Genomic DNA, 144,179 nt, shown 5'->3' with positions numbered 1-144,179 from the left:
TCTTCCTCTTTGAGAGTTTGGGAGCGTTCAAAGGCTTTGTCTTCAATGTCAGAAATTCTTTCTTCTGCTTGCTCCACTTTGCTACTGAGGGATTCTACTGTAATTTTCAGTCTTTTAGGGCTGAAAATTCTTGCTTCAGTGTGTCAAAATCTTTGGTAGTTTTGTCTTTAAATTTGTTAAATTCTTGAGACAACATTTGAATTTCTCCTCGAATTTCTAATTCCGACTTTTGAATTGCTGCTCAAATTTCTAATTCCAAATTTTCTTCCATTTTATTAATCTTGTTTGCAATCCAAATTCCAAATTCGATTTCTGACATCTCGGCCAGCTGTTTATGAATGGGATCTTCAATTACATCTGCCATATCTTTCCTTGGGGGAGTTGATCTATTTTGGTTATTCATGTTACCAGAGTTTTTCCACTGATTCCGCCCCATGATTGTTTTACACTATTTGATTTTCCCCCTGGAGCTTTGTCTAGGAACCATATACTGCTATGGTCTGAGAAACTGGGGACCTGTTAGGTGTGGTGGGGCTAAGTGGTTCTGTCTTGTTTTCAGCTGGTCTCTGTCCGACCCTAGTGAAACAGTTACTATCAGTTGAAGTCTTAGCTGTGGAGAAATACCAGCAATTAAGTCACCCCGCCCCCCCACAGGCAACAATTGGAAAAGGAAAATCAAACCTTCCTACCACCACACACCCAGGGCACCACTTGAATAGTCCTTGGGTGATTGGCTCAGTTCAAAAGGTCCAAATCAATTGTCTCAGTCAGCACCTGTCTCAGGTGGGAGAGTTTAAAAGGTCTCTGGCAACTGGATTAAAGGGGTCTGGTGACTACTCTGATATGGCTTGCTCCAGTGCTCTGTGGAGTCAGGAGGACCCACCCAGCAAATAGATCAGTCTGGGCAGGTTGATGCCTCCTTCCCCACCTTGTACCTCTGTCACACCCAGTCACTGATAGCCCCACAGGGCTGTGAACCAGTTGCCTGTAGTGAACAGATACTCCAGGAGTTTGCACCTGCCTGAGTAACAAAGAAATCTATTTCTGCTCAGCCAGGCCACTGCGCTCTGCCTCTATCTACCCTGTCTCCCTGAAAATAAGACATGCTCCGAAAATAAGACCTACTTACAGGAAAGATATGACGTCCCCTGAAAATAATACCTAGCGCATCTTTGGGAGCACACCTTAAAATAAGACACTGTCTTATATGTGGGGAAACAGGGTAGCAGGGGGAGGTGAGGCCTGACAGCCTCGGGCGCTTGATGGAGGCTGGGGGTGTTCACTCAGTTCCAGCCCCATCCCTGATTGATGTTACTAACAGAACAGAACAACTGGGTGTTCACTCAGTTCCAGCCCCACCCCTGATGTGACTAACAGAACAGAACAACTTTGTGGAAATTTGTTTCTGTCCCTGCTAAATTTCCCTGCAGAAGAGAAGCTGTTTTGAGTTTCCAGAGCCTACGCCTCAGGCCCTGTCTTTGCTCCTGCAGGTTTGTATTCGGTTACCTGTCAGTTCTAGCCTCCTGTCTTTTTTTGTCTATAGGCTGACAATCCTCTGAGGGCTGGGTGTGTCTTAGGCTCAATAAAGCAGTCCTCTGGGTCAGCCCTGCCCTGGGAACTTCCTGGCTCTGTGTGTGTATCTCTAGTCCCCATGCCCCACCCAGGCCTGTACCGCCTCAGGCAAACCCTTTATTCACGGGGCCTGTGTTTCCGTCCCAGATCTGTTCCGTGGTGGTTGCCACCTGAGTAGATGCCTGGCTTCCTCTGGTTTCCCAGGGAGACAGGGGGTGTGGCTTCAGAATATCCAGGAGTGAGCCCTATTGTTGCTAAAGATGGCTGCTGCTCTGCACCTCGGGGCACCACTGCTCTGCTATGGTTCCCTCTCAGCCAACCATCCTCTCCTCACTCCCGTGCCCAGAGTCAGCACTGACCAGCTGCAGTTTAGGCCCTGTCCACACCCCTCAAGAAATCACCCAAGAATCTGGACTCCTGGGGGACAGGCCTCCAGACCTCAGAGTGAGAGTGGAGGGGAGTGCTGGGAGCTCAGAATTGCAGGTAAAGAATATATACAGTTTTATACAGTTTTATGCCTGGCAGGAGAATGCCGTGGCACCCTAGTAGGGGAGGTAGGTTCAGTTTTTAGAGGGTCTCTCCCATGGAGTGTAGTGGGAGGACCTTTGAACTCTGCTTGTTTGTTTGTGGGGCACTCTGAGCCATTCTCATGGGTGAGGGGACCCCTGTCCACTTGGTGATGGATTTTGTACCTTTTGTTTGTATCCTTGGGGTCGCTGCTCGCCTCAGCGGGGTTGATGTGCATTCTTCAACCTTCTTTCTTGGTGCAGCTCTAATCTACCAGGTTACTTGCTAAATTTCTGTCCATTAACTCTCCTTCTGGACAGGAGCCTCTGTGGAAAGCTGGCTTCAGTCAGTCATCTTTTCTCTTCCCCAAATTACCGTAAGTCTTAATGATTCCAGATGAGCTTGGGTAAAGCCTCACCTCTCGGGTATGTGCATATTATTTGTATTTACTTTAGTAGTCAATATGTTAGTTTATATCAGCATCTCTTGCCATATAAACATCACTGCCAGAGACCTTATTCTACAGTAGGATATTACAGGATGCCTCCTCTCTCATTAAGCTGGTGTACCTCCTTTCTCTTCTTTCACAGCTGGGATAGCATTTTCATAGTTAGCATTTTCTACAGACACAGGGACTGACCAGAACGTTCCTGTCTCTGTACTCTTTCTCACATTCTTCTGATGTTAAAGCCACCATATCACCTCATAGTTTGTTTTATATGTTCTCATTGCACTGTTTTCTGCCTTACTGAGCATTTAACTTGCTTTTATGATGATTTAGAGCTTATATTTAGTAGCGCTATTTTTTCAATTGGTAATTGCTATCCTGAAATTTTTCCCTTTGTATAAACCAGAAATATTTCTCAAATATCCAGAAATCTCTGTTTAAAGCTAATTAAAAAATCTTCTCCCCAAATTCCTATAAAACACTGTTGTGCCTAAGGTATCTGGTGATACCTTTTAGATAAATATTAGGTGCTGATATTTTTTAAGAGAACTTCTCTCAGTTGACTACTTAAAATGACAGAATAGTTAGAATTGAGGTAAGCTTAAATATGTTCCCTAAACAATTGAATAAAGTAGATCTCTTAATCATTTCTGAGTCTGAATCATTCAAATTGTAATTTGGACATTCTGTCAAATATTTTCTGCTTTTGCATTAAGTATTAGGAAAATATAACCAGATATCAAGCGTCCTTTTTACTCTGTTGTAATGCAACCATTAAAAACCATTCCTAGTGCAGATAGTTCCAAACAAAGGCATCTACAAGAATAGTATAAGAGACCTTCCATGTACCTGTCACCCACCTGTAATAGCTGTCAACTCAGGGACCCACTTACCTATTTCAGTTTTACCAGACACTCAGCCGCCATTGAATTATTTTGAAGCAAATTCCCAAGATAACATTTTTTCATCTTTAAATAAGTCAGTAAATGTTTTGCAAAGAAGGAAAAACCTAAAAGCACAATAATAAAAATACTATGAGCCATCTAGAAATAAATAATTTCTTAGAATAATAAAAAACTTTATTTGGTTCAAATATTGCCAATTGCTTATCTTTCTCCTTTTTAAAAATTAATCAATTTACTTTATCTCACAGAGGCATTGTTTGGCATGCTCTTGATTCCCTGCATTTTTTTTTTGTAAACTTGTAGATCGAGAATTTTGATTAGGTTTAAGATTTTTGAATATTATTTGGCTAGAATATTATTTGTATTTCTGTCAGAAGGTCCTAATGTCTTATTTTCTTTCATTTTATAATATGATAAAATGTTGATAATGATTCTTTAGTTATTTCATTAATATTGATAGCTTTGTGAAATGGGGATATTCTGATTTTATTATTTATTCTACTTTTTTTTAAAGCTGAAATACTGTTAGAAACTTCCTCCTCTTCAATTATTTGATTTGGTTACTCCAAATCTGAATATATTTTGTGGTTGTAGAACAGGATAAATGCTTTTCTTTCCCTCGTTGCACCAATTTTAAACAAAATTAGTTGCTTCCCTCGCATCCTTATAGAGTCCACTAAATGTAGTTTGAAACACACTTGTAAAGTCATACTTGAGTTATTTCAATCAATTATATTAATTATTTTTATTGAGACTCAAATAACCCAACCATTAGCCAGCAGAAGGTTCTTCCAGTTTACTTCTAAGTCCTTTTGCTGTGGCAACAGAAGGCACAAAGAGTTTTAATATCTTTATTATTTTCTATTATGATAATGTGTCCCAGCTGCATCGGAGTATTTCCTTTCCTAGCCTTATAATTGCCTCTTTCTTTATGAGGCTTTGTTATATTTTTAGCGTGGAAAGGAATCAAATACCACATTCTAGGGGCTGGGGGTATTGATCACAGCTGCAGTCATCATTTCCCCCCAAGTTTTTTCAATGGACAGAGTTAAAGTTACATTTTTACTTTGTACATATAGATGTATATATTTATACGGTACTTATGAGGTTTTGATACAGGCATATGATGTTAATTAATCAAATAAGGATAATTAGGGTATCCATCACCCCAGACATGTAACATTCCTTTGTATTAGGGACATCCCCCAAAGCAATAGATGTATATGTTAAGTTCATACTGATATTTCCAATTCAATTTTGGATTACTAGTTTTCTACTTAAAATTCTTGATTTAATACTTACCTATTTATTTTAAACCATAAACTTTGCTTTGTGATAATACATACTTAATTGTTTGGCTCAGCCTTTAGTCATCTTGAGCGATAGTCTTCCAGTTCTGTAGAAATGATTACATTGGCATTTATTCTTCTGAACTAAAGAAGTCCACTAAATATGAACTTGGGAATCAAAGACCTCAATCTCTGATGCCTTCCTGGAAGACTATGAAATCTTAATTGCCATCTTTGGCTAAATTATGGAAGCCACTATGACTTTGGACCACTGGGAAAAGGAGTTATCAGATTAGTTTTTAGACCTATGTAGTTCATAACCATAAAGCTTTCTTTCCTTACTGTGTATATAATTTCTAATTTATCAAATATTTTTTGGTTAAAATTACGCCATCTCCTTTTTGTTTAAGTGTAATCTAGTTAAATTTTTCTTTCCATTGTAAAACCTATAAAGAGAAGAACACAACCCACATACAGTAAAATAGTAAGTTTTTAATACTTAGTATTAAAGTAAGATTTAATCCCTTTGCATATGGCAAAAAGTCAGGAGAGGTTGGTCTGAATATTTATCAGAAAATTTTCAAGGACCTGTTACTATGTATAACTAGTATACTGAATTCTCTAATTTGGGGGAGAATCATTCCCAGTCTCTCTCTCTCTTTTTTTTTTTATTAAATCATAGCTGTGTACATTAATGCAATCATGGGGCACCATACACTGGTTTTATAGACTGTTTGACACATTTTCATTACACTGGTTGACATAGCCTTCCTGGCATTTTCTTAGTTATTGTGTTAAGACATTTACATTCTACATTTACTAAGTTTCACATGTACCCTTGTAAGATGCACCGCAGGTGTAATCCCACCAATCACCCTCCCTCCGCCCACTTCCCCCATCCCTCCCCTCCCTTTCCCTCTTTCTCCTATTCTAAGATTATCACTGGGTTATAGCTTTCATATAAAAGCCATAAATTAGTTTCATAGTAGGGCTGAGTACATTGGATACTTTTTCTTCCATTCTTGAGATACTTTACTAAGAAGAATATGTTCCAGCTCCATCCATGTAAACATGAAAGAGGTAAAGTCTCCATCTTTCTTTAAGGCTGCATAATATTCCATGGTGTACATATACCACAATTTATTCATCCATTTGTGGATCAATGGGCACTTGGGCTTTTCCATGACTTAGCAATTATGAATTGGGCTGCAATAAACATTCTGGTACAAATATCTTTGTTATGATGTGATTTTTGGTCTTCTGGATATATGCCTAGTAGAGGAATTATAGGATTGAATGGCAGACATATTTTTAGATCTCTAAGTGTTCTCCAAACATCTTTCCAAAAGGAATGCATTAATTTGCATTCCCACCAGCAGTGTAGACGTGTTCCCTTTTCTCCACATCCACGCCAACATCTCTGGTCTTAGGATTTTGTGATATGGGCTAATCTTACTGGAGTTAGATATCTCAAAGTAGTTTTGATTGGCATTTCTCTGATGATTAAAGATGATGAGCATTTTTTCATATGTCTGTAGGCCGTGCGCCTGTCTTCAGAGAAGTTTCTCTTCAAGTCCCTTGGCCAGCCTGCGATGGGATCATTTGTTCTTTTCTTGCTTATACATTTGAGTTCTTTGTGGATTCTGGTTATTAAACGTTTGTCGGAGACATAACCTGCAAATATCTTCTCCTATTCTGAGGGCTGTCTGCTTGCTTTACTTACTGTGTTCTTGGCTGTGCAGAAGCTTTTTAGTTTGATCAGGTCCCAGTAGTGTATTTTTGAAGCTGCTTCAATTGCCCTGGGGGTCCTCCTCATCATTCCCAGTCTTAAGGTAGAATAGCTAGAATATTTCCTTAAACTTGATATTAAATATTAGGGTGAAACAGCTATGTGTTTCTTTAAATGTGAACTAAGTTTCTTCCGGCATTAGTTCTCGAGCCGTAGCTTCATTTTTCGATGTAATATACATTTAAATTCACCAATCTAGGCAAGATGTTCCATTCAGCCATCCTAAGCCCATTATCTCATTGTTGAGAGGTTTTTTTCTTTTTTGGGTGGTTTTGAATTAGTAGTTATACAACCAGAGAGAATGCTGCTCAATCTCGGGGACCATCATTATGAAATTAGCAATCTGCCTCGTTGCTTCACTTTGGAGCCTTCTGTTTTGTTTCCTGAGGGTGAAAATAAAATCACAAATGTGTTTAGTGCTTTCTTGACTTTCACATTGTATTCGGTGTTCATGAGCAAGAATAATTGATTTGACATAACCCGTCTTAGTTTTGACTTCATGATAATTAAACATTTCATCTTGAACTAAGAGTGTTTATTAGCGTGGTTTCATTATACCTCTTCCCAGGCTGCAGATAAATCCTCAGAGGGACTGCATGACCATTGCAGGAGACCAAATAAATGACTCTGATCCCTTCATAGAGGCAATTTCTGAGAAACCCAGAGAGTTTACCACCAGTAGCTCCTTACTGAAAGATATTTTAAAGCATATAGTCTGTAAGCCTAAAAATAATCTTATGTGGAAAATATGTGATTAGAGAAGGAAAGCTTAGCAGAATATTTTGTGGAAATCAATCTATAAAAATCAAAAAACAAGAAAGTATGATTTATGAAGAAAAATAACTGAAATACTGGAGAACAGCAGCCATCAAGACAATGTGGAGATGTTAGTGCTGAATTCCATTCACTGAGAGAGTAAAAAATCATCATTTTAGTCCTTGAAAAGTTAATCATGCTTGCAACATTTTGTTTTTCTTTTTGAGACAGAGCCTCAAGCTGTTGCCCCCCCCACCCCCACCCTGGTAGAGTGCTGTGGCGTCACAGCTCACAGCAACCTTGAACTCCTGGGCTCAAGCGATTCTCTTGCCTCTGCCTCCCGAGCAGCTGGGACTACAGGTGCCCACCACAATGCCTGGCTATTTTTTGGTTGGACATTGTTGTTTGGCAGGCCTGGGCTGGAATTCGAACCCACCAGCTCTGGTGTATGTGGCTGGTGCCTTAGCCACTTGAGCCACAGGCGCCAAGCCAACATTTTTGATAAACACAAAAAGTGGCCTTCACACTCAAAGAGAGAAAAACATGGGACTAAGAAACAAAATTCTCGATCAAGTCAAAGGAAGGAGAAAGGATGTGTTCATATTGCCTTGGCGTTTGCCAAATATTATTGTTCTGCTTCTGGCTGACCTTTGGACTCCCCACCCCCTTGATTTCAGGGTCAGTCCTGTTACTGGCTGCTCTGTAATTGGCTTGAGCCAGTAAATATTAGTGATGAGTACAGAAGCTTTATAGTCCAGGTAATGGTTTGTCATCTGCTTTTCCTCTTTGTTATAAGACTTGACAGAGGCTACTTCTGGTCCCGGTGGAAAGATGGCAGGAAGAGACAGAGCCACCTATGATGAATGGACACCAAGTAAGAAACCAAACTTTGTTGTAATAGACCCCTGAGCTTTTATAGGTTAATTGTCACCAGAAGCATAATTTAGCCTATCCTTACTGATAAGGGAGGAAGATTTGTCATAAAAATCTTCAGGACTAGTAACTGTGTGACCTTGGGTCACATACTTTTGACCTTTGAGTCACGTCACCTTTAAACTTTAATTTCCTCTCCTGTGAAATACCATTTTATGTAGACAGGAAAATCTGTTGGAGACTTAAAAGAAAATGGAGAATTAGAAAAAAAATTATCCCACTTACAACCCTCGAAATAAAAGTCATTTAAAATCATACATGCACATGTTTGCACCTATCCATACCTGTTTGTAAATGGACAAGAAAAAGTTCAAAAGGAAACAAACTAAATTAATAGCAATTACTACTAGAAGAGAAATGAGGGGAGATGAAGGTAAGAAAGGAAAACTTTTTTATTTAATATGTTTATTATTTGAACTTCTTTTTTTTTTCTTTTTTGCAGTTTTTGGCTGGGACCGGGTTTGAACCCACAACCTCTGACATATGGGGCTGGCACCCTACCCCTTGAGCCACAGGCACCCTACCTCTTTGAGCCACAGGCGCTGCCCTTATTTGAACTTTTTATAATTGACTTTTACATGTTCAGGGTAACTCTGCCAAAGGGCACAATAACATGAGTGATGATTTAAAAAAAGGTCCATGATAATAACTAAAGAGAGAAAGAAAGAGATCAGTCTTTTAGAAGGATTTGAACTTGAGATTCAATTAACAACTGAACAATTTTAATTCAAGATTCTGGTGTCCATGTGGGACAATATCTTCTTTAAAAACATGTTCATATAAAACCTGTTTCTCTTTTTGTGTGCCATGACTTATACATGGATAAAAACATTTCATGTCCAGTGCGTTTGTAAAGACACATGATTAGGAACTTTCTGTAAATTTCAGGAAAGGGAGGCCAAGAATCTCCTGGATAAAAGAGGCAATGTTCAAGGATGATTGAATGATATGGAATCTTTGAAAACCACTGGAAGAAAGACTATATAACCCAGTTTTACAAAAACAGCATTATAATCATTGGAAAACATTTTGAATTTAGTACAAATATGGCAAAGGATTATCAAAGTAGGTTTGTGCTAAATGTCACAATTCAGTGTATGTTAGTAATTGCCCACTATGTTTCAAGATAGTTCCCAAATCACAGAAATTATTATGATTTGGTACCTGCTTTTATGAAATCTATAGTCTAGGAGAAAACCATTCACAATCAAATACTTGTTATTTTAATAATTTAACTGTTATTATAATAATTTGGTTCATTCGTAACAAAAAATAGCGGGGCATTGTGGCAGGCACCTGTAGTCCCAGCTACTTGGGAGGATGAGGTAAGAGAATCGCCTAAACCCAGGAGTTCGAGGTTGCTGTGAGCTGTGATGCCACAGCACTCTACTGAGGGTGATAAAGTGAGACTCTGTCTCTAAAAAAAACATTCTGAACTTGAAAATTTAACTGGTCCTTGAAATAAAAGCACAAAGGTAATTTTAGGGAACATCATAATTAAGGGACAAGATCTAAATTTTAAATTTATATCATTGTAATAATTTTCAACATAGTATCATTTTACATACATCCAAGAGAATCATAATTTCAGAAAGAGCAAAATAGAGTGAAAAATTTATTGTTTTATTTTTATAGTTATTTCTATAAAAGAGTTGATGCCTTCTAAGCCCACCACAGAAACCAGCCGAGGAAAGAACTGAAATAGAGAATGTACCTCTGTTTCTGGACGTGGTTCCCTGCAGCTGTTTTCATAGCTCAGTTAAATGCTGCCCTGAGGATGGTGCTCCTACAGGGCTGTGCTGAGCTGAATGAAGAATGGAATGGCTGTGTGGGAACACCTTTTCTTATTATGTTATTATCATTCTTTTGATTATATGAATTTTGAAAACAATTTAAGAAAAATAGTCATATTCTGCTGAACTACTTACTCTTAGTGAGTCATTTTTTCCCCAAAGCTTTTCAACCTATGAGGGTCATGTATTTAGTTAGAAGAATACTTTTCATGAAAGTGATAGAAAAAATACTTCAAGGTACTCACATTTTCTAAAAGGAACACTGATGAAAGCCTTTTTGGAATTAAGATAAAGTTGGGTGGTCTCCCTGACATTCTCTGGTGATGACAAGTGGGAAGAGGAAAGTAGACATTTAGAATGCACATACATGTAAATACAGCAGGACCCCTGTCAGGTGGCCGCTCACAGCCCTAACAGACTGGTCGACAGACGGAGGAGTCAACGTCAGGAAGGAGGCCACCATACTGATAAGTACATGTGGTGCATGTCCCTCTGTGAAAATGAGGGCAGCTTAAGGGGGTGGTCAGTGTAGGGAGGAGGTCAGCTATGGAGGTACTTCTGTGTAATATGCTATGAGGGAAAGAGCCGTGGACTAAGAGCAGAAGCTAGATAAGTCACTCTAACGTCCTGCTATGTGTTTGGGAATGAGTGCCAAACCTCATGAATGAAATGGGGAGTGTATCCATCAGGGGTCTCAGCAGAATGGGAAGCCGCATGCAGGTGGATTATTTATAGATGTGTGGTTAGGGTTAAAGGTATCAACGACAGATTTTGACACATCTGAGACCTCCATGTCATGGAGTCTGTTGAACTGGCTTGAAGATGCCAGGTGGGGGGAAAGTGCTGCTGCAGCCTGGTGGGGACAAGAGCCACTGAGAAGGCAGGTGGCCAGCAGAGACCGAGGTCGTAGAGGGACCCGAGGCTGCAGGAACTGCAGCACCGACGCAGCAAGGGGGCAGAAGGAAGGACCCCTCCTCCTGCCTGCTGAGGTCCTGGCTGTTTCTCCCCCTGGCTGAACCCAGCCAGAAGCCAGAGGGTGACGGAGCTCAGGGGGTATCGTCTGTAAAGTTCATCCTTTTAGGTCATGGAAAGTGGAAGAGAAGGGCACAGAATAAATGTTGTGGGAGAGGTTCATACAGACCATCGGAAGAACATTAGTGTCTATTACTCATGATTGGTACAAATTTTGAGTGATATTTGGAACATTAAAGTTCCTTTTAAACTATAATGGCTCTAGCAAAGTCAGATCGGAGTCTAACACAGGTAGCCAGCCTATGCTCCCCTCATCAAAGACTGGCTGGAGGGACTGTCCTGATCCTTTCCCACAGTCCAAGGTGTTATACTTTTTCCCCACTTTTCTTCTTCAAGAAGAATCTTGACCTTTATTCTGAATACATTTTAACTGGGTAAAAATATTGAGTGTGGGAAGGGAGCAGTGTACGCTGTGATTTGTCCCAGCAACCGTACCCCCGTCTCAGCCCAGATGTGACGTTAATTGTAAACAGATATTGTCACAAGTATCTACCTCAGCTATATTGCATTTTCTTCCTCTAATGCCTCCTGAAAGTAAAATTTACAACGAAGTAGCCTTGGATATGTTACTTATCATCACTTTTGTTCTGCTATGAATATTACTCAACTTAATAAAAGTTTATATTTCATAAAAGCAACTGGAGTGATGGCCTGGGGGGGAAGTTACTACTGATGAAAAGCTTTATGTCAGAATTTCCTCATGTCAATCACAAACACTCCCCACAGCTGTTGTGCCAGAAGGGCCCTGACCAACCAGCTGGACACATCGCAGCCTTATCCTGGGCCGGCATGTAAGCTACTTCAAGACCCAGCACACAGTAGCATGGTGACTTTTGTATCCAGAATGAGTGAGTCAATAAACTATCACATTCTATTTTGACAAAAGAATGGGAACTTTTTATGTAGATTCCAACATTTGATTTTTTTTTAAGTAAATGAGGTGAAATCCATGTTAATTAGTAGAATGTAAGCACTCCAATTTGTACAAATAATCGACACATTGAATCCCACAAAGACATTCATGATCTGTGTATATGTGACTTAATAAAAGAAAAAGTGAGTTTGATTCTGTTTTTAGCTCTGTAGAGAGATACTTTCCTCAATGGCATCCCCCAAACATTCATTCTTTGGCTGTTGATTTGTGACATGACCTTCTCCATAACTGTGACTCTGTTCTGAGGTTTCCATTCTGAACAACTGGTCTATTTGTCTAATTGTACAATATGTTATTTCCAAGACTTTATAGACTATCTCCATATCTGGGAAGGAATTTTTTTTTTCTTTAGATAGAGAGAGATCTGGGGTCTCTCTGTTTCCCCCAGGCAAAGTTTGAACTTCTGTTCAGCTTCCCAAATAACTGAGAATACAGGCACCTGCCACCATACTCATTTAAGAAAAGAAAAATTTCCTCATCTTTCATTCTTCATTTTCCAGATCAACTTAGTCATGGATATGCATTTTTTCACAGAGATTTTATAATAAGTATATCATCTTTCTTCAAAAACTCCAACTGGATTTTTTTGAGAGGGCTCCATTGAATGTATAGATTATATTTGGGGAAGAATTAGCACCTTTCTAATATTATCATGCCATTATATCTATTTATATAAATTATCTGCCATGTTCTCTATTAATTGGAGGTTTAAGTGCTCTCCATGGAGGTCTTGCATGCTCTTGGTTAAACTAATGCTCACATACTTGATAGATGTTGCTGCTACTTGGAATTGAACCTTGCTGTATTTAACTTTTTAATTTTAAACTAACTTTAAACTTACAAAAATTGCGAAACAAATACAGAAAATTCTTGCTTTCCCCTTTTTGTCAGCATCTTACATAACCCCAGGACAATTATCAGGAAATTAAAGTTGGTACAATGCTTTCAAGCAAACTGTAGACTGTACAAATTCCAACTATATTGGAATTTAGCCAGCTTTTCCTAATAATCTTTTTATGTTCCAGAATATGATCCATTTCACTGTTATTTCAACTTTTCATTATTACTTAGCTGTATTACCTAATTTTCCTTTTACTTCGAAGACCACTCAGTGATATGTTACTATAACAATGTCACCTGAGTTAACCTTATATTTATGTTCCAAACATACAGGAAGTTTTTAAAGTATTGTCTCTTCATTAATTCTAGTTTCTGGACTTCCTTGTCGCCTAACACAAGGTCGTTTTTGGTGACCTTGTGTCACCAAAGACGTTCTATGTCTTAAGTAGTGTTTGGGTTTTTTGTATACTGAAAAGGAGTGTGTGCCCATTTATGTGTTTATCTGCTGAATATACATATAAAAACATATGCATGTATTAGTGCTATATCTAGATATGTATATGTTTACATATAATAACTCAAATATTAAAGTGCCAGAATTAAGTCTCAAAACAATAGTAATTAAGAAAAAGTAATTAAGAAAAAGGCAAATAGATGTCTCTCATAATAAAAAAAGATACAACCGCAGGTGCCACAATTTAAGAAAATCTGATTCTATTGCCAGGGCCTGTAAATATCTATATATAAATCTGTGTATTCTCTTGTGTCATGTTGGGATTTTTAATGTGTTTGTGTATTCTGTTATGAACAAAATGTATTCAAAGCCTAAAGTTACTTTATTTTGAGCCTTCCCATTTTTATTTACGTCTATTCTCCGCTGCAACTGTTTTCATGCACCTAAGTCCTGGACCATCATCTGTGACCTGAATTAGCTCCTTAAATTCTCCTCCAGATTCCTGGAATCTTGATTTGGATTTTGCACTCAGACATGTTAAAATGCTTGAGGTTGCAAGTACAAACTCCCCAATTAATAGTGGCTTATACGATTGTTATCTCAAATAATAAGGAATCTAGGGATCGGTGATTTCAGGGATGGCTTAGTAACTCAGTGAAATCATAAGGGACCCACATGTTTTACATTTTTCACTGCCATTCGTGTGATTACAGAGCCCTTCATTCTCACAGATAGCAACTGCGGCTGTGAGGCAAGGGAAATTATTCTTCTGTTCCTCCTCTTATGAGGGTTCAAACTTTATTGAATAAGCTTCAAGTTGATTTTTTTTCTTATGTCTCATTGGCTTAAACTGGGGGGTCATACGTATAACCAGTCTGACTTTAATCACTAGCAAAGGAGTTTGTGGTTTTCATGGTTGGCTAAGATGAATTATGACTTAGCTGAGGCTACCTACCTTTTGTAAGCACAAGGCTGCAGATTTCTGTATGAAGTCAGTGCGGGGAAGATGGGAGCATCACTCTCAAGTAGACAAAGGGGCACTAGACACGTGTACTTTTGTGACGTTTTCTGCCCTGTGCCTTTTCATTGCCATGATCTCCTTTTCATGGATTTTGTCCCACTTTCTCTGCCCACATGGAATGAAAATCTCTCTTCCTATCAAAGTAGACTTTAACCTGTGGGGCTACCTGATGTTATTAGTAATCCTGAATGTGAATTCCCGACCAGAATTAGGAGAGCATAGTCAAGTGTTGATGAAGGATATTGAAATTTAGAAGGGACTCGTGCCACCCCAGGGAGTACCACTAAATCCACAGCTTCGGCAGACATTGAGGACTCTTCGCTCTCTCCCATTGCAATTTCCTTTTTTATTGTATTATAGAGACCAGAAAATAAATTTCATTTCCTTATGGCTATGAGTGATTGGGGACACATGGGCAAAGAGATATAAGTGCCTGCACCCGAGGAAGACACACCACCCCAAAGGAGAAGGGAAAATGTGCAAGTACATTCAGCCCTCCGTATCAGAGAGTTTTGGATCTGTGCATTCAACCAACCACTGATCAAAAATACTGGATAAAATACTACAAATAAGTAGGGCATTACAGAACAACTAGGCACACAGCCTCATACGCGCAATCTACAGATGACTTAAAGTACATGGCTGGATGAGCAGAGGCCCTGCCAACGCTACGCCTTTCTACACTGGGGACTCAGCACCTGTGGGTTTGGGTAGCCAGGAGGAACCCCCCAAGAATACTGAGGGAAACTGTGTAAGCCTTTTGCCCTTTTCTCTTTACATTTTATCCTTGTTCCTTGATTTTTCTCAAACACCACTATATAACTGTAGGTGCAGCAGATAGCTTCAAACTTGAGGTTGAAAACTCATGCTAAGTATGGCAGGACAGGAAAAAGAGTGGGATGAATGTCACTGACTCTTCTTACTAGCCTTGGATTGCTGACAAGTAATTAAAAACAAATAGATGAGCAACTAAAAATTGTGTCATTGGCTAGATGCCTGTAGCTCAAGTGGCTAAGGCGCCAGCCACATAAACCAGAGCTGGTAGGTTTGAATCCATCATTGTTGGGCCTGCCAAATAACAATGACAACTACAACCAAAAAATAACCAGGCATTTTGGCGGGCACATGTGGTCCCAGCTACTTGGGAGGCTAAGGCGAAAGCATCGCTTAAGCGCAGGAGTTGGAGGTTGCTGTGAGCTGTGATGCCATAGCACTCTATGCAAGGTGACAACTTGAGACTCTGTCTCAAAACAAAAAATTGTGTCATCACATAAGCCATTATTTAAGCATTTTAGGCAGTAGAACATTGTTCCTAAGTGGTATGTTAGTGAAACACTCTCTTGCTTATTTATTTAGTTTTGTCAAGCTGGTTCTGTTTTCATGGAATCCCATGAAATGTGTCTTTGTTTCATCAAAGCTTGGCCCTTTATTCTCTCTCATTGGTATCAAATGTAATCGTTCCTAAAAATCAACTTTTGTACAGTCGGCTGGTCTTTCCTCTGCTCAAAATGCTTTTTAAGATAAATGGCATCAGGAATTATATCTTGTGGCCCCTGCCTGCCTGTCCAGATTTATCCACTATCGTCTTGCTGCTTATACAATACTCACCCTTAGTTAGCCTCCGCTCACCACAGGAGCTGTTTTCCTGCCTGTCACATTCTCAGTCAGACTATTTTCTTTGCTTAGAGAATCTTTCAGTATTTTCTCCAAATGTTGAAATTTTTCTTTCTTTTTTAATTCAGGTAACATCTTCAAGAAGCCTTTTAGTACTTACATGAATGTCCTGCCCATATGGTAATTGAGGGTTAACTGTTATTATCGCTCCATCCCTTGCATGATGAGAACAAGCATTAATTAAGCATAAATTGTGTTGTTTAAAAGTTATTACTTCCATATGCAATTACTTCCCCCTGGAGAGTTTTACACTCTTTAAGGGTAGACTTGATCTGTACTGTAGGTGATCAGTTGATAAATCGTACTCTTCTGGGGTTGATTTGAATAGGGTCACATAACTACTCTGATTTCTTGTCTTGTGAGGATGGTTCAAATGGACCCAAGATATGGGCATCACTAGCAGGTTGCAAATGCAGAGGTGATTCTCATGCTACTCTTCACACAGATATATGTAAATATTCATAATTCGGTTTAGTTTAGGACACTTGTGGAATCCCATTTCCTAATTGTCTTTACTCTCCACAGTTAGTGCAATGCATAGTTTTTTGTTCCTTATTATAAAGTGTTATCTATTTCAAGATCTTTGAAATAGTTGATGGCAAAAATGATCAATATAATAAAAGCTATAACTATGTTGATAAGCTTCTGGCACTGGCAGACTACTCATGGTAAAAACAATATTAATATGTTAACTAGTTGAAAGTCATATGTAGATTGATAGCAGTGCTGTTTTCTTCATATTAATAAGTTGGTACAAAATGACTATCAGTAATAAGAACTAGAAATTTTAAGGAAAAATGATGTCTTTGCTTTTAATTTTATTTGTGTGTCTCCCCCTATTTCCATGTGATACTCAACATGCATGCTTAGCTAAAACCATTTGAGGTAAGATATACAGTCATTCAATAGCCACTTTCTTTGTCTGCTGTGGTGATGAAATTCACCCTCTGGTCTACTGATGGATTCCTTTTACATCAATAAGGAAGGCTATAGCACAGCAAAGACACATTTTTTTTCATATCACATTTTATATCATTATAAATAAAAATAAAAATCATAAATATATATGATTTTTAATTCATAGAATGTTTTAGAAGTGGCAGTACATACGTATAAGTTTTGCACAATGTCCATAAGTGGTAACGTAAAAGTTTAGGCTGAGCCATACAAACCTGTCCCACCCTAGTCTCCTTAGAGTTCAACATCATGCATGTGTGAAGTGGTGGTTCAGGTGGATCATGAGACTGGAGGGCTTTCCTTGTCTGGTTCACTGTGAGAGTCCATCAGGCCTTGGCCTAGCTCCAGGTCTTCCTACCAGCTGCTCTCCAGAAGACTCAGGCCTGTGTAGCTCCTAACAGGTTTGTGTCCGTGCTGCCCACTGCCCATCCTTTCCATTGCTTTGCTTCAATCTCTGCTATTAGCTTTTCTTGGGAGCTACACAGCAAGTGAAAACCCAGATGCTGATTTGACACCAAAATAAGAGAATTGCTAACTTATCCTTCTGACAACCTGCTTCCCTGATAAGCACCATTAACTTCTTCACCCTCTAATTTGGTTTTCATTTGTTGTTCTGCAAAGCACTTACATTCCTTGACGCACCACCTTCCGTCCCACCTCTCCACTTGAATGAAGCCTTGCACTGACCCCAAACCACTAGATGTGGGAAGCTGGCGTGTGTGTGTGTGTGTGTGTGTGTGTGTGTGTGTTTCAGTGTCTTACTAGTCCCTTTCTGAGGCTCGATGGCTGCCCCTGTCACATGTAATCAGCTTTCCAAGAACTGTGTTTGCCTAACACACGTATTGAGAGGGCTTCTCAGTTTTCCGGATCTCTAATGGCTAAGGCCAGTCTACAGAGTGCTTCTGAAATCCTGGCTAAGACTCATGTTTACATTCAAACAGCTCAGGATTTTCTAAAGAGAAGTATGATTCTGTACCTGGCTCCAACCTCATCCTTGTTAAATGCGGAGCTGGCTTCTGACCACCTTTCCTGCTCTCCCCCTTCATCCTGAGACTCTTCTCACATGACTTTACTTGGGGAATGGCACTAACATCCCAGGACAACCAATTGATTGCCAAATATGCTTGGAGCATTCGTTTCTGCATGATTTTCTTTCTTTCTTTCTTTTTTTTTTTTGGTCTTAAGTTGGAGTGAATACACAATAGAAAATAAAAGACATTGAATTAATTGCTGGCCTTTAGGTAAGAAACATTGCTTTTTCTCATAAAAATAGTTGAAAATAACAAGGAAAGCATTATAAAAAAGGAAAAATATCTGCATAGGCAAAAATCCAAATGTACATAAACCTAAAATTAGCCATAACTGTTCTAATCTGATGTTATATGTCAATGAGTAAAATAATAAGCAGGAATGCCCATTATCTTCTTTGATTGGAGTTAGTTTTTGAGTCTGCTGTCATTAGTTTTGTATGTTTATACCAAACAACTTTCCAAATAGGTCTTCCGATTCATTATAAAGTGGTCAGTAGCCATTCTTCATAAATCAGCTGGACTTGCCATCTTCTGTCTATCATCCTTCTGGGCTTTAACTACTTGTTGGATGTTAGAGTCAGTGTCCAGTTTTTCTAGGCTTTGCACTTTCCATCAGCTGTTTTCATAAATGTTTGTGTGACAGCCAGAGGGTCTCCTGGGAGGCGCTGGTCATAACCCAGCACAGGTTGTCCAATTGTCCAGCAAAAAAGACAAAGTTTGGAGAGCTCTAGAAGTTACCAAAGGAAGTCTTGATATTCTAATCTCATTTGTAAGCCTCATTATAGACATGTAGGCCTAATAACCTTCATTATTCGAAGAAAAACATCTGAGCCATCCCCCACTTTGTCCAGATCCCAGAGTATTTTCTTACCTTTGTGGATAACAAAGAATCAAAAATCCTGGGAAGGCAATATCTATGAATTGTATTGTCTTGGAAGCCTTAATATCAAGCCCAGTTAAGTCTAGGTGTTAGCCAAACCCACAGGTTATATGGGTTCAAATTTCCATTCCAGTAACCCTGGAATTAGTCACAGTGGCTATTTTTGTTTCCTTTATTCTCCTTTTCTGTACTTTTCTTTCCATTCTCCTCCTTTTCTTTCCTCCTTCCTTCCTTCTTCCTTCCTTTCTCTTTCCTTTCCTCCTTCCTCTTTTCTTTCTATTTTGTAATGAACCACTCTAATACTCAGGCATCACTAAAAGCATGTCACATTAAAGAGGTCATGGCATGTCCCTCTTGACATGATACCTTTTAAACAATCGACTCCTTTATGGGTGATGGAACTTTGATCAATTTCTCAGTTCCGACTGTCCTGGACGTAACAAAGCCATCCTAAGGTCTGGGCTATACAGGTGGGGTTGTTCTATTGTCTTTTATTAACAGCATGCTTCCATTTAACATCTACACTGTACAAATGATTTTAGCATTATGAGGAGTGGACCTATTCAATATCTTTGAGTGTTCAAGTAATGGAAAAAGTATTTATGTTTATATTAGTGACACATGCTTATTATAGAAAACACAGCAGTGAAAACATCCTATAATTTTAGGAGATCTCTACTATTTATGTCTCTTCATATTTCTCTATCTAGCTCTACCTCTGTTTATATTTGAGATTATGATGAATTAATCATATTCTGTCTTTTAAATTGATACTATATTTTCTCTGTTTTTAAATATTTTTGCAGATGTCATAGTTAAGGGTTTTTTGTACACTCTTAAAATTTGAATAAGGGATATTTAACTTAAGCATTTCCTTCTTGTTAGCTGTTAAATTTGATTCCACTAATTCAATGTTACAAATAATGCTACTATACTCATAATTTTACATTAATTTTTTATTACATTCTAGTTTTTCCTTAAGATTTATTCTTGAAAAATATAAACAATATAATATGTTAGTATTATGATCTATTAGTTCATTTTTTCCAAAAATGTCTTATGCCAATGCATTATCCTCCTATTAGCATATAAGAATGCATTTTAACATATAATTAAGCATTATTAGCCATTTATTGTTCGTGAAGACATTATCAAGATCTAATGCCAAGTCATCATGAACCTCTATAGTCAGAGGTTATCCAGTCTATCTACAAAATTCTGAATTGACTTATGCTAATGTTCATAGTCACATGGCGTGGTCCCACCAATCACCCTCCCTTCACGCATCCTACCCCCTCCCCTCCCCTCCCTCTCCTCTTCTTCTTGGGCTATAACTGGGTTATAGCTGTCATAAGAAAGCTATAAATTGGTTTCATAGTAGGGCTGAGTACATTGGATACTTTTTCTTCCATTGTTGAGATACTTTGCTAGGAAGAATATGTCCCAGCTCCATCCATGTAAATGTGAAAGAGGTAAAGTCTCCATCTTTCTTTAAGGCTGCGCAATATTCCATGGTGTACTTATACCACAATTTATTAATCCATTCATGGGTCAATGGGCACTTGGGCTTCTCCCATGACTTAGCAATTATGAATTGGGCTGCAATAAACATTCTTGTACATATCTTTGTTACAATGTGATTTTTGCTCTTCTGGATATATACCTAGTAGTGGAATTGTAGAATTGTAAGATCAAATGGCAGGTCTATTTTTAGATCTCTAAGTGTTCTCTAAACTTCTTTCCAAAAGGAACGTATTAGTTTGCATTCCCACCAGCAGTGCCCAAGTGTTGGGGTAGAATATACATGTCTTAACACAATAACTAAGAAAATGCCGTGAAGGCTATGTTAACCAGTTTGATGAAAATATTTCAAATTGTATATAAAACCAGCATGTTATATCCCATGATTGCATTAATGTACACAGCTATGATTTAATAAAAAAAAATTGTAGTCAAAGGGATCTGCAATTTTCTTAAGATAACTTATTTTTATCATATCCTACTATAACTTAAAAATTGCGCCTTATGCAACTACACGCTGTGATAGTAATAAAGATACAAACAGAAACTGAAATTTCTCTGCTTGGCAAGTTATTCAAATTCTGTTGAAGAAAGAGTCACAACTTCTTTTCACCTTTAAACCAAATCTCAAAGTTAAGCTGCTAAGGACTCAGCCTCACTAACCTCTGGCCTCCTTTATGGAAGATGGAACTTTGATCAATTTCTAATTATCCACATTATAGCTTAATATAGACCAATTAAGTATTATAAGACTGGTTTTGTCAAGCTTTTTTGATGAGCTTCAGCATCGCATAGAAGCAATGGTACAAAGGTTAACTAGAAATAAATTGTTATGCCGGGGTCATGTCTTGCATTCTGGGACCTCCGTCTCAGTGGAATGGGGCAAATGATGGACCTTTGCCTTCTGTTGTCCCTGAACTGCCCCAGGAGATCCCAAGGTGCCTTCTTTCCTCCTGCACTTCTAAGGAAGCAGGCAGATTTGAAGATATCTGTTGACCAAGGTTGAAAAACTGCACAACAGTTTTAAATTTTTAGAGGTATCCCACCTGGACCACTGATTTGTGTGTGTGCACACAGACAGGAAAGACCACGTGAGGACACGGTGAGGTCTGCAAGACAAGAGAGGCCTCAGAACACATCCAAACTGCTGGCACCTGACCTCGGACTTCAACCCTCCATAACCGTGAGAATAACTATCTGTGGTTTAAGCCGCCAAGATGGCAGTATTTGTTAAAGCAGCCATGGCAAACTATACTCACTCTCCATCTTACTTTATTTTTCTTCAGTATCTAAAATCATCAATGACCCATTAACATGTTGTCATATTTTGTTACTTGTGACATAAATTTAGCTGGAGTAAAACAGTTTCAAAGTAACAGATGAGACAGAAGTTTACTTTTCTTGCACTCAAGAGTCTGGGTGTTAAGTTCAGGAATAGCATGGTTGCTTCATGGTGTTGAGAACCTAAGTTCACACTAACATTTTCCTTTGAAATTCTTGGCACATTTCTTCATTCATTTGGTCTAAAGTAGTTCACTTCCACATTGCATCTCAGGATCAGCCCTGTCAGGAATGATTTGAAAACTGAACTCATCACTTGTGTTTGCATAACATGGGCAAGGCTTCGCCACGTAGTCCTGCCTGCTTTTACAGGAAGCTCAGACAACCTAAAAGTGGGGATACTAGGACTGAAGAGAAGATGCAATTTGTTTTCCAAAATTGCTTTATTCATCCTAGGTACTAAAAAGGCATTGAATCTATTCAATAGCTTTATACATACGAGGCACTAAAAATGAATTTAATCTATCGCTTTGATTTTATTCTTATCATCAATTTTGTTTGTAATTATGCTTATAAAACTTTAGAAATTTTATATTTCCTAAAATTTGTCTCATACAAATAAAAGATTATATTTTATATGTGTGCTTTTCTTGGAATACATGTGCTTTTCACAACATTTATTTCACCAGCCATGATGTGTTGGAAAGCAAAGTAAGGTTATGCTGCTTTTTCTCGATTTTTCTCATTTGTAAAACTAGAAGATTTGATTAGATCATCAGTAAGGTTTCTTCACAATAAAATTTCTATGAATGTAAGCCATATGTATAACACCTAAGTTCTGTGTTCTCATAAATAGTTGAGAAGCGAGATACGTCAATATAATTATCATGTATAATAAATGTTCAGATAGTTATTTATTTCCAAATAATTATTTGTGTAGTTCCTAAACAGCTCTTCTGTATTAAAAAACCAGGCGCTTGTGGCTCAAAGAGTAGGGCGCTGGCCCCATGTACTAAAGGTGGCAGGTTCAACCCTGGCCCTGGCCAAAAACTGCAAAAAAGAAAAAAAAAAAACAAAATGAAATGATCTTTTTAGTATGTTCATATGTAGTAAGCCACAAGGTGGCAACCGCAGAGAAATTTCCCTTTTATTTTATCATTAAAAAGAAAAAAGAAAAAACTTGTTTAGAGAAATGTCACCAAGTAGATAATGTTTTTTCCTCTTTCGGTTCACATGTACATTCTCAGACTGATAAAGCAGGAAGCACAAGAGTTTTGGTTTGTGTGCATCTAATTTCAGCAAGAAAGAAAATCTCTTAGATTTTGGTAATTGAGTGCAAAAATTAGAACATCTCAAACCCACAAATTTCTGCAAAATCTAGAAGCAGGTGTTCATGCAGTCAGAGAAACCCAAACTCAAAAATTTCAAATTCCCCACATGTCCCATACTCATGCCTAACAAATATCAGGAGCCTGAAATAGCTTCTCTGCTCTTTCCAAATACAGTAATTTTATAATCCTCAATACATTTAATTACTACCAAACTGGTATTGGAATAGTTTTCATAATATAGTCACGATATTTTATGCTGATTGTAATGCATATTTCTTAGATTAATATAGCAAAATATTTATCCTTTCAAAAATTTAAAAAATATTCTAATTGAGTCCAAAGGGTGAAAAAATTAATAAGCATTCTTTTATATTATCCAAAACAACTGAGTCATTTGAGGATGTGAGAAGTCTTTAGGAATTTTTAACCAAATAGCCATAACTCTGAGATATAAATGAACTGTAGAATTTTATCTTAAAGTTTATACAATAAAAATACACAAAGGAAACATTTCAATTGGAAATAAGTTTATATGATATAAATGGGGAGAAAAATCAAAATGCATTGATATCATTAAGAATATCAGGTAATCTAAGTTTGGCAAAGCTGGTTTTCCTGTCTTGGAATTATTCTTGAATCAGAGTGACCACATATGCAGTTAATCACCTAAACTCCTTTCCTCCCCCCTCAGAGGCATGTGTCCTGTCCAAACAGAGGCTTGTCTCTCAGTTCCCCACTTCCCCACATGACCAGCCGGGCCTTGAACTTGTGATTACCCAGTAAACCCTCCTGCGGGCAAACACGCACAGAAAGTGAGGGCTTTCTGTGCACTCTGCTCTGGCCTGGGATGGGGCTGCAGCTGCTACCCTGCTGCGTCTGGCAAGCAAGGTCACCTAGGAGCTGTGCTGCGTGCCAGGCCACTGGACAGCCCTGCAGGTGCCTCGGGCTTTTCTCTGCTGTTGGTGTTGCAGACAGAAAGATTCCGGCTCCACTTTGGCTGCCACAGGGCTCCACTTCCTCCATCTCCCCTCCGTGTCCTGTTTCTCACTCCTTATTTAAGGAGGTGCCAGAATTTCTGAGGTGGAAGCTTTTCTTTCTCTGCTTCAAATTCTGAGTGTTGACTGCTGCTCCTGAGGTATCGGGACTCAGTATGAAAACGAACAGTCACAGATCAACCCTCCTTGCAGACACTTGGCAGAAATCGTCTGTTTTAAAAGATTTGGGTCAAAGTTATTTCTCTGATCTTACATCCCTAGTTCATCATCTGCTGGGTGACAACATAGTGCTTGACCTGACTCAGGCGTCTTTCCTCAGGATCGTGCATGTGGATGACAAATACCCAGTTCCCCGGTGTTTGGAGATCCTGCTCTTTAGTTCCATAACGACCATCATGTGCCTAACACAGGTACACCCTTCTCCCATTTCTCCTGCCCGGCTCCATCCACCACGGACTCACCACTTCTACTCCACACCAACCCTAAAGCAAAGCATAGCCCTTCACTCACCTTCACGAGACGTCTAAGTATAATAAACATGTTGTTTTACTTACCCCCTTTTTACACAGCAAACCACTTCTACTGGCTTTGTCCTGTGTCAACTCATGGAAGCTGAGTGTGAGTTCCTTTCTCTGTGTGTTTCTGGGGTATAGTCTTAGTCACAAGAGGTGCTTCCATGAGACAGGGCAGGGGCAGTGACTGCTTGGTAGGTGAGGATCTGTTTAGATGATGTCACAGCCAGCCTGTTCTGGTGGATCTGGGCCTCATTCTGTCTTGAAGCTCTTGCAGCTCCCACCCCCGAGATCCCATTTAGCTCCATGACGAAGGGCATTGGGCTCTTCTGCACGTCACTCCCCAGTGGATGTGTGTCAAGATGAGGACACAGACAGGTGCAGGGTGCCCCGGGGCTTCCAGCTCTGTCTCACAGACTCCGGCTTACTCTGGCTGCTTTCTTCCCTTCTGCACCCTTGTTGTGTTACACACTTTATATCCATCTGTCCTCACACTCATTCACTGTATTGGCTCCACACACCAACTCAGGTGCAGAAACAATAGGCTTATGTGAAAAACAAACATGCTCTTTTAGAGACAGGGTCTCACTCTATTGCCTAGGGTAGAGCGTAGTGCTGTCCTCATAGTTCACTGCTGCAGCCTCAAACTTCTGGGCTCAACTGATCTTCCTGCTTCTGCATCCTGAGTAGCTGGGACTACAGGCATGCACCACCACACCCAGCTAATTCTCTTTTTTTTTTGGTAGAAGTGGGGTTTCATTATGTTATTCAGGCTGGTCTCAAAAGCCTGGGCTCAAGCCATCCTCCTGCCTCAGTATCCCAAAGGTCTGGGAGTACAGGTGCGTACCACCACACCTGGCCCCATACATGAGAACTTTAGAAAGTTCTCATAAGACCGTAAGGCAGTGGTTCTCAACCTTCCTAATGCCGCAACCCTTTAATATAGTTCCTGTGGGTCATGACAGGAACTGTGGGTCATTGAGAACTACTGCTGTAAGGCTAATCCCTATAAGTCCATTATTTTCATATTATTTCTAGTAGTTTTTCTTAGATCAATCCTTGACCAATAGATTAATGATATCGTAAGTGGTGTCATAGGAACCTAACTTTGAGTGTGAATTTTCTGGGTTGGTTGTAGGGTATTTGGAATTGGCTCTGTAATTTGATTAGACTTAGATTCACTAATGACCCTTTTCTGGTGGTGAAGGTAGCCCTGGTGTTCCATGGCATACAATGGGAAAATATTTATTTAAATTCTCATTTTTAGATACCTGTAATCAAGTGCATTTATGTTTCTTATGTTAGATTTAGGAGGACCTTGAGAAATAGGAGGACCTTGTTAATGAAGGGGTTATTCTCATGACACTGAAACTTGGACACACACATTTTGTAATGCTCTTTTCCAGTAGAAGTGGCCTTTTCTCTCCTGTCTGAGAAGGCTGGCCTCCTTTCGTGTAAAGACACACTAATAAACTTTCCTGAGTGGTTTTGCAAGAAACTACTTGTGCTCCTCAGGACCCGTCTTTATTATTTCTCACTGCTTCTAAATTTACAACAAACTCAAATCCCAGTAAGATTTAGGGAGAAGGCACAGCATGTGACCAGCTTGTGTGATGGCCTGTTTGAAACCTACACTTGGTGGGGGCCTATTAGAAAAGAGGTCCAAAGGCAAAACTCTTTTGTTCTACTGAATAGAAAAAGAGTTATGATGGGAGAGTAGATTTAGCAGTGTGCCGGCCCCCTAAATAGATCCTGCCGGAAGAGTCATTTCCTTCACTAAAGTTCTCAGAAATATATGTAAGAGGGGAATTCTTATGTTTTCAAAGAGCTCTGTAGTTGATATTTGCTATAGGCCAGGAATAATAAGTGGTGGCTGAATTCCCTGGACTCAATGAGGATGAAGGCGTTTCAGACTGGTGGGTGACACGTGCCAGGTGTGAAGATAATGTCAACTTGTAATAGACCTGAGACGGTAATCAGGGTGGTCTGACAGGCAGAGATATGTGGCTCTGGTCAACTCTGGTTCTCTTCTTCCTTCTCTTACTCTCCACTTCTAGGGGGTAAGATGGTAACATAAAACAGCCTAAAATGTTGTATAAACAAAAAAGCTTCAGATCTAGAGAACAGAAGTCACAGCCTCTCAACAAACTTCCAGACACGAGCCAATTAACAGAGGCAGAGACCCCCAAATGGAGGAGAAGCCAGATCCTCTTGAAAAGGACCTGGTACCAACTAAAATTATGTAGTTCTAATCTTCCTCCTCACTTTTTCCAAGGAGATGTGAATCCATTTGCTGGAGTGACTACATATTGGAGAAGGGGAAAGAAAAATCTTAATTCTATTCCTATAAACTGAGTTCTTTTCTATTCCCTGGATTCCTGAAATACAGTATCTGCTATTTCAAGTTTCCACACAACTGCTCAAATCGCTGTGTGGGCTTAGACCTCTGGTGAACACCACTGGCAACAGACAGGAGCTTTACATGCCCTGATGTATCAAGGCCTGTGCCGGTCAGCTGGGGGTTTGGTGTCAGCACAGCCAGAGGGCAAAGACTGGGGGAGAGAAGCAGGCCTTTGCTTTTCCTGAGGAGTCAGCTTGCTGGAAATTATTTTACTTTGTTCAATATGGGTAGAGTACACCTAAAAACACCAATCTTTCTGCTTTCTTCTACCAGCTAAAGATGCTTTTTCCAGATTCTCAGCTTTGAATTGAGTTTGACTTTTGATGTTTTTTTTTCTTCAATATTTTTTGTCTGTTTGCTTTTGGAAAATGCTGTAGATTTTAGACCACAGATGTTAGCTGTGGTCTTCAGCAGAAAGGAAATACACACAGGATAAATTGAGACCTCCTAAATATCTTCTCCGTAAACACATATTTTGTAACTTGACACATGGAAAATTTACCAATTTGTCAAAAATCTCCATTTTGAACAAATCCATGCTACTACTGAATTCTATGTTTGTCAATTATTTAGCCTTTTTTTTTTTTTTTTTTTTGCAGCTTTTGGCCAGGGCTGGGTTTGAACCCACCACCTCCTGTATATGGGGATGGCACCCTACTCACTGAGCCACAGGCGCCATCCTAGCCTTTTTTTTTTTTTTTTTTTTTTTGAGGCAAAGTCTCACTCTGTCTCACGGAGTCATAGCTCACTGCCATTTCAAACTCCCTGCCTCAAGCGATCCTCCTGTCTCAGCCTCCCAAGTATAGTAGATGGGACTACAGGTGCCCACCACCACGCCCCACTTACTCTTTCATTTTCATAAAAGGCCATGACACAGATGTCTATAATAATAAAATGCAAGTCTTTATTCAGACTAAATCCTTTATTCAATGTCTACTTCAGCTATATCTAGTGCTTTCAAGGTTGAGACGTTTCTTTTTTGAATGCTAATCATGAGACTATAATACATTGACTGCTTTTTAAAAAATAATTTGATGAAAAAAAAACCCATCAAGATTTTGAAAACACATCTTCTACCCTAGATAACAGATTAAATTCTGGGATGGCTCAAAATGGTCAAGAGGATGATTTACAACCTAAATATCACATCTCCCATGAAAATCTCCCTTGTCACAAGGGTGTGTAGGTCATCTGTCCCCTGATGTGTGACAGGAAGGAGGCAACAGGATCAAACAATGGAGTTGGCACAGTGGCACATAATTAGGGAGAGAAAATCAAATACAGGAAGTGTCAGGGACCAGAAGAGAAAGCAGCACCGTGAAAGTGATGATGCCATCACTAGACTCTGCACTCAGGATTCCGGGGTTCAAATCCCAGCCTTCCCATTTTGTTATCATGACAACGTAGATACCCTCCTGTCCCCCACCTACCATGTCTTAGTTTCCTTGTGTACAAGCAGGGATAATTACTTCGTGGGTTACTAATAATATTAGTTTGATTTGTAGACACAAAGTACTTAGAGCAATACCAGGCAGATAAGAGCCTTATTGGTGTTTTAAAATTTTATTTTATTTATTTATTAATTTATTTTTGAGGCAGAGTCTCACTCTATTGCCCAAGCTAGATGCCATGGTGTCATAGCTCACAGTAACCTCCAACTCCTGGGTTTAGTCAATTCTTGCCTCAGCCTCCCAAATAGCTGTGTCTACAGGTGCTCACTGTGACACCCAGTTAATTTTTCTATTTTTAGTAGAGATGAGGTCTCACTCTTGCTTAGTCTGGTCTCCTGAGCTCAGGTCTCCTGAGCTCAAGCAATCCACTTGCCTCAGCCTCCCAGAATGTCAGGATTCCAGGCATGAGACACTTGGTCGGTGTTCTTAAATTTTGAAAGAATGATGAGAAAATGATCGATATTATGCTAGGCACTTTACATACCCTAACTCATGTAATTCATTCAATAACTGAAATACAGGTTATCAGTTTTTTCACTCTACAGATGAGAAAAGTGAGGCTTAGATGGATTAAATAATTTGTTCACTTCCAAGCAAACTGTCAGTGACAAAACAGAGACTCAACCCAGGCAGGACCATTTGCACCAGCCTCTTCAGTGATTCCCAATGTGGGTGGCAGGAGGGAGTGTCCAAGGAGTCTAAGTCCCATTAGAGCAGTCTTTAAAAGATATAAACCACTTATAGTCAAGTTGTGTCTGTAGCGTTTTTTCTTTTGCATTGAGTACACAGATGTTTTGAGTTGTGTAGATTAATTTGTAATAAGCATCATTTGGGCTTCTTACAGCCATTGCTGCCTACCTGAAAACAGGGCATCTATGGTAGGGTGTGAGAGCCCCTCAGAATTGCAGGGAAGTCAGCCGCAGGCCTGTTCCTTGGGTCTTCTAGCTAGCATGTCTGAGGAACAGACGGAGATCAGGTGGGCTGTAATTCCTGGTTTCCCCAGGAGGGTCCTGGTTTATGTCTGTTGTCCCAAGGTAGCAATGTTCAAAACCGTCCTGTTTCCAGTGAAATAAAACTCTCCCTATCTACCATATGTAATAGTTCCCGTTTCCCTTTCTCTTTTTCTCTTCTTTTGGTTTCACAAACATGACGAGTTCTCTCCCATCTATGTTTTTTCTCAGCATCCTGTTTTATTATCTCACAGCAGAATGCCCAACCTAGAACATAAATGCAAATACTCAGTTGTGCAAAAGAGGAGCTAGTGCTTGAGTAAAAATGGGAGACCTGACTCTTTAGTTTGAAATGAATACGTAAACACAACTCGGGCCCTGCAAGCATCTGGACTACAGGTCTGAAGAGTGGAGCCACCTTGCCTGTGTGCTGCAGTGAAATCATGACCCCCCTCAGTAATTGATACATAGAATCAGGGTGACAGCGGCCAAACATGACCCCAATGAGCCTCCCTTTTCTAGCTTTCCCCAGCCTATAGACATGATCTGGCCAGGACAAAGACCATCAGCATTCTTCCAAGGTTGATGGCCTGTGAAGGGTAAGGATTCAACCTGAATCTCTCTGCTCCCATTTCTTCCAAGGAGATAGATGACCTTGTCAGCATGTCATACAGGATGATTGGGAGGCCCCCTCCCCCACCCACCTGAGAACAATGGACGTAGGCCCTTGAAAAAGGCTTTTCAGCCTTGGTCTTTGGATATCGTCCACTGACAATCCAGGGTCCTCTGTGCCCCAAGTGCACCTTCTTCCACCATAACAGAGAGTGGAAGGGACAGAAGACCACACCGGCCACAGACATCAGGTCTGGGCCGTCACCCAGCTCACCATGATGGCTGTGTGCTTTGGTGGAGAAGTGGCCTCAGGCCTTCAGGTCCCGGGGTGGATAATGATGCCCTTGGCCAAAATGAGGAAGCCCTATACAGTCCCTGGATCCTGTCACATATGGTGACCCTCACCAGCCAGTCAGCCTTCCAGGCCGTTCACCTCCTGCTCTGTGCCTGATTTCCCAACCACGGCTGCCAGACAAAATCCCCAGGGCAGGTGAAGCAGAGAGAGGTGGCTCGGCCACCCTCCCAAGCCCAGGTTGCTGGCAAATAACCTCCAGAGCTGCGTGTGTTGTTTATGCCCCCCCAGGAAGACAAGCTTGAACTTATCCTTGAAGGCAAAGTTGAGGCTTGCTTTGGGCCAGGTTGTCCCTCCGGAAGGATAGGACTCCGTGCTCCTGTGGGTGCGCTGATGCTGCCCACAGGGCCTGTGTCCTGCTTGGGAGCCGTAGCCTGCGCCCTGGTGCAGCGCACCTGCTCAGCGGCTTGGACCACTCGGTCTGGGAGCAGTGGGCTTGGAGATCCAGGAGGTCTTTGGCTGAGGAGGTGGCCTGTTCCTTCATGGTGGCGGGGCGGACAGCTGCTGACATAGAGCTGGAGAATCTGCACCGATAACAGACGGAGGGCGCCGCCGGCTCAGCCCTGCTGCCCGAACCAAAACTCCCATCTATTCATTTGTGTGCAAACTGCAATTTTTTACTTTCAAATTGTTGCTTATTGCCTATCTAAACTTGTTTTCATTGTTCAAGTGACGCATTTCCTATCTCTGAAATTTATTCGGGCATCTTGAGTGGGAATCGAATGAAGGCGCCGTAATTGTTCCTCCTAAAAAAATGGAAATATATTTCAGATTTAATGATTTTTTTTTTTTTCACTTGGCAGTCATGTTTTCAGGACTGAATTAAACCAGGTGACAGCTTTATTTCCGGGACTTGGCACTCCATGGGCATTCACAAAATGAGTGTTAAATGAATAAATAAATGTATCCAAAGCCTTGGGCACATCTTTACAGCAGGAAGGCAACAGGTTTTTGTAGCCCTGTACTGGGTTTTCTGTTCCTGTGCTCTCATGCAGACTGACCATGCTCACATCCACCCACAGTGCCTGTGGCTTTGAATTTCTGATAGTTCTCAGCCGGCTGTGCCACATGTGATGGGCTTGGCTTCACTCCTATCCGGTTCTCCCCTACTTCTGGGTCCTGGGGTGGATCCACTTCTTTGTTCCATTGAAGGTACATGTGACCACACTTCTTCCTTAGGAAGATGAAGGTAGTGTGTGATCACAGCTACGAGGGAGCGTCTATTGATGGCATCCAACTCTCCACAGTGCCTTTATCTGCTTCATTATTCACGGAGCCTTTCTTGACACAGAGTGGGCATAAGATCCAAGCAACTTGGACCGTTTAGCCAAAACACGGAGCACAGCTGCCCTGCAGTGCTGCAGTGGACTTAGCAAGAAATAAAGTGGGCTTCAGGCAGGGCGATGGGGGCTGTGTGTTACAGATGCCTAGCCCACCTTGTCCTAACTGACACACACACGGAATACAGTGGAGGCTCTGCTAAATTAATAAGTGCATTTTGTAACCATAGATTAGATTGTTTTCACCAATTAGGTCTAAAGATAACATTCCTTAAGAACTTGTGTTTTTTAACACAAATATGCATTGGTATTCTGATTTCATAAAGCAAAAATACCAGAAATTCCCTTAGAGATTGATTGTAGAGCACACATCTGAAAACCCGGCCTACTGAGAGTGGGGGATGCTGTGTTCAGTATCACACAAGTGGTTAACAGGAGAGAGATGAGTAGAGTCCAGTGTTCTTGTTTACATATTCAGTGTTATTTATACCACATTTAGCTAGATACCATATTCATGGCAGTTTTTTTCCCCACAAGCCATGGCACTGAAAATTCCTATATTGTATAGGATTGAAGCTAAATGCTGAATTTAAATGTCTATTAAAAGTTATACTAGAAGATGAAACAAGATTGGCAATTAATATTCATTCAGTTTATTAAAACCATCCAGCAACAGTAACATAGAGAACTAAATGAAATACAAATTAGAGTCATTTGGTAAAAGGAAAGGTTGATAAGCATACAGTAATCTAAAGAATAAGAATTAATCTCTTGGGGAGCCTCCTGCAGACGCACTGGGCAGTTAAGGACCCTGGGGCTTAAGGAGTGCAGTTAACTGGGCAGAAAGTCATGCAGAAATAGGGGAGGGAGAGGGCAGAAGACTCCACTGAAAGGCACTGTGTGACAATTAATTCCAAGTTTTGATGAAAATTGAATCATTTATCATTATCTAAATATATTCAATATAATGAATTATTTCACATTTTGCATTGAATTCCATATCTTCGTTCTATTTTTGTTATGAATTCTCTCAATCAGATTTTCTTTGGGCACATGAATCTCTCCTTCTAACCAGCATTCAGGTAATAATTGTATTACAGATGCTTTTTATAGTTGGCAGGGGGTGAAAGACAGAATTTCTGAAAGGTACGTAATTCATTCTTACGCTTCTCTGCACATTATAAAAATAACCCTTTCTTCTTACCAATGAAATTCCTTTTTTGACATCAAATTTGACTAAAGCTAAATATCTGAAAATCACTAATATTTTTTGTCTAGCCTATTTTATATTAGCCACAAATTCTCCACACATATTTCTGTTGGGATTAAAGATCTATTGGTCGTGAGGAAATCTTAGCATATAGCTCATCACAGTGGAACATATTATGATAAAATTTAGAAAAGCACATATAGTAGAAAATGCATGAAAATGCATATTAGCATATATTTTTGTTCTAATATTAATTCTAAAAACATTTGGAAAAAAGAAAAAAAAGAAATCTGCTGTTTCATTTACATCCCTGAAGGTGGCACTAATGATATTAAAACTTTGGTAGTTGATGGCACGTCCCTGCAAGGGTTAATCTGAGAGATCTGGCCGTTTCCTTTGCTACCAGGGGACACTATCCTGTTCTCAGGGTTTGATCTGCAAGAAGGGGGTGGAACTTGTAGAAACCGGTCTGATCTGGATTATCTGCTTCTCCATCGCCCCAGTTGCCATAGTTTTAATTAAAGTCAGTGTATAGTAATCTCTTATACTTAATAAAGCAGTTATTGCATTTCTGATTTCCTTCCAAACATTTATAAACCTCTACTCCAGGCTCCACTTTTGCAACAAGAGTGCTGCTGTAGAGTTTGGAGAACAGGCAGCAAAATATAGTAAAATATTGTAAGTCAGTCAAATGAAAAAGAAGTCAACAGAAAACATGGCCACTTTGACCTGAGCTAGGTGGCACTTTATTTAAACAGTAGTGGGTTACTAGCAAATGTCATCAATGTTATATAAACCATAAAATGATCAGAATCAATCACTTCACTGCCATAGAACTGCGGCAGCCACATACATTGAATGGCTTTGCCATCAGATGAAGGCACGTTATAAAACTTGGCTCTAAGAATTGCCTGTGTGATTTTGTGACGATTATTTTCTCTGGACTCTGTTTTCTTCAGTTGCAAAATAGGATTAATAATACCTAAAAAAGTGGATATATGTATGGAACCAAAAAAATGGAGTACAGTCTTAATAACTTCCAATAGCTTCCCCAGCCAAATCTGCCCAATAACTGCCATCCTTTCTTGAAGTGTCTTTCCAAGAATGTTGCTATTTGTATAATGAATAATACTTTGAAAATCTTGAAACTGTTGAAGATTACAGTGTTTTAAAATACCAGCAAAATTTAGACATTGAAAGGTGGACTGTATCTAATGGTTCAATCACAACTGCTGTTTTTTTTTTTTTTTTTTAAAAATACATAAGAATAAACGTGAGAAACCACATTGACATTTGTGGGTTGTTGATACTAAACCTAGCGCAGACATCAGCAGGAACTTGATATTTGGTAATTTGATTGCTGAATATAAAATTCAGTTGTTCAGTCATTTCTTATTTTGTTCAAGCCATTCCCGTGAAGAAACTGAGTATGAGAGAAACTAAGGAACTGGCCCAAACTTACGTAGCTTGTTGGGTGTTGGGGCCTGAACCAGCACTGAGCATTATGCCCTTTGGTTAAATGTTAGCCGTGAGCCTGTGTTCTTAGCATTTTGTTTATAAAAAGGTGGAGGCATTGCATTCCTGAAATGCTAATGTATAAAATATATACACATTTTTAAGAGTGATCCTTGCTTAACACTGTGTTGGGTTTTGGAAAGGATGCAAATGTAGTAGAAGACGCAATCACCTTCAGAGTATTTTAGTCGATGTGGTGAGAGAAGACACGCGTATAATAGTGGAGAAAAGACCACAAGAATTTTTAGGTTGGCAGAAACCATAATCAAATGATGAATCGAGTATGGGTTGGATATGACTTAAGATCACGCATTAGCTAAGGAGAAAAGTAAGGCACGCTACCCGCATGCGTCTGGTTCTTTATGATTCTGGGAAAGAAGACTGCAGTGTTGACAATTAGAGGTCCTGATGAGCTGAACAATAGCATTTCCCTTCTTTTCATGGGAAGTAATTGCAGTGGACAGAAGTGGACTCACATTGGATGTCGTTAATGAACCCACAGAGCCCAGGACAGGACTGCAGTACTACACGCCTCTGTTACTATGAAGGGAGAGTCCGTCACACGTGTCCCCATGGAGTCGTCAATGTCAGCAGAGGTGAAGGACTCCTACAGGGAGCTCTAGTCCCTTCACCACCTGTGCTTTTCTTCCCGCTGCTCCAGGAGCTGATTTTACTCAGCGACACCATATTGTCTGTCTCGTAATCCGAATCCATGCTTTTGCTTAAATGAGACATTCTGATTTACTTATAGCTCCCATACTCACAATCCATTTGCCTGGAGGGGAATTATCTATGATGAATGGCAATAAAATTATTAAATACTTATTTTTTTGAATACACATATAATACATGATAACTGAAAAATTAAAAATATAGTTTAAAAATGGTGTGTGGTGCTCTTTTCTCCCTTCTTGTTCTCTCTGACTTTAGGAGGTCTTGACTTTGTGTGGTTTGTCACGTGGTGAGTAAAAGCACTGAGTCTATAGCCTTTCCACTTCGGATCAAACCTCACCTGTACCTAATAATGTAACTGAACAAGTTATTTCATGTGTCTCAGCTCTTTCACCTGCTAAAAGTAATAAAAGTAGTCGCCAAGTTATGAGAATTAATGGAGAACAATGCATGTGAAGCTCTGAGACCTCCACAGAGGTTAGTTACCTTACTACTTTATTCGTGGAAGAAAGGGGCAGGAAAGGCATTGCTTATAACTCAAAGCTTCACAAGCTGAATGAGCTCCACCGTCTCCCAGTGCTGGAGCCTCCTCTGGTGTAGTCTTGTTACCAGGCTGAAAAGGGGGACAGCAGACTGACAAGCAAGTTGCACATTTTCACTGATCACAGCCACGTTGGCAGATGACTCAATAGATCCACATGGCACAATAAATATTGGCACTCCGTAACATAATATTTATTTACCACCCCAGATCATCCTCTTGGAAAATTACACCTTGCTACATACTCAAACCCTTCCTGAACTCCAGTTCAGATCCTTTCCCCAGGTAGACCTAGTTAGATTTGACTAACTCTGCCCTTAATGACTCCGTACTTTATTTGCACAGTTTCATATTGATATGGTTTGCTTGTCTGTCCCATCCAAATCTCATCCTGAAATTCGATCCCCAGTGTTGGAGGTGAAAGATGTTTGGCTCATGACCATCTTTGTGGATTCTTGGTGAAAGGCTTGGTGGTCTCCGGAAGTAATGAGTAAGTTCTCCCTTTGTTAGTTCTCCTGAGAGATGGTTGTTTAAAGGGCTTGGAACCCTCTCCTCTCTTTCTTGGTCAGTCTGTTGCCAGCGTGGTTCACCCTGTTCACCCTTCGTCTTCTGCCTTCATTGGTAGAAGCCTTATAGAAGCAGATGCCAGCATTACGCTTCTGTGCAGGCTGCAGAACCAAGAGCCAAACAAACCCAGACTTGGGTCCTTTACAGTTATGCAGAAGGACTCGGATATGTGTCCCCAGTCTCATCTATCCAGACTCACATGCATCTGTCCCATTTCTTGGGACACTGCTGTGTTCTTGGGTCACCTCAGCTTGTGCTCAGAAAACCATGAAATTTGAGATATTTTCCTGATCATTTTGTTTTACTTCCAATTCCTTTATGGTTGAAAATAGGGTGTTTTTACTTTTGAATTACAATATGTAATGCTGACCCTAAATTCTCAGATACAACGTTTTCAACCTCCACTAAAAACATGTATTATATATTTTTACTTTCAATACAATAGATATACAACTCTATTCAGCATTCCAACTATGTGGGAGAGTGTTGCATTGGCTGAAGTTGAGGCCAAAGGATAGAGGGGGATGGGTTTATGCACAGGATGATTGAAAGGATTGACATTAACATAAAATCAAAAATGCTCAGAAGAAGTGCTTTATATTTAGAGTAGTGGGGAGCATACTTTGGAAGGCATGTACTTTCAGGGAAGGGGAAGTTTGCAGGAAAAAAGGAGAGCCCAGTGGTTTGCCAGGGAAGATGTGAGATAAAAATAACCCTTAGTCCAGCTCCAAGCTGACAGGTACAATAGGTAGAAGGATCAACTCAATTTCCACTCGAGTGGATTTCAAGGAATGGTACCCACAGGAGACAGACCTATTCTTGTTAGAACAAAAAGGTGAAAGGAACATCTCTAGATGTGATTCAGAATAAAGGGGGCTTTTCCTGATGACCGAACTTGAGTTCTGAAATGAATTATGAGAAAGTTTTAGAAGATTAGTCATGAAAAGAACAGACAAAGCCAGATGGAGACAGTGTCTGTTGGCAGTGGAGGGTATGCAGCATTTCTCGGTACTGAAAATGATAAGAATAAAGAGTACAGATGTTCATCCCAAATTTGGAGGCTGAGGGAGGTATCTGGGGCAGTAGGTCTGTCTTGCTCTGAGTATGAAGCTTCCTTCTTCATTTCTGGCCTGGGGGCCGTGAGAACAGCAGAAGCAAAATCTAAAATAAATGTGAATGGAAACATTTGTCACTTGGATATGTAAACTTCTTTTTGAAATGACATATAGATGTATTTACAAAATCAAGATCATACATACTATATATTTCCTATTTTGCATTTATCGTTTCCTCTTCATATCACAAAGAGAATACCATTGCGTATTCTCGTCCCATCCATGATTTTTAAATGGTTGTATATGGATGGAGAGTAATTTATTTAAACATCCCCTTATTGTTGGAGAGTTAAGTTGTTTCTAAAAATATATAGGATATATAAATTTTACCCAAGAAATATGTCACCAAAAATACATTGAGAGATGGAGTTATGAACACTGGGAAAGGTGCCATATTTACTGTCAAATTTAAGTATGTTAGCTCTAAGACTCTTTAGAGGCAAAAATTGAAATGAAATGTATAGAAATAAGTCTCAGAGTGGAGTAGAGGCCAGATGTTCCCTGGTTCTTTTTGGAGCCAAATTTACCTTTGGTTTCAGGGGTGATTATTCCAGAGGAAATGAATCCCAAATTCTGCAAAAATAGGTCAGGGTCATGAGTGAGAGGAGTCACTCTGAATCCACAGTATTAGGAGTTCAAAGATTCTGACTTCAGAAGTTCTATGAGCGTTTGTGGAATGCACGGAAATTTTGTATGGGAGGTGCTTCTGCTTTATCCTGTCTCTGAGGGCCCCAGGGTTTTACCTCAAGCCAAGTCATTAGACACAGAAAGGAATACATTAATGAGGGTTCTGAGGTGTATTAACTCTCGAGGACACTGGGATACAATTTAATACTTGGAAATAAATGAATGGTATGTGTGTCATTAAGCTTTTTATGAAAGTGCACCTTCAAGCCCACCTCCTCAATCATGAGACTGCTTGTGGGCAGAGTTATTTGTCATTGTATTAACATCCTTGGATTGAGGTGGAGTTTAGTTTCATACATTGGAACAGAGTTAGACTGTTCCTCTATATGGAAGGGTTTAATGAAATTACAGGACACATTTCACCTTCACATGTTACCAAAAAACCACTGGTTCTCATCCAGGGGCAATTTTGGTCAAGGAAGACATTTGACAATGTCTGTGACATTTTCAGTTGTTAAAGCTGGGGAAGTGTGCATCTGCCATGTAATGGTTCAAGGTCAGAGCTGCTGATGAACTCCCTTTAATACACAGGACAGTTTCCATAGTAAAAAATTGTCTAGTCTAAACCGTCAAGAATGCCGGGGTTGAGAAACCATCCAATAAGCTGTCCAGTGTAATAGATGGAGTGTTCGAGGAGGATTCAATACCATTTCAGCCCATAACATTATTTTAGAAAATTGTAAGCATTCTTCATAGGAATTAGGTTGTCACTGTTTATCTTCTTTTACATTAAAAGTGTGTGTGTGTGTATATATATATACACACATGTGTGTGCACACCCACCCACACACACATATATATTGTGCTTCTATATGCAATAGATTCCTTCCTTTAATCACAATTGATATGTGACAAGTAGGAGGTAACTCTCCTGAACAAATCTCTTACATTACCTATTTTTCTGTATACATAATCTAATCCACAGATGGGGAGAAGAGAGGTGTTCTTCCCCCATAATTTCCAAAACATAGACTTTTCTTTTCTTCTTTGAAACAGTGACCATGTCTACCTACCGGCAGGAGCTTCTTTGTGACTCCAAGAACAGCAGGCAGATTCACAGCTGGAAGCAAAACGCTTCCTTTGGAAAAGTCTTTTCTAATAAATTGTGCTTTGTCCTTTCCAGGACAGAAAACAAAGTAGCAGAAACAGCTTGCCTCTGGCTGGTAGGGAAGGCAGAGAGCCCAAATTAACACTCACGTTTCAATCTTGGCTCTGCTCCCTCTTATTTTCTTTCTTCCTCCTATCTCATGGGGATTTTAATGCCCAGCTGGGCTGGAAATTAATGACAAGTCATAGCCAGAAACTCTCAGGATACAATTCAACAACTTTAGGGACAACCCCCAAAGCTTTCCGTTATCTAGCCTCTCCCACTTCTCATCTCAACTGGGAGGGTATTGGCGTATACGTTTCTGGGACGGCCTCCCAGAAATCTGACTTTGGTATAAAGTCTCAGTATCCATATTTTTAACAAACTTCCTAGGCAATTCTGATACGACACCACTGGAATTTGTAATCCATTGCTCAAATACACCAGACCTTTTCATAAATCCTCTCTTTAGCTCGTAGAGGCCTAGACTGTGCTTTAACCTCCTCTGTGGAGATTTCCTGGAACTTTCCAGGTCAACTTTTACTACTGCCATTCTGTCTCCCCATAACACCTTTCATACTGTTATTAAAATAACAAGTCATTGTGCTGTATGGTTTTCCTGGGTAGATTGTGAGCTCTTTTTTTTTTTTTTTTTTAAATTCAATACAAAAAATACAATTCACATCAAACTCAAGCATCACTCTGAAATCTTGGAGTTCAGAGTTTCTACTTGTAGAAAAAAATGTATATTTATATATTTTTACTTACGACAATAACAAACTAAAAATAAGAGACAATTACTACTGTCAAAAAATGGAGTAAGAGCTTTCTTTCCTTTTTTCCTAGAAGCATTTACCTTAGAATTCTTAAATATTTTCTTATTTCTTTGAAATGTACACAATGGTTTTTGAAGAATGGATAGGACTTTTGTCAGCTCTATGACCTAGGAAGGTCTTTATCAAGAAGCCGGGAAGGAAGCATCTCTTTGAAATGCAAACATCAAGGGCAAAAGTGGAGCCATCTCTCAGTCTCTGATGTCAGTGGATGGTAGAGCCTCACTTTAGTGGGCAAGGTGCAAACTCTTTTCTGTCACACAGAGGAGAGGACTCTGCTTTTCCTTTGGATACTGCTAATTAACTAACAGATGTTCACCGCAATTAGCAGGTAAATAGAACTATGAGTGATAAATGTTGCTTAACTCCTATTGCTGGAGAACTAGTTACTGTTCACCTCGAAAACGTAGAAAATAGATTGTGTCTGCTTGTCTATTTGATAGGGTAAGATTTCTTTCTGCCTTTGCCATCTCTCAGTGGGCTGAATGTGGTATATACAGCACAATTGGGTTTAATGTGTATTTAATAATGGAAGTATTTTTCCTTTTTGTTTCCTTTATTACTTTTGTGGAGAGGATTTCTGGGTTGGGAGAAGATCTTTTAAGTTATGTTTCTACAAGGATATTTCTGTTTAATTCATAATTTTCTTTAATAAATTATTAATTTAAAATTGAAGTTTCCTTAGAACATGTTTGCTTCATGCCAAGAACAGAAATTTTTCATGAACTTTTGAACTGAAATGATATTAAGAGAAAGAAATAGTGGTGGGCCAGGGGAGGGAAGGATGGTGAGAAATAGATGAGCAGTCAAATAGTTATGTAACACATTTTGTTCAATGCATTTAATGCCAATTATGTGTAATGTGTTGTGTGGAAATGTGGGAATAGAAACAAAAATCATGGCGGCCACCTTAATCCAGCCTTCCATGGGCTACACTGCAGGGGTCCTCAAATTTTTTAGGCCAGTTCACTGTCCCTCAGACCATTGGAGGGCCGGACTATAGTTTTAAAAAAAAAGAAAAACTATGAAAAAATTCCTGTGCACACTGCACATATCTTATGTTGAAGAAAAAAAACAAAACGGGAACAAATGTAATCACACCACCTCATGTGGCCCGCAGGCCCTAGTTTGAGGACCCCTGGGCTACAGTGTAGCTGCATGGATTTATATGCATAATATTATGCAACCATCACATTATATATTTTCAAAATGTTTTCATCCTCCAAACCCAGTAAGTAATAATTTTCCATCCCTTTTCCTCTTAGCCTCTAGTAACCTCTAAACTATATTCTGTCTCTATGAATTTGTGTATTTTTTAGATTATTTTATGTGTGTGTTAAATCAAATAATATTTGTATTTTTGTACATGGCTTATTTTACAAAGCATATCCATCCCAAGTATAGCATATATCAGAAGTTTATTCTTTTTATGGCTGAATCATATTCCATTGCCTGTATATACCTCATTTTTAAATATTATTTTTATTTTAAAATGTTAGGTGATACAAGTGCCCTTCTTACATGGATAAATTGCATAATGCTGAAGCCAAGCTTTTTAGTGTGTCTGTCACCAGAATAATGTATATTCTACTTAACGGGTAAATTTTTGTCCCTCACCCCCCCCACCCTCCCTCCTTACTTTCCAATGTCCTTCACACAATTGTATGACCACATGTACCCATCGTTTAGCTCCCACTTATTAGTGAAAAGAAGAGGTGGGTTTTTAATCCATTCTTGAGATGTTTCACTTAGGATAATGTTCTCAGTTTCATATAAATTGCTGAAAATGACATTATCACATTCCTTTTTATTGCTGAGCAGTAGTCCATGATATGCGTATAAAACACAATCTCTTTTTTGCTTTACCTTATTTTCAATTTCAAAATATTAATTAAAGGGTACAAGTGCTTTTATTACATGGAAATCTTCTACAAAATGCTTAAGTCAGAGCTTTTTTGTCCATCATCAGAATCATGTTCATTTCCCCCAGTATTCAATTTTTTATCTCCCAACCAACCTCCCACCCCACACTCTCCTTGGTTTCTCATGGCCCTTTGTCTCCCTGTGTACCCATCTATTAGCCTCCACTAATTGGTGAAAATACACAGTGTTTGTTCTCAATTCCTGAGATACTTTACATAGGATAATGGTCTCCAGTTTGCTCCATGTTGCTGCAAATGGCATTATTTCATTTCTTCCCTGTTTCCCCGATAATAAGACAGTGTCTTATTTTAAGGTGTGCTCCCAAAGATGTGCTAGGTCTTATTTTCAGGGGACATCTTATCTTTCCTGTAAGTAGGTCTTATTTTCAGAGGATGTCTTATTTTCGGGGAAACAAGGTTTTTATGACAGAATAGCACTCCATGGCATGCATGTGTGTATGTATATGTGTATGTATATGCATATATATATATACATACACTATAAAATTAAAATTTAAAAATTAAAATTGCACAAGACCTTTATGGCCACCCTGTATATACATATACCCATATCTATATGTATATACATACATATACACGCATATACATTTACCTACATATACACACACACACACACACACATATACAGGGTGGCCATAAATTTCATGTGCAATTTAAAATAGTCATACACACACACACACACACATACACACATATCACATTTTCCTTTTCTACTCATGAATTGAAGGGCACTTGGATTTATTCCACATCTTTGCAACTCTGACTTGCGCTGCTATAAACATTCAAGTGCAGGTGTCTTTTTCATTTCCTTTGGGAGATACCCAGCAACAGGATTGCTAGATCAAATGGTAGGTCTACATTTATTTCTTACAGGAATCTCCATACTGTTTCCCATAGAAGTTGTGCTAATTTGCAGTCCCACCAACAGTATTTAAGCATTCTTTTCTCTCTACATCCACACCAGCATCTGCTGTTTTTAAACTTTTTAATAATGGCCATTCTGATAGGGATACTGTGGTAACTTCTAGTTTTTTTTTGTTTGTTTGTTTGTTTGTTTTCTAGAGACAGAGTGTCACTTTGTCTTATAGAGGTCCTTCACCTCCTTTGTTAGGTATATTCCTAGGTATTTCATTTTCTTTGAAACTATGGTGAAGGGAATTGTGTCCTTAATTCGCTTTTCATCTTGACTGTTATTGGCATATACAAAGGTTACTGACTTGTGGACATGGATTTTATATCCCGAGACATTACTGTATTTTTTGATAACTTCCCAGAGTCTTGTGGCTGAGTCTTTGGGATTCTCTAAGTATAAGATCATGTTGTCAGCAAAGAGGGAGAGTTTAACCTCCTCTGCTCCCATTCAGATACCCTTTATTTTCTTGTCTTGTCTAATTGTATTGGCTAGAACTTCCAGACTATGTTGAATAGTAATGGTGACAGAGGACAACCTTGTCTGGTTCCAGTTCTAAGAGGAAAAGCTTTCAGTTTTACTCCATGCAGTAACATATTAGCTGTGGGTTTGTCATAGATAGCTTTGATCAGTTTAAGAAATATGTCACCTATACCTATACTCCTCAGTGTTCTAATTAGAAAAGGATGCTGGATTTTAGCGAATGTTTTTTCTGCATCTATTGAGAGTATCATATAGTCTTTGGTTTTGCTTCTGTTGATATGGTGAATAATGTTTATAGACTTGCGTATATTAAACCAGCCTTGCATCCCTGGGACAAAACCTACTTGATGATGATGTATGACTTTTTTGATGATAAGCTGTAATCTGTTGGTTAAGATTTTGTTGAGAATTTTTGCATCTATATTCATTAGTGAAATTGGTCTGAAATTCTCCTTTTTAGTTTGGCCTTTTCCTGGTTTTGGTATCAGGGTGATGTTTGCTTCATAGAACGTATTGGGGAAGATTCCTTCCTCCTCAATTTTTTGGAATAATTTCTGCAGTATAGGAATAAGCTCTTCTTTGAAGGTTTGATAAAATTCTGGTGTGAAGCCATCTGGACCAGGGCATTTTTATGTTGGAAGATTTTAAATTGTTTCTTTGATCTCAGTGCTTGAAATTGGCCTATTCAGGAGATCTATTTCATCTGGAGTAAGTCTAGGGAGAGGGTGTGATTCCAAATATTGATCCATTTCCTTCACATTGTCAAATTTCTGGGCATAAAGTTTCTGGTAGTATTCAGAGATAATCTCTTGTATTTCCAATCAGTTGTTATTTCCCCTTTGTCATTTCTGATTAAGATTATTAGAGTTTTTACTTTTTTATTTCTCCTTAGTCTAGCCAAATATTTATCTATTTTATTTATTTTTTTAAAAAACAAACTCCTTGTTTCATTAATTTTCTGAATGATTTTTTTGTTTTCAATTTCATTAATCTCTGATTTAATTTTGGAATTTCTTTTCTTCTGCTGGGTTTAGGCTTAGATTGTTCTTCTTTTTCCAGTTCCATCAGATGGCTTGTGAGTTTGTCGATACACACTCTTTCTGTTTTTCAAATGTAGGCTTCTAAAGAGATAATTTTCCTCTCAGGACTGCTTTTGATGTATCCCATAGGTTTTGGTAACTTGTGTCTTCATTGTTGTTATACTCAAGGAAGTTAATGATTTCCTTTTTTATTTCTTCCTGCACCCAACTGTCATTCAGCATAAGGTTGTTTAACTTCCATGCCTTTGTGTGAGGTTGAGCATTTTTGTTGGAGTTGAGTTCCACTTTTAGTGCCTGTGGTCTGAGAAGATGCAAGGTAGAATTTCAATTCTTTTGATTCTGTTGAGTTTTGTTTTGTGTCCTAGGATATGATCAATTTTGGAAAATGTTCCATGGGACGATGAGAAGAATGTATATTCTTTTATCTTTGGGATGGGTGTTCTATATACGTATATCAAGCACAGTTGTTCTAGGATCTCATTTAAATCTCTAACATCTTTGTTTAATTTCTGTTTAGAGGATCTGTCCAGCTCTGAGAGAAAGGTGTTGAAGTCCCCTGTTATTATGGTGTTATAGGAATTGAATAGAAAACCAGGAAATGAAACCAACAACTTACAGCCGTCTAATCTTCAATAAATCAAACAAGAACATCCACTGGGGGAAAGACTTCCTATTCAATAAATGGTGCTAGGAGAATTGGATATCCACATGTAAAAGACTGAAACTGCACTGGTACCTTTCTCCACTCACAAAAATTGATTCAAGATGGATAAAGGACTTAAATTTAAGGCATGAAACAATCAAAATCCTCAAAGACAGAATAGAAAGAACACTGGAAAATATCAGCCTGGGGAAAGACTTTATGAGGAAGACTGTCATGGCAATAGCAACAATAGCAATAATAAACAAATGGGATTTAATTAAATGAAAAGCTTCTGTATAGCCAAGGAGAGAACAACCAAAGCAAATAGACAACCTACCCAATGGGAAAGGATATTTGCATAGTTTGAATCAGACAAACACTTAACCAGGATCTATACAGAACTTCAATTAATCCACAAGAAAAAAACCAACAATCCCATACATCAATGGGGGAAGAGAGATGAATAGAATCTTCTCTAAAGACAATAGACAAATGGCTAGCAAACATATGAAAAAATGCTCATCATCACCAATTATTAGAGAAATGCAAATTAAAACCACCCTGAGATATCATCTAACTCCAGCGAGAATGGCCTATATCACAAAATCTCAAAACTGCAGATGTTGGCGTGGCTGTGGAGAGAAAAGAACAGTTTTACACTGCTGGTGGGACTGTAAACTAATGCATCCATTTTGGAAGGAAGTATGGGGAAACCTCAAAAAACTCAATCTAGACCTCCCATTTGATCCTGAAATTCCATTACTGGGCATCTATCTATTCAGAAGGGAAAAAAACCCTTTTATTATGAAGATACTTATACTAGGCTGTTTATTGCAGCCCAATTTACAATTGCCAAAATGTGGAAACTTTTGGTTTCCTTCAACCCAGGAATGGATTGGTAAGCTGTGGTGTATGTATACCATGGAATATTATTCAGCCATAAACAAATGGAAATTTTGCTACATTTGTACTAACCTGGATGAAGGTGGAACACATTATTCTTAGTGAAGCATCACAGGAATGGAGAAGTATGAATCCTGTGTATTCAATTTTGATATGAAGACAATTAATGACACGATGGGGCATGGGGGAAGGGGAGACCAGACAGAGAAGGAGGGAAGGGGTGAGGGAAAGGAAAAGAAGAAAAAAAAAACCATAAGTGAAAAGAAGGGTGGTGCCTGTGGCTCAAAGGAGTAGGGCACCAGCCCCATATGCCAGGGGTGGCGGGTTCAAACTGCAAAACAAAAAAAGAAAAGAAAAGAAAAGAAAATAGTGACTAATTCTCACATAAATTGGATTTAATTTTGACCAAAGTACATTACTTAAACATTAATTTTTAATTCAACTTGTTAATATGTTGTTTAGGATATTATATCCTCATTTATAAGTGACATATATTTGTAATTTCCTCTTTATAATTTATATTTTCTCCAGTTTTAATATCAGGTGTACCCAGATCAAGTAGAATGATTTTGAAGTATTTCTTCTTTTTCTATTGTCTATAAGATTTGGCATGATCTGTTTTTTGAAATTATCTTTTACTTTTATTTATAAATATTAGTTGTCTATTTTTTGAGACTTAAAAAAAAATTATAAGAAGAAGTTAACTGATGACACCATACTGAATCTGAGTCAAAGCATTGTATATTAGACATACTCTTATTTGATAATGTGAATGTTACTTTCTTTGCATTATTATTATTATTGTTGCTTAATATTTTGATGTAGCAATTGTCTGATTCCTTTTCTGAATGTATTTATGTTCATTCATTCTTTATGAGTTTTTTGTTTCTAGTCCTTATCTTAAACATTGTTACTGTTATTAAATTTTAAGTGTCTTTAATTTTGTGAAGGCAAAAAAATGGAAACCAAATAAAAATATGTATATGTAAAAATAAAACAAACAAACAAAGAAAAAAGATGGTAGATGGTTTTATTTCTGGGTTATCTATTCTGTTCCATTGGTCTACTTTTTTATCAGTGCTATGTTGTTTTGGTTACTATTGCTTTGTAGCATAATTTGAAACCAAATAATGTGATGCTCCCAGATTTATTCTTTTTACTTAAGATTGCTTTGGCTATTGGGTTCCTTTTTTGGTTTCAAGTGACGCTTAGGATTATTTTTTCCTAAATCAGTGAAACATGATGCTGGCATATTCTTGGGGATTTTCTTGTATCTGTATCTGTATTTGGTAAAACACCAAATCACTTTGGAAAATGTGAACATTTTAATGATGTTGATCCTACCAATCAATGAGCAGGGGATATATTGCCATTTGTTTGTATTATCTAAGATTTCTTTTATGAGGGTTTTGTGATCCTCCTCATAAAGATCTTTCACCTCCTTGCTTATGTATATTTGGAGGTACTTTATTTTCTTTTCAGCTATTTCACAAATGTTATTGTGTTCTTACTTTGATGCTCATCTTCACTGTTATTAGTATGTAGAAATTCTACTGATTTGTGTACATTGATTTTGTAACCTGAGACTTTGCTAAATTGATTTAGGAATTCTAGGAGTCTTTTTGGTGAAATCTTTAGGGTTTTCTAGATTAAAGATTACATTTCCGGCAACAGGTGTAATTTGACCTCCTCTTGACGAATTTTAATGCCTTTACTTATTTATGTTGCTCTGGCTAGGATTCCCAATGTTATGATAAATAGAAGTAGTAACAGTAGGTACTCTTTTCTTGTTTCATTTCATAAGGGGAATACTTTATATTTGTCCCCTTATGAAATATTTTATGAATTTTTTTTACCACTTGGTAGTATCAACATCATTAAATTAAAAGCAATCAGTATGATGTTGACTGTGGGTTTGCCATATGTGGCTTTCTAATTTTGAGCTATGCTACTCTTATGCCTAGTTTTTATCATGAAGGGATGCTAGATTTTATTGAATGCTTTTTCTTCATCTACTGAGGTGATCATATGGTCTTTGTTTTTACCTCTGTTTATTTGGTGAATAATATTTATCGATTTGTGCATGTTGAGCCATTTTTGCATCCCTGAGATGAAACCCACTTTATCAACATAGATGATCTTCTTGATGTGCTGGTGAATATGGTTTGCTACTGCTGTTGAGGATTTTTGTATCTGTCTTCATAAGGGATTTTGATCTGTGGTTTTCCTTTTTTGTTATATCCTTCATTGGCTTTGGTATAAGATGATACTGGCTTCATAGAATGAATTGGGGGTATTCTCTTCAATGTTATGGAACAGTTTAAGATGAATGGGAGCCAGTTTTTCTTTGTAGATTTGATAGAATTTGCTGGGTATCCATCTGATCTAGGGCTTTTTTGTTGGAAGATTTTTTTTTTTTTTAACTGCTTCAATCTGACTAGTTGTTATTATTCTATACAGGGTTTCTATTTCTTCCTGATTCAGGATCAGGAGATTGTGTTTTTCCACGAATTTATCCATTTCCTAGAGGTTTTCTAGTTTGTGTGCATAAAGGTTTTCATAATAGCCTGTGGTGATCTTTTATATTTCTGTGGAAACAGTTTTAATGTCACCTTTTTCATTTCTTATCAAGTTTATCTGAGTCTTTTCTGTTCTATTTCTGGTTAATCTAGCTATGGTGTATTAATTTTGTTTATCTTTTCAAAGCACCAACTTTTTGTTTTGTTTATCCTTTTTTGTGTTTGTTTTCATTGCATTTCGTTCTGCTGTGAACTTTGTTATTTCTTCCTTCTGTGAGTTTTTGGTTTGGTTTGTTCTTTTTTCCTAGGTCCTTGAGATGTCCTTTCAGTATTTTCATATTATTTGGGATCCGTTGCTAAAGAACTGGTGTGCTCCTTGGTGTGGATTATTTTACTCCGATTCTTCATTCTTTTGGAGTTTTTGTGCTAATTCTTTCTCATCTATAGAGCTGTCATTCTTAATTTTGGATTTTCTTTTGTCTAGATGAGATTTTCTCTCCCCTCACTCTTAAATCAGGAAGAACCTTTGACTTTGCTTGTGGGTACTTTGATGGGGCCTAGATTCTGGATGGATACTATGGCTTTAGGACACCTTTGCTGTGTCAGCCTCTCAGATGGAGTTGTTTGTAGTTATTTGTAGGCTGTTGCAGTGGTATACTGTGTGCATGGCCTCATTCCTTGACTTTTCTCAACAGCGGAGGTGGAGGTCTTTGAAATACCTTCTCTTTCTGTAGCCTTGTATTCTTCTTAACAGTGTGAACTAATTGGGATGTCCCATTTAATTGCTAAGTCAGCAGGTAGTGCTTGTATATGAGAGCCACCTATTCCCTGTATGATTAAAGCAGTAACTGCAGTGGACTGTACAAGTTGTCTTCCCTGCCAGTAGGTGGAACTTTCAGGAAAGAGTCACCTGCTGCAGTGGTGTCTTTTGGGAATGTTGACTGGCTCTAGTCCATCAGGAGAGGCTCTTGGATGTCCTGGAGGATGATGTCTTGCCCATTCTCCTGCACCACAGCCAGTGAGGCTGGGTGGGGCTCTGTTGAGGGAGACTGTGTTCAGGAACCACAGAGGCAGGTGTAAGAGCTATTTTTGGAAGAGGCCAAGAGTCAGCTCCCAGGCTGGTGGGCAAAGCCACCACGGAGGGGTTAATTGGCCCCACTGAGCCAGAAGTTTGCTTGTAGGGAGGACCCATCTAGAATTCACAGTCTGACAGGCAGAAGTGGGCTTTGCTCTTCTCCCTCTTCTCTTTCCATTTGGCTCTGCTCCCAGCATCTACTCACAAGCAGTATTCCATGGTGATGGTCTCCCTAACAATGGCACCTGGGCAGGACATTTCCTCACCTAGGATCCGGTACTGTACCAAAAGCATGTCTTTCCTGTTGGGAGAGGGTACCTCATGAGTGAACTGTGGCTTGGACCCACACTGCACTCTCCTAAGTCTGCCCATGTGGCTTGGCCCCCACAGTTCCCAAGATTAGTTCACAAATCTCCCCTTTGTGTCATAGAACAACATGATTGACACCTGGAGGGTACAGGATCCAGCCTTCAGGCCTATTCACCAACCTCCTAAATTCAAATTACTGAACATGCTGGGAAAAACTGTACTGGTCCCCAGTTGCCTGTGGGTGCTCAAGGAGGTTAACATGACTCTGCTTCAGGGTGTGCCCTGTTCTGTCAGACCAGCCAGGTGCACAGTGCCAGGGAGGGCAGGGAGCTCACATCTGCACATCCCTTGGTCCACTGTAGGTCTTTAAGAGAAAATATATGGGCCCTACTCCCTTTGGAAACCGTGGTGTGGTGGGCATGCCAAAAGGGGGAAAGCAGCTGCTCCTGAGAACCCAGCTGGGCCATCCCTTGGTGCATCCCTGGTGGCCCATGTGGGACAGTCATGGTTGTGCTGGCTGCTAGGAGTGGGGGAGAAAAGGAGGAGAGTATGAGAGGAGGACAGCTGGCCCTCTATCCGCTCTTCCCTGAAGGCAGCCCACCATGAATGTTTAAGCTCTGTGATCACATAGTTCCCCTGTGACTGACCAGTCCCCTGTGGCCACCACAGTCTGAACATGGGTTGAGAAATATTTGTGTGGGGACCAGCAATGAGAAAATGAGGAACTGAAGCTTTTTGGAGAGGACAAAGGCACACAGTGGGTGGAGAAATAATGTGGCACCAGCCACCTCAGCTTTGGTCTCTAGTGGGGAGGACCCACCCCTACACAGGTGGCAATTCAGGGCTCTATTCTCAAGAAGAGGCCAGCTCAGCTTTGTGCCTCATGAAGGTAGAGAAGCCCTCTAGCTTTCAGAGCACTATGTCTAGGATGAGTTTGTGAACTGATTTTTCACACCTTGTATGATGACAGCTCTGATGGCCATCCCAGGAAAAGTTCAAAAATTGCTTTGAAGAGTGGACTGGACACTGGCATTAGTGCATAGTTTCCCAAGGGAAGTACTTCGAAGGTGACTGTAGTGATATTCAGCAATGGGGCGTGTAGGACTTTTTCTAGGATGAGTCATCAACTTAATTGTCTGACTTAATATGGTAATTATATGTTCAAGTTTTTTAGGAACCACCAAATTATTTTCTGCAGCAGCTGCATCATTGTATTATTGGCAATGTATGAGGGTTTCAGTTTTCCTTAATCCCTGCCATCATTTATTATTATCCATCTTTTTTTATTATAGCCAGTCTGAGTGGGTGTGAAGTGGTATCTCATTATGGTTTGGATTTGCATTTCCCTAATGACTAATGTTGAAAATCTTTCCATCTGCTAATCGGCTATTTGTTTATGTTCTTTGAAAAAATATCTCTTTAAGTATATTGCCAATTTTTTAATTAGGTTGTTTATTTGTAGTTCTCTATATATCCTAGATGAAAACTCCTTAATCCATATGATTGGCAATCTGACCTGTGTGTTAAGAGAAAGAGAAGGACCAACTACTGGGCTCACTACTTTCTTTCTCTTCCATCAAGATCATGACTTCAGGAGTCCTGGCTATATTCCTGGTCATTGTGTACAAAATTCTATCTTCCCTATCCCATAAGACTTCCAAAGTTGAGTTTAGCTTTCTCGCTGTTCTTTTATTCTAGGCATTCAGCCTCTTGGTCCTATGCCAGTTCCAAATTGGCACATTCCTCAAGGATAAAAGCTGTGTGGAATGTCTGGATTATTTCATTGAGCTTTTCTTCTCTCCAGCATCCTGGCCCTTTAAATCCAGGTGCTTTGGTAATTCCCTAACATCTACGTGCGTGAGCACATGCACACACACACACACACACACAAGCACACTTGTATTTTGCCCAGCTTTTCTATTGTTCTCAGTGGGATCCCTAGGTTGGAAACAAGTTGCTCTTCTTTTGCCAGAACTGGAAATACAGCAGGACCTTTGTAAGTTGGCCACCCTAGGGACTGTAACAAATTGGTAAACATATGGAGGAGGCCAACATAAGGAACAAGGCCTACTGTACTGATCTGTATATGTAGTTTACTTTCCTGTACAGCTTTTCTTAGAGAATATCATATGAAATCATACATCATCAAAGCACGGTAAAATCATACATTCAGTAACATACAAAATCAATGCATTTCCTGGTTTCTCATGGCTTACTCATTCTTTCTGTAAAAGAAGTCCATCTTGGTCTGTTTCTTATTCTTATTACAAACATAAGTTGAGAAAGCACTCCAAACACTGGCTGTACCACTCATCAGCCCTGAGCATTTTTTCATATAAAATGACTTCAACTGCATTATCAGATGCCTGACATCCTCTTTTTTTGGAGTCTCTGCAATTTCTGTGTCATCCTCACTCACTTATTCCACCTCACCAGCTGCACCATCTTTCTTTGGCTGCTGCTTTCCAAAAAATATGGAAGATCAACTTTTTACTTCAATGTCATCTCTTTGAGTTCTTTTCTTTGGGCCATGATGTTTCCGTTATCTGTAAAATTTTTAAATAATTGTAGGACGTACCTATGATTTATATCATACCTTCACACTAAAATAATGTTCTGAAACATGTGATAAAGAATAGGATGTTAGACCTAATCCAAAAACATTGTAATAATAAAATATGAAAAAGAACTTATACTGAAGAAAAAATAAAAAAAAAACAACTAAGGGGCAAAGTCCACACTTTCTAGTCCTTGGTGTGGATTGGACTCTACTTATCCAGTTACAGAGGGTAAATTAATATTGTATGTCACAGTCCAATTGGTCAAGATACAACTTAAAGAGGTGGTCAATATATAGAGGTCAGTCTTCCATTGAGTACATGTGGTGCATATCTAGTCAACAAAAATTAGATCAACTTAAGAAAGTGGTCAACATGGAGGTTCTACTGTATTTGACTTATTTTCTTAACTGTTTCACAGTAATGCATTAAATGAATGTTTAATATTTTAACTTCGTCTATACGGATAGAATTTAGGTTTCCAATCTTTTCTATTAATACATTGCTACAATGTTTAACCCAGTTATTTCACAAAAGTTGGTATATTGGTACTTTTGTTAAATCATATCAAATTGTCCTCCTTTGAGGTGGTAGCAATTTGACTCCAACCATCAATATATGATGGTGATGCCTTTACCACCACTCTCTTGATAACTCAGTGTGTTCTCATACATTTTAGTAGGTAAAAATCTTATGTTACTGAAAGAATACTTCTAATCAACTCTATTTTTTGTAATATAGTAAACATAATAGTAAAATTATGACATGACGTTTACTGCATGCTAAACATAGACTTGTAAGTACTTCATAATTCTTTAAACTCTTTAACTCCAGGTCTTCCTTTGAAGTAAGCATTGGTTTATTCTTCAATTATAATGAGAAACTGAGGGAAAAGATCAAAGGACCCCCAAGGTTCCCCGAAGTGAGGGCAGAGTTGAAACAGGATGTCTGCCTTCTGTGTCTGCGTTCTCAATAGGGAGACAGAAACCCGGATAGTAACTGCAGGTAAAACTTCAAGATAAGAATACTTTAGCTAAGGTAAAACCAGCATATAGAGAGATGTTTATTTTCTGTATTCCTTTTATTAAAAGCTATCAGAATACCCCAATTGTAATTCCTACGGCTGTTGTAACAAATTACCTTAAAATGATGGCTTAAAAATAACAAAAATGTTTGCTCTCATTTTCAGAGGTCAAAAGTCTGAAATCAAGGTGTCTTTGGCAGGTGCTAGCGGGCAACGTGTTCCTGGCCACTTCCAGCCCCTGGTGTGCTGGAACACCTTGACTTACAGCGCATCACTCTGGTTGCTGGAGTGAAGGATGGTCACATTGCCTCCTCCTCTGTACAATGTATTTTGCTGTTGTTTCTTGTAAGGACATACACAATTGATTTAGGACCCAGAAAGATTTATCTAGGATAAGTTCCTGTCCTTAATGTAATCACAAATTTTACAACATAAGGCACTATTCACTTTTTCTCCACGTGAGATAATATTCACAGATTCTGGCGATTATAATATGAACAAATGGTTCTTTCATTCTTTTTCATTTAAGTTTAATATGAGGGTACAAACCATTACATTATATAATTTACACATGTCAGGTAAAATTCAGGGTTGTAGAAGTGTCCTATACCCAGGCAGTGTGCCTTATATCCATACATTGCACTCACTGGGTGGGAGCTAATGAAAAATATTTTGAGAAGCTACCTTTTAACTCACTACTTTGAGTTAAGGGAGAGAAGTGCTGGGGAAGAGAGTGGTTGAAATTTTAAGTGTGGTTGTACAGGAAGCTCTTCCTGAGAAAATGACTGTGGTAGACTAATAGATGCCATCCCTAAAGGTGTCAAGTTTATCCCCAGAATCTGATAATGTTAAATGTTACCTCGTATGGCAAAGACTTTCCTAATGTGATTAAGGTAAAGATCTGGAGTTGGGGAGATTATTCTGGATTATCCATGTGGGTATTAAATGTTGTAATAAGTCTCTTTCTAATAGAGAGGAAGAGAGGATTTTATGTAGACATAAGAGGAGAGGTAAGAAATGAACTCTCCAAAGAGCTTCCAGGGGGAATATGTCCTTGCCAGCAACACCTTCAAATGTTATTTCGGAACTGTGAGAGAATGCATTTCTATTGTTTTAAGTCATGAAGTTTGCAGTAATTTTTTACAGCAGCCACAAGGAACTAATACAATGACATTAGCACAAATTCTTTTTTTAAATTTCAGATTAATACAAGGGTACAAACATTTGGGTTACATTGGTTTCATGTATTAGGTAAAGTCCAAGTTGTAGTTGAGCCCTTCACATAGGAGGTGTGCCATATACTCTTACATTGTGAGAGCTTACCAAACCCCCTTCCTCCTCCCCTCTCCCCTGTCCCTTCTCCCCTTTGTCACTTGAATTCAGTTGTGTTTTTCTCTCTTGTGGGCATGTAATTGCTCATCTACTAGTTTTGTATTAGTATTGAGCACATACGATATTTGCTTTTCCATTCTTGTGATACTTTACTAAGGATAATGTTCTTCAACTCCATCCAGATTAGTAGAAAAGATGTAAAGTCTCTATTTTCTATGGCTGAATAGTATTCCATGCTATACATATATTATAGTTTATTAATCTATTCATGAGTTGATGGGCACTAGGTTTTATTGTGAATTGAGTTTTATTGTGATGAGAATTCAGTGGAAATGTCCTTATAGTAAAATAAGTTTTTGCTCCTTCTGGGTAGATACCTAGCAATGGGATTGCAGGATCAAATGAAAGGTCTACTTTTAGCTCTTTGAGGATTCTCCATACTTCTTTTCAAAGAGGCTATATTAGTTTTCATAGAACAAATTCTTTTTTTTTTTTTATTGTTGGGGATTCATTGAGGGTACAAGGAACCAGGTTACACTGATTACATTTGTTATGTAAAGTCATAGAACATATTCTTAAACGAGGTGAAGGAATAAGCTGTGTGTATATATGGGGAATTGGAATGTCAGGCAGAGAGAAGCTTCCTACCCAACAGCCTTGGGCTGGAAGTATGTGGCTGTCATGATTTGGTAACATGAAGGCTGTTAGGGAAATTTGAGAGCAGTGTTCAGAATAGAAGGAGATAAAATTAGAGACATCAGAGGGCCTGAGGACTTGGTTATGATATTCATTTTTACTTCTGTGAGGTGGGAAGTCACTGAAAGCTTTGAGCACAGGGATGGTAAGATCTGACCCTTTTTCTAAGCAGCTCCAGATGCTACCAAAAGGAGCCAGAATTACTATCTGTGGTGTTCATGAAAGACAATAAGGGACTAAGAGAAGCAATGAGAACCAATTAGGAAGCGATTAATTATGCTTAGGAGGCCACTGATACTGAGTCTGAAGTTTATAGGAGGGGTATGGGCTTGAGAAAAATACTTCTGAGTATTATGACCCTGGAAATACGTTTTAAAACATTTCAGCACTGACATTGGGTTATGCATGTGTTAGCTCAACTTCACCTGAAGCGAAGTTAATTTTCCTAATAGGGGGTACTTTATACACGAGGGCTCAACATTTAATCAAAAGGCAACTACAAGCGTTTTAGCTGTCATTATCCCTGACCAATACCTGAGGTTTTGCAAATGGATATTAAAAGAAGATTTTCATTAGTGAATTTAGTGGCTTTTAAAGGAGCATAATGGATATGCTTCTCAATTGTGTGTGAATTTAGTTGTATTCAAAATATACAGATTGGTGAACTATTTTTTATTTCTCCCACCACTGCTTACATCGGATAATCAAGTTAGGAAAGTCTTTTATTCCTTACCTTTCAGAATGCCATTCAAGACATGATTCTAATGTACTTGTGGGTTAAAATATTCTGGTTGGCTGTGTCTAATATTAGGTTATCTGAATCCTGTCTCTAAAATATTGTTGAGCAAGAGTCTTTTATGCAAAAAAAAAGGTTGGTTCATCACAAAAAAACCCCAGAGAAATGGGACTATGTCTAGCTGACAGAAACAGGTTGTGTGAGTGTTTTTGTGCCTGATTATTAATAAGGGTCTAACTTACAAATGGAAGTATGCAAGACAGAATTAAGTCTGAGATTTGCTTTCATTTAAAACCTGGCAGCGTGATTATGAGAGAATAGGACTCTTTCATCTCCCTTAGTAGCAACTTGACAGACTATTTACATGATGGTTTTATAGCAAAATTCCTGTGGTGAACTTATACAAACTCATTTGCAATGGAAGCAGTCTCTTAAATTCACACCTACAGCTTCAGAATTTATGTTCTTTCCCCTTGTTACTTGGATATCAGGGGTCACTCTGATCACCATTTAAATAATCTTTCTTAATTATATTTGGTTCAAAACTTGTACAAAAGATGGATTCTTTCTTAGTAATTAAAGAGCATTCTTTATGGTATACAAAATGTTAGAGCTTAGGCAAACTTTCCTCATTTTATATATGAGGCAATAATAGTCTAGAAAGAATCTTTTGTATTAACCTGGGTGGAATCAAAACCCATTCTTCTTACTAAAGTATCACAAAAATGGAAAAGCAAGTATCCAATGTACTCAGTACTAATACGAAGCCAGAATATGAACTAATACACATCTACACAAAAGAAAAAATTCAATTCAATTCAAGTTGGGGGAAAGGTGAGGAGGTATGGAGGGAGGAGAGGAGGAAGGGAGAGAGAGAGTGAGAAGAAGGGGGGAGGAGGAATAATGGGGAGATTGGTGTGCTCCCACTGAATGAACACCATGTAAGGGTATGTGACACACCTCCTGGGTACGGGATACGACTGCAACAGAGACCTTGCCTAACAAATGCAACCATTGTAACCTAATCATTGACACCCTCATATTAATCTGTAATAAACAAGAAAAGAATGAGTAGTCATAACACTTAAACAGAAACCCTTATTTTGGGAAATAAAAGGTATTCCAAAACATTTATTCTTTACTATATCATAAAATCAATATAGCATATTCAATGATGAAATAAGTAATAATTCTAAAATCCAATATATAAAATCACATAGAATATTCGCAGATCCTGGAAAAGTTTAGTTTTTTGTGTGTTTGTTTGTTTTTGAGACAGAGCCTCAAGCTGTCACCCTGGGTAGAGTGCTGTGGCATCGCAGCTCACAGCAACCTCGAACTCCTGGGCTTAAGAAATTCTCTTGCCTCGGCCTCCCAAGTAGCTGGGACTACAGGTGTCCACCACAACACCCATCTATTTTCTGATTGCAGTTGTCATTGTTGTTCAGCAGGCCTGGCCTGGCTTCGAACCTACCAGCTGTGGTGTGTTTGGCTGGTGCCTTAGCCACTTGAGCTATAAGCGCTGAGCCAAAAAAATTCAGTCTTAGTAATTCCTCAGTCTTGCTTCATATATTTGGATCTGAGATAAGGAAATAAGGTGGATGGGAGAATGTCAAAGTGTGTATTATCTGCACACAAGCAGGATACATTTCATCATTCATTATGCTAGCTTGAGGGTCTTTCTAAATTTAGGTTATTAATAATTTCACTTTACATTTTAATAATATTTTTAGATTCATAATCCTAATAATAGGCCACATTTACATATTATCTACTTTATCTGTGTAAATTATTTAATCCTTAAGGTTACCTTGAGATGAGATATTATTTTCCTTATGAGGAAATTTGGGTTAAAACTAGATAAATCACTACCTAGGACCCATGTAGTTATGGAGCAATAAAGCCAGAACTACAAGAGAATTCTATCTAAACTGAGTCTCTATGCTGTTTCCTTTGTCATATTGATTAATTATAATAACCCTGAGAAGTGGAAAGAGTAGTCATATTCATAATCCATACATGAAAAAAGTGAGCTCTCTTCTTAAATGACAGAGCTTATTAATGGTAGAACTACCCTGTAACCAGGCTTCTCTGAGTGGTATTCCTCCTTTTGGGTCTCTCAGCAACCTAGTTTAAGATGAATACTTTTGCTTTTCTTACCGTCTCAAAGTAAGCACTGTGCATAATCTTTCCTTTAATTCCCACTTCTCAATGCTTATGAATAAAATGACTTTTAAATCTCTGATTAGATAGGAAAATCTCTATAGTTTACTTTCTTCCTCATTTTATTTTCTTAAGCCTTATGAATTTGAGAAAATCCACTAGTCAAATACATTGATTAAAGTCACTTTAATACAGTTTCTTTAAAAAGATAATTTTTATTGAACAAAGAAGACAATTGGCTGTGTCAAACTTCTATTTCACTTCATTGTGAATCCTTTAAAAATTTCTCTAATTTCCTTAAAGAAATTGGCTTACAGATGGTTTATTTTTCTTTATCTAATAATGAATAGCTAAGAAGACACCTTGGTTTCCTTTCTAGAGAGCTTTCCATTGTAAAAAGCAAACTTTATCTCAGTGATAGTGTACAAACACATAGTTTACTATAATGTTCTACTAAATGCTCTCTTATAAAATTGAAAACCTCAGACTTATTTCTCATAATCAAGATGAAGTCTGGGGATGGGGGGGTGGAGCAAGATAGTGGACTAGACACATCTCCTTACTAGCCACTTGTGATGATGCAAGGGAAATAAAACTCCAGACACCTCTAGCTGGGGAACCTACCTAGGGACATTACTCTGGGGCACAGAGAAGCAGTGGTAGACTACAGGAGCCAGTGAGGAGGTCTGGAGCTGAGGAAAACCAGCACAGAGGGCAAGTGTTTGGGAATGGCAGGGCTTGGCTGGCCAGCCAGTCCTCCTGCTGACAACAGGGGACAGGGAAGAGCTATCCTACAGTTTTTTGATTTGGGGATAAACTGCTCACTTGGAAGGCTTAAACAAATCAGTGGACTCAAACAGCGTCTAGCAGCTGGATTGAATACCAGGTGGGGTGGATCTCCCATCAGCTTGGCTGCTAACTAGACATTGCCAATGTGGGAAGAACATGTGGGAGAAATGGTCCCCAGGATCCTAGAGTGGTCAGTTCTGGTACACCTCCTGAGCTCAGGCATCTACCCTTGGGGTGAGTTGAGTGGCTCTCAGTCCTCCAGGAAGGCCACTTTGTCATCAGGGGGCCATGTGTGACATGCATGCTAAGGAATCTGGTGAGAGCTTTAAGAGCCCAATCCCATAGGGACTGAATACTGAAAGCAACAAGGCCCTGATCAAGGGCAACTAACTAAGGAAAAGACGACCTGATCTCCTATGCAACTAGAAAGTGGCTTCTGCTCCTCATTTTTCATAGCAAACCAGCATGTGTTCTTCATCACCTAACATGACAGCACCACCTGGTGTCCGGGTAGGGTGTGTGTGTGTGTGTGTGTGTGTGTGTGTGTGTGTGTGTGTGTGTGTGTAATGTGTGTATGTGTGTATCTTTCATTTTGACTCCTTTTCCCAATTTTTTTCTTATTTTTTTCTCCTTTTTGTCATTGTAGGTTTTTTTGGGGGAGTGTTGTTGTTATGTTGTATTTTTATTTTTTTCATTTTTACTTTCTTCACTAGCAAGAGATCCTCCATTTTTGTTATGGTTTTTCAGCCCCTTTTATTCTCTATTTATTTTTTATTTCACTCCATTCTTCTCTCTTTGGGTGGCAATTCTTCTACTTTTCTCCCATTTCTCACATAAATATCTCATACAACAGCTAAGACATCCCTTTTTCCCCTTTATATTATATAATTGTATTTTTACTTTTATTTACTTTTTTTCTCTGAGTGCTGGGGATTCAAGGCATTGGTCTGGTTCAAGGAGGTCACAGGCTCATAGTGTAGGGTGTCCTAGCTTGGCCTTTTGAAACACGGTATTGGTAGATCCTCATTGCAACATACTGATGATTTTTTTCTTTTGCTATACTTGGCAGAAGTGGTGTATTGCTTTTGCACAGGCTGGTGAGGAGCTCCTAACTTAGATGGGCCCATCTAGCCCAGACTCAAAAGTGCTAGAGTTATGGATGTGCCTATAGACCCTGCCGAATACCACCATTTCTCATGTTGCTTTCTTTTTTAATTTATTTTTTATGTCTTCTCTCCTTTTCTTCAATTCTTTCTATCCCCTTCTTCTTTTTCTCTTCCTTCTTCCTCCTTGCCCTTTAAATTTTATTCCTTTTGGTCTTATACAAAAAGGCCTCTTGAAAACCTAAGCTCTGAGAAAAGGTAATTTAAAGCAAAAGAGGTAGTGAGAAGGAAAAAAATAGGGGAAGGAGGTGAAAAAGAAGAAAAAAACACATGAAGAGGAACCAATAGAAAAATTCTGGCAACATGAAAATCCGAAAGAGAACCACCCTTCTAAGGGACCATGAGGCAGCTATTGCAGAGGATTCCACATATAAAAAATTAATGGAAATGATAGAAAGGGAATTTGAAAGGGAAGTGATAACAAAGTGGAAAAACAGAACCAAAAAATGGATGAAAGATATGGGGAGGGGAGTGGGGCCTTGGTGTGTGTCACACTTTATGGGGGCAAGACATGATTGCAAGAGGGACTTTACCTAACAATTGCAATCAGTGTAACCTGGCTTATTGTACCCTCAATGAATCCCCAACAATAAAAAAAATAAAATAAAATAAAAATAAATAAATAAAATAATAAAAAAAAATAAAAATAAAAGATATAAAGAACATAGGATATAGAAGAGTTTAAGGAATTGAAGGAGTCAAGAGGGAACTTAAAGATGCAGTAGACAGTATTAATAGCAGATTAGACCATGGAGAAGAAAGAATCTTAGAGCTAGAGGATAAGGCTCTTAAGCTAACCCAAGTATTAAAGAGGCAGATAAGAAGAGTGAAAAAGCAGAACGTCCACACACAGAATTATATGATGTCACAAAGTGTTCAAACATGAATTTTAGGTATCCCTGAAGGGAAAGAAGAATGTTCCAAAGGAATTAAAGCCCTACTGGAGGATATCATAAATGAAAATTTCCCAAGTTTTACTACAAATTCTAAAACACTACTTTTAGAGGGATATCGATTCCCATGTTGTCTCAACACAAATAGAGCATCTACAGGAAACATTGTCATGAGCCTATCCAAAGTCAAGATGAAAGAGAAAATTCTTCAAGCAGCCCAGAGTCAGTGCCAATTGACCTAAAGGGGCAGATCCATCAAGGGGTGGCAGACTTTTCAAATGAAACTTTTCACCCAGAAGAGAATGGTTGTCTACCTTTAACTTTCTTAAACTAAACAATTTTCATCTCAGAATTATGTATCCCAATAAACTAAGCTTTAAAACTGATAGAGAAATCAAATCTTATTCTGGCATGCAAACATTAAGAAAGTTTAGTCAGGCATGGTGGCTCATGCCTGTAATCCTCACGCTCTGGGAGTCTGAGGTGGGTAGATTGCCTGAGCTCACAGATTCGAGACCAATCTGAGCAAGACCCCACCTCAAAATAATAATAGTAATAATAATAACTGGGCATTATGGAGGTGCCTTTTGTCCCAGCTACTCAGGAGGCTGAGGCAAGATAATTGTTTGAGCCTAAGAGATTAAGGTTGCTATGAGGTATGATGCCATAGCACTCTACCAAGGGTGATAAAGTAAGACTAAGAAAGAAAGAAAAAAAGAAAGAAAGAAAGAAAGAGTTTTCCACAACAAAATCAGTCATACAGGAACTACTTGGACCTATATTCCACACTGACCATCACAATGGACCACCAGCAAAGTAAACACCCAGAAGCTAAAGGAGAAAATCTAGCTTCCATGATGGTGCAAAGGATAAAACTAAACAATAGACTTTCACAAAATAAGATGAAAAAAATTCTACCACACTTATCAATTCTCTCAATAAATGTTAATGGCTTGAATTCCCCACTGAAGAGGCACAGGCTGGCCAATTGGATAAAAATAGCACAAGCCATCCATATATTGTCTTCAGGAAACACTCCTACCCACAAAGGACAAAATAAGACTCAGGGTTAAGGGATGGGAAACAGCATTTCAAGCAAATGGAAATCAGAATAAAGGAGGGGTGAAAATCTTATTTTCAGATACAAATGGATTTAAAGTTACTCAGTTAAGAAAAACAAAGACAGTCACTTCATTCTGGTGAAGGGAACAACACAAGAAGGGAATATTTCAATTCTAAACATTTATGCACCCAACTTAAATGCTCCCAGATTTGTGAAATAGGCTTTGATTGATCTGAGCAATATGATATCGCATAACACCATAATAACAGGGGACTTTAACACCCCTCTGACAGAAATGGACAAATCCTCTAAATAGAAACTAAACAAAGATGCAAGGAACTTAAATGTGACCCTAGAACAAATGGGCTTAATAGACATATACAAAGCACACTATCCCAAAGCTAAGGAATATATGTTCTTCTCATCAGCCCATGGAAAATACTCTAAAATAGATAATATCATAGGTCGCAAATGGAACATCAACCTAATCAAAAGAATTGAAATTATTCCTTTTATCTTCCTAGACCACAAGGCAATAAAGGTGGAAATCAACTTCAACAAAACTTTCATCTCCACACAAAGGCATGGAAATTAAACAACCTTATGCTGAATAACAGTTGGGTCAAGAAAGAGGTAAAGGAAGAAATTGTTAAATTCCTCAAACATAACAACAATGAAGCTACAAGTTACCAAAATATGTGGAATACTGCAAAAGCAGTACTAAAAGGGAAATTTATCACATTAGATGCCCACATGTGAAAAACAGAAAGAGAGCACATCAACAACCTAATGAATCATATTAACAAAATGGAAAGGGAAGAGTAATCCAATCCCAAACATAGCAGCAGAAAAGAAAGAACCAAAATTATTTTGGAAATTGATGTAATTGAAAAAAAAGAATCATTTAGAAAATTAATGAAACAAGAAATTGGTTCTTTAAAAAGATTAATACAATTGATAAACCTTTGGCCAGATTAACTAGAAAGAGAAAAGTAAAATCTCTAATAACCTCAATCAGAAATGAGAAGGGGGAAATAACAACTGATACCAGAGATATTCAAGAGATTACTTCTGACTACTACCAAAAACTTTAGCCCAGAAATTTGACAACATGGAGGAAATGGACTAATACCTGGAATCACAGCATTTCCCTAGACTCAACCAAGAAGAAATAGATCTCCTGTAAAGACCAATCTCAAGCACTGAGTTTGAAGAAACAATAAAAAAATTCCAACAACAACAACAACAACAACAAAAAGCCCTGGACTAGATGGCTTCACACCAGAATTCTACAGAAACTTCAAAGAACTTGTACCTATAATGCAGAAACTATTCTAAAATGTTGAGAAGGGAAGAACCTTCCCCAATACATTCTATGAAGCAAATATCACTCTGATATCAAAACCAGGAAAAGACCCAACTAAAAAGAACCCCCCAATTTCACTAATGAATATTGATCTAAAAATACTCAATAAAGGGTAGTGCCTGTGGCTCAGTGGGTAGGGCACCAGCCCCATATACCAAGGGTGGTGGATTTGAACCGGCCCCAGCCAAATTGCAACAAAAAAATAGCTGGGCATTGTGGTGGGTGCCTGTAGTCCCAACTACTCAGGAAGCTGAAGCAAGAGAATTGGCTAAGCCTAAGAGCTGGAGGTTGCTGTGAGCTGTGATGCCATGGCACTCTACCAAGGGCAACAAAGTGAGACTCTGTCTCTAAAAAAAAAAAAATAATAATAATAATAATAATAAAATCTTAGCTAATATAGATTATAGCTACACATTAAAAAATACATACATCATGATCAAGTAGGCTTTATCCAAGGGATGCAAGGCTGGTTTAACATATGCAAATTCATAAATATAATTCACCATATTGATAGAAGCAAAGACCATATGATCCTCTCAATATGTGCAGAAAAAGCATTTGACAAAATTCAGCATCTTTTCTAACAAGAACATTTAAGAATATAGGCATAGGTAGCACTTTTCTAAGTGTGATTGAAGCCATCTATGACAAACCCACAGCTAATATCATACTCAATGGAGTGAAACTGAAAGCTTTTCCACCTAGACCTGGAACTGGACAAGGATGTCTACTATCACCACTACTATTCAATATAGTTCTGGAAGTTCTAGCTAATATAGTCAGGCAAGAGAAGAATATGAAGGACATCTAAATGGGTGCAGAGGAGGTAAAATTCTCCCTCTTTGCTGATGGTAAGATCTTATACGAGAATCCCAGAAAGTCAACTCCAAAATTCCTTGATGTGATCAAGAAATACAGTAACATCTCAGAGTATAGAATCAATGTCAACAAATCTGTAGCCTTTGTATACACTAATAACAGCCAAGTTGAGAAGTTAATCAAAGACACAATTCCTTTCACAGAACCTTATAGATAATTATGTACCTAGGACTATACCTAACAAAAGAGGAGGAGGACCTCTACAAAGAAATTTATAAAACCCTAAGGAAAAAAAAAGAACAGAAGACATTAATAAATAGAAGAACATACTATGCTCTTGGCTGGAAGAATCAACATTGTTAAAATATTTATACTTCCAAAGCAATCGACAGATTTAATGCAATCCCCATTAAAATACCAACATCATACTTTGAAGAACTGGAAAAAATAGCATTCAGCCATAAAAAAGATGGTGGCTTTATATCTTTTGTATTCAACTAGATGGAGTTGAAGCATATTCTTCTTAGCAAAGCATCACAAGCATGGAAAAGCGAATAGTTAATGTATTCAATACTAACATGAAGGCAATAGATGATGTAATTCATGCCCACAGAGAAGAAAAGCCCAATTCAATTCAAGTTGAGGGGAAGGGAATGGAGGGAGGTGGTGAGGTGAGGATCGGAGGGGTTTGGGGTGCTCCCACTTAATGGGCACAATGTAGGGGTATATGGCACACCTTTAGCTCTTACTTTTTGGAAATGTATATACATTAACTCTCTTTTATATTTAGTTGATAAAGAAAGATGAAAGAGAGAATGGGAAAGAAGAAGTAGAAAAAAAAGTAGGACAAGTAGAGTAGAAAGAGAAGTGGAAGGAAAAAGGAACATGCCTACGTGTGTACGCTTTTATATAATTCCCCTCCGCTGAGTGTGCATGGGGCTCTGACCATGATGGGATGGTACTGCTGTGATTAGGTTATGTCGTATGGTAAAGGCCATGTAATTAGTGTCTTAAATCAGTGGATTTTGAGTTAATCAAACAGGACATTATCTGTTTGACTTAAAGAAATAAATTCTGACTTAAATAAAAATTCTTAAAAATAGGCCTGACCACTTCCAGAAGAAAGATTTTCTTCGTGGCTTTGGAAAAATAAGGTACTGTGTTGTGAGAAGGTCTGTGGGAGGATCTCACGTTCAGCAGCTAAGGGCAGGACCCAGCTAAGAGCCAGCAGGGAAGCAGAATCTCAGTCTTACAGCCACGCAGACTGGAACTGAATCCAGCGGCCACATAGCTTGGTGAAAACCTTCAAACTTGGAAAGAAATGCTGGATAGCAGATGCCTAATTTCAGCCTATGGGAACGTTAGCAGAGAACGTAACTTAAGCACAGACATGTTACAAATATGGGTGAGGTTTTAAGCCACTACATGTGAGGTATCTTCTTAGCAGTATTTACCTGGATGGAGTTAAAGCACATTCTCCTTAGTAAAGTATCACATGAATGGAAAAGCAAGGATCCGATGCATACAACACTAACGTGAAACCAACAGAAAAACAGCTACACACCCACATGAGTGAACAACCCAAGTATATTCAAGTAGGGAAAGCGGGGAGGCAGGAAGGGGGAGAGGGGAGGTGCGAGGGGGACTGGTGTGCTCTCACCTAATGGACGCAATGTAGGGGTACACAGCACACCCCTGGGTGAGGGGCTTAACTACAACTTGGACTTTACCTAACAAATGCAAACAAGGTAACCTAAGCGTGCCTGCATATTAATCTGAAATAAGTAAATAAATGCGATGATTTAGTCGAAAGTAACATATGTCAGTGATTCATATGGAACTACATAGACATTTCCTGGAATCTTGGCTGAAGTAGATACATTTCTGCGGTTCTTTCAAACGTCCAACTCTGGGTTCAGGAGGAGAGGCTCAGAACTGAGCTGCAGGCTGGACTCATGTGGTGCTGTGGAGTGTGACGTCCTAGGGTAAGACACCAGGCTACACTTCGGCCATCGTGAGCACCACAGACATAGCCTGCTAGGCTACAAAAGTCCTTTTAAATACTTCCTGCCAAATGAAATGACCAGGAACATTCTAGAACCATTTAAATATATGGGCCAGAGATTGAGACTTTGCCCTAAGATTTCCCACTGAGGAGAATGATGACTTCACAGATGACCCTTTTTATATTCCAGCTCTGTAAAATAAAATTTAAAGCAATATAATTCTTTTGTGCCAAGCCAACTAAGAAAATCTGATATACAGATATATGCATCAAATGTACCCAGCGTATGGTCACTGTCCTAGTTACTAGAGATAAAGATTTGAAAAGGTTTTATAACAATTCAGAATAAGTAAATGAATCAGTCCAGGATTCTTACTCATTGGAGCCTTAGTAAAAGTCTCAAGAATCCACCTTAGGAGGTGTGCCATATACCCGTACCTTGTACTTAACAAAAGCAAACACTGAAACCTAATTGTGCATACCCTTATATCAATCTGAAATTAAAAAAGAAGAAAGAATTCACCTTAACCAAGCTTGTGATTTTCTAAATTGCTCTGAACAATTCTGTTCCTTACCTTTTTCCAGTTCTTCAAATCTAACTTAAACGTTTGATTCAAGAACTGTCATGGACTTATTAAAGAATGTCTATCCAGATACAAAGGACAAAGTCACTTTTATTCCTATTACTTTGTTGAGCAGAAGCTGCCACACAACAGAAGTAAAGCGTCCCGGGGGAGCTACGGCCCTGCTATAAACAGTAACACTGCACTTTCCTGTTTCAGTCTTGTTCTGAGCCTTTAATTTATTGTTTTTACTCCTTACACTTTTTTGTTCCTTCACTTATATTCATCCTTCTCTGGCCTCCTCTTCCTTTTGTGGTGTTTCCCTTCACTTTTCTTTATTGTCGTGGGCAGTAGCCACAACATACAGGTGGAAGAGAGGTGAGATTCAAGGAAGACAACACATCGGGACTTGCTTAACATTATTTAGAAAGTGTTTCACTAAGAAGGGACATGCTAAAAATTACATATCAGAGCATAATTATAAAAATAAATTCCAATGTAATCATACCAATCACCCAAAATTTTAAAAAAAATTATATGTACTTTAAATGTACAATTTATTTATTTAATGGAGAATCTTACTGCCTGACCTTACTGAAAAATAAATTTGACATGGTGGTCCTGCCTCATATTGTTTTGTTCACACTATATCCTTGACATTCTGGGGGTTGATGGACACTTGTAAAATGATTATAAAGTATTTGTTAATGGAATATATCACTTATAAAGCATCATGGCTGGATCACTAGATTCTCTAGCACAAGAATTTTCAGCACTCATTTAATTAGAGACTGTACTTTGATTTTATATTAGAATGTCCGATAAAAGAAGACAGGGAATTCTGGGAGCACATACTTTTGGGGTTTCTTTTTTGGATTTTTTAAACATTTGTCTACCTACTGGTATTCCAGAGAGTTCTACGTAGCGTGCGTACCTTCCTGCTGTGTTACCCATTACACAAAGTGTTCGAGGGTGCTCAGAGGGCACCAACAGAAGCTTTAAAAAGAGTCTGTGGTGCCTTTTGAAATCCATAACTCTCATTTCCTGCTGTGCTTAATTTCTGGACCCAGAGCTATTATTAAACTTTAAAAAGTGTTTGTTCTTTTATCTAGAGATTATATTGTAACATATTTACTTTTTTTGTGTGTGAAGAATGTTCTAAAACTGCTTCCCCAAGTCATACCCTGGGAATCCTGTTTCTCAGAATTTTCTACCCTGGTTCCTGCTGTCAGGCAAGCCCAGCTGAACTTAGCATCAAGGGAAGAATAATTAATTATATTTTGGGATGGTATTTTCATCAACCTTGCAAAGGTGATGGGAAGTCCCCGGTACTATATATTAAGGGTTTCTGTGACTCAGATGTGGATGATCCAGTTATAATATGGCTTCTGGGGACAGCAGATAGGGTTGATGTTGATTTTCTAGGTGTAAGGAAAACTGTTTTGGTGATGCTGTTATCAGCATGTTTTTTGATTATTTAATGCAGGTGAGGCCATATTTAGGTCATAGGAATAGTTTCATCTTGCTTATATAAGTGGAGACTCTTATACCTGATTGTGAAACTTAAGTCACTTGATTATTGTGTTCATGGGAGTTAGGAAGAGGTAGCAAATTTGAAAGATGACTTTCATTATAACTCTGCTTTCCGTGGTTCAGACCATATGGAGAAACTACAATATTCTGAGAGAACTTTTAATATTTATTTTAAGTCTATAAATAGTTTCTGAGTGACAGACCTGAAAAAAATAAATTTGGTAAGTTTTGCAAGAACTTTTTCTTACTGAGTCGTCAAAAAATTGTGTAAAGAATTGTAAACTTCCAAAAATTTACCTACAATGGGGGGAGGAGGGGAAAAGACACAATGTTGCTATGCAGTGCCTGTCCAGATTAAGTGATGACCTGCCTGGCCTTCCATGTTCAGTTTTATGAAGCGTGAGAGCAGTTATGAAGGTAACATTTTTGCCAAACCTCTTCTTAATTCTCTGTACTAATTCTTGTAATGCATGCCATCTTATTGCTGTCCAGAGATATCTTTCAAGTGCAGTGACAGAGTGACTCATCAAAGCTTGATTGAGAGGGTTTCTGTTAAAATCATGCAATCTAACATATAATTCCATAATCCTTAGCATTCATAAACTATAATAAAGGATTAGTTTTGGATTACTGTAAACTCACAGTAATAGAAAGTGTTAGCTGTGATGACAGACACAGCTTGTATAACTGCCAACTATCAGAATGGTTTGTGCTTTGAATATTTACTAACTATGAGAAAAACATTTTTGAAATTCAGTCTCAGACAAAGGGGTCTTCCAAAAAGAGGATGTGCTTATGGGGATGCTTGTTGTTAGTATTTGAAGGCAAGTGTGGGGAAATGGAATGGGAGTATCAGCAAAGAAGAGGGCAGAGAGAACAGAAATTTTTTGATAAAAATTCAGGAACCTGGAAGCACGTAATGTGAATTCATTCACAGCGTAGGGTGTAGGGTGAGCATTATTTAAAGATCTTCGAACAGTGAAAACACTGGCATGTCACATGTAGTGGAAAAACAGTATTGTTAGAGTTTGATTGACATTAAAATGTGCACAAAGGTAGAAAAAAAATTTACATATTCTACAGTTTTGTCCACAATTTACTTAGAACTGTTAAGTATTGAAAAAATTTTCTAAACTGAGGTGGAGATACTAGATGAGAATAGAATATGCCAAGATACGTCAATGGATAGTCAAGACTTTCAAAATGTGTAATAAAACTACATGCACAAAATCCATTACCTGTTAAATTAAAACACCTGATATTTAACAACAATAAAAATAAAGATGCATACCTATCATTCCATTAACTTTTCCCAGAGAATAACACTGTAGAAGAGGATCAGCCCTGATGTGTAGGCTACATGATACAAAAATTCATAACTGCATCACAATGATTGTTACTAAAACACCAAGCAGAGGAGCTTGATACAATGTGTCACAAATGAATCCTCTGTGATAGCATTGATTTGAATGATTTGTCATTCTCAGGAAAATGCATTTTTTGTACAACTTCAAATTATTTATATAAAGACACATTCACATTGTTTGATTTTATTTTTTATTAAGTCTTTTGTACATTGATCATAAATACATTTATGCTATTTTCTGTGTGTTGATTATTTGTACAAATTGGAGTGCTTATATCATACTAATCAACATAGCTTTCACCTCATTTACCCAATTATAGCATTAGGACATTTGTGTTCTACACCTGATAGATCCAACTTGTACTTGCAATGTGCTCCTGGAAAAAAAAAGTATCCAGTGTACTCAGTACTACTGTGAAACAAATTTATAATCACTCACACTTGCATATGAAAAATGAAACACAACTTTAGCCTAGGATGAAGGAGAGAAGGGGAGGCGGTGGAGGGCGTGGGAGGGATAGTAGGAGATAGTAGGGGGACCACACCTTGGAGCATTGTTTGATTTTAGATGTATCTTTACATTATAACATAAACTTAGCAACTGAAGTACACTGAATTTCATTTTAATGACTTTAAAAGTAACTTTGTTCTCTTTACACTTCCTTCTATCATGAAACAGTGCTTTTTTTTTTCTTTTTTTAAGAGAAGAATTTCAGAAATTAATAGTATGTAGGTCATCATTTCTTTTTAAACAGCAGAATGTCAATACTACAATATTCAGTTCTACTGAAGTTCAACACAAGAAAACTACATTGTGGTCATTTTTCTAAGACCATTTAGCTTATGCTATTTGTGCAAGATACGCTATTTGTGCACGATATAGCATTCCCCTTATTTCAAAGCACTCTGCTTTTCACTTTTTCCAGCTCTCTTTGAACTTAGAATCAACATCTATCCATCATTTCTCTTATTGCAACATCTTACATGTGGATTATCATTTTAAAAATAGAATTTTAGTCTTTGGCACAGTAATGATGTCTGCATTTATTCCAGTTCCTGTTTTTATAGTTGTATCTCTTTTCTTCTGATACGAAATGCCTGAACTGAATTAATTTCCCCCCTCAATTGTTGATTCCTCCCTACTTTCCTTCCCTTTTCTTTTTTTTTAATTGACATTACTGTCCTTTCTTTTATCTGGGTACACAACTTTAAGATAGGGTTGATGATTTTTGTTGTTTTCATGATTTTCCTATCTAATTTGTGACCAAGGAGGTGAAGTATTATTAACTAAACCTCTAAACAGCCTCTTGTCTCTGTTTCTCTCTAACCTCCTTGGACTGGACCCTAGATTGTGTTTCGGACTTTTCATCTAGCCTATCATAATTGACTCCTTGTTGTTACTTTCCCTCACCTTCAATTTCTTCTCGATCCCAGGCTTAATATACCAGTAATTATTAAAGCACTTCAATTATTTATATTTTTCAGAGGATAGCATTCTTTAATTGAATTATCAGGTAGCTGTATTTTTCTCCGAGCACCTATACAAATTTCTCCACTGTGGTTACCTCTGTGTTCAACCATCTTGGCTTAAAATGTAAAACTTCCAAACACAACATTTATTAATATTTAATTAATCAATTTAGTAAAAATGTGGACTTTTTCCATATCATAAAATATAAAAATATATGCTAGATTTTGCATAGGATACATCCACAGACACCTTTTCTGCCCTCAAGAAGCCATATAGTTGGTATTCCATGAAAGATTAAAGATACACTTAACTACACAACATAAGAGTACTAGAAATGGGCTTCAAAGAAAATGTTATATAGTTCACTTATTTAAATAACATATATTTATTGAATGCCTATTCTGGGCCTATCACCTCTCTGGAGGCTGGGGATATAACACCCCTCGAGGCAAACATCTGGCTCTAATGGAGCTATCATTTCACATGTCGTGTTTTTACAGCTAGAGGTAAATCATATGGTGAAAAATACACTAGGGTAAGGGAATAAAAAGTAATAACTGGCCAGGGCAGCTCTTTTAGGAAGTGCTGTCAGAGGATAAGACCATGTGACAGAGACTTACTGAAGTGAGACAGTGAGGCTGAAAGTACAAAGAATGGAAAAGGCACGTCCAGGGGGAGATAAGTGGGTTGGGGAGTACTGAAAGTCAAGTTCAGAAGACGCGCCCAACACAAGAGAGCATGTGACTTATAATTCTCCCTTCAACAACAGGAAAACCTCATGCTTTCCATCCTCATCCCTTTGCTTGGCTTCAATTTTTGCTCCTCATATTTTACTCCTATTTCGTTCCAGGTGTTAGAGTGGCAGTAGATGAAAGCCCAGGAAGAATGTTATATCACAGTGGACTTAAGTTGTTAAATTTATTACCACTGACTTTTCACTTTCTAAAGGTTTCTTTGCTTAGCTATGAAGTGCCAGATGGCAAGGATGAACCAGTTATAATTCAGGAACATGTGTATCTATAGAATGGAACTCGCTATAAATTCATCAAGAAGTCCTGTGTCCAGAAACTTCCACAATTCCCTGTGTTTTAATCTTCCAAATTTATAACAAGTCAGGAGGTAAAGAGTGTACATACCCGACTATACTCTTAATGTTTTCACTTGTAGCTGCTGATTTATTTTTCTGGTAGTCTAAAACTTTTCAGTTGCTGACGTTCTCTCGGCTAAATCAGGCATTACATTAGCAAATAGTGTACTTCTGATGGCTTTGGGCAAAAATGCACTCAAACCACAAGTCCTATCCCCTCAGCTGGGGATTCTGCCTTATTTTCTCCACCTAGTACTACTGTTTTTCAGCGAGTATTGGTGAACACCTTTTTAACACCCAAATTGTCTCTAGCAAATCTTTTTTCACCAAGGGCAGGGCTCTTTACACACTGCACGTTGCTGGCCAGATGTGTTCTCCGCTTGTATGAATGACTTGGAAACATTAAATTACTCCTGTAACGTCCATTCACTGCACCTGTGTCTTGTTCCAACCACAGTTGTAACTTCCTGGGTTCTCTCTTGCTGATGAGTATAAATCTACAACTGTCACCTGTTTTATCACCATGTGGTATAATGCAGTTACCATCCCTCAGGACCAGCTGTGCCACTGGGTTGGTTTTCCTTTCCCTACCCTGGTCCTGACTCTTTTTCCTTCTTCCTTTGTAGCTGATAGCACAGAGGACACAGGATAACTTAGTCAAAGTCTATCTACATCTTGGCACTAGGAACCATAAAAGAAGTACAAAGGGGGCTCCCCTGCGTTAAGGTCATTACTGAAATTTGGTGCTGTGTCTCTGAGTCCTAGTACATTGATGGTGTGGGAAATAGAGCCATGGCCTCTCTCCCCTGACTCAGGGAAAGGGAAGCCTTGGGTGAGGGTGAGGGTGAGGAGGGCGAAAATATGGTGGTGAGTGGAGTCCCTGGAAGCTGGCCCCTTTTGTTTCTGAGTGAGATATTTCTCTTCCTGAGTTGAGTCTGCTGTAGAGCCTCACATTTACCGCTCTTTGTTACACAGGGATCTCCAGGGATCAGGCACAGAGACCCGGGCCTTAAACCATTAGTTCCCCCATCTGCCTGTTTCCTTCCATGAAATGTACCAAGGAGGAAGCCAGGAAACGGCTCAAGTCAATTGCCTCTGCTGGCTGACTTAATTACACACAATTTGAGTAAGATATAAATAGAACAGCAATAAGCATAATTTAATTCCAACATCGAAGTGCTTGCAGCAATATTGTGCTTTTACCAAACTCTCCCAACCTGTACAAGGACCATTCTGTCTGCCAATGATGTCAGTGTCATCAATTAGCGGCTCCTGCTCAGGCGGGTTGCTGTGGCTGTGCTTCCCATCTCTCCCTCCCACCGTTCCTGTCCTCGCCTTTCCACTTAGTCAGGATACAGTTTGTGGAATTAAATGCTATGATTCCCACTCTCTCCCCCTTCTCATGAGAGTTCTTCCTACCCTTTCTTACCCACTGTTTTTCCAAACATTTTTTACTTAGCTCTTTGGTGATTCCCTTTTCCTTTCTTTCTTCACTGTCACGTCCCTGGGATTCTATCTCCACAGGCAAAGCTCGTGTGTTCTCTAACTTATGGTACTGACGGAGGACATAGCATTGGAATTAGGACTTCAAGATTTGGTGGTTAGATAAGATTTCTACAAGTGGTGTTTGAAGTGCAGATATTCTAGATGGGAGAAGTGGCAGAAGTGCCCTGTTAGCCAGCAAAGTAAGGTTTTCACCAAGCAGTACGTTTTTCTATTGTGATTAAAAACATATAACCTGGGGCGGCGCCTGTGGCTCAAGGAGTAGGGCACTGGTCCCATATGCCGGAGGTGGCGGGTTCAAACCCAGCCCCGGCCAAAAAAAAAAACATATAACCTGTGGTCTACCTTCTCCACAAATTTGTAAGTGTTCAGTAAGTCTTGAATACCAGCACAGTGGTATGCACTAGATAGCTAGTATTTTTCCTCTCACATGACTGAAACTATATCCATAGAACAGCGACTCCTCATTTTGGCCTGTTCTCTTAGCTAACCCAAGGCAAGAGAGAAGGAGAAGGAGGAAGTGAGGGAGGACAAGAAATCTTGTTTCAATTAAAAGGCAGCAGGAGTTTGAGACCAGCCTGAGCAAGAGCAACACCCTGTTTCTTAAAAATAGCCAGGTGCTTAGGGACGGCGCCTGTGGCTCAAAGGGGGAGGGCGCTGGCCCCATATGCCGGAGGTGGTGGGTTCAAACCCAACCCTGGCCAAAAAATGCAAAAAAAAAAAAAAAATAGCCAGGTGCTGTCACCAGCGCTGATAGTCCCAGCTACCAGGGAGGCTGAGGCAAGATCACTTGAACCCAAGAGTCTAGGGTTGCTGTCAACTATGATGCCATAGCATTCTACTCAGAGTGATAGAGTGAGACTCTGTCTCTAAATAAATAAATAAATAATAATCATAAATAAAAGGCAGCACAGCATGGTGGTTAGCAGCCCATTCTCTAAAACCAGATTACCATGGAGTAATTGTAGCTTCACCACCTTAACTACCCTTTACCTTACACCTGGCACCCAGCAACCACCTTTAGGCTTTCTGTCTTTCCTAGTTGACAATTTTAGATACTTCATATAAATAGAGTCATATAGAATTTGTCGTACTGTGACTGTCCTGTTTGACTCAGAATAGCGTCTTTAGGATTCTTCCATGTAGCATGTGGTAGGATTCCTTCTTTTGCATAGCTGAGTAATATTCCACTGTATGTATACAAAGCATTTTTTTTTTAATCCATTCCTGCTGCAATGGACATTTAAGTTGTTTAGGATAAGGGCTGTTCTATGTTAATCCTAATCAAAATTATTGCATATAAAATTATCATTTTTGTAGGACAAACCAGTCAAATATCCAGTAATTTGTTATAATTCCATGCATTAAAAGCATCTTTAAAAATGATTGACACAAACTCAAAAGTAATTGAAGTTCAAGCCTAAAGCACACTGTTCCCTGGAAAACTTGATGTTAACCTCATTGGTTAACACTCTGTTAGCTGGCAAGGGCAGTGGTTCCCAAATGTTACTGACTTCAGATTCATCAGAGAAGATTTACAAGCACCCTTGTCAAGGTGGCACCCCAGAGAAGTAGATCATAATGCCCAGAGCTACTTATTTTTTAATTTTTTCTGAGCTAATTAGGAAATGGGTCCATGTGACAGGGACTTTCCTTTGTCAAGGCAGCTGTTATTACAGCTGCTCTGGTTTCCCAGGAGGAAAGTGAGGGCAACAATGATAAGAAAAGATGGCCCATCGCTAAATGGGACCGTGCCTTCTGACCACGTCCTCCCTGGTGAGAATTGGCCAAGCATCTATTTCACCTGCTAGAACAGTGAAATAAAGGAAGGAATAATTTTCTGACAGCCCTATTTAATGATGTGAAGTCCCTGTTAATCCTGCATCTGTTAGTAGAATATAAAGAATGCCTTGACAAAGGGAAGTCCCCTGTCACATGGACCCATTTCCTAATTAGCTCAGAAAACTAAAAAATAAGTAACCCTGGGCATTATGATCTACCTCTCCTGGGGTGCCACCTTGACATGGGTGCTTATAAATCTCCTCTGATGAATCTGAAGTCAGTAACATTTGGGAACCGCTGCCCTTTCCGGCTAACAGAGTGTTAACCAATGAGGTTAACATCAAGTTTTCCAGGGAACAGTGTGCTTTAGGCTTGAACTTTAATTACTTTTGAGTTTGTGTTAATCATTTGTAAAGATGCTGTTGCTATATAGAATTATACTTAGATAAAACAGTTTGAGCCTGTGTCATACACATAATGCATCTAAATAACCGTTTTCACATCTTCACAAATGCTATGATACATATATTGATAGTGTTCTCATTTTAGAGATTAAGAAGCTGTGGTAAAAAGAGGTAAAGGGTAGGGCAAGTGGTGAAATAGTAATTAATAGTGGTAAACTGGCCTTAGTGTACAGGCTGCTAATTATCACGTTGTGCTGCCCTTTAATGGAAACCAGATTTCTCTTCCTCCTCCTCGCCTTCTTCTTCCTCCTTCCCCTGGGCTAGCCAAGAGAATGGGTAGTTAGCCCAACACAAGATACCCAGCTCACACAACCTCGTGACATTTCACAATCCAGTCTTCTGGCCTCTCATTTCTATACATCACAGGATGTCTTTATTAAACCTCCAAGTTCCCCTAATCCAACACTTAAACTAGTCATAGTCACCTTTTGCTCTTTTATTATACTTTTGCATTATTCCATAATCATCTCAAGGAGCATTCAGTGCAGCATTTAAGAAGTCTGGGAGCATGGCCGGGACAGAGTCCTATTCGTTATTACCTCATTTGATCATTTGTGTGGAGAAAAATGGTTCAAATCTTAAGACACAGAACTCCTATGATTATGATTTCTCCACAATAGATTGGTGTTTTCTATACAGCTTATTCTTTATCTTTATCTTCTCATGAAAGCTTTCAGAGTTGGGAATCTTTTCCATCTTCTTATAAAAATACATCTTTCCCAAACTTTGTTCTTATGTCAACCAAGAAAAGACAGGAGACCAGAAGGCAGAGCAGTCAGACAACACATTGGTTAGGTAAGGCCCACTGGCTGGAGGCCAGATGATTTTCTGAAGAGATGGAGGAGAGGAGGAAATTTTAAAGAGTTCTCAGGCCAATGATACAAATTGTTTTAAAAGAATTTTTGTTGCTGGAGGAGACTGGTTCTGTGTGTGAATCTGCAGTTCACTGCACTGTCGCTGCACAGGGGCTGCAGTGCCTGGGAAGTTCAGCCGTGTTATAAGGTGCTGTGGTTCACTACATTGTGTCCCAGTTGAAAGGTCCAAGGCAATTTTCTCTCTCTCTCTTTTTTTGTATTTTTCAAGGTTTCAGCTTGTGAATATAGTTCCTATTAGAATGACTTCTTGACTCCACCTTAGAGCTCTAAACAAAGCAATGCCATTTTGTACATCACAGTTCACACACAGAAGAATATTTTGAAAAACTGTAATAAGGGTTCCATGAGAAAGAGGATTCCATGGCTGAATAATGATGATTATTCATCTCAATGATGATTGCATCCTAATCTCCCAGAATCTGTGAATATGTTACTTTACATGGCTAAAGGGTCGTTGCACATGTAATTAAAAGATGAGTAACATTGTTCTGGACTATTTGGTTGGGTCCAATACCTCACTAGAATCCTTGCAAAAGAAAGACAAAAGGATCAGGGTCCAAGATGTGACTCTGGAAGTAGAGGGACAGGGAAAGTGATTGGAAGTGCCACACTATGGATTGATAATGGAGAATTAAGCCATGAGCCAAAGAATGCAGGTGGTATGTAGAAGGTATAAACAGCAAGGAATTGATTCTTCTGTACAGTTTCCAGCAGGAGAATAGCCCTGATGGCCCATTTCAGACTACAGAACGGTAAGAGAATAAATCTGTGTTGTTCGAAGGCGCTGAATTTGCAGTATTTTGTTATAACAGCAATAGGAAGTTAATGCACTGGCCAAACAAGGTAGAGAAATGCCACATTATTCCCTTTTAGGAAATTCATTGTATCTGTTAGCACAAAAATGTCAATGATTGATACTGAAATGGCTAATAGCATTGTAATAATTTTCCCCAGCAAAGCAACCTTCATGGGCAGAGAGCTTTGGTTCTGAATTACCTTAATTACTTAGCTAATTTTTTTTTACTTTCCTAACCTGTTCCATACTCAGTACATCCAAGGTCCTCTGGAGTAATTCTACCAGAAGGGACTGAGTTGTGGTCAGTATCTTGAACATTGCAATAGAAGGATGCAAACATATTACATGACACTTCCACTCATTTGATGTGCTTTAATTCTTGTATCTTCTCTGCATTTTGTGTTCATATAAAATTATAGCCTCATAGACAATGGTGTTAGGCTTGTAGTAATATTTATTTTGATTGGTGGTGCTTTATAGCTTAATTATATTTGTTAACAAGCTTAAGATTTATTTCATTTTATGACAGCAGGTATTTAAAATAGAAGTATTTTTACAATAAATTCTAATTTATGTTTTAGGAGAAAACATCTTCCGATAAATCAGTTATTAGAAATTTAGAGAGTTTTCCTAACACCTTTTAAGAACATTGTAACAATGTAGTTTCAAAGAATGTGATTATTTTTTGCATTGGCTTGGTGCGTATTGATTGGTGAGTAAACCAATATAAAGGTCAAGTGCTTTTTAAAACATTTGCTCTTGGAATGAATTTCTGGGTAGGTATGTAGTTTTGTATAGGAGCATGACCTTTCCTGAGTTATTAAAATGCACTTTTCCTACTTTGTTGTGTATATCCCTCAGGTAACACGCCGGGATTCAATCTGTTTCTCTGGCATCGGGTATGTCTCACTTTGCAGTATGTCCTGAAAGCACAGGAGATATCACAAGAGTGAAGGGAATTTAAATAATCCTGAGCAAGTCAATTCATAGCCTAGTAGTTAAGAGTATTAAATCTTGATTTTAACCCAGACATGCAACTAGATGATTTCTAAAAAGATAAATGTTGTTCCTGTTTTCAATGTACTTGCAATACTACTTTTTAAAATTTCTAGTTTTTTTATTCTTCTTGACTAACATAGAAAGCTCAGAATTTGTGTTAACTAAAAGGTTGAATTTTCTGATTTCCATGGATTTAAAAGCGGTAACCCAAGTGCAGCATAGAGCTCTTAGTCTTAGTCTTTTGGATGTCCAAAATGATTCTCTAGATACAGGCCAAGGGTCGAGAGCTTTATTAAGTGTGTGTATAGGAAAACTTTTCATGTTGGAAGGCCACATTAATTGAGCAGTAACCAAATACAGTTTCATTAAAAAAACTCAACTAGAGATATTCAAAACTATATATCTTTTATAAAAATATAACTATATGTATTCAATGATTTAAAAAATGAAAACTGTTAATTTGATTTAATTTTATTTCATTTCAAATTAATTTGATGGTACAAATTTTTAGGATACATTGCTCTCACTTTCAGAGTAAAGTTCCAGTTGTATAAAAGCCCCTCATCCAGGGGTTGTGTTATACACCCTCACAATGTGCACATTAGGTGAGCTATCTCCCCATGTCCTCCTTCCTCCCGCCAATCATCCTACTTGTTAATTTTAAAGCTGACAAATCTTTTAGTGACTTTTTTGTGTCTGCCTTCCGGTTTTTTTTTTTGCAGTTTTTGGCCAGGTTTGGGTTTGAAACCACCACCTCCAGTATATGGAGAAGGCACCCTACTCCTTTGAGCCACAGGTGCCACCCTGCCTTCTGTTGTTTTTTTTTTAAGCATTTGAGTATTTGGTTACAGCATGGAGGGGTGCAGTTTCAGTTGATCCTCTAGATGGGTTATCAGTCATTTGTGACCTGCAGGGCATCTTCATTTGGGTTCTGTAGGAGAATGTGGATATTCTACTGCATTTTTTCAAAATTCAATTGGATCTTTCTTAGCATCAAACAATGACTTTAAAATGCCATGTGTTGAGAGCTCAATCCATTCCATCTGTAGTTCTTTAGGTTTAGTGATATCAGCTAGGTGAGGCTGAAATGCTAACTTGAGTATGATATCATGATTCTCAACGTTGGTGAACCTGTCAGTGTATTCCCCAAGTAATAGGTCCGTAATTGCTGCACATTCTTCAGATGATTCACATATATCATCCTGTTCATCAATGATCTTCGCTAACTGGGGAAAATGTTCATCTGTTTGCCCTTTTGATTATATCCTTAGCTGAGAGAAGCTTGTTAATTTGATCAGGTCCCATTTATTTATTTTTGTTGTTGCTGCAATTGTTAAGGGGGATCTTCGTCATGAATTCTTTGCCTAGGCTGATATCTATAAGAGTTTTTCTAACATTTATTCAAGAATTCCTATAGTTTCCTGCCTTAGGTATACGACTTTTATCTAACGTGAGTCAATTTTTGTGAGTGATGAGAGGTGCAGATTCTGTTTCAGTCTTTAATGTGTGGCTATCTGGTTTTTTCAGTATCATTTACTGAACAGGGATTCTTTCCCCTAGTGTATGTTTTTATCTGTTTTGTTAAAAATAAGAAAAGAATGATGATGATTATTTCATCTCTGCTTTTTCTGTTCTGAACTAAAGGTCTATGTCTCTGTTTTTGTGCCAGCACCAGGCTGCTTTGTTTACTATACCCATGTAGCATAGATGAAGTCTGGTAAAGTGATCAGCCCTAGGGAATAAGCTAGATACCAGCATTTGTGGATCTATAATGAAAAGGTGGCTATAATTCTTTTATGTGGGTCATTATGAAAGTTTTGAGTTACAAAAATCCATGCAGATAGGAACAAACAAAGCCCTCCCAGAAACACTGATAAGATGAATGAACTGAAACTTGCATGGGTGAATCAGAAAGGACACTGTTGACTATGTTTCTTGAAAGTAAAATAGTGGGTCATCTGTCTCAAAACTTTTGTAATGACTCACTTCTTCTCCTTTGACACATTTAATTCAAAAATTCCTACAGAAATAGAAAGATCATCTAGTTCTACATGTTTCACTCTTAAATGTGATTAAATGTTTAAGGATCAAGAAACATTGAGAGAGAATCTTCAACCTGTAAAAGAGACCAAAAGAAACAACCCTGAAAAAACTCTTAAAAAAACAGAGTTCAGGAAGCAGAAGAAACCAACCAACCAAAACGGCAACAAAATAAACAAAAACAGAATTAATATTATCCTTAGAGAGAGAGAGAGAGAGACCAAATTACATTAAAGAAAACACAATGGGATTGATTCTATGGAAAAGATACTTACAAACAATAAAAGAAAAAGAGAATAAGATTTCTAAATTAATAGTGTAATAGTCATTGGTTTGTCAAAGATCAAATAATGGTAAGTAGCTGGATTCATCTCTTGGTTCTCTATTCTGTTCCAGACATCTACTTCTCTGTTTTTGTGCCAGTACCATGCTGTTTTGATCACTATCGATTTATAGTATAGTCTGAGGTCTGGTAGCATGATTCCTCCTCCTTTGTTTTTATTTCTGAGTAATGTCTTGGCTATTTGAGGCTATAACCCAGTTATAACCTAAGAATAGGGGGAAAAGGGTGAGGGAGGGGAGGGAGGGTGATTGGTGGGATTACACCTGCAGTGCATCTTACAAGGGTACATGTGAAACTTAGTAAATGTAGAATATAAATGTCTTAACACAATAACTAAGAAAATGCCAGGAAGGCTATGTTAACCAGTGTGATGAAAATGTGTCAAACGGTCTATAAAACCAGTGTATGGTGCCCCATGATCGCATTAATGTACACAGCTATGATTTAATAATAAAAAAATTGATATGAGGGTACAAAAAAAGAATGTAATAGTCAATATAAATATTTCAAACAAGAGTTGAAATATAAGGACTGAGAAATATTCTAACAAGAAGAAAAGATCAAAGAAAGTCAAGAAAATATTAACTTAACATATAAAATTGGATGAGTGACAACCAATAGAGTTTGTAAGAAAAAAAAGTAAAAGAAAGAAAAGAAAAGAAAGTGGAAGATAAGAAAGTATCAGTAACCTCATGTAATAAAAATGTCCAGAGCTAGGGTACATAGCTTAAAGAAACCCAATAAGCTGGGCACATAAATTCATGAACTCATCCTAGAAAAAGTGCTACCTACCTCATTGCTGAATATCATTGCAGTCACCTTCAAAGCACCCCCCTTAGCCATCCAGGGACCACAGTGACATTCAAGCTATGTAGTACTTTTTCTAGGATGAATTCACGAACTTAATTGTCAGGCCTTGTGTAGGGACAGCTCTGATGGCCTTTCCATTGAAACAGTTCCCAAATTGCTTTGAAGGGTGGACTAGGTGCTGGTGTCCGTGCATAGCTTCCCAAGAGCAACACTTCAAAGGGGACTGTGATGGTATTCAGCAATGAGGTATGTACCACTTTTTCTAGAATGACTTCATGAACTTAATTGTCTGACCTTGATGTCCATCTTGGTGAATGAATAAAGAGACACCTAGAGGCATGTCAGAAAAATATTTCAGAATCTTGAGTGCAGGACTAGTCACATAATTGTGGGCCCTAGTACAAAATAAAAATAAAGGCCCTTTGTTCAAAATGCAAGAGAAAAAGTATTATTAAAGGCATTTCAATGTCAGGCAATTTCTTTTACACTGTGTTGTCTCTCTTGCTCAAGCTGTCATGTTCTTTTTTATTTGATGTTAATGGTGCGTTCCCTTGAGCGTAGTGATCTCAGGTAGTGAGAGGACAGACCCTCACAGATGTTTGATTGGGTGGCTTGCCTCTTCTCCTCCCTCCCAAACTGATAAGCTGTGCTCTAGCCAGACATGGGAAGTCAACTCAGGCAGCTGTCTGCCCCATGGAATTTTAACCCCAACCTGCTGCAGATTCATAATACCCTAAAGTATTATGAATCTCAGCTGGAATATGCTTGGTATCTGGACACCTAACACTTGTGTCCCTTCATCTGCTTCCAAACCCTGCCTGGTGGTGGAGTGTAGCAGATGTACTGGGCAGGGGTGTAGGGAGGAAGGGAGGTAATGAGCCAGTAAAGAGCTAGGTAAGGAGCTGCCTCTTCCCTGGAGCACTGCCAGGGAAAAGGCAGCTGAAAACAATCCCAGGAATGCAGGGAGATGACAGGAGGTATGATGATACGTGAGCACCTGATGGGTGTTCCATTGTCCCATGAGAATTCATTTACAACACACAAAAATAATTATTAAGAACTTTACAAAATTAAACCAAGGCAAAGGATTAAACCAAGCTCAGTTCTCGCCTGTGTCACTGCAGTGGCTGCAGGTATCAGCCTTGCTTGTGTGCAAAGATCCTAAAAGCTTCCATGGGCCACATGTAGAAGAGAAGGGATCCAATTAACATTTCACTTCAAAAATAACAATGAATGTTAAAAGGAAATGAAGCAATTTCTTCAACTTTCTCAGTAAAAATAATTTTAATTTAGAATTTATTGGTCAGCCAAATTATTAATAAAATACAAAGGTAGAATAAAATTTTAGAAGTATGAAAGACTCAACATTTTTTTCTATTCACCCTTCTATTGCAGTGTTACAGCAATACTAGCAGGTAAGCAGAAAAGAAATAAAACCAGAAAATAGTAATTCCAATTTAAAAAAGTAGTGACGGGAATTCCAAAGTGACGCTGTCATCAGACCAAAGAACACCTAATCCAGATCAGAGCAGAAGTACAGAGGCATCCTGTAAAAACTGCTCTAGGGAGACAGTGGAGCCGATATCAGGATCATTTTGAAACTCACTGTAACACGTATCTAATTGGTAGAAAGGAGTTTGTAGAAAAAAATACGACCAGGTACCATGCCAGGTAATGTGTCTTTGTGATATAAAGTTAGGTATTTCTTCATTAATTTATAAAAATAATTACTTCATTATTATTTTGGAAGGCCTAATTATCTATGAAAAATTAACCTCTTTCTAATGTAGAATTTTTGCCTGTAACATTTCCAAATTTCTTCCTTTCACATCCTCTTGGTTCCAGGGTAGGCTATATGGCTCAGAACATCATGTTACTTTTGGTTCAACATAATTAAAATGCAAGTGTATCTACTCTATCTTCCCTTTTTCTGTTCTTACCTGAATATAGAGGTCACCAGTTTCAGGAGGATGATGAAGTCAAGAGATGAAAGACATTTTGACATTTAGGAAAGTGACCTGCTAGCCAGTGACCACTACAATGGCCTGTTAAATAAAAGAAAAATAAATTTCTGTCATCTTAAGTCACTGCTTTGATGCAGCTGTTGTTATATCAGCTAACCTAATATTGATTGCAGCTTGGGAAGTTTGTGTTAAGTTAGGTTTGGTCTCACTGTCTTTGTTAGTATACAGTCATGTAGGAATGGGAAAGAAAAAGCTGCAAAAAAATGAACTAGGCCTATTCACCAGATTTTGTAGTTCTGCAAAGAAAACCAGTTAAGAAAATTGAGTTTTTATATAAATTGAGTGTGTGCCTTAGGAAAGTGGTTTTCTTGGCTGAGGATGTTGGGAGGGGAAGAGTGAGCAGGTTGTCAATGGCCAGTAGAATTATTTTGACCACATTTCCAAGTTCTGATATCAACCATTATCCACATTCCCCACAATTGAAAGTCAAAGCTCCAGTAGTAGAAGCCTAGGAATTAATATAATCTAAGTTTGTCACTTAAAAAAAAAAAGGTAAAAATATTTATATGATCTGAAGATAAACCAAAGTATCACATGTAACTGTTATAACCCCGCAATTAGCTGTTAAGATACACATTTTCCTTGTGAAAATGAAATTTGGATACATATTTACAAAGTAGTTGATGGTAATAATGATTAAAAATATAAGTCCATATTGAAACCTTATGAAAAGATTGCAAGTATGAAAAGTTTGTCCAGAGTCAGAAGAGAAATTGGGTGGGAATCTACAAATGGGGTGACTTTGAATAAATCCTAGGGCCCAATTTTATGCCACATTGAGGTTACCATCAATTTCTTATTGAAAAATAATGCTTGAACCATACCATAAAGATATGGAGTAAAAGTACTTGAATATTTTAAGCAAGTGTAATTATTTTCATTTTGAGGATATTTTATACCATTAAGAAAAAGAAGGAACTCCAGATCATAATAATCTGCAAATGTTAGAGATGAGAAAATTAAGTTTAATGAGAGCTCGAGCACTAATATTTAAAATTTTATAAATATGAAATTAAGTATACATTTGAAAGATAGTGTAAGTCAGATTACAAAGAAAATTGTAGACTGTAGATTGCTTGTTGCAATTGAATAATAATTGGATGTAGTTTGTTTTCATGCAACTAGCAATTCTGCACAAATACACTGTTTTCTAGTGTTGGGCAATGTCAACACAAGTTATGTGAGAGATAGAGAACGCTTGAATGACTACTGTACCCTGGGTATTAGGTCAAGATGTAGCCAAAGAAACAAAAACAGAATTGTACATAAAGTACTAGAAAAGTAAGAGTTCTTACGAAGAATCCCTATTACTTTTTGTAAAATATTTAGACAATGATTTCCTTCCAACCTTGGTCTGAGAGTTCTTCAAAAAGTTCATGGAATAAGTATATTATGAAATACCTGTCATGGACATCAAACTTTGTTTTTCACCCAAATGAACTCATACTAACCTTTTGGAACATATATGAGCAGAGCCTAGTTTGAGGAATTAAGGAAGATAAGACGTCAGTTTGAAACAAGGCTCTAACACAACAACATGAATTCTACTAAAATTGTAGCAAGAACAATCAGTCACCAAATTTATGGCAGAAGCTCGAGTTGAAGAATGTAAAAACTTTATGAAGACAATGCCCCCAAAGAATTCAGTTGTTAACAAACGAATAAGAAGGGATGAGATAGGGCTGGGTGCCTATAGCTCAGTGGCTAGGGCGCCAGTCACATACATTGGAGCTGGCAGGTTCGAACCCAGACCGGGCCTGCCAAACAAACAATGACAAGTATAACCAAAAAAAAAAAAAAAAAATAGCCAGGCATTGTGGCAGGCACCTGTAGTCCCAGCTACTCTGGAGGCTGAGGCAAGAGAATTGCTTAAGCCCAAGAGTTTGAGGTTGCTGTGAGCTGTGACGCCCCTGCACTCTACCCAGGGTGACATAGTGAGACTTTTTCTCAAAAAAAAAAAAAAAGAAGGGATGAGATGATGTGGAAGGTGAAGCCCACAACAGAAGACAAGGCACTCTAATTTTCAAGACAAAAAACTAAGCTTGTTTATGTCCCGATTGCAGAACACAGACTGTCAACATCAAAACAATAGCCAACGCTATAAACATCTCAACTGCTCAGCTTACACAATTCTGTTTGAAGAACTAAAGTTTTTATTAGTTTTTTAAACCTGCTACTTAATGGATGTCAAAACAATTCACCCATGTCAGCTGCAGACAAAAGCAGAGCTTTTAATGGAAATTTTAAACAAGTAGAACCAAGAACCTGAATCATTTCTTTAAAGGATTGTAACAGGAGGTGAAAATGTCTTTAACAGTATAATCCAAAGAGAAGCATAATCACGGTCATGGCTACCAACAAGTGGAAAAGTTGTCTAGTCAAAGTGAAAGTCAAGAGCAGAGGTCATGGCAACAATTTTTCCAGATGCTGGAGGAATTTCACTTGTTGACTTTTTGGAGGGCTAAAGAACAATAAGATCTGCTTATTATGACAATATTCTGAGAAAGGTAGCCAAAGATTTAGTAGAAAAATGCCTTCTGGGGAAAGCTTCCCCAGAGTCTTTTTCCACCCTAACAAAGTTGTTAACCCATTTCTCTCATCAATCAAGGGCAATTTTGTGAGATGTTGGTGGGATTAGTCATCCCCTTTACAGTCCTAATTTGGGTTCTTTAGGCTTCATTTTGTTTCTTAATCTTCTAAAAAATATTTAAAAGGCATCAATTTTTCTTCACTTAATAATACAAAAACACTGTTTTGACATGGTTAAAGTCCTAGAACCCACAATTCTTTAGGGGTGGACTAAATGCCTGGTATCTTAACTTAGAAAATTGGACCTGAACAAAGTTTTGATGCACCTTAAGTTGAGAAATAAAATTTATATTTTTTATTTTTCTTTTAGTTACATTTTTCATAACCTTTTTAGATCCTCTCATATTATTTATCATCTAGTCTCTGTGAATCTAGTCCATGATTTTTAGAGATACAACATGCCATATTTCTGGTTCGTTGCAATGGTTGACAGTTATTGCTTCTGAGAAGTAGCATTAGAAAAATGTTTTTGTATTGCCCTGTAACTTAAGATGTATAACCCACTTTTTTATGATGTTCAATTTTATTGAACATCAAAATAGCAGCTGGAAATTAACTTAGAAAATGTTATAAATTATTTCTAAATCTAAAAAACATTAATACTGTCTATATCCTTCTGTCTATATCCTAAAAAACATTAATACTGTCTATATCCTTCTATTATATGAGTACATGATATGTTTTTCTGATTTTCCTGTTGATTATGGTTTTGAAAGATCTCATTGGTTCTTTAATTTTTTAAACCTGAACTATTACATCATCAGTACAATCAAATAGAGAATTGGTCTCCTAGAATTTTTATATTATTGCAGGTAAATGTGCATTTTATTTTCAAAAATTAGGAATAAGTTTAACGTTAAGATAGCTATTAAAATTCAAGACATAGCACCTGACTCAGTCAGACATAGTATTTCCTTTGTATGATGTTTTGGAATAATTAAGTTGATAAAAATATCTCAAATCTTACAAATAGTGGGCACATTTTACCTGTAGAATATAACTTTTAATGTTAATAAAATCATTAAATACATGAGTGTATCTTAATAACTGAGCAACTTACTAATCTTTTAATTATGGAGAAAGAAATATATGAAGGTGAAAAGGAAAGAAAACAAACAAATGTAAAACAAAATACAAGACAAATTTTCAAGACAAAAATTCTAGGTGAAGGAACGTGAAGGTAAAAATCTACAAAATATAACATGTCAATATTTATGAAAATTACCAAAAATGAAGATGGTAAAATACATATTAGATGGCAGATTAGTCAGAACTTTGTTGCTTTTAGGTGACAGAAATCCAATTTGATCATGTTAGGCAAAAGGATAATTTATTTACTCACCTATTTAACACTGAGGAAGGGAGGAATGCAGCCGGGCCTCAGAAAAGCTGCACCAATGACTCCAAGTCTAGTAAAACTCTCTTTTCCCATCTTGCCTGTCAAACTCTCCCTTCATAGCAACTGCATTATCTCAGACGAGCTCCTTCCATGGAGATGAAGGAAGTTTGCTAGAAATTCTCAACTTCTTTACCAGGAAGGAGTTAAGATTAACACTTATTATTCTCAAATTAAATTTTAAAAGTACTAGAGAGAGTCCATACATACCCAATGGAGTCAAGTGCATATCCTTCAAGCAATCATATCTGGCCACAGGGATGGGTACAATGACTTCACTCAGCATGGAATATGAGTTCACTTCTAGCCCAGTCAACAAGGCCCATGGAACCTCCTATTGAAAGCAAAATTCATGGTGGAAAAAAAAAATTTTTTGTCATAAAGATGACATCGTGGCTAGGTAGCTGTAGTTATGGTTAGAAAAAAATGTTCACTTAATGAAAGAAAATAAATCAAGATGATAATTTAAAAATATTTACATTAACACTAAAAGTATATGACTATTTGGAAACAGATATTCAAGAGTAATGAAAATTAAGACTGTAGAAGATCTTAAAGATCTAAATTTAAAGGGAAATAAATCCATAGCAGATCATAAAATATCTGTCAAAAATTGCAGAATGTTTATAGTTTATTTTAAAAACAGTATATTTCTGTTTCAGAAATATTTACTGACAGTATATTTTCAGATAAAGACAAATTGACATAAAATGAAAAATAAAAACAATCTGATGTTTAAATTATTGTACAAACTCTACAGAATAATTATAAATCTCATCAGAATATTTCTAATCAACAGTAGAGGAATAAAGCAACTACTTCAAATTCCCACTGACATTTCCTTTTTTGTCTTTGATCAAGCATGTTTTGGAGGAGACAGAGCAAGATGGCCAGATAGGAACTTCCAGTGATCATCCCTCTGCACAAACACCAAATCACCAAATTCAACAGCTACCTACCCAAGCAAGGACCTTCAGAAGAACCAAAAATCAGGTGAGCAATCATATTCCCTGATTTTAACATTATATCGAGAAAAGAAGCATGGAAGAGGGCAGCAAAGACTGTCGTGCCTTGTCTATGCCACTCCCCCACCCCCAGGCAGGGCTGCCCCAATGTGCCCAGTGGCCACAGAATCTGTGTGCCTGGGGGAGGGAGAGGGAAGTGATGGTGGGACTTTGCATTGAAATCCAGGGCTGCCCTGGCATAGGGGAACACAGCATAGGGCAGAATTCTACTGGTGCCCCTATGAAGGGAGGATTTAGATCCAGTCTGGCCAGAGAGAAATCCTCTACCCGCAAACCTGCGTTCTAGCCAGCACACCGCTGGCTCATAAAAAGTAGCCTGGGAACTGAACTGATTGCACAAGGCTGTCAGGCCACAGAGGCTTCTGTCCTGGGGCTGTTCCTGCGCTGTCATGGTTCAAAGCCAGTGTGACACAAGCAGTAGCCACCAACCAGTGTCTGTGTCACCCTATCACCCTGTCCCAACTACAGGCACTGCAGGTCATAAGTTTACTTCCACTTGGGGAAAAGAAATGGACTAGTTCAAAGGGCTTTGTTTTGCAACTTGGGTACAAAGTTGGCTACAGTAAATTAAAGTACCAAACAGACTCCTGAAGACCCTGAGTCCAGGCCTTAGTTCCTAGAAGATACTTCTGGAAGTGCTCCCCGCCCCCCACCCTGGGGCCAGCAAGAAATGTGCTGCCCTGGAGAGAAAGTTCTCATCCTAGCAGGAATCACATGTTGAGTAAAGAGCCCTGTGTTTTGAATAAACATCACAGAAATCCAGGCAAAAGTGACGATTGGCTAGGGGTGAGAAAGGGCTGGCTTCAGGCGTGACCTGGCACTGGCAGCCCTGAGGGAGTGGCCAACATCACTCTTCCCCAACTCCAGCAGCCTAGCACAGAAGTGAGGGAAGAGAGTGAGAGACTCTACCTGGGAAGCCAGGGCATTCTCCCACTTACTCAAGTCCACCGAGGTAGTACCATCAGGAGTCTGTAAGACTCACAGTACTACTGGGCTTGGAGCACCACCAGTACTGATATGGCTGCAAGGACTAAGCCTTCAATCACAACACTCAATTCCCTTGGATACCCGGAAAGCTTTTCCAAGAAGGTTGTGTTCAAACTACCCCAGACCATGAAGATTAATATAAATACCTAACTCTTCGATGCTCAAACATCGATGCACATCCACAAGCATCAAGAACACCCAGGAAAACATGACCTCACCAAATGAACCAAATAAGACACCAATGACCAATCCTGAAGTGATACAGATGTGACCTTTCAGAGAAAGAATTCAAAATAGCTGTCCTGAACAAGCTCAATAAAAGTATAAGCAACACAGAGAAGGCATTCAGAAGCCTACCAGAATGAAGAAATTGAAATATTAAAAAAAAAATAGGAGAAATTCTGGAGCTTAAGAGTTTAGTTTGCAGGAAAAAGTGCACACCCCTGTGGCCGCTGGATAGGATGCCTGAGGGTCTCCACCAAGCCTGGAAGCCTTGCACTAAGTGAGGTGTGGTGGGGCACGGTGGGGGCACCGGCAGTGGCTCTAGGGGGCAGGGAAGCACAGTCAACTTGTGCCAGGTGTACAAGTACCCCGTCGAGCAGGTGGTTGCCAGCTTCCTCTGAAAATTCTACCAAAAAATTAGGCATAACATGATAGAGAATGGTGCAGATGTATAGAACGTGGGCTCTGACATCACGTGGGGTAGGAAGATAGGCAGGGGGCTGCTAGCCCTGTGAGGCTGGACAGCACCCCAACCCCATGGATAAAAATGTCCTGTCTGTAAAATCTGTGGAGGGAAAAAAAGATGAAACAACAGGGGTCATCTATGGAAGAGGATTGCAGTCTGCCAGAATGTGGAATTGCCAGGCAGCTAGTTAGATGTGAGCAGGGAGGACTAGCCAGGCTGCTCTGGTCAGGCTGTTCTACACAAGACCCTGTAGTCTGGCAATTCTGGAAAAAAGAAGTTAAATAATGCTTGAGGGACTTTCCAATGCAATTAAGGGATGTGGTCAGGTCAACCTTTTTCAGAAATGGGTTTGGAAAGAGCAGTTTATTAACATCCCTGAGACTTATAGTGCACAACAGAATTGATTAAGAGCCCAAGAGGACCAATCAAAACAGGAATAAAAATAACTGGTCTTTCCAAATAACAGGTGGTGCCTCCCTAAAATCATGTATAAGAATAAGAAATTGTGCTATTGTGGGGCCTGAAATCCCTAAGACCAGGCCCAGATTAACACGTAATTTTGTTGCTAAATTTCATTTTTGCCTCTTCTTTATTTTGATAATTATTTCAAACTACTTTATGGCCCTAACTTTTTTTTTTTTTGCTTACTTTATTTTGTTGATTTGGTATCAATGTCATTCTTTGGTGCTGGGAACTGGAAACCTGGAAACCTGGGGATCTGTCATTTGGTCCCCCCACACCACTTGCCTAACGGTTTAAGAAATTTTTTTTTTTTTTTCTTTTGGCCGGGGCTAGGTTTGAACCCGCCACCTCTGGCATATGGGACCAGTGCCCTACTCCTTGAGCCACAGGCGCCGCCCCAGTTTAAGAAATTTTAAGAAAGCACACTGGTGACTCTTCATTGGAAAAAAATGAGCATTTAAAAAGTACCCAATATCTCATTAGGAGAGGAATTGTGGTTCAATCTCAGGCAAAAAACGTGGCTATGCGGAGTTGCTGCTTTACATGGACACAGTCTGCATATGTGAAGGAAGAATTTGTCTTCTAGGAAAGTGCAAAAAATCCAAATTGGACAGAATTCATTCAAAGAGTCAGGTTTCAGTCACAGGAGCTGGATTTCTCAACTGCGTTTTGGAAACTTTTACCAGCACATTCTTAAGATAGGAGGCTCAGAAGGGAGTTAGAATCATAAGATGCTGCTAAAGGAACAGTGTGGTACCTCCTTATCTGAATAAAGAACCACCCATGATCTGTATCCATGTCTACTTGTTTTTGAGAATCACTTCCTGGACACACCACACCATGCACACACAGTTACCAGAAAGGTTTGAGATACACTATCAGCAGCTTAAAGAAGAGGAGACCTCTGACATAAAATGATTTACTTACCTGGGAGCCTGCTTCAAATAGTGGGACTCATAGAGGTAAGACCTTTTTGCTGGATTTTTACGACACTTCTCTTTATGATTTTGCAAGTAAAGGAAAAATCCACGTAAGATATAAAAGTAAAAAAATTCAGTGTTCAAACTGAAGAATGCATAGGAGTCTTTTAACAGTAGATTGACCAAGCAGAAAGAAGAATGGTGAGCCTGAGGACCAGCCATTTGAAAATGTAACAGTCATAAGAAAAGAAAGGAAAAATAACAAAATTAATGAAGAATACCTACAAGATCTAGAAAATAATCTCAAAAAGACAAACCTAAGAGTTATTTGCTTTAAAGAGGAAGTATAGAGAGACTGGCTTAAAAGTTTTATTCCAAGAAATAATAATAGGTTTCTCCAAACCTAGAGAAAATACCAATATTCAGGTATAAAGAGGTCACAGACTATCAAGCAGGTTTAACCTAAACAAGACCACTTCAAGGTCTGTAATAATCAAACGTGTAAAAGTTACTGATCAAGAAAAGGAAAGCAAGGGAAAAAGAAAAAGGTAGCGAACAAATGAGCTCTGATACATTTGGTAGTCCATGTCTCAGGGGGAAGCTACAGGCCGGGAGAAAGTGGCAAGACATATTCAAAATGCTGAAGGAAAAAAAAAATCCTCAACCCTACAATACTATATTCTTTAAAAATATCTCTCAAACATGAAGGGGAAATATAGACTTTCACAAACAAGCAAAAACTAAGGATTTCATCAACACCAGACCTGTTCCATTAATTTAAGAAAAGCTAAAAGAATTTCTTCAATTTGAGAGAAAAAGACAATAATAAGACACTACTTGAAGGTATACAGCTAACTAGTAGCAGTAGGTACAAAAACAGAATATTCTTTTGCTGTAATTTTGGGGCATATACTACTTACATCTGGAATAAGAAGACTAAAAGATAAATGTACCAAAATTAACTGCAACAACTTCTTGAACAATAGAAAGTATAAAAAGATATAGATGAAAACAATGAAAAAAGTTAGACAGAGAGAGAAGGGAGTTAAAGGATAGAATTTCTGCTTGATTTCTATTTCTCACTTAATGTGTTCCTTTGACTGTAAGCAGAATTATTATAGTTTTAGATAATTGGTTATAAAATGATTTTTGCATGTCTTATGGTAACATTAAAAAAACTATTACAGGTACACAAAAAATAAAAAGAAGAAATCAACACTCAACAATAGAAAAATCACTTGGAAGACAGGAAGGAAGGAAAGAAGGAAAAAAGAGAGAGAGTGAACTATAAAACAACCAAAAATCAAATAATAACAAGCCAGAAGTATTTAAACAATAGTAACATTGAATATAAATGAATTAAAATCTCCAATCAAAAGACATAGAGTAGCTGAATGGATTAAAAACAAAATCATATGCCGTCTGTAGGAAACACACTTCACCTATAAAGAACATATATAGATTTTTTTTAAAAAGATGGAAAAAGATATTTCATGCAAATGGAAACCCCTCAAAAGCAGAAATAGCTATACTTCCACCAGACAGCATGAATTTTATTTATTTATTTTATTTTATTTTATTTTATTTTTGTAGAGACAGAGTCTCACTGTACCGCCCTCGGGTAGAGTGCCGTGGCGTCACACGGCTCACAGCAACCTCTAACTCTTGGGCTTACGCGATTCTCTTGCCTCAGCCTCCCGAGCAGCTGGGACTACAGGCGCCCGCCACAATGCCCGGCTATGACAGCATGAATTTTAAGAGGAAAATGGTAAAGAGAGACAAAGAAGGTCATCATATAATGGTCTGATAGCAGTGAACTGAAGGAGGACTGGATTGATGTAAATTAAGTTACCTAAATAATTGCTGTAAAGTTAAGTTTTCATGCAGTTTGAGCATTTGTGAAGAGTTGGTAAATGTAGACAGTTGTCTTTTAATGTAAAGACAAAAAACATGGTTCTGAGGGCTCTCACTGAGGGAGTTGTCCACACACCCAAGCACGGTGAAGCTTTACTTACTAACACTGCATCAGAAGTGCCTTGATTTGGCGAGCCATGCACACTTGGAACAAACAGTTTAAGCTGCTTTATGATAAATGCTCAAATGTCCTAGAAGTTTTCAAGGGCTGAAAAGCTGGAGAAGACAAAATCAGAAAACAACACGACATAAAGCTGGGATGGGACCCTGTGACTTACCTCTCAGAATGGGAGGGGCCTCATGTGACTAATTGTCTCCCTTTCTCCAACTCCAACATGCAAAAGTCATTGGATGAACTTTTCATTGTACTTTGTCGACAGTATTTTTCACCCCCGCCTTTTTTTGTTTAATTCAGTTACAAATTTGTAGATCAAAGTGTGTCATGTGTTCCAGAAGGTGATTTTTTTTTTGTATATTTTTGAGCTTAAAGCCAATGGAAAGCGGACACTAATAACTTAAAGGGGATTTAACCCTTTCTGTCAGTAACTATTCACACATCAATGTCACATAATATCTTAAAGAATTTTTTTTTTCAGTGGGAATAGTGGGCCTGTAGAGAATCCTCATTTACAACTGGTATCTCAGATCGTGTCATTTTAAAAATGTTACCTGTCTAACTGTTTTTTAGGATTGAACTATTCATTGAATTAAATTAATTAATTTATTATTTAGTTTCAATTTTACTTTTTTCTTTTATCTAATTTTTATTTCCAAGTATTACAAGGATGCTCACACTTTGCTCACATTTTGAAATCAGGCCAGATTTAGAGTTGTTGCAACAGCAGGAGTGGGTTTCTTCTGGCATAATGAACTTCATCAAATATTTATTCCTTTCTTTAACAGAAGCTTATTAGACTAGTTGAATGTAGAATTTAAGTGTATGTGAAAATGTGTTTAATCACATTTAATCTATTTTGGAGAGAGAATTTTATACTCAAATACATTTTCTACAATATATAGATTTCCGGGTTAGATTAAATAAGATTTGAGAAGTCTGTAAACCAGCACTAACTTATATTCCTGAGCAAGAATATAGTAAACACAAGATCTGATAATCAAGTTCATGAACTTGCCACTGTGCCCTAATGTTGGCAGTACTGTGCAAACACCTGGGTGAGGTTTCATAACCTTTGTGTGTCAATGTTTCACAGCTGTGTTCATGTCGACATGTGGTGGTGTCTTGCTCAGGGTCACTCATTATTGGTGTTATGTGTTTTTGTGTGCTATTGTGAGAATTTCAGAGCTTGAATTAGAGCAATGAACAAACATTAAATTTCGTGTCAAACTTGGCAGGAGTGGGAGTGAAACAGGGACATGTTAGTCCAAGTTTATGGGGATGAAGCCATGAAGAAAACAGCAATGTATACATGGATTAAACATTTTTCTGAGGGGAGAAAAAGCATCACTGATGAAGAGAGGTCAGGGCAGCTGGTGAAGAGCAGAACTGACAAAAACATTGCAAAAATTTGTCAAATTGTGCATCAAAATCGTCGGATCATCAGCTGACTGTGAGAAGCTTAGCAGATCAAGTAAACATTGATAAAGAAACAGGAAGATCATAACTGAAAATCTTGGCATGAGAAAGGTGTGTGCAAAAATGAACAAAAGCAAAGGAGAGTGGAAGTTTGCCAAGACCTTTTGGAGAGGCAAGGCAGTGTTTTAGGCCATGTTATCACTGGTGAGGAAACATGGGTGTACCAATATGACTCTGAAACAAAGCATCCAAGTGCATAGTGGAAGTCAGTCAATTCTCCATGACTAAAAAAGTTCCATCAGTCAAACCCAAGAGTCAAAACCACATTGCTAACCTTTTTTGATGGCAGAGGGATTATTATGATTTTTTTACCAATTGGACAAACAGTTAATTGAGTTTGTTATTTGGAAGTGTGGAAAAGACTGCATGAAAAAGTTAGACAAAAATGACCTGACCTTTTTTGCCAACAACTCAAGGCTCTTGCATCACAGAAATGCACCAGCCCACGCAGCACTTTCTATGAGCGAATTTTTAGTCAGTGAATAAATAACTATATTGGAACACCTTCCCTACTTACCTGATCTGGCCCTTGATGACTTTACCCAAATATAAAGGAAATACTGACAGGGAGACATTTTGATGATATTCAGGATGTTAAGGGTAATAAGATGATAGCTCTGATTCCAGAAAAAGACTTCCAAAATTGCTTTGATAGGTAGAATAAGGCACTGGTATTGGTGGATAGCTGTCCCAGGGGAAGGTGACCATAATGATATTCAGCAGTGAGCACTTTTTCTAGGATGAGTTTGTGAGCTTAATTTTCAGATCTTGTGTATACTTCATTGCTTGCAATTTCTGAAGCATATTGAAAACTTTCTTAAAAATAATTTGTGAACATTCATAAATGACCAGAAAAGTTTTCTTTGTGCACACATATATCTTCACATTGAAGGGGATCTATATATGTAGAAAACCTTTGTAGAACAGGGGAGGAAGGATACCCTGGCTATGCAGCAAATAGGTGAGTACCAGATAAATATGTCTGTTAGACCTTTATGAATTCTGCATAGGCTGAGGAAAACCAGGGAGCACATTACAAGCATCACGTGCTTAAGCATTATTAATTTTTAAAACTTTCTTGGAAAACGTTTGGGCAATAAAACTAAAACTTAACTTCTAAACCCATCAATTATTAAGACTTCCATTTCTTGCTACATCACAGTGGCTTTTATCAAGTCGACAATCACACCGAGACAAGAAGAAAGGCTAGATTAAAGAACAAAGAAGGAAACCCAGGACCTGAAAAGCCAAGGCCACACAGAGAGGAGAGGCCGCCTTCTCTGCTGTGCTTCCCCTCTGTGTGTTTGCCAAGTGTCAAAGAGGCCGAGTAGAAAAGAGAGATTGAGAGGTTTTGAAAGCCCCTGGGGAAGATTATAATCAGAATAAGAGAGTCAGCTTGGCAAAGGCCCTGTGAAAACCGTACCGCAGACAGTGAACCTAACATCATGTAGAAGTTTGCTGAACCCTCTGCTGTGCTGCTATCAGAAAATGAGAAATAGATGCTGCAGTTCTGTGGGTCGCCTTCTACTGGCATGAGAGGCTTCTCTTTCTTGCTTGTAATTTTCAAAAATAGCTGTAGATTGTGCTGGGAATGCAGCTGCTTGAGTCAGGGGCAAACCACCTGGGACAGCCTAATCTGTGTCCCTCCTCCCCTGGAAGCCAAATGCTTTTCAGTGCTTTTCCAGTCAGTTCCATGCTCCATGATGTGTAGAACTCAGGGCAAGCTGCTGGTTGGGTCCCCAAGCCATAGCACAGCTGGGCAGTGTCCGTCGAGACTCCACTTGCCCCAGCCAGCTTTGTTGAAGCTTGGAGGAGCGGCTCACATGGATCCTTCTATTTGTCCCTTGTTGCCTATCTGTAAATGATAAATCTGCTTCATATAACTTGCTGTGTATGAATGTGCTGTGTCTTAGCAGACTCAAAGAAAAGGTCATTAGTGAAGTTGATTCACAAAAGTGACAAAAAGGGCAGAGTCTGGTCTGAGAGAACCATGGCTTATGGGCAAAGCAGGTGGGGCAATACCCACCGGTACCCAGGCAGGAGTGGACATACCAGCCCAGGCATGCTGGAACTGGACACATGGGTAGATGTTTTTATGGGAACTGAAGGGTAAGAAGGGGGATGTTTATAGGTCCTCTCACCCCGCCCCAGGGTGAGAGAATTGGGTGCATGGATTGAGGCAGAGAGATAGAAGTGTAGTGCACAAGCCCCTGTCCGCTGGGCTTTTATGGACTGCTTATTCCTGGCTGGAGAGTGGGAAAGTGACTACTGAGAAGGACCCCCAGGCACTGGGGAGGGAACCAAAACGTGTGTTGTATGAGCCTTAACCAAGAGGGAGACTCATCTTCTAAAGGAAGGATATGGAGAAAGGCCAGAGAAGTCTTAGGCAGCCTTTTTGGTATGTGTGTTTGATAAAGGACAAGTGAAGACCCAAATTTCTTAGGCTGAATGATGCAGTTAAAATGGGGTCAAGATAAATATTGCACATATTCAAAGTATAAGTGGGAGGGAGACTATGGTTACACATGGTCAGACAGAGTGGTATAACTAGGTTTGGAGTCTCAAAAGGGCAGAGGCTGGGACAAGAGAGAGGGATGAAAAATTAACTGTCAAGGTCAATGTTCATAATTGCAGTGACAGGCACACTAAAATCCCTGATTTACCACTATACGATTCCTCCATGTAACAAAAAACCATCATAGCCCCCAATCTATTGAAATAAATATATTATTTAAAATTGTTTTTGAAACTTTTTAGGCAGAAAGAAATTAAACAGATGAAGTCAGGAGTTTTGGGGACAAACATCTTAATCCACGGTGCTTATGTTGTTGTAGGTGGGGCCCTTTGGGCCATTTTGGGCACCTGCTAACTGTCCTAGAGCTGAGCATGCTGTAGGCATTGACATCTTGACCACCTGAGGCTGAGAACATCACATCCTTCTAACAGGGTGTGCCCTCCACAGCTAAGAATTAGAGCCATAGCAGTGAGACATGGACTCTCCTGCCTGCCGCCCAAGCTACCCAACCCCGGTGGGTTAGTCACCAGAAGCATGCTGGACGCTAAGTGGGTGAGACTTTACTCTGCTAACACCAGCCTTCCTACACACTGGCCTGTGCTCATGTACAGGCCGGTTGCCTGGTCATAAAGGCCTTTGGAGCACAGGGGCTGAATTCCAAAGCCACTTGGGCAGTAGGCCCCCACAAATATTTTAGATACAGTCAAATAATCCCAGAGGCACCCACTGCTAAATGCAGGCTCTATAGATGGCAGGCCTCGTGGGGGTACTGGGGGCAGCACGTATTCTATTTAGGTGTTCTTTTGGTCCCCTTAGTCAAAGTGACAAAGCTCCTTGTCTGCTGTTGGGTACTTACGGAAACTGAGCATCTAATGGCTGAAGTGCCACAAGTGACTCTGTGAACTGAACTGCCCTTTCCCACCAGTGCTCACAAATCCCAACCATAAAATTGGATAGTCTCAAAGAGTCCAGTTATGAAATGAAAGCTCACATTCATGCCCAGGCCTGACCGGAAGCCCACGGACTCTTGGCCATAGAAAATGGCCAAGTTGCCAAACAGGATTGAGCAACCTGTATAGGATGCTTTGATTTTCCTGTGGGCACATGAAGGCAAGACAAGATGTGCCTATGAAGGTGTGGTAGGGATTACTGACAGCACCATCAAATGACAAGCACACACAGCCCCCTGGGCTGTGGTGGCATCTTTGACTGAGACTGGACATGGAAATGCTGACCAATGAACCAAGTTACATAGTCGTGATGGCCACGCAGGCCGCCCCTACCACCACATCCTGCTACACTTCCACTGACATGTGGGCTGTGCCAACAACCTAGCCGTCTGGTCAGGAGAACGTCTACTGAGTGACTGGGCAGTTGAAGGGCTACCTGTATGAGAACAAGAAGTATTACAATAGTTTGCTGCCAGAGGTGGGGGTGGGGAAAATATGTGTCACTCATATGGATACTGACTGGGCCTACCACAGCTGCTCTTGAAAGAAACTTCGGTCACATTTTCATTACTCCATAGAACTTCTCTCTGACCAAGGAACATCGTTCACTGCTCAAGCAATGAATGATGTGTGCACTCTCATGGATACAACAGATGTTCCGCACACCTGGCCATCCTCAGGCCAGTGGAGCTACTGAACAATGCAGCAGCCAACTACAAGGCATGTGAAGAAAGGACATCGACATGACCAGCGAACAGAGTGACACCCCATGTAACAGGGCAGGATGGGGCCTACACAGTGCGTCCCAAGCCAAGGGACTCAGGACATGGCAGTGCATGCTGAGAAATGCTGGGATGTGAACTAAGCAAATGCCTGATTGGACTGTGCCTGCAAAATCCCACTATCAGTGTTCTCAGCTATTATTTTTCTTTATTCCCTTTGAGTGAATGTCTTCAGGTTTGTGGTTTAGGCCATTATAGTACCCTAGATAAGGCTCTCCAAATTCAATTTGGAGGTGATGCTTCCCCTGGGTTCCTCCCTTCCACAGGATCTCACAGAGGTAGAGGACAGGAACCAGGAATACCAGGGTGCTAGGGTTCCTAGGGTGGTACAGGGGACATTGGATCCTTCCAAGCTAGTGAATGACGTTTGCAGATGTGTTGAGATTGTGCAGGACATAACCAGCCTTCCTGCTGGGTGAGTAAGACCAAAATGTTGGGACCAAGCCACAGGAACAATGGGTGCCCATAGAGGTAGTAGCCTTGAGCCTGGAACACACAGACTGGGTCACTATCAAGCTAGGACCTATCAAGCTTATTTCATGAGTAGGGAACACTCGAGGTCCTGGGCGGGATAAAGCTCTAACCTGTAAAGCTGTTTTCCCACAAGGATGTGGCAACAGTGGCCCAGAAACATTATTCCTTTTTTAGGCTTTTCCAAGCTGTGGCCACCAGCAGTAACCTGACAAAGTGTTGGATTGCCATCCTGTATCTCATTCTGTCACAGACCACGCTGGGTTTCTGATTCAGCCAGTAGTGCCTTGAAGCCACAGCAAATGCCAGCAGAACCTGAGCTCTGTCTCACCGAATGAAGGTCTGGCACCCACTGTGTGGAAGCTAGGCCTTTCTGGCACAATGTCATGACTACAACTAATAAGCCTTGGTGGGCTAAGTAGTGATGTCGGTGCTGTCCTGCAGCTGGGGACACTAGAATTAAAGTCCACGGCCTTTCAAGGGAGCAGCTCAGGTAAACATCCAAGCCAGGAGATAAAGGGGAAAAAATGTGAAACTCACTACCCACTGTGGGCCTCTTTCAAGTTTTAACTTCAGATCCTCCTGCCAGTGTTTACGTTTCAGTCTTCAAGTAGTTACTTTTGTAGTCTGTGTAGAATTTTCAGTTGTAAACACCGAGTGAGGAAGACTGTACTTATCTAACTTCAACACAGAGCATTAGCAATTTAGATATTTTGTTTTTAAAAATCACAAACCAATATGGACAATTACAAAGTTTGCTATGTTTACATATGGTTTCCTGGATTGAGTATGATACTTCTGTATTTTAGAAAGTTTCCCTCCCCTAATACATCCAAAATGCCAGATGAAAACTCTATATTTTTCTTTATTTATCTAGTTCAGTCAATTTCAATGTCAGTTGAATTTTAGGAATCTCAGTGATGGAGGTCAGTACCAAATAGCTTTATGTACTAATTATAATATCTTTATTATGCTGACAAAGAGATGTTGATAAAATGATTTGATAATTTAAATAACATCAAATTTTAACCAAATATCCTCTAAATGTTCCATGAACTTTATATTTCATGCATCAGGTGCTATTTTAAAGTGAAAACAAAATTACATTAAAAGTATGAGTTATACTTACAGGAAACAGAGTAATAAGCCCTCCCCGCTCTTCCCCGTGTCTCTCGTCTTTCCTAATTCTAAGTTCCCATTACAATGACCAACAGAAGGCTGAAATTAAAGAAAATCTATATTTGCAGACCATTCTATCCAACAACTATAGAATATACATTCATCTCATCAACATACGGGACACTCTCCAAGATAGACCATACGTTAGGCTACAAAACAAGTCTCAACACATTTTACAAAACTGAAATTATATCAAGTATCTTCTGATCAAAGAAGAATAAAACTAGAAATCATTCAAGAGGAACTTCAAAAATTATACAAAGACATGGAAATTAAAGAACATGCTCTGAACAAACATTTGGTCAGCAAAGAAATTTTGACAGAATTATTTCTTTAATTTTGAAATAAAAAAATGGAAATACAATGTACCAAAACTTGTGGAATACAGAGAAAGAAGTGCTAAGAGGGAAGTTTGTAATGTTAAATGCCTACATCAGGAAAGTGGAAAGATGAAAAATTAACAATCTAATGTCACACCTCAAAGTATTTGAAAATTAAGGCCAAACCATACCCAAAGTTAGGAGAAGGAAAGAAACAAAAAAGATTAAAGCACAACTAAACGAAATAGACACCAACAAATCAACTAACCAACAAATAAAACCAAAGAATCAATGAAATGAAAAGTTGGTTCTAGGAAAAGATAAATAAAATTGATAAAAATCTAGCTATATTCTCATTAGACAGAAGAACAAATAAAATCAGAAATAAAATAAGTTCAGTTGTAAATAACATTACAACTGACACTACAAAAATACAAAAAGATCATCACAAACAATTTTGAACAACTAGATGCTAACAAATAAGACATTTGGAGGAAATGCATAAATTCTGGAAACAAGGTTGAACCAGGAAGCAATAGAAATTATGAACAGACCAAAAATAAGTAGTAAAATAGAACAAGTAATAAAAAACAAAACAAAACAAAACAAAAAGAAACCTCTTCACAATAACAAAAAAATCCAGGACCAGATGGATTCACAGCCAGATTCTACCAGATTTAGATACCTCAATCATCTGGAAACTTTTCTAAAAAAGTCGATGAAGGACTTCTCCCTGACTCATCTTACAAAGGCCGGATCACAACGATACAAAGATGGGACAAGGACATAGCAATAAAAGAAAAGTACAGACCAATATACCTGATGAACAAAGACATAAAAATTCTCAACAAAATACTAGCAAACTGAATCCAATAGCACATCAAAAGGATAATACACCATGATCACGTGGGTTTTATACCAGGGATACAAAGATGGTTCAACATACACAAAGCAAGAAGTATGATTCTTCACATTAGCAGAATTAAGGATAAAATTCATACAATCATCTCAATAGATGTAGAAAAAGCATTTGATAAAATTCAGCATCCCTCCTGATAAAAAGATGCAACAAACTAGGCATAGAAGCAGCACAGCTCAAAATAAGGAAGGCCTATGTGACAAACCCACAGCCAACATCGTAATGAATGGGGGAAAGTTAAATGCATTCACTCTAAGAAAAGGGAAGGGAGTCCATTTTCACCCCTCCTGTTCAGTATAATACCGGAAGCAGGATGTCCTTCAAAGCTTTGCCCAAGGATCATGTGGTCCTGGGATATATAACCCAAGGTGGGCTGCCTGTCTGGGTTCCTCAGCTGCAATGCAAGTGAGGCTCTGGGAGTCCAAGGTAGAGCAATCAGGCAAGTGAAAAAGGAAAAAAGATGTCTAATTTGGAAAAGAGGAAGTCAGATTATCCCTGTTAATTGATGATACATTTTATATCTAGAAAACCCTAAAGACCCTCTAAAGAAGCCTCTTAAACTTGATAAATTAAGTAAAGTTTCAGGGTACAAAATCAATGCACAAAAATCAGTAGTGTTTCTATACACCAATAACAAGGCAACTGAGAACAAGATGAAGAAGGCAATCCCATTTATGATAACTACAAAAAGAAAAAATATTCCTAGGAAGGTATGTAACCAAGCAGGCAAAATATCTATACTCAGAAAACTACAAAACAGTAATGAAAGGTGCTATAGCCAGCACAAACAAGGGAAAAAATGGCCCGTTCTCATGGGTCAGAAGAATTATTATCACTAAAATGATCATGCAGTCCAAAGCAATCTACAGATTCAATGCAATCCCCATTAAAACATCAATGTAATTTTTTACAGAATTTTGAAAAACCCACATAGAACTAAAAATAACCTGCATACTCTAAGTAATCCTAAGCAAAAAGAATAAAGCTTGACTTCAAATTATAAGTTCATAGTAACTCAAACAGCAAGCTGTTGGTATAAACACAGGCGCACAGAACAATGGAAAAGAATAAAGAACCCAGAAATAAAGCCACATATTTATAGCCAATGCTTGACAAAATCAGTGAGAACATATAATGGGGAAAGGGCACCCTTTTCAATAAATGGTGCTTGGAAAACTGGACTGCCATTCGCAGAAGAATGAAACTGGACCCTTATCTCTCCCCATATATAAAAAATAGACTCAGGATGGATTAAAGACTTAAATATAAGACCTAAAACTATAAATCTATAAGAATCAAAACTCAAGAAAAGATTTCTGGATGTTGTTCCAGGCAAAGAATTCATGAGTAACACCTCAAAAGTACAAGCAACAGAAAAGTTTCTGCACAGCAAAAGAAATAGTGTGAACAAACTACGGAATGGGGGAAATATTTGCAAACTATGTATCCAACAGGAGACTAAAATCCAAATTTTACAAAGAAGTCCAACAACTCAATAAAAAAACACAAAACAAATAATCTCATTAAAAAGTAGACATATGAACAAACATTTCTGAAAACAATTAAACAAATAGCAAAAAAAAAAAAACGATAAAAAATGCTGTGTCACTAATTTTCAGGAAAATGCAAATCAAAACCATGATGATGTGCTATCTTCCATCAGTTAGAATGGCCATTTTTAAAAACTAAAAGAGTAATAGAGTAAATCATTACAAAAGGTTTTAGACACAAAAATCGAGTAATGTAAAATCTGCCTGGATGGAGAAATGAAGCCCTCTCAACCACACTAACAAGCCAAGCAAGCTGAAACTTGCACAGACGAATCAGGATGGATGCTGTCCACTGTGTTTCTTGGAAGCAAAACAATGGATAACATAGTCTGTTTCAAACTTTCTTAGTGACCTATATGGTATTGGTGCAGATGCAGTGAAAAGAGAAAGCTTATACACTGTTGGTAGGAATGTAAATTAGTACAACCTCCATAGAGAACAGCGATGAAATTCCTCAGAGAACTAAAATTTAATCTACCATTATATCTAGTAATCCCACTACTGAGTATTCAAAATAAAACAAGTCATTATATCAAAAAGACACTTGCACTCACAAGCTTATCATGGCACAATTCACAGTTGCAAAGATATAAAATCAACCTAAGTGTCCATTGGTTCATGAGTGGATAAAGGAAATGTGGTGTATATACACCGTGGAATACTAACTCAGCCATAAAAAAGAATGAAATAATGTCTTTTGCAGCAACTTGGATGGAACTGGAGGCCATTTTATAAAGTGTAGTAACTCACACCAAATACCACGTGATATCACTTCTAAGTGGGAGCTAATCTATGGAGCATATGGTCAGAGAAAGGGGGATAAAGGACATTGACACTCAGAGGAGGCCAAAGAAAAATTACCTTTGGGTATACTGTACACTTCCTGGGTGACAGGTACACCAAAAGCCCAGACTTCACCCCACTATATAATACATCCATGTAACAAAAAGAAAAAGAACAAAATCGTGTCTTTGGCAACATCATGCCATTAATTGGAGGGCATTATTTTAAGTGAAACAATTCTGACACAGAAAGAAAAAAAAAAACACATATGTCCTTATTTAGAAGGGGGAGCTAACCAATGTGTACACCTGGATGCAGAGTGTAGAACGGTACACATGGGGCTCAGAAGGATAAGAGGACGGGAAGAGATGACAGGGAATGATCAGATGGGCACCATGTACGTTCCGGAGGTGATAGACACCCTCCGTGTCCTGAATTCTCCATCCACAGTCTCTCCATGCCACAAAATTCCACTTGTATCTCATACATTTATACAAATAAAAACATAATAAAAAGAAGACCTAAATTACGTCTGGGGACACTGGAGTGATACATTTCATTTCATAAAACTGTGTACTTGGGATCTACAGATAACAAAGGTACAAGGAGTGAACTTGCAGCTCTCTCTCCTGGTAGATATCACCACCGGCCAGTACCAGGGGGTGAAACCCTACCAGACCTCAGTGAGTCACTTCGTAAGAAAATGTTGAGCAACAGTACAGATAGTGGAGCACATGGAAACATACAAATATATAATAATTAATAATAAATTAAAACCAATTTTTTGAATAGCATGAAGATTTGAACTTGCATATCCAAAGGGCTGGTGAGTACAGGGATGTTATCAGCTTCCAAGTAGTCTCCTTTGAAATATCTTCATATTATTTATAAAGAATGTGACAAGAATTCGGGATTAAACAACAAAACAAGAAAATTAGGCTGGTTTCAGAGTTCTCAGTACTAAAAATATGAGGGTGATGAAAGGACTTCATAATTTTTGAGGGGAAAAGAAAACTTGTGACATTCGGCTTTTCTATGTAGCTAAGTTGATTTTCATTTTAAGTCAAGAGACTTTTTTTTTCAGATATGAAGGGAATCAGAACATATACCAACCCTCAGTACAAAATAATTATAAAAATTAATTGGTTTTTAGTTGTAGAAGTAAGTTTCAATGTGTCTTCAATCTTTACTCAGATTTTTAGACCAGTGTTGGAACACATAAAAAGTGAAACTATTTCCCTATGCAAGTGAAATTTATAGAATTTGATAAAGTGTGTTGTTCATTCATGTTTAAACATTACAACTTATATTTGGGGTTCCCAAAATAATATCTTGGTTATGGCTGACTACCTCTGCAAGAGGATAGGTAGGTATTGCTTCTAGTTAATAGCTATCATGGCAGATTTAATGAATTACTGGGACAGGATTTATTTTTAACTGTTGACTCAAGGAATGACAATGTCAGGGAATTAACAGGTGCATGTGCGTCTTGATATGGAAATCATTTCTGTTCTTCGTTTACACTCATTGTTTCTAAGTGTTTCTTTTTCTTTTTTTTTTGCTGTATTGAGGAGAGGTTTCTTGAGAAAAAAACAAAAGCCTTCTGATTGGGTCAGGTTTCCATGATATCTCATCATTTACATCCCCTTAAGTTCAGTAGAAAGAAAACAATTTTTGTGCGTGGGGAAGTGATGGCAGGGAAGGGAAGGACGGAGCGTTCCTTTTTAATTCTGGCACAGTGCCGTAGAGGAAGAATATCCCACATACAGTTCTGCTAGTTTCGGCTTAAAAACATAGAAGGGTTTTATTTTCCTTTGTGCCAACTCCCTGTGGGGATGGAGAGAATGAAGAAAGGAAAGAGAATTGAGCTGCTTCCTTCATTTTCAGCAAAGCCAAATACATGCTGGATGAAAAACAGGAGAAGCTACTGTCAAGTTACATAGAACCACTCTCATTCCCACCACTCGGATGAGAAAAGGCATGGCTGCTTTTGCCATGAATATTTTAAAGTTTTCAGTGAAGCTCAGGGAGAAGCAGGCTTCTTGGCATGAAAGCAGCAGTATCTGTTTGAAGGACAAACATTACCTCATTCATTTCTTGTTCGCGGTGCTAATGTACTTGTATCTGAATTATTTCAAATTATTTCAACAGCAGAGTATATCTCATGTTTTAGAGTTTCACCAGTGAAAGGCAGACAGTTCCCATAGGATGTATTTTCATCAGTTTTCTTCATTGCAATTACATTTTGAAAGTAATAAAGATCCATTCACATTAATTGATTTTTCAATGTATTGTGTTCCCAAAAGTCTAAGGTGGTTAAGATAAGTGTAGTATTTTTACCAGAAAGAAATATAATTAAATTATGTCATTGATACTCTGTTTCATGGGCTATGGGAGGGAGTAGCTATAGTATAAAGAGACTAGCTATGAAATGCTTTGAGGTAAATAAAATTTGAGGAATGCAAATTATTTAAATTCCTGTAAAAATTAAGGGCAATCCTCCAGAAAAGTGATAAAAACACACAGAGCTTATCACATGGAAAAGGCCTCAAATATAACCTGAAGAAATATTCTGCCAATGTAATTAAATTCTTTAATTCCCAAAGCTTCCAGCTCTAAAAAATATAGCATATGTACAATTTTGATAACAAGTTCCATAGCCAAATACACAATTTGATTTTAAATTAGTGGTCCATGGAATTCAATACATATGTCTGGAACTAGTTCAGGACAGGTAAGATATCAAATAGACATCAGATACAGTTCCTGTCTTTAAAACAATTATAATCCGGATGGATAAAGAAATTATAAATACATGTGTCAAAAGTTCACCAATAATTTTAACTTTAAATAATGAGTTTAGACAATCCCTAGAAGATACGCTATTTTATCAAAATAAATTACAAATATAACTAGTACAGGAAACTTCGGAGAATGAAAGAATAACTTCTGTTTCAGGAACATTATCCTGAACAGGTAAAATAAGAAATAAACCATTGTGAATATTTCCTTGAAAATGAGAACAGAGAAAATGTTCTCAGTAAAATATTAAAAATAAATGTATATGAGTGATATCAGAGTAAGGACCTCCCAAAATTATCTTATTCATAAAAGAAATGAGAACACTGGCAAAAATGGTCAGAATCATGATTTTCAAAACTTTTGTTTATTATTGTGGATTCATCAAGGGTACACAGAACCAGGTTACACTGATTGCTTTTGTTAGACACGTCCCCAAAAGGTGTACCAATTAACAAGACTTGCAGCTACCCAGGGAGTGTTTATTCAAGAAAAATGGCTGAGTCTAGGTAAAAACAGCGAGTTTTGTGGTGTTTTAACTTGCCCTATCCTATCCCCTTTACCCAGCTCCAGTGTGACTTTGAAATACAAAGCCCATTAGCAGAGGGCTGGCAGACACTGGAAGAGACAGGTGAGATCCACCAAGCCCCATTCCCAGAGAATTATTAATCCAGGCTGTATCACAGTTCTTGGAAAATACCACTCATAACATAAGGCTGTCTTTATTTGACCTCATTCAGAGCTTGGTAGTGTTAACAGCCCTTTTTTCTCAGAGGTGTTGGTAAAAAGAACAACAAAAGAAAAACATGGTAATAGTTTAGCACTATGGCATCCTGAGACAGTACATGACAGCAGAGACAAATGGTAGAGTTTGACAGTGACAGAGTTGGGCAAACAAGTGTTTAAAAGGAAAAGCTTGATGATGCGATGGATGTTCGTAAGAAATCTGAAAAGGCTTTGACTTGGCTCTGAGCTTCTAGATGGCTGTGCATCTGTGTGCAGCTCTAAGTATGCCCAGGGCAGTGTGGCTGCCCAGGAAACATCTGAGAAGGTCCTAAGCTCTCACTTCTAGTTAACTTTGTGGCTTTGTGCAGCAAAAAATAAAGGCCAAGGCAGAGCTGTAAACAATTGGCTGCATAAACACACATGCAGAGCTCCCTGGCCAAGGTTTAGAGAGCTAGTAGTTCCAGAAACCTTTGTCCAATCATTAGCCCATCAATACACTAACAGAGTAGAAACTCCAGAGGACATACCTCATACCATATTTAAAAAAATTAACTGAAAATGAATGAATTAAACACTCTAATGTTACAGCTTCAGCTATTTAACTTTTAGGAAAAAATAAGTATACATCATTGTGTATGACAATTATTTCTTAGATATGACACAAAAGCACAAGCAGCCAAAAAAATAGGTAGTGAATTTTTTTATCAAAACTAAAGTTTTGTTCTTTAAAGAATACTATCAAGAAAGTGATAACATTACCTACAGAATAGGGCAAAATATTTATGAGCATAACTGGTAAGGATCTAGTTTTTAGACTATCTCAAGAATTCTTAGAATACAACAATAAAAGTACAAATAACTTGATTAAAAATGAGCAAAGGATTTGAATAGATATATCTTCAAAGAAGATATAAAATGACCAATAAACACATTAAAAGATGTGAAACATCATTAGTCATTAGGGAAATGAGAATTCAAACCACAGTGAGATATCTCCTCAAACACTAGGATGTTATAATTGAGCCAGACAGATAATGTGTCAGCGTGGATTAGGGGACAATGGAGCCCTCATACACATATATTACTGGTGGGACTATAAAATTGTGTAGCTATAAATACTCCAGGCAATCATAAACTTGTGTCCACACCTAAGGATTCTCCTAGGACCAGCTGAATAAAGAAGAAAAAAATAGCGTCCACTTAATGGGTGATTTTATATGATTTGATAGCACTTGCTATACAAGCATTATTGTAGCATTACAATTCCAGTAAAAGATGGCTATAAAAGACAGACAAATGACCTCATGAGTAGAGCTGGCCGCCACTTTGCACAGGAGTTCAGGTGATATGACAGTTGAATTTATACTGTCTCGCTAGCAGAATGCCCAAGTGATCAGGGGTTTGGAAAGAATAGAACTGGAGAATTGAAAGCAAGGTACAGGTAAGAGGAAAGAGGCATATGGATGGATATCTCAGAGAAAGAGAAATTGTTTTCCATAAAAATGCTTTGTTAATGTCATCCACTTCAGATAAAACTCTCAATAATCAGGCAAACAAATAATTTGTGGATATCAGTCTCTTTCTCTCCAACTCCAATGCTTTCTCAGTGGACTCATGAACAAAATGGTTATGCTTAGGGAGAGTATATTGTTGTGCACATACTGTTTTATAGTAATACTAGGGACGTAGTAAGTTAGCTTGAAAAAGATTTACTGATTTCACACACATCCAGAAGAAGCTGGCCTTATAATATTAAAGCATAAAAAATTAAAAATGTCTATGTACTAATGACTCTAGGTTTATATCTCCAAAGCCCTGAATAGACATTTCTCAAAAGAAGACATATAAATGGCCAACAGATATATGAAAACATGCTGAATATCACTAATGATCAGGGAAATGCAAATCAAAACCACAATGAGCCTTCATCTTACCCTCGTTAAAATGACTACCATCAAAAAGACAAAAAAAAAAAAAAAAACAAAGATGTTAATGAGAATATGGGGGAAGGGGAACACTGGTAGACTGTTGTTGGAAATGGAAAGTAAGTCAGCCATTAAAGAAATGGTGTGGAGGTTCCTCAAATAACAAAAAATAGAACTACCATATGATCCTGTGATCCCATTGCTGGGTCTATATCCAAAAGGAAGGATAGCTGTTTATCAGAGATGCACCTGCAATCGCATGTTTACAGAAGCACCATTCATGATAACTAAGATACGGAATCCATCCAAGTGACCATAAAGAAAATGTGATATATGGATATATGCATAATTTTCAGCCATAAGAACAAAATCCTGTCATTTGCAGCAACACAGATAGAACTAGTGGTTATTATGTTAAGTGAGATAAGCAGACACAGAAAGACAAATATCTCATGATCTCATTCACGTGTGGGAGCTAAAAGAAGTGGGCCTCATGAAGGCAGAGAGTAGAACAGTGTTTATCAGATATTGGGAAGGGTTGGGGGTGCAGGGAGGATGTTATTGAGTACAAAATACAGTTCTGTAGGATAAATAAGTTCCAGTATCTGATAGTATGGTAGGGAAATTATAGTCAACTAAATAATTTATTGTATATTTCAAAATTAGATCTAGAGAAGAATTGGAATGTTTCCAATACACAGAAAAGATAAATGCTTGGGGTGAGGGATATCTCAATCACCCTGATTTGATCATTACCCATGATATTAACAAATCCCATGTACTTAAAAAATAAGTATTACTATTTTGTGTCAATATAAACCACAAAAAATAAATGTGTACATACACATCTTCCCACACCATCTACTGGGTTCCAGATAGATTATTCCATTGCCTAAATGATATCTGGATATCTAATAGACTTCTTAAAATTAGCAAGTTCAAAACTTCATTTTACATTCCCTCCCTCTTGTAGTTTTTCCATTTAGTCAATGGAAACTCTGTTCTAGTAGATAAGACCCCAAATCTTGGAGTAATCCTTGTCTCCCCTCTTTCTGTCATATACCACACTTAAATCATCCTCAAAGCCTGTCAAGTATACCTTAGTCAAATCATCTTTATCCATTTCTTCTTGTCTGGGTTATTGAATAGTCTCCTAAATATTTCCTCTACTCCCCTTCAATCCCTCAGTCTTATCTATTAATATATAAAATGGCCAGATGGGCTTTACATGCCAGGTCATGTCATTTCTATTTTAAAACTCCTCCGATGGCTTTCCATTTCTACCAGATCGCAAAGACATGACAGACTGTGCTTCTCCCCTCCTTGTTTATAACCTTGTTTATAACCTCCTTGCCCCACTGGTTTGGTGTTTGAATTTGCTTTTCCTCTGCCTGGAATTTGTTCCCTCTACTTAGCTACACATATTTCCTCCCATCCCAGATTTCTGCCCAGATACTATTCAGAGTGATATTCTCTAACCCAGTGGTTCTCAGCCTTCCTAATGCCTCCTAATGCCACGACCCTTTAATACAGTTCCTCGTGTTGTAGTGACCCCTAACCATAAAATTATTTTCGTTGCTACTTCATAACTATAATTTTGCTACTGTTATGAATCGTAATGTAAATATCTGATATGCAGGATGTATTTTCATTGTTACAAAGGGATTGCGACTCACAGGTAAAGAAATGTTGCTCTAACCATTGTACCCTCCATCTGTTATTTTGTAACTTCAATTCATTGTTTTTGTTTTTAGTACTTATAACCACAGAAGGATGGTGTGGCCTCCTCCACCTCCTTTTCTCTTTTCTTTTTCATCTAGTATTACTATCATTATTTTGTTTTTGCCTCCTCACAGAATGCAAATGTCCCAAATGCAGATATTCTATCTATTTTACTCAGTGCTGTAAAATAGACAAAGTCCTAGCCCAGAGGTAGGTCATGATGACTGATTGGATAGTAAAATTATTTTGTTAATAATGTGCTCAGACTTTGGTTACACATCATAGGGTTCTAAGGCTTCTAAGAAAGTTTTTGTTTTAATTCTGGATTGAACAAATGACCTCTAAAATTAATGCTTTCTCTAGTTGACCTTGTTTATTTTCAGTCAGAAGATCTCCAAAGACAGACAATTTCTATCCCCCAAATCTTCTCAGTGGTGCCTGCATTTTATCCTGTCTCCTGTCCGTAAACTCTGTGGATCCTCTGACCTCATATCTCACTTTACTCTCACCCAGGCTACCTAGATTCTGTTAACCCTTCCTGATAGGTTTTTATGTTACCATTCTACTCATTTTCTTGGTTTCATAACTTTAGCCATCTTATTTATTTCTTTCCTTATTTCTTTTCTTTTTTTTTCTAGTAAGAAATATTCCCTAGTACCAAGGAAGGTTGAATAATATCTTCTTTGCTCCCACAATATGAGCATTTTGAAGGATTCCTCAGTATACCTCATACCAGCTGAAAGTTAGTAAAATGGATTGGATATAATGATATATTTTATTGAATATATTTAAGAGCATTATTTTATATTGACTAAATTTGGTAAAAACTAGTCTGCAAAGACATCGTTTCCCCACAGTGCTAACTTAATCTAAAATATGAAAATGTAGAGTGCTTAGAATAACATACGAGGTTAAAAACCAAGCTCATGCTGATCTGGAGAGTATATAGCATGAGCCTGGGTCATCTTTTAGTGCCAGAAAGTAATAGTGCTCTAAAAACAAAACAATGGATGTTTGTCAAAGAAAAAAGAACAGAAGCCAATTGAAACGTCCCCTAATAGCCAAGTGTGGACAATTAAAGCAGCAAAATAAATAAAGCAGTCTTGGATTATATCTCTGAGTATAAAATAAATGTCCATGAGTTCATTCTAATATAAATACATGATGAATTTAAAAAACGGGGACAAGGGAAAAATCTCTGTATAGAAGAATTCCAAATCATGTACAAATATATTATTCTTTCCAAGGACATGAGTGTGACTCCCCACTCCTTAAGTGGTCTATGTTTAGTGGCTTGCTTCCAAAGAGTACAATATGGAAAAGAGGGGAAAATGTATTTCTGCAGTAGAGAAACCTAGCAACTACCACCTTACTCAGGTCATACAGATTAACTTACTCAGTGATAATTTGATACTATGCATCTTTGATATGATGTGATGAGAAGGACAATTCACCTTTCTTGTCTCACTCTCCAAACTCAGGACCATAGTCTAATGATGAGAGAAATGCCAGACAAACTTTAATGGAGAAGTAATTCCGCAGAATATCCATCCACTACTCTGTAAGTTGTCAAGCCATGAGAAACGGTAAAAGAGCAGGAAATCATCACAGCTAAGACAAGTCAAAGAAGGCATGATGACTAAATGCAAGATGATGGAATTCTGGGACAGAAAAGAGATATACATATATATATGTATTTTTTTTTTTTTTTCGTTTTTGGCCAGGGCTCGGTTTGAACCCACCACCTCTGGCATATAGGGCCAGTGCCCTACTCCTTTGAGCCACGGGCACTGCCCCAAAAAAGATATTTTTTAAATGAAAATGAAAAATAATGAAAGCATGAGTTTAGTTAACAATAATTCAGGTTTATTGGGTCATTGGCTCTGACAAATGTGCCATAATAATGTAAGAAGTTAACATTAGTAGAAATTGTGCACAGGATACAGGAGAACTCCAATATCTTTGCAATTCATCTCTAAACCTAAATTTATATCAATAAGCCAATAATAATTTTATTTAAAAACTGAACAAAAGGAATTGATAAAAATGTATTCTCTATTTTAGTTACTTAATTTTTATTAAGTCATAACTGTATATACTTGTGGATACAATATGATGATTTGATATACAATGTGGAATGCTTAAATCAAACTAATTAATGCAATCATCACCTTACTTATTTTTGTGGTAAGACATTTATAATATGGTTGTTTTGAAATGTACCATTGCATTGTGTACATTAGGTGAGATCCCACCAAATACCCTCCCTCCACTTGCCCTCCTCCTCCCCTCCTTCCCCCTTCTCTCCCCCCTTCAGGACTATCTTTTTTTTTATCATTCATATGAATGTGTAAGTGTTTATATATTGGTTTCATAATAGTATTGAGTACACTGGATACTTTTTTTTCCCATTCTTGAATATTCTCTGTTTTTAATACACTTCTTATTTCTGTAAGTCAATCTCTTAACGACTTCAGTCAAACTTAATTTCTTTAAAAGTAAAATCTATGAGTCTATCACTTCCCTAAACCTCATGGATATCCGTTGGTATTACTCTCGGCCTTGTTTCACAGAATGCTTTAAAATGGCATGTTAAAGGATGCTGAGCGGTAATCCCATGGGTTAGGGTGGAGCTTGTAGTACCAGTTGAGAAAAACTTCTTGACACAAAGATTAGAATAGTTTTAAAGAAAGTTTATTTTACTTCCCGAGGGTGGGAAGGGCACATCATGAGAGAAAAGGAGAAATGCCGGCTCGGAGAATAAGGGGCTTCGGGTTTTCATGAGTGTAAAGAGAAAGAAAAAAAGTGGCTGCTGCGAGCTGATAATAGAAGCAGCTGTGACTTTGCTGTGTTTGTTTTTCCTTTCTTTTTAATTTTTTCCTCTTCTCTGTGAGGCTGGCTTATCAGGGTCCTTGGTATATGCTCTGGAAAGAGCAGAAGTTTATTGCTTCAGGCCTTTTGGCTAAAATCAGGTGTAGTATCTGTTCTTATCATTTCAATATCTGATATGCCCTCTATTCAAGGATATTACATTAAATGGATTTTTGTAGCAGGGAGTTGGAATAAGAGCTGCTCTGTCTAGCCCATGCATTGACTTGGACCTGGGATTGCAGCACCTCCAGGAATGGTGCACCCCCTTTCATAAAACAAGAAAAAAAACAGAGCAGGAGTGGGGGGCACTGTTCACACGCTATCTTCTCAATTCTTTTCACATGCTGTGAAAATAAACTTTCAAATAAAACAATTTAACCACAGGTGGTTAATCTTAAAAAACAAGTTAAGCCCCAGGCCATTAATCAAACAAGGGGCAATTATGCATTGTGAGTTTTTCTTCAAAGGAACAATTACGTGTTTTGAGTTTTCTTTTTTTTTCTATTAGATAGTTTATTTTTCTCTGTAAGTTTATTAGCAGTGCCATTCTTTCAATATGTACACCGAAGCCAGGTGCCAAGACATCTCCCTACCCCTCCAATCCCACCATGTTTCCCTTTGTTTTCTCTGGCTAGGAAACCTCAAGTAGAAAGATATAGGAACACACAGGGTTTAGAGAAAGATGGCCTATTTGTGTTCTTTATCTTAAAGCAATTCCTCCCATTTTCTGTGGTATTTCAGTTCTGCACACACCCCTGTCTCTCATTAGCCAAAATAGGAAGAAGACTATCACCGTATTGATATGTACCGTCTGCCATATCCGAGACAGCCCAGAGTCAGCTCTGAGCACTCCATTACTCATTACTCGTGGGAGAAGCACCACTCATGCCTGGCCCATGGTTCTTCATTATCGGCTTCTAGTAATATCTGCTGTCCATCATGCCTTGAAAATCCTTAGCTTCACCAGTGTATGTGTATTGCTTCCATCAGAAATCAGATGGCTTAGGCCTAATGACTTTTGCTAAGTGCATCATGAAAATTTAGGTTTCTATGTCCAAACTTGAGGGTAAATCTGCAGAAATTACTCCTGTGACCAGCCATGTATTCAATCCAACATTTAAATCACCGATTCACATAGGTTACACGTGTAATTTCAAGAAGGGCACACCTAGGAGCAGGTGCACAAACCTGAAGCAAGTCTTTTCCTGTGGGGGATCAATGGATGGAGTGACCAATTCCACAGCACCACTCTGTCCCCTGGCTTTCCCTTTCAGGGTCTTTGGGTGGGCTCCTAAACCAGAGTGAATTTGTTACTTGTGATCCATTTCCTAATCTTCCTGACTGGCTGTAACCCATTTTCACAGGTTAACTTCCTAGAGATTATGCCAACCGCCATGCAGGAGAGCATCTCTCTGTGGGCAGCTGTACAACACCCTGTGTGGTTTCTGAAATGAGAAGATGGTTTCCAAGAGCTCAGCCTCTCTGCCTGAAGCATCCCTGTACAATTATAGCTTGAGAAAAACATTACTGGCTTAGGGTTTAGAACAAACTTCTATGACATACAACAGCAGCATTGCGTGACAACAGACAGGCATTCACACTAGGCTGCTGAGGCCACTGATCTACTTTTCATATCATCCTTTCCAGAGGAAACAGTAACATTATTCACAATCACCATAATGCTAATGCTATTTAGGAGTTGAAATAAACACCTGAGATTTATTGTTAGCACAAATATAGTTAGTATTACAGTAAAACTGTTTTAATCCTCATAACAGTTGTGTGAGGTAGGTGTTAATATCCCCCATTTATAGATAGGAATTGATCTCAACAAGATTAAGGAATGTGCGTGTGATCACACATAAAGCAGGTCAATTTATGGGGATTGAACCCAAATATGTGTTTTTTGACCCCATCTATAGTCCCTAGTTCTGCTTTATTAAAACAAAGAACCAACTGTCTATATTTTCACACTCATTCACCATCCCGACTCTGCTCTCCCCTCCTGGCTACCGTTCCCAGGCTCTGATAGCCATCATTCTACTGTCTTCACAAAATCAATTGTTTTAATATTTAGCTCCCACATGTGAATGGGAACATGTCCGATTTGTCTTTCCGTGCTTGGCTTATTCTACTCAATGTGACATTTTCTGGTTCCATTTCACTCAACATAATATTCCCCAGTTCCCTTCACGTTGGTGCACATGGCAGGATTTCATTCTTTTTATGGCTATACAATATTGCATCATGGGTTGGTACATATTTCTTTCAATAAAGAAAGCATTACTGTACCTGTTCATCCTCTGCCGGACACTGAGGTGGATTCCAAATTTTGGTTATTGTCACAAGTACTGCAATAAACATGGGAGCACAGATATCTTTTTGATATGTTGATATTCTTTATTTTGGATATATACTTACAAGGGGAATTACTGGGTAATATGTAGGTCTATTTTCAGTTTTGTTGAGGAACTTCCATACTGTTTTCCATAGTGGTTTCACCAACCTGTGTTCCCATGCACAGTGTATGAGGGTTCCCCGTTTTCCACATCTTCACCAGCATTCATTATTGCCTGTCATTTAGAATGAACAATATTTGATAACACAATGAAGTGACTATAATCTATACTAAGGATACACTTAAAAAAAGAAAAACAGGGGCAGCGCCTGTGGCTCAGAGGAGTGGGGCGCCTCTATATAACAGAGGTGGTGGGTTCAGCCCCAGCCCCAGCCAAAAACTGCAAAAACAAAAACAAAAACAAAAAAACAAACAAACTACAAGACTGGAATTAGAATGTTCCCAACACGAAGAAATTATAAAGGATTGAAGAGATGTATACCCAATTACACTGATTTGATTAATATACACTCTATACCTGTAATCAAAACATCACATGTACCCTATAAATATAATTAAAAATTAAAAGACACCAAAGAACCAACCAAAAAAACAAATGAAAAAACAAGAAAAAACACATCTTATTTGTTTGCAAATATTTCTCTTCCTATATAATTTCCAGATTTGAGGGTCATGAGTAAAATTTTTGAGAGAAAAGAAGGTTAGCAGATAAAGGAAAGAAAAAAAGAAATGCTAAGACAAAAATAGTTTTTTTGTGTAATTATTTTCCTAACATGCAAGGTAAATAGTTAAAGGCATTCCTTTTATGAACTTATGAAGAAAACTGATAATGGATGAAAAGAGTTCATGGAAGGGCATCACATGTTGAGAATTTGTGTTTGGAGTTCAAGTGCAAATCAAGAGCCCTTTAAGGAAAATGCCCATATCATCAGTACAGCCTGGAAGACAGGCTAATTTCAAGAACCACTTTGGTATCTGCTTATGATTAAACGTAAAATGTAATGTAAACTAAGACTGCTGGGGAGTTCACATAGACAACAGAAAACAGCTGTGAATTTTTAGTCAGAAAAATAGTTTGCAGCATAAGCAACAGAAGTTTGTGTTTACTTGCCTGGGAAGAACTGATTTGACATAGAGTTTTTTATTGGCCAGTGTAACAGAGATGGCTCTGAAAGGGCTCTACTCTGAGGGATTTCTAATTTGGCTTATTCATAAAATGTTTTCAATGGCTTTTGGACATGGATTCCCCCCTCATAAATAATATCTAGAATTCTCTTGTCACTAGATGTTATCAAAAGTGTTTAAATTTTTTCTTTTGCTCTGCAGAATTAGTTTATAATATGGTATAAGGTAGGGATCTAAATGTTTTTTTCTTACATTGCTATCCATTAATTTCAGTATAATTTATTGAATAGTCATATCTACATTTACTGACCATGGTAACAGTTTTAAAGACTCTGATTTACAGTCCGTTTTACTACCCAATGCAGAAGGCAACTTTTTCACAATTTTGTTTGTTCCCTCTAATTTATTTTTCTTGATAAATTTAAAATTATTCATCATTATGTGAATATGTTTTTTTAAAAATCATTCATGGTGCTCAAAAGCCATGCATATTAAAAGACGACACATGTTAAAATTCTCCTTCCCACTCTTCTCTGCCATCTTTCTGGTTCCCATACCATCGTACCCCCACAAGCAAGTAAGCATTAATATTTACTTCTTCTTCTTCTTTTTTCTTGTTTGTTTTAGAGACAGAGTCTCACTTCGTTGCACTCTGTAGAGTGCTGTGGCATCACAGCTCACAGTGACCTCCAGCTCTTGGGCTTGGGCGATTCTCTTGCCTCAGCCTCCAGAGTAGCTGGAACTACAGGTGCCTGCTACAACACCCAGCTATTTTTTTTTTTTTTGCAGTTTGGCAGGGGCCATGTTTGAACCCTCTATCCTCAGTATATGGGGCCAGCGCCCTACTCACTGAGCCACAGGCACCACCCTAATATTTACTTCTTATGCGTCCCTTTTTACTCCCCAAAAATCCTATTTAAAAGACACTTTTATCACTTAACATTCCTTAGAGACATCTTCATTCTAGTATACAAGCATGATCTTTATTCTTTTTTATTATTTAGTTGCATTTTATGTATTTACAATTAATATTTTGCCAATGTTCTGCTTTTACAAACAATACCAAGTGAGAAAATGTGTACCTATACAAATTAGCACAATAACAAGTATGTCAGTGGAATCATTTACCAGAAATAGAGTTGTGGAGCCAAAAAGCACAAACATTTCCAATTTTGATAGATCTTACCAAATTCTTTTCCATGTAGGATCATATAAATTTATACTCTCTCCAGCAATGCACGAGGGCACCTGTGCCTCTACGACATTGTCTATTATCCAATGTCTGGATGTTTGCTGATTTGAAAGTGAAAACTGGTATAACATTTACCTCTTTCCTATTACGAATGATACTAAACATCTGTTCACGTTTGTCATTCTTGTTTCTTTTTTTTTCTAGATATCTGTTTACAATCTAAGACAATTTTCCCAATTAGTTTCTCAGTTTTTACTGAAAAGCTTTTTTCTAGGAGCTCTTTATAAATAAAGAAAAACTAAAAGACGTTGTGATCTGAGTTAAAAATATTCCCCCCAATTTGTCGTCTTTTGCATTTCCTCAGATTTAAAAAATGTGATTAAGTTATGTCAATTGTTTTTATGGCTTCTGACATTTGAGTGATAGTTAGGAAGGTTTTCTTTTATTTAAAGTCATTAATATAAAGAAATCTGATGGTTTCATTTTATACTGTTATTATTTCATTTTAAAGTATATATTATTGATTCTTCTGGAATTATCCTGCTGTATGACTTCAGGTATAGATCCAACTGTTTTTGCCTATTTAAATATGAAATTATCCCACCTTCCTATTTCCACTAATTCAATATGCCATCTTGATTCCACTGGGTGTAACTCAGGGCTTTCTGCTTTAGTAGCATGGTTCCATTTATGTGCATTCCTACTGATTTAACTGTTCATGGTTCATAATACATTTGAGCATCTAGTAATATATCTCCCATATTGTTTTTATTTATAGAGACTTTTCTATATATTTTTGTTCATTTTCTATTATTTATTTTGTGATCAATTCTTTAGTATTTTTTCCAAGTTGAATTTTTATTACTTCTCATCATTTTTTGTATTAAATCATAGCTGTGTACATTCATGCATTTATGGAGTACAATGTGTTGGTTTTATATACAATTTTAAATACTTACATCAAACTGGTTAACATAGCCTTCACAACACTTTCTTGATTATTGTGTTAAGACATTTTTACTCTACCCTTAGTAGATTTGACATGTATGCTTGTAGAACGCACCATTATTAAGTAGCTTATGAAGCCAGGCATTGTGGCTCTGGCCTATAATCCCAGCACTTTGGGAGGCCCAGATGGGAGAGTCACTTGAGACCAGGTGGTCAAGACTATCCTGGGTAACATAGCAAGACCCTGACACTACACCACCAGCTGTGGTGACATGCGCTTATAGTTCTAGCATCTCAGGAGGCTGAGATGCGAGGACCGCTTGAGTCCAGGATTTTGATGTTACAGTGAGCTATGATTGTACTGCTGCACCCCAACCTGGGTGATAGTAAGACCTTACATCTAAAGTAAGTAAGCAAATAGTTTATAGATAATGACATAACGTTGCTGTTGGAACTTACAAACAAGAACAAGTATTCTGTGCCCTTTAGTAGTATTTTAAAAGTTTCTTCATAAAGGTTTTACACGATTATAGTAATTTCCTTTCTTGGTAATTTATATATTTTTTGTGACTATTGGAAATTGAGGCCTTTTTTGTTAATTTAGGTTCTGATTATATAAATGACATTAATCTCTGCAAGTTCATTTTATGCTTTGCTACCTTACTGAATTCTCTTATAGTCTGTCAAATAGCGATAGTTCTATGTCTTATTCAATTTTTATAGCTTTAATTTCCTTTATTTTACTTCCAGTAAAGTATCAGATAATAACAGTGGTATCTTTCTCATTTTCTTTATTTAATTAGGAAGACTTCTAGTATTTCTCAATTAAAGGTAATGCTAGAAATTAGGCAAGATAGATATGTATTATCGTGTTGAAAAATAATTAATCTATAACTTTATTACTGAGTTTTAAAAAATAATAATTACAATATTTAATGAAATTTCACTAATTTAAACTAATTAATCTCAGGAAATTACATCTCCTTATAAAATAGAGCCTATCTTCATATTGGCTAAGTATTTTATGTTCTGTAGTAACATTTTTTTATTTTTCTTTGATGTTTCATTAGGGTACCAGTAACTTCTCTGTCTTAAAAAACTTCTCACTACTCCTTACGTGAGGTTATTCCTAGTGTTCACTTAAATAGGATATTTTGCACTATATATTTCTAACAGGTCTTATAGCTAAGTACTGAAAGAATTTGATTATATTGAAAGATTTTTCTAGTTGCTTTCCCCCCAGTCTTTCCACTGTACTTTCTATAACACAAACAACAATGCTAAATAATTATTGAGAAAAAAAGCACTTTTTCAGTTCTTTATTTTAAAGTGAATAACCATAGTTTTTTGCCATTAAATGTTATGATAATACTTGGCCTGTCATGGTTATTCTCTTAATTATTTTTTAATATAATTTTTTTAATCGTGGTGTCTAGATCTGATCTTTCTGAGAATGAAGATAACCACATCATTTCTGGTGGCAGGGTAATCATATATTTCTTTTCTTAAACTTGTCTGTCTTGATATTCAATGACCTTATGTAAATCTTCATTATAGTTGAATTCTAACCATCTTTGATACTGTTATAAGTTTCTTAAATGTTATGCTAATTAGATATGTTCTCTTAACAGATGCATTCCAGGAAAAAAAAAAAATGTTGCTAAATGTTGGTATTCTTGATTCCTTATGTATGGCTAAATTTTATTTTTTAATATGTTACTTAAGTTTTTTTTTTCTTTTTTTGCAGTTTTTGGCTGGGGCTGGGTTTGAACCCACCACATCCAGCATATGGGGCCAGCACCCTACTCCTTTGAGCCACAGGTGTGGCCCATTACTTAAGATTTTTAAACTCATTTAAAGTTGGCTCACATTTTGCAGATTTGTGTTAATTAATTAGCTGTAGTATTTAATTCATTTTTTCCACAGATATTTATTAATAAGTATCCACTTTGGGACAGCAAATAGGACAACATCCACTTTGCTGCCCTCAGTATTCTGGGTGTCAGGAGTGCAATGAATGGCAAATCCAATGTGGTGTCTCAACTCACAGTGTCAGGCACAATCAGGAACATGGTATATTTCACAAAGAGGAATGTACAGTGCCATTAGAAAACAAAACAGGAGAACCTGAACGGATTTGGAAATTCTGTGTGTTCAGGAAGTCCTTTGTAGGAAAGTGACAATTGAGTGAGAGATGAAAATTGAATAGTGTGAAGGTGTGAAAGGATTAGAGATTCAGAAAGAGCCCTGTAAGTACAGATTCTGCAGCAGGACACACTGCAACACAGAGAGTAAGAGTGGTGCATGGACGGGTGAGGGCGAGCTCCTCCACCTCTTTAGTTACTTATCTCTGCATCTCTAAACTGCCGCTGATCTGGCTGCGTGTTCTGCTTTGTCGTCTGTTAAGATGAGCACCCATGTAACTCTGCACCCTTCCAGCCCTCACACACATCAGTTACACATTCCAGTTACCCTTTACAACTGAATATGTAAATATTCCGTTACATATTTAGACTGTGTAAAATGAATTCCTAGGAGAACCATGTGGCTCAATGTGATCAATTTTGTTTTGCTATTGTTTTTCCCTGAAGTTAAGCTTCCTCATTTGATTCTATGCAGTATATCCTTTAAATCTCTTCCAGTTGCTTAAAATGTCCCTCAACACCTTTAAACAGAGCAGTATTTTATTCATTTCAGTCTCTTCCAGACATCCTCCCCAGAGCCTCATGTCCTGTTTCAATCAGCCCTAGCTGCTTCCTAGGACAGCTGCAAGCCTGTGGCCCTGGGAGCTCCCATCACCATTATCCATTCCTTCCCTTTCCTCCGCATATTACATCTCCTTTTCTGAATCTCACAAACATCATGTTGTCTTTAAGTTTCCAGCGTTGCTGTTGATATTCTGATTCATTAGCCTTTCTATTGGTACTTGTTTAATTTTTCTATTCTCTTTCCTCAATTTTAACATCTTATGAGGATGTACCTTTAGTCTATTTTTTCCCAGTGTGTTGAGTAGCCAATGGGTCATTTCGAAATCAAAGGTCATGTTCCTCCTGCTGGGGAATTTCTCTGATGATTCTTTTTCTGAATTTCTCTTTCTAGAACTCCGATTCATATATTAGAACTTCTGGGGTGAACTTTTTAGAAAAAATATTTTTACTGCTTTTCTTCGCTTTTTTATTTTTGATGTGCTACACAGCACATGGACTTAATTTACATCCCCAATTGTTCTCTTGTTGTCTTTCTCTCTCTTTTTTTTTATGAGACAGAGTCTCACTATGTTGCCCTTGGTAGAGTATTGTGGCGTCGCAGCTCACACCAACCTCCAACTTTTGGGCTTAAGTGATTCTCTTGCCTCAGCCTCCCAAGTAGCCAGGACTACAGGTGCCTGCCACAATGCTGGGCTATTTTTTGGTTTTAGTTTTCATTGTTGTTTGGCAGGCCCCGGCTGGATTCGAACCCAGCTCCGGTGTATGTGGCTGGCGCCCTAGCTGCTCGAGCCACAGGTGCTGAGCCCGTTTTCTCATTTCTGCTAACAGTTACGATTTCCGAATGTTCTTTTTTTTGCCAATATTTATTAATCAAAGCATCCCTGCTTGCTTCATGAATGCAATGTTACAAATCTTGCATAATTGCTTTCAGTACTTTTTCCTTGTTTGCTTACTTGATTGTGGTTGGTTTTTGCCTCCATTTCTTATGTTAGCAAATTTAATTAGACTTTGAGCTCGTCTGTGTTTCCTATATTTTATATGTAAGGAAAGGACACAAATAAGATGATTGTCATTTTCAATGTGAGAGTGGACTTGGTAGACTTCATGCAGGTCTCATCTTTCTTAATAGATTTCTGGGAGAGAATTAAGCGCTACAGAAGTACTATTTGACTCTCTAGTTTCTCATTCTTTCAAAGGAAGGTCTATAGCAAGTAGCATTCTAAATAGAGAGAAAATAAGTTAATTCTTTGTACGTGATGGAAGCTGTAGAGCATTAATTTTCCCATGGAACTCACTGTAAGAAGAATTGCTTTGACTCAAGGTATCTTTAGAACTTTTTCCTTGGGCTGGTTAGATTCTGCACAAATAATCTTTCAACAAGAGTATAAAATGCCAACATTCTGGGAGCAGTGTGGAAATCACACCAGAAGTTAATATTTCCATGAATAAAGGTTTACTGAAGCCCTTGTTTGCAGTGAGTGCTAGACTCTCATTCAGCTGTGCTGACGGTCCCCAGGCCAGAAGTCTATCTGCAATGTATTGCAAGAGAAACAAACGGGAAGACCCTCTGCTGTTATCAGGGAGGAGACTGGGCATCTCACTTCTTTCTTGTATTTTTAACCCGTCCTTCTTTTAGCTCTACTTTCATCCCTATCTCCTGAGGGATGGCTACTCTCCACTCTTCAAACTTCAGCAGGTTCTGTGCTACAACTGCACTCATTCCAGGGAAGGATTCAGTTTTTTGGGGTCAGCTATTTATTTACCACTTATTTTCTGCCTTTAAACTTCTCACATTTTATTTTTATTGTCTTCTCTTTCAGTCTGTTTTTTTTTTTTTTCTGGAATTTGTGACAAAACAAAACAAAATAATGAAACAAAACATTTTTACGATTATTTCAGGGGGTTCAGGAAAAAGTAATTACATAAGTTTTATCCACTATTTATAACCAGAAACCTGATTGTTTTGTCTTTAAATTACACATTACTGTTATACAGGGATAAGATTGTCTCATTATTCACCATTTCAGAAAAAAATTGCTCTTATTTATTTATTCATGATGAACTTCAAAGCAATTATGCATCTATGTGGATATTATTTGCAAGTACATTAAATATTTATAAATATTTATTGGGAAGAATTTTTATAATTTCAGAGTTTTATTTTCAATAAAGTAAGCCTCTATTTCTTACTTTATATAAGTCTTCGTTTAATACTTCCTGACAAAGATTGTAATTATATATGTATCTTATATTTCCTGTCACAATGGTTACAAATTATTTTAAATAACAAATAGAATTTTAAAACATAATTTTTATTCCCACTAAATTTCCCAAGCTTTTTTCTATAAATAAATAAACTTTAATTTCTGAATATCCATTTTGCAACCAGAGAGCCAACAGTATTTTGTTGTTGCTGTTATTATAATATATATCTCCATATATCTCTTTTGTACCTTAGGAAGACAAATAGCATCAATAAATAAGCATTTTCTCACTCTTTACAATGATCACTCTTGCTTTTGAAACCCTAAACCAATCTCATTAATTTCTGTTTCCTTTGTTTTATTTGCCTTTTTAAGACTAATTTAGTTGCTCTTTTTTACTGTCTTATAATATAGTTTTCTTGGTTAAAAATGCATGCAATAATTTTATATTTGTGTACAACCTTGGCTTTATAACAAAAATGTCTGTAAATTGTTATCAATTTACTTATATTTGATCCATTGTTTTATAAGAACATACCTGTGTTTTGCAAATAATTTAGATTGCCTGTTTGAATTTTATTATTGAAGTTTTAAATTACTCTGGTGTGTCTCAAACTGGTGGCCTCAGGCTGCGTTCTATCCACAGACATATTTGATTTAGGAATTCTGTTATGCCTGGGAACAGTCTTCTAAAATGCAATAATATAACTATGTAAGTGTGGAATTGATTATAACTTTGGAAATTCAGAATCTATTATTTTATACTTAATTAATTTTACTCACCTTATGCAAACAATTGGTCCTTTAAACCCTCGGTTAGGAAATTTAATTCTATTTTTTGATCTCACATTGAGACTCATGATGATCTCATGCATAGGGGAAAGGAAAACAAACTTCAAACTTGTTCATGAACACTCAAGAAATAATCTTCAAATTTCTTTTCTTTTTTTTTTTTTTTTTGTTGCAGTTTGGCCAGGGCTGGGCTTGAACCCGCCACCCTCGGCATATGGAACCGGTGCCCTACTCACTGAGCCACAGGCGCCGCCCAATCTTCAAATTTCTTTATAAGCAATAAGACAAAAGGGAAAATACAACATACTAATCATGAAATAGCTAACTGGATATTATCTTTATATCTAATGAAGCAAGATGAAAGGCCTGAGCTCATAAAAAGTTAGTTAGCTCTTGAATCTAATTAGCAAGCTATAGAAAATACACCTTAACTGCAGAGGTCACTGCAGAGTGAAAAGAGAAGGAATTGTCCACACATTACCTGTAAAGGACCAGCTGGTAAATATTTTCAGCTTTGCCGTCTCTGGTCCAGAAGGCAACTACTCGGCTGTGTTGTTGTGGTGTGAAGGGAATGAAAGGACGTGATGGGCTCCAATAAAACTTGTTTTTCCCCACACTACAGCAAATTTTCTTTATTTATGTTTCTGCTATGAGTAACATTAATATTCATCTAGTCTTTAATAATGTTAGCTGGATTAGGGGAGACTGAAATAATTATAATTAGAGAATGAGGCTCGCGTATTTTATTTTCGTATCAGAATTCTTCTTTGTGGTGGTGCTGGACATCTTCCGTTTGCCTCTGCAGGTCAAATCTCCACACTTCTCCCCCTTGCATGTGGTCTGGGGGGCTGACTCGCATGAGCTTAATCATGTGCGCTGGCTGCTGATTTGTCTTCAGCCATGGAGAAACGAGGAGAGAACCGGAGATAAGAGAGGGAACAGGTATTGATTCCCTCAGCTCCTCCCCTTTTTTGAAGATTCCAATTTCTACTAGCAGCCCTCTCAGGGTTCTGCAGACTCACTCCCTTCACCCTTTCGGGAGTCTAGTTTGTTGTACCTCCTTTGTGATTTCTTTATACTTTGACCTCTTCTTTGTAATGATCTCTTTTTAAAACACGTCTCAAATAGCCAATTTTTGTGTGCAATTCATTTCTTGCCAAGACCCTAAATGATAGAGTTAGCAAATAAATTACCAATATCTCAGTGGCCTAAGAAAATGGATAGTCTCTCTATTTATAGAGTCCAATGGGTATTACATTGAATAATTCTTTCATTTACTTAAATTTTATTGAAGACAGATGAATGGCTAACAAACATATGAAAAAATGTTCATCATCCCTATATATTAGAGAAATGCAAATCAAAACCACCCTGAGATACCATCTAACCCCAGTGAGAATGGCCCACATCACAAAATCTCAAAACTGCAGATGCTGGTGTGGATGTGGAGAGAAGGGAACACTTTTACACTGCTGGTGGGACTGCAAACTAGTGCAACCTTTCTGGAAGGAAGTATGGAGAAACCTCAAAGCACTCAAGCTAGACCTCCCATTTCATCCAGCAATCCCATTACTGGGCATCTACCCAGAAGGAAAAAAAATCCTTTTATCATAAGGACACTAGTACTAGAATGTTTATTGCAGCTCACTTTACAATCGCCAAAATGTGGAAACAGCCTAAATGCCCACCAACCCAGGAATGGATTAACAAGCTGTGGTATATGTATACCATGGAATACTATTCAGCTATTAAAAAAATGGAGACTTTACATCCTTCGTAATAACCTGGATGGAAGTGGAAGACATTATTCTTAGTAAAGCATCACAAGAATGGAGAAGCATGAATCCTATGTACTCCATTTTGATATGAGGACAATTAATGACAATTAAGGTTATGGGGGGGGAGGAAAAGCACAGAGAGGGAAGGAGGGAGGGGGGCGGCGGGGCCTTGGTGTGTGTCACACCTTCTGGGGGCAAGACATGATTGCAAGAGGGACTTTACCTAACAAATGCAATCCGTGTAACCTGGCTTATTGTACCCTCAATGAATCCCCAACAATAAAAAAAAAAAAAAAAGAAAGTTTTATGTTGATAATCTATACAAAGTTAAAGTATAACTGAATATAATTGATGATTTCTATAAATTTTTCATTATTTTTCTTTTTATAATATAATTCAATGGCTCATAAAAGTTTTAAATTTTTGTTTCATCTATGTGAAATTACTTTCCTTTTCTTTCCTTCTTTTCTTTTTTTCTTTTCTTTTGAGACAGACTCTACTCTGTTGCTGCAGGATAGAGTGCTATTGTGTCAACCTAGCTCACAGCAACCTCAGCCTCCTGGGCTAAGCAACCCAATACTCCTGCCTCAGCCTCCCAAGTAGCTGGAGCTATAGGCTCTGCACTACAATGCTTGGCTATTTTTTCTATTTTTAGTACAGGTGGAGTCTTGCTCTTGCTCAGGCTGGTCTTGAACTCATGAGCTCAAGAAATCTCCCTGCTACAGCTTCCCAGAGTGCTAGGATTACAGGCCTGAGTCACTGCACCTAGCCTAACTATCCATTTTTGATTTTCAAATCATCTTTTTCCATTTGATGATTTTTCACCTTTAATGCTGCACTCCTATTTGAATGTAGGTGACCCAGTGTTTGTTTGCTTACATTATATTGACAACATTTTATTTAAAATTTTTTTATTGTAATCAATTATGTATTCTGAATATTTAAAAAATGTAATATCATAACTAATGTGAGAAAACTACAAATATAATCAAAAAAGAGGTACTAATAATCTCAACTTCACAGCCAGCTATAATTAATATTTTTATATTTGATAAATTAAGGAGGGGTGAGTAAATTTTAACAGTCAGTAAAAGGAACATTTCATAAAAGTAAAATATCCATGCTTAAATTTTATTTTAACTTAGAACTTACAAAGTGCATTAAATTAGTTATTTTTTGAATACCGAAGACTTTTCTGCACAGAACACCATGTATAAGATGATGCTAATAATAATGGTAATGATATTCCTCTCCTGAACTTTTTTTTTGTCTCCTGTTTACCTACAAAATTAGGTACCAAAAGTTGTTTTCAAGTGGTCTTTGTAATAATCATTTGTGATTTCCCTAATGGCCTGACTCCCCAAGCCTTATATCTCAGCATTCTTACTTATTAGGGATAGAGAGAGATTTAAAAATTTGCAAGTTCTGGCTCGGTGCCTGTAGCTCAGCTGTTAAGAGTGCCAGCCATATACACGGAGGCAGCTGGGTTCAAACCTGGCCTGGGCCTGCTAAATAACAATGACAACTGCAGCAACAACAACAACACAGCTGGGTGTTGTGGCGGGCACCCGTAGTCCCACCTATTTGGGAGGGTGAGGCAAGAGAATCGCTTACGCCCAAGAGTTGGAGGTTGCCATGAGCTATGATGCCACAGCACTCCACCGAGGGTGACATAGTGAGACTCTGTCTCAAAAAAAAAAAAAAAAATTGCAAGTTTCACAAGAACCCAAAATGTTCTAATTATAGGGGGCCTTTACACCAGTCTTCCAGAAAAATTCCTTCTAAAGTCAAAAAGGCCTTTCCTGGTCTAGCCATCTATGACTGTCTCTCATTCTCTCTCTCAAAGGAATCTTTTCCGTTAGTTTCACTTCAGTCATACTTAAATATTTTGATGTTGCCAGGTTTATGTGTGCCTAATAACTTTGTTAGTAGTGCTGTCCTGAACTCATCTGTCTGCAAACACCAGGCTATTTGCTGATGCTTATCTCTTGTGTTATTTCCCTTTGAAGCCATCAATCATTGCTATACATGTGGAGTGAGGGGAAGGCTGCCTGGGAAGCTGTCTTGTTGATGGCACCTTGTTCTCACTAAAATAAGCACCCACTCTTCCCTGAGACATTAGCAGGACAAACTTCAGCATGGCCCCATATCCATGGGCACTGGAATATTTCTGCAGTTTCATAGTCACCATTATTAGTGGAACTTCTACTCTTATAGAGTTCTGATCTCTGCACTCCTCCTGTGCTACCCAAATTGCAAGCAGAATGGGGACCAAAAACCCCATTCTTGGCAGGGGAGGGCAAGAATTAAATTGTAAGCTGAAAGAATTGGAACAAGGAAAAGTCAGCTAATTTACCTTTAAGCTAGCCCTTGCTAAATTTCTTATCTGAATAAATTTCCAGCCTTTTCTGAAACTCTGGCCTATTGGGGATACAGCTTAGATAATACCCTGCTGAGGCTGTGAACACTTGGAGGAAGGTAATGGTAATAAAATGGATTATGACAAGACCTAGAATAGATACACCTACTAGGTTGTTTCCTGCCCGTTAAACAGACAAAGCAGATACCCAGTGTGGAGATTTGCATTTGGCTGGGGCAGAGACGGAGGGAATAGCTTGAGCTCTGAGATATGGCAGGAGGGCTTACATCCCTTATCGCAGAGGAAAATCCTCTGGGGTGGTGATGAGAGGAAAATGCCTCTCTCTCACTGATTCCTCAGAGGAGATTAATGCCAGTGGCATTTTACTCCACAGTGAACTAGCGGAGCTTAACACCTCCTTAGGAATCTGTGTATGTGACTTCAAACAGGAGACTTTTGAAGTCTCCTTCAAAAGGAGACTTCATACAAGACTCAAAATTGAAATGCTCCAAAACCACTCAAATCCTTAAAGTTAATAATAATAACAATAGGAGCTGATATACTCACTCAGGAAAACTACTGGCATCTTTGTTCCCTTCCTCAGCTTACCACTTGGGCAGATAGATTTCAAAAAAACCTGTGTGGAACAAAGACTTGAGGCCACTCTCTGGACCCCAGGAACAGGCGGCGGTCCTCTGAGCTCCCACCTTTGAAAAGTCTACTCTGTGTCTCGCGTCTCTTCTTTACCGTCATTCCTAACTATATTTCTTCAGTGGGTCGCACCAGTTCCATAGGTCTTAGCAGACCCTGCCCCCGGGATGGGACTCCAACACCAAATCTCTCCACTGTCCCTGGAATTGTGGACAGGTGATCAACACTGTATCCTCAGCCTCCTTCCTGAGCACCTCCTCTCCCCTCAATTCTCTGAAGACTCTGCATTCTCAAAATGAAGTATTCTCAACTAACAGGTTGGGTCAACAGCCTCTTTGCAAGCCTCTTTTCTTGTAAACTATTGCTTTATCTTCCTTTTACAAGAAAGAACCACTGCTTCTCTAAGGCTAACAATGTTATAATTTATCACTGTGCTACCCCCTCATCACGGCCACCTGATTTTTTCCTATCATTCACCAAAGAACATACAGTCTCTTGAATGATTAAGGTATCTATTATGAACAGTTCTGACTTCAAGAGCCTGTGGGTATAATAAAAAACATTAATTATATTAATAATGATAGACATGGTAGCTAACAATCTCTATGCATTTGAAAGAAGAATTAATAAGAATTAATTATTAATATAATTAATAATCATACCATTAATTATATTAATGATAGACATGGTGGCTAACACTCTCTATACATTTGAAAGAAGGTAAAAAAGTTCGGCCTCTTCGTTTATCCAACTGATCTCAGTAAACTTCTTCTGTTCAGTACATTCTCCTTAGTCATTTTGTGTGCTGTAGTTACATAATGTTCCTATTCTGTAGTTACACAACTTTGGATATAAACTGTATGCATAAATACATGTAATTGAATATAAAATATATATATCATCAGTTTGTATATCAAGTATCAATACTAAGCAGGCTATTCCCTGTTCCTGTTTTGAGGACAGGGACCATGATGTTGACATCTCTGATAACTTATTCTCAGATTTTGTCTTGTTCCACAGAGCCTTGACAGGTGAGAATAAGAACTTTTGTTGAAGTGCATCCATCCTTCAGTCACAGAATCACAGAATTATGCTGGACATTTTCACCTTTTATTTCCACCTGTTCAAGTAGTAAGAAAGATAGAAGGATCTTTAATTTCAGAACACATATGAAGACATTTAAGATTATGTTACTGAATAGTCAAAAGGTTACTAGGAGATGGAGTAGTACTTTTAACTTAGAATAATTACTTTAAATTAATAAGGGGGCAAAAAACAAAAAAACTTAAACTCGTGTTCGAGATAAGAGCCAGTGTGAGTTGCCTAAGCACTGACTGTGTTTTTCAGAGTGCTGTTTTGCAAAGTCATCCCACATGCAGATTTCTTTTTTTTTTTTTTTTTTATTGTTGGGGATTTATTGAGGGTACAATAAGCCAGTTACACTGATTGCAATTGTCAGGTGAAGTCCCTCTTGCAATCATGTCTTGCCCCCATAAAGTGTGACACACACTAAGGCCCCACCCTCCTCCCTCCATCCCTCTTTCTGCTTCCCCCCCCCATAACCTTAATTGTCATTAATTGTCCTCATATCAAGATTGAGCAGATTTCTAAACATAGACTTTTTCTGGAGGGAAAAGTCCAGAAGACAAGTTTGTGCACTGAGGTCACATGAAAATTTCCACTCTGTATTACTTTGTCCCTCTTAATAGCATTATCTGCCTTTATCTTAAACTTTGGGAAGTGGAGATGGAGGCTCGATTGAGAAATTTGAATCGAATATTTATAGAAATTTAAGTAATTAAATTATCATTATTTGTGTTGACATTTGGTCTTTCCCATCTTAGATCTTTGGCATTACTCTTCCTTCTATTTTATTTTAATATTATTAGAAATGCCTCATAATGCCAGAATTATAAAAAACTCTTTCCTGGGAAAATGACTATCTAGAAAAACAGATGAAGTTAAGGACTAGCATTAACTGCTATAGTCAGTTACGGAATTTAAGGAATAAGAGCAAAAACCAAGGTCATGGGATTAAACAACATACAAATATAGCCTTAAAAAATTTAGCATAGCGTCATTCTCCCGTAACACAATCTGCCCCCATGTTAGTCACAGAAGGGCAACACAGACAATTGCTATTTGGCAGAAGGGAAGTTCCTCATGGATTCTGTTAACTATATATTAGCATGTTCTTAGCTACCTGCCACTGGAAATATACGGTGCTTCTGGGCAATCCATATCTAGTGACAACTTACTTAAGTGATTATTTATGTAGCTATAGCAAAGGAGAGTAAACTAGCTTTTACTAAAAAAATAACTATGAATTTAGGAGATTAGATGAAGCAGCAATCAGCAAGGTTCTGTTCTATAAACAGACTGTTGTAGAGTGACATTTTATTTCAAAAGAATCACCTCCTATGTGATATAATTTCAAACAGTCTTAGGAGTAGAGAACACTCCCCAAGTAAACATACATTTAACAACTAATCAGAATAAAATGTGTCTAGGACTTCATATGTTTAATTCTCTGTGACATGCAAGTCTAATGATTATTGCTTAAAGGAGAGTTTGCATTTGGGTGAAAAATTATGAATCAATGAATTATTTTGTATTTCAAAATAGACCGAATTTCTATTTTTTAGAGAGGAAAACATTTATATCCTAATGTATTAAGTATGTATGGAGTTAAGTATATACAAAGTCTGATGATTAAGTTCATGAATTTGTCCTGCTACAAACTTCATTGCTGAATATCACTATGGCAACTTGGAAGTCCTTCCCATGGCCTTCAATATTTGGCAATGAGGTATGTAGCAGTTCTAGAATGATTTCATAAACTTAATTGCTCAACTTTGTATTTACTTTATATCAGCATAGATAATCAGCTTTAAGTATTATTTTATATGTGTGATTCAGCATGAAAAACATATCGTATTGAACTCTTCTCTGACAAACAATTTACAACCAGTGGTGAACACACTTACAAATTTCTAGAAGGAGTACTCTGAGAGGAAGATGTTAAAGTACTCTTAGATAATATCATTGTGTGAAGAATAACCAGAAGTGATATGGGAGACGTGGTTTTCATTTTCCATCTTTCATGTCCTTACCACGTGGCCAATTGTGGTAGGGGCTTAGTTTTCCAGAAAAGGAAAGTAATAATACATACTGACACTCTCATGCTGACTGATGTAGCTATTTTATGTGTAGCTTTTTACTGCATGCATACCAATTTGAAACAGGAAAAAAGGGAATGACTCACATGTTCTTCAAGGGTCAGGTAGTTTTATGGCTAGATTCAGTTTTAGGTTCTAGGCGGGTTTACATTCTTAAATAAACAAGAAGCATTTGCACGTTGCCTTTGGTCAGATCTGTAAGAACAATCTTTCTGCACTCCGTTGACTGGTACTTTTTACATAAGCTTATTGTTATAAGTGGATCACGCTGATTATTTTGGGAATTTATTAGAACAATCTTTAGAAGACTGTATAGAACAGTATAAATAAGATAAATTGCAGCAAGTATGATGGGTGGATATGCATTTGAAATATCACTCATACATTGGCACCTATTTATGTTACATTCAGTAATCAAGAACATGTGCCGGCCAGGCACAGTGGTTCATTCCTGTAGACGTAACACTCTGGAGGGAGAGGTGAGGGAATCACTGGACATTAGGGGTTTGCGACTAGCCTGAGCAAGATCCCATCTTTACCCAAAATAGAAAACATTAGCTGGGTGTGGTGGTGTGTGCCTGGACTCCCAGCTACTCAGGAGGCTGAGGCAGGAGGATCACTTGAGTCTAGGATTGGGCCACTGCACTCCAGCCTGGAGTGGGGGAGAGAGGGGAAGGAAGAAAGTAAGGGAGGATGGGAAGGAGGGAGGAAAAAGGAAAATGAAAAAAGAGAGAGAGAGAGAATGGTAAAAAATAAGGCAGGAAGAAAGAGGAACGTGTATAATCTGTATGTATGTATACAGAGGATTCATAATCACTCAAATATAGATTGTTACAGATTAAAATGTATATTTATTCCATTGAAAAATAATGAAGTATGAAAAATCCCTAAATAGCTTAAAGGAAAGAATGAAACCTTGCCTTTAGGATGTCTTCAAAGAAGGTGTCTGTGTGACAACTCCGGACATTCTGACCAGGATCCTGTAAAATGAGAATACATTCAGCCCCCTCAAAATTAGAGTCTGAAAATTAATATTCTCAAATTGATCTTCAAGTGACTAGATGAATACACACGCCTCAACTGTATTAGGAGTAAGAAATGTGTCCTACGTTCGATTTACTCATCGTAAACATACACCCAAGATGCCAGTGCTTTTTGTACCACCATGGCTCAAAGAATTTGAATTTTTTTCTTTTTATATTTTCTTTTTTTTTTTTTTGTAGAGACAGAGTCTCACTGTACCATGCTCGGGTAGAGTGCCATGGCGTCACATGGTTCACAGCAACCTCTAACTCTTGCTAACTCTTGGGCTTACGCAATTCTCCTGCCTCAGCCTCCCGAGTAGCTGGGACTACAGGCGCCCGCCACAATGCCCGGCTATTTTTTTGTTGCAGTTTGGCCGGTGCTGGGTTTGAACCCGCCACCCTCGGCATATGGGGCTGGCGCCCTACTCACTGAGCCACAGGCGCCGCCCCTCTTTTTATATTTTCTTTTTAGGTCAACACGGTAGAACTTCTTGATGATAGAAGATAAACACTAATAATAACAATATTGCCTCTTCTGCTCATCCTTCACCCTCATGGTATTATTATGTTTGGTTACATAAATTTAAGCAGGTTAATAAAAATTAGCCTCCTCCATATACCTCAAAAAATATATATAATTTTTATACTTGACTATTGTTAAATTTAACACACATGCCCATCAGAGCCATGTCTCTGGTCCCGACCCACTCAACTGTCTGGACGCAGACCCCGATCGCTTTTTCGTTCTGGGTAGGTCTCGTTCAGGTCTTGGGTGCTGAAGCACCTTACCAGTCACAGTCAAGGTGAGCAGGAACAAGCATCCCAGCAGAATCTCAGCAGCAGCCTTAGCAGGAGAGCCCCAATCAGGCGTCCTCTGAGCAAGAAGTGGAGCCAAAGGAGGAGCCTCGACTGGCTGCTCCTGTGACTATTTAGACATGTGATACACCCCAGGTGTGGAGACTGTGCTGCAATACTATCTGTGTTCTTCTCTTGTGCTCTTTAACGAGAGACCAATGATGTTAAATGATGTTAAATCCCTTCCCCAATCCCTATTGCCAAGGTATTCTCACAGGTGCCTCCTACACATGCCAAAAATGCAAACCCCTCTTCCCCGACAAATGATCATCTTGATGTATTATTATAAAATGAACACCTGTGTTCCTACGACTGTGGTCAAGAGATTGAATATTGAGGACACTATCTCTTACGCCCACCTCCCTCCTGGGTGCCCTCCTTTTCCCACTGTTAATCACTCTCCCATCTGTTATGGTAATCACATCCTTGCCTTTTCTATTCACAACCTGTTTTTGGAGGAATATTGACACTAAACTTTGACTTGGCCAACGTGTGTAGTGTTATAATTGGTACCACAGTACATACATATTGGTCTCACAATGCATGTGGCTGCAGCCCATCTATGCTGCATCGTATACATCTACAAAATTAATTTCACATTACCCTATTGATGATTGTTTGGGTGGTTTCTATCTTATGACTATTGTGAACAATTCCATTATAAACCCCCCTCTCTATAGTTCCTAGTATCCAGCATATTCTACAGAGAGGAGGATTTGCTTAGGTTATGAATCTGTTCAGCTTTAGTAAACAATGCCAGGCTGATTTCCAAGCAGCTGTCACGCCGTCCCTGTGTGTGATTACCTGGAGCTTTACTCCCCAACATTAGCTAGCATTAATGCTTTGAAAATTTTAGCCATCTGTGGGCAGGGGCTGCTTCTCTTTGTGGTTTAAATGTGCGTTCTTCTTATCTCTGCTGAGATGGTTATATTTTCATGTTTATGAGCTATTTAGAATCCCTTTATACGAAAAGCCCTTTCAATTCTCCCTGTCTTTCCACCCACTGGGAAATCAGCATTTTAATTTTTTTCTTTATTGGCTTGTAATTCTTTTTTTTTTGCAGTTTTTGGCAGGGGCTGGGTTTGAACCTACCACCTCTGACATATGGGGCCAGCGCCCTACTCCTTTGAGCCACAGGTGCCACCCTGGCTTGTAATTCTTGATAAAATCTGGATACAAGCTCTTTGTCAATTACAGCATTACTGATTTTTTTCCCTGAAATACGGCTTGCCTTTCACTCTTTCAATGTTGTTTTAAAAATTCTACATGTAGCCAAGTTGATAAGGTTTTTCCTTGTTGGTACACTTTGTGGCCGGTTAAGAAATCATTCTCTAGGGCGATGACATAATATTTTGCTGCTTACCTTATCTTCTAAATGCTTTATTGTCATGTTTCAAAAACATTTTGGTCTTTAATGTGCTTGGAATTTATTTTTGTGCAAGTGATGTGAAGTGGAGTCCAAATTAATTTTTTCCTAGATGGACATCCAAATGTCCAAGCATAAGTTTTGAAGAGTCTCCTTGTTCTTTTCACCACTGCTCAGCTATACCACCTTCTCTCTAAATCAGGTTCTTATGTGTGGGAGTTCTTACTAGGATCCTAAATCTGTCCTTACATAATTACCTTATCTTTATAATAAGTCTTGGTATGTGATAGAGGGACTATCCCACTTCATAGTATGTAAGACAGCTTAAATGTTTGTATATGTGTGTATGTTTTCATATAAAGTTTAGAATCAACTTTCCAGGCTCTACCAAAAAAGTTAAATTATAAGTAGAACTTGTTTCAGTTGAAACTGCTCTAACACCTTTATAATATTGAGACTTCTGATCCATAAATATGACATAATCACATTTATTTTTGTTCCTCAATTTTATCAAACATTTCATTTTCTTCCGTATAGGGTTATAATCAATTTTTTGGTATAATATTCTGAGATATTCAATTTTTATTTTATAGCAAAATAACACTTTAAAAAGTTTTAACTTCTATATCTTTGTTGCTAGAATGTAGAAGCAATTTTAACTTTTTACTAATGATTTTATATGTAGCAAGCATATTAATTCTTACATAGAATTTTTTTATTTAAATAATTAATGCGTAGATTCTTTTGGATTTTCTGCATCTGGAAACATGTAATAGAAGCTTTATATTTTACTTTTCAATGTTATTTCTTATAATTTGCACTAAGAAAAATAATAAATAATTTGATAGAATTAATGATAATCATTCTTTTCTTGCTCCCAGTCTTATGGAAGGCTTTCAAAATATCACCATAAGATTTGTATCAAAATTCTTTTGTATTAGAATAAAGTTCCTCATGTATGCCTGATTTGTAATTTTTAAAATATTATCATCTTTTGCATTTTAGCAAACGCCTTCTTATGCATCCATTCAGATGATTTTTTTTCTCCTCCAATATATTAACATGGTTACTTTGTTTGAATGTTAAATCAGCCCTATATTTTTCAGGAGTGGGTATGGTGGACAAGTTTGCTGATGTAATTATTTTGTTTTTATGTTATAAAATTTGCAAATATTTCGTTTAGGAATTTTGCATCTGTAATTTATGAGTGAGATTGATCTGTAAATTTTATTTCTTAAACTTCTTGTCACATATTCACATATTGCAGTAAAGAATTCCTTATCCTAATAACAAATGTTATAGTCTTCTCATTGTTTACTTTGTAAGAGTTCCCTCAATGTTGGGTTCGTTTGTGTGCTAAATTCACTAAGGAAACCTGGAGATTCACTGGAGAAAGATTTTTTTTTAGTGCAAGTTTACTGCTCTTAAACGTTACATGTTAGATATTTTATTTTTTCCTTAATTTTCTTATGTATTGGTTTTAGTCTCTTTTTCTAATAAGGAAATACAGTATCATTAAGATTTTTAATTTAGTAGCACAGCAATGTGGATAATAGAGTCGTGCACCCCATAACATTTCACGCAATGATGGACCTCCTCTAAGATGATGATATTGTATTTTTACTGTACCTTTTCCATGTTTCGATAATTTGAGATACACAAATATGATTGTGTTACACCCGCCGACGGTACTTAGTGCGGTGACATGCTTGCAGTTTTGTAGGTGAGGAGCCCTGGGCTGTAGGAGGTAGCCCAGCTGTGTGTCAGGCTCTGGGTCTGTATAAGGACACACGGTGATGTTCACGCAGTGACAAAATGGCCTAAAGATGCCCTTCTCAGAGCAGGTTTCTGTGATTAAATATCTTTGGGATCTTTGGTGATAACTTCCTTTTAGTTTCTCTCTGTTTTATATGCACAGATATAACAAGACTGTGCATTGTTTGATATATTTAGAACAAGAAAAAATATTATGTGTGTTGAATTTCTTTCTTGAAAAGAAAATACATATTTTAATTAATTGTTTTATTTATTACTTTCAAAATATTTGGGTGTTCAAATGGTTTTCTTTACGTGGATCACTTTTGTAATGCTTGGGTCATGGATATAAGTGTGTCCATCAGCCAGACGGTGTTCTCTGTACTTGATAGGGAGGTGTCACCTGTCCCCTTAGCCCCCCGCCCTGTTTGATTTCCACCGAGTGTTATCCTACCTACCGTGTGCATGGTGCTCCTCAGTTTCCCCTGTGTAGTGAGCACATGTGGTACTTCTTTTTCCACATTTTAGATCCGATACTTAGGATAAAGGTCTCCAGTGGAGCTTAAATTGTTGCAAAAGGCATTAGTTCACACTTTTTATGGTTGAGTAGTACTTCATGGTGTACATATGCTACATTTTGTTAATACACTGGTGAACTGATGGGCACTTGGCTTGATTCCCCATCTCTGCAATGGAGAATGGTGCTGTAGTAAACATTCCTGTGCAGGTGTCCTTTGGAGGAAATGACTTATTCGTCTGTGTAGATTCCCAGGAGTGAGATTTCCAGTGGGTCTACTTTTAGTCCTCTGAAGTTGTACTAATTTGCAGACTCATCGACAGTGCTTCCGCACCAGCTTCCATTGTTTTTAACTTTTTAATGATCGTGTTCTGACATTCTCCTGGCCTCAAGTAATTCTCCTGTCTCAGCCTCCCAAGTATCTTGGCGTATGGTCTGTCACACCCATGTAATTTTTTTACTTTTTGTAGAGACAGAGTCTCACTCTTGTTTGGGCTGGTCTTGAACACTTGGTCTCCAGGGATCCTCCCACCTCAGCATCCCAAAGTGGAAGAATTACATGTGTAATTCTGGTCTGAACTTTCATCTTTAAAGCACAATGACTTTGGCTTTCTTGTTTATCCAGTTTTGTTTTGTTTTTTTTCATAAATCCAGGATGCATCCGAGATCTCTAACCTTGTTTGTGGTGATAATTATAAAGAATAATTGGAGTAAAGGCAAGGGTCAAAATGATTTGGGTTAAAAAGCATACCATACCATGGACTGTAAGCATATCAATTAAATTCTTAGGTAAATACAGTAAAATGTATATGCACTGTAACCAACCCAGACTTGTCCTCAATGCCGTTGTCTCATTTGTGATTTATGAAATAAAAGATGTGAATTTTGAAGCTTACGGTTAGCCATTAAAGTTGAATAAATTAAATCTCTGACTATAACAAGAGTTTTTCCCCCCAGAGACAGATGATGATGTTGCTCAACATAATTATGGGTTAAAGTTACTCTAACTTGAGGAATTTTGTGATTCCAATTTGGGGCGACTAAATATAGTGAGCTTCATTTTCATTCATTCATTATACTCATTTCTGTACTGAGAGATACATTTCAGACAATATTTACATATACACACACAGGAAAACATATTTGGGAAGAGTAAAAAGTGTCAATTCACTAAGTTCAGTTGTATGACAGGTGACAAAGTGACACTTCCTGAAAGTTGTACTTCTAGGCCTAATCATACTTGATGAAATTCTTCTCCACAGTAAAAACAAGAATGGTGGTCTGTAACGGCTGGTCCTCCCTTTGCGCCCAGCCCTGTTCTAAACATTTTATATCCATTAATTCAACTGAGTCTCACGACTGTGAAGGAGAGTTACCATGAACTCTACTTAACAGAGTGTGGAAAGAGAGGAGTAGAAATTTGAAATCATTTATCCAAATCACAAAATGTGAAATTAATAGGGCAGAGATTCAAATCCAGGAAAGTGGCTTTCATCCATTACTGCCATCCCCAGACCACTGCACAAGACTCTGCCCTGCCCCCCCAAACATCCTATCCTCAGTGCTTTCCCAGGACACTTCACACCTCTCCCATGTCACTTGCATGACCCTCCCACTGTCATCGCTGCTACCAGATTGCCACCTACTGCAAGTGACAAAGGTCCTAAACTTTTAAGTTTAGGTGTTTTTTTTATAAATTTAAAGGAAATTTAATGATACAAGTAATGAGATGCTAAACATCCTTGTCCCTACCCCATTTGCCATTTTTGCTTCTAATATATTTATAAAATAAAATTCAATATTACAGATAAATGAAATTCTTTATTTTCAGTTTCCCAGGCCCATTCTCTGACCTGCTTACCTGGAAACAAACAGTGCTGTGAATTTTATCTCCATTTTCCAAATCTTTTTTCCAAAGTTTTAACACATACACACATGTGTCTGGGTGCATAGATCATACACACATAGAGTCATTAAATATAGTGTTGCTTTGTGTATCTTTGAAAATTTTACACATATGTTGGTATTTTTGGTCAATCACTTTGTATCTTACTTTTGTCATCTAACATTATATTTATTTTTTTCTTCAAATTAAACTATACATAATGTGCACAATTGTTAACTGTGCAGCTGGATGAGTTTTCACCAAATGAACGGGCAGTTAGAACGCCAGACAGATCATGATATCGAACATCAGCAGCGCAGGAAAGCTTGTCTGGAGTCCAAAACCAGTCATGACTCTCCAGATGTAATCACTGTTCTGACTTCTATCACCATAGATTAAATTTACTATTTTAGGGTGGAGGAGTAACAGCTTCCTTGCATCTGGGCACCGTGAGTCTGGGGAGATAGGACTCCAGTCATCTCTGGATGCTGGGATCTGCCTATCATCACCCCTGTGAGGATACAGGGAGTCAGCGAGAGACTTCTGGACCCCAAGAGGAGGACTAAAACAGTGGAAAAATGGCAAGTGGTCACGTGTGTTCAATCCATCTAAACCCGCCTACAACTGTAAGTTCAGTAGCAGCGAGACTGCAAACTGGAAAGGCCTTACCTGTGAACTGTTTTGGTGTCTTTGGCACTCAGTTGAACTGCCTTGGGGAGAGCCTGAGCGGGAGTGCGGAGAACTTTGGCAGTTGTCTAGGGCCCCAGTCTGAGCCGCTGAGCCAGACGGAGCTAATAGTGTTTGGCTGTGGGTCACAGGGAGCCATTGTGAGCTATCTGCCCCGGCAAGCTCCGCCCTCAGGGTTGCAGAGCAAGAATCGAGTGGGAGCTGGTAACCCACTGACCAAGTAGCCTAAGGGTGGGATCTGAGCCGCCTTGCAGCCCTAACCCTCAGGGGCAGGGTGAGACAGGTTTTGGCACACTGGGTAAGTGGATAGCCACTTCAGCAGTGATTCCAGCGACAAGCACTTTCCTGGGAAAGCTTCTGCTCAGCAAGTTTACAAGTTCAAAGTGCCTTTTAAGTGGGCTGAAGAGAGATTTAGGGTGTCTACCTGCTGAGGTTTGAGAAATCAGCAGCCTCCAGTCATATCAGAACTGTGATTAACATCTCATACGCCAGAGGACCACGTGTTGCCCAGACAATATTCAATAACATATACATACCGCTTTGTTTTTGGTTGTGTTTTTATTTTTTTATTTTTTTGGTTTGGTTGTTTTTTTGTTTATTTTGATGTTGTCGATGTTGTTTTGTTTTTTAATTTCAACCTTTTCCATACAGATCCTTTTTCTTTCTCAATTTTTCTAGTTTAATTATAATTTCCCATTGCTGCCTTTTTCAATAACTAGAACTTCATTTTTGCTAGTGTTGCTACCGCTATTTGGTTTTTAACCCAATTGTATCCTGTAAAGTTTTCTGTTTGCTTGTTTTGGTTTCATTTATAGCATTTTTGTCTTTCCTCTCTACTTGGTGGAGGTGGGGTACTGTGTCTGATCAGGTTAGCAAAGAGCTGCTGACCTCAAGGGAACCACCCAACTGGGTACCCCCAGAAGGTGGGGTTTTTTTAAGGTTGTGTCAAAGTACCCTACTGTACACCTATATTGCTCTGTCTCCCTCTTTCTGTGCCTCTCTTCTTTTTGTCAATATTCCTTTTACCCACCCCCTCTCCTTTCTTTATTTTTCTTTTTTTTTTTTTTCTTATCACTTGGTCCTCCTTTCTTACATCCCTTTTTTGCTCTTCAACCTTCTCACCCTTCTGGTCCTGTAACCCTTAGTCCACAGGCATGAGAACTTAAAGAGCAAGAGGAAGTGAAAGGAAAATTAGGGCAAGGAAAGAGATAAAAGAAATCACTCATGAGGAAGAATCAGCAGAAAACTCCAGGCAACATGAAGAACCAGTCCAGAACAACCCCGCCAAGGGACCATGAGGTAGCTACTGCAGATGATTCCACCTATAAAGAAATGTTAGGAATGACAGAAAGGGAATTTAGAATACACATGTTGAAAACAATGAAAGAAATGATGGAAACAATGAAGGAAACTGCTAATAAAGTGGAAAATAACCAAAAGGAAATCCAAAAACAGAACCAAATAAGAGATGAACGATATGAAGAATATAAAAAGGATATAGCAGAGCTGAAGGAACTGAAACAGTCAATTAGGGAACTTAAAGATGCAATGGAAAGTATCAGCAACAGGTTAGACCATGCAGAAGAAAGAATTTCAGAGGTAGAAGACAAAGTTCTTGAGATAACTCAGATAGTAAAAGAGGCAGAAAAGAAGAGAGAGAAAGCAGAAGGTTCACTGTCAGAATTATGGGACTTTATGAAGCGTTCCAACATACGAGTTATAGGAATTCCAGAAGGGGAAGAAGAATGCCCCAGAGGAATGGAAGCCATACTAGAGAATATTATAAAAGAAAATTTCCCAAATATCACCAAAGATTCTGACACACTGCTTTCAGAGGGATATTGGACCCCAGGTCGCCTCAACTCTAACCGAGCTTCTCCAAGACACATTG

The 144,179-nt window shown here is 38.1% G+C and overlaps 1 non-coding gene and 1 pseudogene across 1 annotated transcript; both read left to right on the top strand.

Moving 5' to 3' along the window:
* The first annotated feature begins 34,716 nt into the window (after window positions 1-34,716).
* Window positions 34,717-91,736, top strand: LOC128594635 (PRELI domain-containing protein 2-like; annotated as a pseudogene).
* Window positions 91,737-114,975: 23,239 nt separating this feature from the next.
* On the top strand, window positions 114,976-115,170 carry LOC128595285 (U2 spliceosomal RNA). Its single transcript, XR_008382915.1, has one exon. It is a non-coding gene; the product is annotated as a U2 spliceosomal RNA (small nuclear RNA).
* The last annotated feature ends 29,009 nt before the right edge of the window (window positions 115,171-144,179 follow it).

This window comes from Nycticebus coucang, chromosome 9 (genome assembly GCF_027406575.1).
Source record: "Nycticebus coucang isolate mNycCou1 chromosome 9, mNycCou1.pri, whole genome shotgun sequence".
NCBI classification, from domain to species: domain Eukaryota; kingdom Metazoa; phylum Chordata; class Mammalia; order Primates; family Lorisidae; genus Nycticebus; species Nycticebus coucang.
This window is presented reverse-complemented; position numbering and strand designations above follow the sequence as displayed.